This window comes from Schistocerca serialis, chromosome 3, assembly GCF_023864345.2.
Source record: "Schistocerca serialis cubense isolate TAMUIC-IGC-003099 chromosome 3, iqSchSeri2.2, whole genome shotgun sequence".
Taxonomy (NCBI): Eukaryota; Metazoa; Arthropoda; class Insecta; order Orthoptera; family Acrididae; genus Schistocerca; species Schistocerca serialis.
In genome coordinates this window covers 1095283355-1095427533 of record NC_064640.1, presented here as the reverse complement: position 1 = coordinate 1095427533, position 144179 = coordinate 1095283355, and positions in this window count along the sequence as shown.

Sequence of the window (144179 nt, the reverse complement as noted above, 5' to 3'; positions counted from 1 at the left end):
ATCCATCGTACCCCAGTCGACTTATCTCCAAGGGTCTATTGCTGCCTCGGGCACCATATGTTTGTTCTCCTGTGAGTCTAGATTTACTAATCCGACGCAAAACTGATTGTTAATTGTAAGTTCAGGGCCTCCTAGTTACGATGGAACACTCAAATTGCGTCGCGATCCAATACATCGTCCTCCAGCCGACTTGTCTCCAAGGGTCTATTGCTGCCTCGGGCAATTTATGGTCGTTCTCCTGTGAGTCTAGATTTTCTAATCCGACGAAAAACTGATTATTAATTGTAACGTTCAGGGCCTAATTGTGACGATGGAACACTCAAATACCGTCGAGATTCAATACATCGTCATTCAGCCGACTTGTCTCCAAGGGTCTAATTCTGCCTCAGGCACCTTATGGTCATTCTCCTGTGAGTCTAGATTTTCGAATCCGACGCAGAACTGATAGTTAATTGCAACGTTCAGAGCCTCCTAATGACGATGGAACACTCAAATTGCGTCGAGATTCAATACATCGTCCTTCAGCCGACTTGTCTAGAAAGGGTCTATTGCTGCCTCGAGCACCTTATGGACTTTCTCCTGTGAGTCTAGATTTTCTAATCCGACGCAAAACTGATAGTTAATTGTAACGTTCAGGGCCTCCTAATGACGATGGAACACACAAATTGCACCGAGATTGAATATATCGTCCTCCGGCCGACTTGTATCCAGGGGATATTGCTGTCTCGGGCGCCGTATGATCCTTCTCCTGTTAGTAGATTTTCGAATCCGACGCTAAAATGATAGTTAATTGTAACCCTCAGGGCCTCCTAATGACGATGGAACACTCAAATACCGTCGAGATTCAATACATCGTCCTTCAGCCGGCTTGTCTCCAAGGGTCTAATGCTGCCTCAGGCACCTTATGGTCGTTCTCCTGTGAGTCTAGATTTACTAATCCGACGCAAAACTGATTGTTAATTGTAAGTTCAGGGACTCCTAGTTACGATGGAACACTCAAATTGCGTCGCGATCCAATACATCGTCCTCCAGCTGACTTGTCTCCAAGGGTCTATTGCTGCCTCGCGCAATTTAAGGTCGTTCTCCTGTGAGTCTAGATTTTCTAATCCGACGAAAAACTGATTATTAATTGTAACGTTCAGTCCTCAATACTGACGATGGAACATTCAAATTGCACCGAGATTGAATATATCGTCCTCCGGCCGACTTGTATCCAGGGTATATTGCTGTCACGGGCACCGTATGATCCTTCTCCTGTGAGTAGATTTTCGAATCCGACGCTAAAATGATAGTTAATTGTAACGCTCAGGGCCTCCTAATGACGATGGAACACTCAAATACCGTCGGGATTCAATACATCGTCCTTCAGCCGACTTGTCTCCAAGGGTCTAATGCTGCCCCAGGCACCTTATGGTCGTACTCCTGTGAGTCTAGATTTTCGAATCCGACGCAGAACTGATAGTTAATTGCAACGTTCAGGGCCTCCTAATGACGATGGAACACTCAAATTGCGTCGAGATTCAATACATCGTCCTTCAGCCGACTGGTCTAGAAAGGGACTATTGCAGCCTCGAGCACCTTATGGTCGTTCTCCGGTGAGTCTAGATTTTCGAATCCGACGCAGAACTGATGGTTAATTGCAACGTTCAGGGCCTCCTAATGACGATGGAACACTCAAATTGCATCGAGACTCAATATATCGTCCTCCAGCCGACTTGTATATAACGGGATATTGCTGTCTCTGGCAGCATATGGTCCGTGTCCTGTGAGTCTAGATTTTCAAATCCGACGCACAACTGATAGTTAATTGTAGCCTTCAGGGCCTCCTAATGACGATGGAACACTCAAATTGCGTCGAGATTCAATACATCGGCCTCCAGCCGACTTAACTCCAAGGGGATATTGCTACTTCGGGCACCATATGGTCCGTCTCCTGTGAGTCTAGATTTTCGAATCCGACGCAAAAATTATAGTTAATTGTAACGTTCAGCGCCTCCTAATGACGATGGAACACTCAAATTGCGTTGAGTGTCAATACATCGACCTCCAGCCGACTTGTCTACTAGGGGATATTGCTGCATCGGGCTCCATGTGGTCCGTCTCCTGTGAGTCGGGATTTTCGAATCTGACGCGAAACTGATATTTAATTGTAACATTCAGGGCCTCCTAATGACGATGGAACATTCAAATTGTGTCGCGATTCAATACATCGTCCTCCAGCGGACTGGTGTCCAAGGGGACATTGCTGCCTCGGGCACCTTATGGTCAGTCTCCAGTGAGTCTAGATTTTCGAATCCGACGAAAAACTGATTGTTAATTGTAACGTTCAGGGCCTCCTAATGACGATGGAACACTCAAATTGCGTCGCAATCCATCCATCGTCCTCCAGCCGACTTATCTCCAAGGGTCTATTGCTGCCTCGGGCACCATATGTTCGTTCTCCTGTGAGTCTAGATTTACTAATCCGACGCAAAACTGATTGTTAATTGTAAGTTCAGGGCCTCCTAGTTACGATGGAAAACTCAAATTGCGTCGCGATCCAATACATCGTCCTCCAGCCGACTTGTCTCCAAGGGTCTATTGCTGCCTCGGGCAATTTATGGTCGTTCTCCTGTGAGTCTAGATTTTCGAATCCGACGAAAAACTGATTGTTAATTGTAACGTTCAGGGCCTAATAATGACGATGGAACACTCAAATTGCATCGAGATTGAATATATCGTCCTCCGGCCGATTTGTATCCAGGGGATATTGCTGTCTCGGGAACCGTATGATCCTTCTCCTGTTAGTAGATTTTCGAATCCGACGCAAAAATGATAGTTAATTGTAACGCTCAGGGCCTCCTAATGACGATGGAACACTCAAATTGCATCGAGATTCAATACATCGTCCTTCAGCCGACTTGTCTAGAAAGGGACTATTGCAGCCTCGAGCACCTTATGGTCGTTCTCCTGTGAGTGTAGATTTACTAATCCGACGCAAAACTGATAGGTAATTGTAACGTTCAGGGCCTCCTAATGACGATGGAACACTCAAATTGCGTCGAGATTCAATACATCGGCCACCAGCCGACTTACCTCCAAGGGGATATTGCTGCCTCGGGCACCATATGGTCCGTGTCCTGTGAGTCTAGATTTTCGAATCCGACGCAAAAATGATAGTTAATTGTAACGTTCAGCGCCTCCTAATGACGATGGAACACTCAAATCGCGTCGAGAGTCAATACATCGACCTCCAGCCGACTTGTCTACAAGGGGATATTACTGCCTCGGGCTCCATGTGGTTCGTCTCCTGTGAGTCGGGATTTTCAAATCCGACGCGGAACTGATAGTTAATTGTAAAGTTCAGCGCATCCTAATGACGATGGAACACTCAAATTGCATCGAGATTCAATATATCGTCCTCCAGCCGACTTGTATATAACGGGATATTGCTGTCTCGGGCACCATATGGTCCGTCTCCTGTGAGTCTAGATTTTCAAATCCGACGCACAACTGATAGTTAATTGTAGCCTTCAGGGCCTCCTAATGACGATGGAACACTCAAATTGCGTCGAGATTCAATACATCGGCCACCAGCCGACTTACCTCCAAGGGGATATTGCTGCCTCGGGCACCATATGGTCCGTCTCCTGTGAGTCTAGATTTTCGAATCCGACGCAAAAATGATAGTTAATTGTAACGTTCAGCACCTCCTAATGACGATGGAACACTCAAATTGCGTCGAGAGTCAATACATCGACCTCCAGCCGACTTGTCTACAAGGGGATATTACTGCCTAGGGGCTCCATGTGGTTCGTCTCCTGTGAATCGGGATTTTCAAATCCGACACGGAACTGATAGTTAATTGTAAAGTTCAGCGCATCCTAATGACGATGGAACACTCAAATTGCGTCGAGATTCAATACATAGGCTTCCAGCCCACTTATCTCCAATGGTCTGACGCTGCCTCGGGCACCATATGGTCGTTCTCCTGTGAGTCTAGATTTTTTAATCCGACGCAAAACTGATTATTAATTGTAACGTTCAGGGCCTAATAATGACGATGGAACACTCAAATAGCGTCGAGATTCAATACATCGTCCTCCAGCGGACTGGTGTCCAAGGGGATATTGCTGCCTCGGGCACCATATGGACCGTCTCCTGTGAGTCTAGATTTTCGAATCCGACGCAAAAATGATAGTTAATTGTAACGTTCAGCGCCTCCTAATGACGATGGAATACTCAAATTGCGTCGAGAGTCAATACATCGACCTCCAGCCGACTTGTCTACAAGGGGATATTACTGCCTCGGGCTCCATGTGGTTCGTCTCCTGTGAATCGGATTTTCAAATCAGACGCGGAACTGATAGTTAATTGTAAAGTTCAGCGCATCCTAATGACGATGGAACACTCAAATTGCGTCGAGATTCAATACATCGGCCTCCAGCCGACTTGTCTCCATGGATCTATTGCTGCCTCGGGCACCATATGGTCGTTCTCCTGTGAGGTTTACTAATCCGACGCAAAACTGATTGTTAATTGTAAGTTCAGGGCCTCCTAATGACGATGGAACACTCAAATTGCGTCGAGATTCAATATATCGTCCTCCAGCAGACTTGTATCCAAGGGGATTTTGTTGTCTCGGGGACCATTTGTACCTTCAACTGTGAGTAGATTTTCGAATCCGACGCTAAACTGATAGTTAATTGTAACGTTCAGCGCCTCCTAATGACGAGGGAACACTCAAATTGCGTCGAGTGTCAATACATCGCCCTCCAGCCGACTTGTCTACAAGGGGATATTGCTACATCGGGCTCCATGTGGTCCGTCTCCTGTGAGTCAGGATTTCCGAATCTGACGCGAAACTGATATTTAATTGTAACATTCAGGGCCTCCTAATGACGATGGAACATACAAATTGCGTCGCGATTCAATACATCGTCCTCCAGCGGACTGGTGTCCAAGGGTCTATTGCTGCCTCGTGCACCATATGTTCGTTCTCCTGTGAGTCTAGATTTACTAATCCGACGCAAAACTGATTGTTAATTGTAAGTTCAGGGCCTCCTAGTTACGATGGAACACTCTAATTGCGTCGCGATCCAATACATCGACCTCCAGCCGACTTGTCTCCAAGGGTCTATTGCTGCCTGGGGCAATTTATGGTCGTTCTCCTGTGAGTCTAGATTTTCTAATCCGACGAAAAACTCATTATTAATTGTAACGTTCAGGGCCTAATTATGACGATGGAACACTCAAATTGCATCGAGATTGAATTTATCGTCCTCCGGCCGACTTGTATCCAGGGGATATTGCTGTATCGGGCACCATATGATCCTTCTCCTGTGAGTAGATTTTCGAATCCGACGCTAAACTGATCGTTAATTGTAACGCTCCTGGCCTGCTAATGACGCTGGAACACTCAAATACCGTCGAGATTCAATACATCGTCCTTCAGCCGACTTGTCTCCAAGGGTCTAATGCTGCCTCGGGCACCTTATGGTCGTCTCCTGTGAGTCTAGATTTTCGAATCCGACGCAGAACTGATAGTTAATTGCAACGTTCAGGGCCTCCTAATGACGATGGAACACTCAAATTGCGTCGAGTTTCAATACATTGTCCTTCAGCCGACTTGTCTAGAAAGGGTCTATTGCAGCCTCGAGCACCTTATGGTCGTTCTCCTGTGAGTGTAGATTTTTCTAATCCGACGCAAAACTGATAGTTAATTGTAACGTTCAGGGCCTCCTAATGACGATGGAACACTCAAATTGCGTCGCGATCCAATACATCGACCTCCAGCCGACTTGTCTCCAAGGGTCTATTGCTGCCTCGGGCAATATATGGTCGTTCTCCTGTGAGTCTAGATTTTCTAATCCGACGCAAAACATTATTAATTGTAACGTTCAGGGCCTAATAATGACGATGGAACACTCAAATTGCGTCGAGATTCAATATATCGTCCTCCGGCCGACTTATATCCTGCTGCCTCGGGCACCATATGGTCGTTCCCCTGTGAGTCTAGATTTTCTAATCCGACGCGAAACTGATAGTTAATTGTAACGTTCAGGGCCACCTAATGACGATGGAACACTCAAATTGCGTCGAGTGTCTATACATCGACATCCAGCTGACTTGTCTACAAGGGGATATTGCTGCCTCGGGCACCTTGTGGTCAGTCCCCAGTGAGTCTAGATTTTCGAATCCGACGAAAAACCGATAGTTAATTGTAATATTCAGGGCCTCCTAATGACGGTGGAACACTAAAATTGCGTCGCAATCCATCCATCGTCCTCCAGCCGACTTGTCTCCAAGTGTCTATTGCTGCCTCGGGCACCATATGGTCGTTCCCCTGTGAGTCTATATTTTCGTACCCGACGCAAAACTGATAGTTAATTGTAACGTTCAGGGCCTCCTAATGACGATGGAACACTCAAATTGTGTCGAGATACAATACATCGTCCTCCAGCCGACTTGTCTAGAAGGAGATATTGCTGCCTCGGGCACCAAATGGTCCGTCTACTGTGAGTCTAGATTTTTGAATCCGACGCGAAACGTAACGCTCAGGGCCTCCTAATGACGATGGAACAGTCAAATACCGTCGAGATTGAATACATCGTCCTTAAGCCGACTTGTCCCCAAGGGTCTAATGCTGCCTCGGGCACCTTATGGTCGTTCTCCTGTGAGTCTAGGTTTTCGAATCCGACGCAGAACTGATAGTTAATTGCAACGTTCAGGGCCTCCTAATGACGATGGAACACTCAAATTGCGTCGCGATCCAAAACATCGTTCTTCTGCCGACTTGACTTTAAGGGTCTTTTGCTGCCTCGGGCACCTTATGATCGTTCTCCTGTGAGTCTAGATTTTCGAACCCGACGGAAAACTGATAGTTAATTGTAACGTTCAGGGCCACCTAATGACGATGGAACATTCAAATTGCGTCGAGAGTCAATACATCGACCTCCAGCCGACTTGTCTACAAGGGGATATTGCTGCCTCGGGCTCCATGTGGTTCGTCTCCTGTGAGTCGGGATTTTCGAATCCGACGCGGAACTGATAGTTAATTGTAAAGTTCAGCGCATCCTAATGACGATGGAACACTCAAATTGCGTCGAGATTCAATACATTGGCCTCCAGCCGACTTGTCTCCAATGGTCTGACGCTGCCTCGGGCACCATATGGTCGTTCTCCTGTGGGTCTAGATTTACTAATCCGACGCAAAACTGATTGTTAATTGTAAGTTCAGGGCCTCCTAGTTACGATGGAACACTCAAATTTCGTCGCGATCCAATACATCGTCCTCCAGCCGACTTGTCTCCAAGGGTCTATTGCTGCCTCGGGCAATATATGGTCGTTCTCCTGTGAGTCTAGATTTTCTAATCCGACGCAAAACTGATTATTAATTGTAACGTTCAAGGCCTAATAATGACGATGGAACACTATAATTGCGTCGAGATTCAATATATCGTCCTCCGGCCGACTTGTATCCAGGGGGATTTTGTTGTCTCGGGGACCATTTGTACCTTCAACTGTGAGTAGATTTTCGAATCCGACGCTAAACTGATAGTTAATTGTAACGTTCAGCGCCTCCTAATGACGAGGGAACACTCAAATTGCGTCGAGAGTCAATACATCGACCTCCAGCCGACTTGTCTACAAGGGGATATTACTGCCTCGGGCTCCATGTGGTTCGTCTCCTGTGAATCGGATTTTCAAATCAGACGCGGAACTGATAGTTAATTGTAAAGTTCAGCGCATCCTAATGACGATGGAACACTCAAATTGCGTCGAGATTCAATACATCGTCCTTCAACCGACTTGCCTCCAAGGGTCTATTGCTGCCTCGGCACCTTATGGTCGTTCTCCTGTGAGTCTAGATTTTCGAATCCGACGCAAAACTGGTAGTTAATTGTAACGTTCTGGCCCACCTAATGACGATGGAACATTCAAATTGCGTCGAGATTCAATACATCGGCCTCCAGCCGACTTGTCTCCAAGGATCTATTGCTGCCTCGGGAACCATATGGTCGTTCTCCTGTGAGGTTTACTAATCCGACGCAAAACTGATTGTTAATTGTAAGTTCAGGGCCTCCTAATGACGATGGAACACTCAAATTGCGTCGAGATTCAATATATCGTCCTCCAGCAGACTTGTATCCAAGGGGATTTTGTTGTCTCGGGGACCATTTGTACCTTCAACTGTGAGTAGATTTTCGAATCCGACGCTAAACTGATAGTTAATTGTAACGTTCAGCGCCTCCTAATGACGAGGGAACATTCAAATTGCGTCGAGTGTCAATACATCGACCTCCAGCCGACTTGTCTACAAGGGGATATTGCTACATCGGGCTCCATGTGGTCCGGCTCCTGTGAGTCAGGATTTTCGAATCTGACGCGAAACTGATATTTAATTGTAACATTCAGGGCCTCCTAATGACGATGGAACATTCAAATTGCGTCGCGATTCAATACATCGTCCTCCAGCGGACTGGTGTCCAAGGGGATATTGCTGCCTCGGGCACCTTATGGTCAGTCTCCAGTGAGTCTAGATTTTCGAGTCCGACGAAAAACTGATAGTTAATTGTAATATTCAGGGCCTCCTAATGACGATGGAACACTCAAATTGCGTCGCATTCCATCCATCGTCCTCCAGCCGAGTTATCTCCAAGGGTCTATTGCTGCCTCGTGACCATATGTTCGTTCTCCTGTGAGTCTAGTTTTACTAATCCGACGCAAAACTGATTGTTAATTGTAAGTTCAGGGCCTCCTAGTTACGATGGAACACTCAAATTGCGTCGCGATCCAATACATCGACCTCCAGCCGACTTGTCTCCAAGGGTCTATTGCTGCCTGGGGCAATTTATGGTCGTTCTCCTGTGAGTCTAGATTTTCTAATCCGACGAAAAACTCATTATTAATTGTAACGTTCAGGGCCTAATTATGACGATGGAACACTCAAATTGCATCGAGATTGAATTTATCGTCCTCCGGCCGACTTGTATCCAGGGGATATTGCTGTCTCGGGCACCATATGATCCTTCTCCTGTGAGTAGATTTTCGAATCCGACGCTAAACTGATCGTTAATTGTAACGCTCCTGGCCTCCTAATGACGATGGAACACTCAAATACCGTCGAGATTCAATACATCGTCCTTCAGCCGACTTGTCTCCAAGGGTCTGTTGCTGCCTCGGGCAATATATGGTCGTTCTCCTGTGAGTCTAGATTTTCTAATCCGACGCAAAACGTTATTAATTGTAACGTTCAGGGCCTAATAATGACAATGGAACACTCAAATTGCGTCGAGATTCAATATATCGTCCTCCGGCCGACTTATATCCTGCTGCCTCGGGCACCATATGGTCGTTCCCCTGTGAGTCTAGATTTTCTAATCCGACGCGAAACTGATAGTTAATTGTAACGTTCAGGGCCACCTAATGACGATGGAACACTCAAATTGCGTCGAGTGTCTATACATCGACCTCCAGCTGACTTGTCTACAAGGGGATATTGCTGCATCGGGCTCCATGTGGTCCGTCTCCTGTGAGTCGGGAATTTCGAATCTGACGCGAAACTGATATTTAATTGTAAAATTCAGGGCCTCCTAATGACGATGGAACATTCAAATTGCGTCGCGATTCAATACATCGTCCTCCAGCGGAATGGTGTCCAAGGGGATATTGCTGCCTCGGGCACCTTGTGGTCAGTCTCCAGTGAGTCTAGATTTTCGAATCCGACGAAAAACCGATAGTTAATTGTAATATTCAGGGCCTCCTAATGACGACGGAACACTAAAATTGCGTCGCAATCCATCCATCGTCCTCCAGCCGACTTGTCTCCAAGTGTCTATTGCTGCCTCGGGCACCATATGGTCGTTCCCCTGTGAGTCTAGATTTTCTAATCCGACGCGAAACTGATAGTTAATTGTAACGTTCAGGGCCACCTAATGACGATGGAACACTCAAATTGCGTCGAGTGTCTATACATCGACCTCCAGCTGACTTGTCTACAAGGGGATATTGCTGCATCGGGCTCCATGTGGTCCGTCTCCTGTGAGTCGGGAATTTCGAATCTGACGCGAAACTGATATTTAATTGTAAAATTCAGGGCCTCCTAATGACGATGGAACATTCAAATTGCGTCGCGATTCAATACATCGTCCTCCAGCGGAATGGTGTCCAAGGGGATATTGCTGCCTGGGGCACCTTGTGGTCAGTCTCCAGTGAGTCTAGATTTTCGAATCCGACGAAAAACCGATAGTTAATTGTAATATTCAGGGCCTCCTAATGACGACGGAACACTAAAATTGCGTCGCAATCCATCCATCGTCCTCCAGCCGACTTGTCTCCAAGTGTCTATTGCTGCCTCGGGCACCATATGGTCGTTCCCCTGTGAGTCTATATTTTCGTACCCGACGCAAAACTGATAGTTAATTGTAACATTCAGGGCCTCCTAATGACGATGGAACACTCAAATTGTGTCGAGATACAATACATCGTCCTCCAGCCGACTTGTCTAGAAGGAGATATTGCTGCCTCGGGCACCAAATGGTCCGTCTACTGTGAGTCTAGATTTTTGAATCCGACGCGAAACTGATAGTTAATTGTAACGCTCAGGGCCTCCTAATGGCGATGGAACAGTCAAATACCGTCGAGATTCAATACATCGTCCTTAAGCCGACTTGTCCCCAAGGGTCTAATGCTGCCTCGGGCACCTTATGGTCGTTCTCCTGTGAGTCTAGGTTTTCGAATCCGACGCAGAACTGATGGTTAATTGCAACGTTCAGGGCCTCCTAATGACGATGGAACACTCAAATTGCGTCGCGATCCAATACATCGTTCTTCTGCCGACTTGACTTTAAGGGTCTTTTACTGCCTCGGCACCTTATGATCGTTCTCCTGTGAGTCTAGATTTTCGAACCCGACGGAAAACTGATAGTTAATTGTAACGTTCAGGGCCACCTAATGACGATGGAACATTCAAATTGCGTCGAGAGTCAATACATCGACCTGCAGCCGACTTGTCTACAAGGGGATATTGCTGCCTCGGGCTCCATGTGGTTCGTCTCCTGTGAGTCGGGATTTTCGAATCCGACGCGGAACTGATAGTTAATTGTAAAGTTCAGCGCATCCTAATGACGATGGAACACTCAAATTGCGTCGAGATTCAATACATTGGCCTCCAGCCGACTTGTCTCCAATGGTCTGACGCTGCCTCGGGCACCATATGGTCGTTCTCCTGTGGGTCTAGATTTACTAATCCGACGCAAAACTGATTGTTAATTGTAAGTTCAGGGCCTCCTAGTTACGATGGAACACTCAAATTTCGTCGCGATCCAATACATCGTCCTCCAGCCTCGGGCAATATATGGTCGTTCTCCTGTGAGTCTAGATTTTCTAATCCGACGCAACACTGATTATTAATTGTAACGTTCAAGGCCTAATAATGACGATGGAACACTATAATTGCGTCGAGATTCAATATATCGTCCTCCGGCCGACTTGTATCCAGGGGGATTTTGTTGTCTCGGGGACCATTTGTACCTTCAACTGTGAGTAGATTTTCGAATCCGACGCTAAACTGATAGTTAATTGTAACGTTCAGCGCCTCCTAATGACGAGGGAACACTCAAATTGCGTCGAGAGTCAATACATCGACCTCCAGCCGACTTGTCTACAAGGGGATATTACTGCCTCGGGCTCCATGTGGTTCGTCTCCTGTGAATCGGATTTTCAAATCAGACGCGGAACTGATAGTTAATTGTAAAGTTCAGCGCATCCTAATGACGATGGAACACTCAAATTGCGTCGAGATTCAATACATCGTCCTTCAACCGACTTGTCTCCAAGGGTCTATTGCTGCCTCGGCACCTTATGGTCGTTCTCCTGTGAGTCTAGATTTTCGAATCCGACGCAAAACTGGTAGTTAATTGTAACGTTCTGGCCCACCTAATGACGATGGAACATTCAAATTGCGTCGAGATTCAATACATCGGCCTCCAGCCGACTTGTCTCCAAGGATCTATTGCTGCCTCGGGAACCATATGGTCGTTCTCCTGTGAGGTTTACTAATCCGACGCAAAACTGATTGTTAATTGTAAGTTCAGGGCCTCCTAATGACGATGGAACACTCAAATTGCGTCGAGATTCAATATATCGTCCTCCAGCAGACTTGTATCCAAGGGGATTTTGTTGTCTCGGGGACCATTTGTACCTTCAACTGTGAGTAGATTTTCGAATCCGACGCTAAACTGATAGTTAATTGTAACGTTCAGCGCCTCCTAATGACGAGGGAACATTCAAATTGCGTCGAGTGTCAATACATCGACCTCCAGCCGACTTGTCTACAAGGGGATATTGCTACATCGGGCTCCATGTGGTCCGGCTCCTGTGAGTCAGGATTTTCGAATCTGACGCGAAACTGATATTTAATTGTAACATTCAGGGCCTCCTAATGACGATGGAACATTCAAATTGCGTCGCGATTCAATACATCGTCCTCCAGCGGACTGGTGTCCAAGGGGATATTGCTGCCTCGGGCACCTTATGGTCAGTCTCCAGTGAGTCTAGATTTTCGAGTCCGACGAAAAACTGATAGTTAATTGTAAGTTCAGGGCCTCCTAGTTACGATGGAACACTCAAATTGCGTCGCGATCCAATACATCGACCTCCAGCCGACTTGTCTCCAAGGGTCTATTGCTGCCTGGGGCAATTTATGGTCGTTCTCCTGTGAGTCTAGATTTTCTAATCCGACGAAAAACTCATTATTAATTGTAACGTTCAGGGCCTAATTATGACGATGGAACACTCAAATTGCATCGAGATTGAATTTATCGTCCTCCGGCCGACTTGTATCCAGGGGATATTGCTGTCTCGGGCACCATATGATCCTTCTCCTGTGAGTAGATTTTCGAATCCGACGCTAAACTGATCGTTAATTGTAACGCTCCTGGCCTCCTAATGACGATGGAACACTCAAATACCGTCGAGATTCAATACATCGTCCTTCAGCCGACTTGTCTCCAAGGGTCTGTTGCTGCCTCGGGCAATATATGGTCGTTCTCCTGTGAGTCTAGATTTTCTAATCCGACGCAAAACGTTATTAATTGTAACGTTCAGGGCCTAATAATGACAATGGAACACTCAAATTGCGTCGAGATTCAATATATCGTCCTCCGGCCGACTTATATCCTGCTGCCTCGGGCACCATATGGTCGTTCCCCTGTGAGTCTAGATTTTCTAATCCGACGCGAAACTGATAGTTAATTGTAACGTTCAGGGCCACCTAATGACGATGGAACACTCAAATTGCGTCGAGTGTCTATACATCGACCTCCAGCTGACTTGTCTACAAGGGGATATTGCTGCATCGGGCTCCATGTGGTCCGTCTCCTGTGAGTCGGGAATTTCGAATCTGACGCGAAACTGATATTTAATTGTAAAATTCAGGGCCTCCTAATGACGATGGAACATTCAAATTGCGTCGCGATTCAATACATCGTCCTCCAGCGGAATGGTGTCCAAGGGGATATTGCTGCCTGGGGCACCTTGTGGTCAGTCTCCAGTGAGTCTAGATTTTCGAATCCGACGAAAAACCGATAGTTAATTGTAATATTCAGGGCCTCCTAATGACGACGGAACACTAAAATTGCGTCGCAATCCATCCATCGTCCTCCAGCCGACTTGTCTCCAAGTGTCTATTGCTGCCTCGGGCACCATATGGTCGTTCCCCTGTGAGTCTATATTTTCGTACCCGACGCAAAACTGATAGTTAATTGTAACGTTCAGGGCCTCCTAATGACGATGGAACACTCAAATTGTGTCGAGATACAATACATCGTCCTCCAGCCGACTTGTCTAGAAGGAGATATTGCTGCCTCGGGCACCAAATGGTCCGTCTACTGTGAGTCTAGATTTTTGAATCCGACGCGAAACTGATAGTTAATTGTAACGCTCAGGGCCTCCTAATGGCGATGGAACAGTCAAATACCGTCGAGATTCAATACATCGTCCTTAAGCCGACTTGTCCCCAAGGGTCTAATGCTGCCTCGGGCACCTTATGGTCGTTCTCCTGTGAGTCTAGGTTTTCGAATCCGACGCAGAACTGATGGTTAATTGCAACGTTCAGGGCCTCCTAATGACGATGGAACACTCAAATTGCGTCGCGATCCAATACATCGTTCTTCTGCCGACTTGACTTTAAGGGTCTTTTACTGCCTCGGCACCTTATGATCGTTCTCCTGTGAGTCTAGATTTTCGAACCCGACGGAAAACTGATAGTTAATTGTAACGTTCAGGGCCACCTAATGACGATGGAACACTCAAATTGCGTCGAGTGTCTATACATCGACCTCCAGCTGACTTGTCTACAAGGGGATATTGCTGCCTCGGGCTCCATGTGGTTCGTCTCCTGTGAGTCGGGATTTTCGAATCCGACGCGGAACTGATAGTTAATTGTAAAGTTCAGCGCATCCTAATGACGATGGAACACTCAAATTGCGTCGAGATTCAATACATAGGCCTCCAGCCGACTTGTCTCCAAGGGTCTATTGCTGCCTCGGGCAATATATGGTCGTTCTCCTGTGAGTCTAGATTTTCTAATCCGACGCAAAACTGATTATTAATTGTAACGTTCAGGGCCTAATAATGACGATGGAACACTGTAATTGCGTCGAGATTCAATATATCGTCCTCCGGCCGACTTGTATCCAGGGGATATTGCTGTCTCGGGCACCAGTGATCCTTCTCCTGTGAGTAGATTTTCGAATCCGACGCTAAAATGATAGTTAATTGTAACGTTCAGGGCCTCCTAATGACGATGGAACACACAAATACCGTCGAGATTCAATACATCGTCCTTCTGCCGACTTGTCTCCAAGGGTCTATTGATGCCTCGGGCACCTTATGGTCGTTCTCCTGTGAGTCTAGATTTTCGAATCTGACGCAGAACTGATACTTAATTGTAACGTTCAGGGCCTCCTAATGACGATGGAACACTCAAATTGCGTCGAGATTCAATGCATCGTCCTTCAGCCGACTTGTCTAGAAAGGATCTATTGCAGCCTCGAGCACCTTATGGTCGTGATGGAACACTCAAATTGCGTCGAGATTCAATATATCGTCCTCCAGCCGACTTGTATCCAAGGGGATATTGTTGTCTCGGGCACCATTTGTTCCTTCCCCTGTAAGTAGATTTGCGAATCCGACGCAAAACTGATTGTTAATTGTAAGTTCAGGGCCTCCTAATGACGATGGAGCACTCAAATTGCGTCGAGATTCAATATATCGTCCTCCAGCCGACTTGTATCCAAGGGGATATTGTTGTCTCGGGCACCATTTGTTCCTTCCCCTGTAAGTAGATTTGCGAATCCGACGCAAAACTGATTGTTAATTGTAAGTTCAGGGCCTCCTGATGACGATGGAACACTCAAATTGCATCGAGATTCAATAAATCGTCCTCCAGCCAACTTGTATATAACGGGATATTGCTGTCTCGGGCACTATATGGTCCGTCTCCTGTGAGTCTAGATTTTCAAATCAGACGCACAACTGATAGTTAATTGTAGCCTTCAGGGCCTCCTAATGACGATGGAACACTCAAATTGCGTCGCGATCCAATACATAGGCCTCCAGCCGACTTGTCTCCAATGGTCTGACGCTGTCTCGGACACCATATGGTCGTTCTCCTGTGAGTCTAGATTTTTTAATCCGACGCAAAACTGATTATTAATTGTAACGTTCAGGGCCTAATAATGACGATGGAACACTATAATTGCGTCGAGATTCAATACATCGTCCTTCAGCCGACTTGTCTAGAAAGGGTCTATTGCAGCTTCAAACACCTTACGGTCGTTCTCCTGTGAGTCTAGATTTTCTAATCCGACGCAAAACTGATTGTTAATTGTAACGTTCAGGGCCTCCTAATGACGATGGAACACTCAAATTGCGTCGAGATTCAATACATCGTCCTTCAGCCGACTTGTCTCCAAGGGTCTATTGCTGCCTCGGCACCTTATATTCGTTCTCCTGTGAGTCTAGATTTTCGAATCCGACACAAAACTGATAGTTAATTGTAACGTTCAGGCCCACCTAATGACGATGGAACATTCAAATAGCGTCGAGATTCAATACAACGGCCTCCAGCCGACTTGTCTCCAAGGATCTATTGCTGCCTCGGGCACCATATGGTCGTTCTCCTGTGAGGTTTACTAATCCGACGCAAAACTGATTGTTAATTGTAAGTTCAGGGCCTCCTGATGGCGATGGAACACTCAAATTGCGTCGAGATTCAATACATCGTCCTTCAGCCGACTTGTCTCCATGGGTCTAAAGCTGCCTCGGGCACCTCACGGTCGTCTCCTGTGAGTCTAGATTTTCGAATCCGACGCAGAACTGATAGTTAATTGCAACGTTCAGGGCCTCCTAATGACGATGGAGCTCTCAAATTGCATCGCGATTCAATACATCGTCCAGCAGCGGACTGGTCCCCAAGGGGATATTGCTGCCTCGCTCACCTTATGGTCCGTCTCCAGTGAGTTGGGATTTTCGAATACGACTAAAAACTGATAGTTAATTGTAACATTCAGGGCCTCCTAATGACGATGGAACACTCAAATTGCGTCGAGATTCAATACATCGTCCTCCTGCGGACAGGTCTCCCAGGGTATATTGCTGCCTCGGGCACCATATGGTCGTTCCCCTGTGAATCTAGATTTACTAATCCGACGCAAAACTGATTGTTAATTGTAACCTTCAGGGCCTCCTAATGACGATGGAACACTCAAATTGCGTCGCGATCCGATGCATCGTCCTCCAACCGACTTGTCTCCAAGGGTCTATTGCTGCCTCGGGCAATATATGGTCGTTCTCATGTGAGTCTTGATTTTCTAATCCGACGCAAAACATTATTAATTGTAACGTTCAGGGCCTAATAATGACGATGGAACACTCGCGTCGAGATTCAATATATCGTCCTCCGGCCGACTTATATCCTGCTGTCTCGGGCACCATATGATCCATCTCCTGTGAGTTGATTTTCGAATCCGACGCTAAAATGATAGTTAGTTGTAACGCTCAGGGCCTCCTAATGACGATGGAACACTCAAATTGCATCGAGATTCAATATATCGTCCTCCAGCCGACTTGTATATAAGGGGATATTGCTGTCTCGGGCACCATATGTTCCTTCTCCTGTGAGTAGATTTTCGAATCCGACGCTAAACTGATAGTTAATTGCAACGTTGAGGGCCTCCTAATGACGATGGAACACTCAAATTGCGTCGAGATTCAATACATCGGCCTCCAGCCAACCTAACTCCAATGGGATATTGCTGACTCGGGCACCATATGGTCCGTCTCCTGTGAGTCTAGATTTTCGAATCCGACGCAGAACTGATAGTTAATTGTAGCCTTCAGGTCCTCCTAATGACGTTGGAACACACAAATTGGGTCGAGATTCTATACATCGTCCTCCAGCCGACATGTCTACAAGCGTCTATTGCTGCCTCGGACACCTTAAGATCGTTCTCCTGTGAGGCTAGATTTTCGAACCTGACGCAAAACTCATAGTTAATTGTAACGTTCAGGTCCACCTAATGACGATGGAACACTCAAATTGCGTCGAGATTCAATACATCGGCCTCCAGCCGACTTGTCTCCAAGGGGATATTGCTGTTTCGGGCACCATATGAACCTTCTCCTGTGAGTCTAGATTTTCGAATCCGAAGCAAAAGTGATAGTGAATTGTAACGTTCAGCACCTCCTAATGACGTTAGAACACTCAAATTGCGTCCAGATACAATACATCGTCCTCCAGCCGATTTGTCTCCAAGGGTCTATTGCTGCCTCGGGCAATTTATGGTCGTTCTCCTGTGAGTCTAGATTTTCTAATCCGACGAAAAACTGATAGTTAAATGTAACGTTCAGGGCTTCCTAATGACGATGGAACACTCAAATTGCGTCGAGATTCAATACATCGTCCTCCAGCCGACTTGTCTCCAAGGGGATATTGCTGTCTCGGGCACCATATGATCCTTCTCCTGTGGGTCTAGATTTTCGAATCCGACGCAAAAATGATAGTGAATTGTAACGTTCAGCGCCTCCTAATGATGTTAGAACACTCAAATTGCGTCGAGATACAATACATCGTCCTCCAGCCGACTTGTATCCAAGGTGATATTGCTGACTCGGGCACCATAAGATCCTTCTCCTGTGAGTAGATTTTCGAATCCGACGCAAAAATGATAGTGAATTGTAACTTTCAGCGCCTCCTAATGATGTTAGAACACTCAAATTGCGTCGCGATCCAATACATCGTCCTCCAGCCGACTTGTCTCCAAGGGTCTATTGCTGCCTCGGGCACCTTATGGTCGTTCACCTGTGAGTCTAGATTTTCGAAGCCGACGCAGAACTGATAGTTAATTGTAACGTTCAGGGCCTCCTAATGACGATGGAACACTCAAATTGCGTCGAGATACAATACATCTTCCTCCAGCCGACTTGTCTAGAAGGGGATATTGCTGCCTCGGGCACCAAATGGTCCGACTCCTGTGAGTCTAGATTTTTGAATCCGACGCGAAACTGATAGTTAATTGTAAAGTTCAGCGCATCCTAATGACGATGGAACACTCAAATTGCGTCGAGAATCAATACATAGGCCTCCAGCCAACTTGTCTCCAATGGTCTGACGCTGCCTCGGGCACCATATGGTCGTTCTCCTGTGAGTCTAGATTTTTTAATCCGACGCAAAACTGATTATTAATTGTAACGTTCAGGGCCTAATGATGACGATGGAACACTAAATTGAGTCAAGATTCAATATATCGTCCTCCGGCCGACTTGTATCCAGGGGATATTGCTGTCTCGGGCACCATGTGATCCTTCACCTGTGAGTAGATTTTCGAATCCGACGCTAAAATGATAGTTAATTGTAACGTTCGGGGCCTCCTAATGACGATGGAACACTCAAATACCGTCGAGATTCAATACATCGCCCTTCTGCCGACTTGTCTCCAAGGGTCTATTGCTGCCTCGGCACCTTATGGTCGTTTCCTGTGAGTCTAGATTTTCGAATCCGACGCAAAACTGATAGTTAATTGTAACGTTCAGGCCCACCTAATGACGATGGAACTTTCAAATTGCGTCGAGATTCAATACATCGGCCTCCAGCCGACTTGTCTCCAAGGTTCTATTGCTGCCTCGGGCACCATATGGTCGTTCTCCTGTGAGGTTTACTAATCCGACGCAAAACTGATTGTTAATTGTAAGTTCAGGGCCTCCTAATGACGATGGAACACTCAAATTGCGTCGAGATTCAATACATCGTCCTTCAGCCGACTTGTCTCCAAGGGTCTATTGCTGCCTCGGCACCTTATGGTCGTTCTCCTGTGAGTCTAGATATTCTAATCCGACGCAAAACTGATTGTTACTTGTAACGTTCAGGGCCTCCTAATGACGATGGAACACTCAAATTGCGCCGAGATTCAATACATCGTCCTTCAGCCGACTTGTCTCCAAGGGTCTAATGCTGCCTCGGGCACCTTACGGTCGTCTCCTGTGAGTCTAGATTTTCGAATCCGACGCAGAACTGATAGTTAATTGCAACGTTCAGGGCCTCCTAATGACGATGGAACACTCAAATTGCGTCGAGATTCAATACACCGTCCTCCAGCCGACTTGTCTAGAAAGGGTCTATTGCAGCCTCGAGCACCTTATGGTCGTTCTCCTGTGAGTGTAGATTTTCTAATCCGACGCAAAACTGATAGTTAATTGTAACGTTCAGGGCCTCCTAATGACGATGGAACACTCAAATTGCGTCGAGATTCAATACATCGTCCTCCAGCGGACAGGTCTCCCAGGGGATATTGCTGCCTCGGGCACCATATGGTCGTTCCCCTGTGAGTCTAGATTTTCTAATACGACGCGAAACTGATAGTTGATTGTAACGTTCAGGGCCTTCCAATAACGATGGAACACTCAAATTGCGTCGCCATCCAATACATCGTCCTTCTGCCGACTTGTCTCCAAGGGGATATTGCTGTCTCGGGCACCATATGAACCTTCTCCTGTGAGTCTAGAATTTCGAATCCGACGCAAAAATGGTAGTGAATTGTAACGTTCAGCGCCTCCTAATGACGTTAGAACACTCAAATTGCGTCGAGATTCAATACATCGTCCAGCAGCGGACTGGTCCCCAAGGGGATTTTGCTGCCTCGCTCACCTTATGGTCTGTCTCCAGTGAGTTGGGATTTTCGAATACGACTAAAAACTGATAGTTAATTGTAACATTCAGGGCCTCCTAATGACGATGGAACACTCAAATTGCGTCGCCATCCATTACATCGTTCTCCAGCCGACTTGTCTCCAAGCGTCTATTGCTGCCTCGGGCACCTTATGATCGTTCTCCTGTGAGGCTGGATTTTCGAACCTGACGCAAAACTCATAGTTAATTGTAACGTTCATGGCCACCTAATGACGATGGAACACTCAAATTGCGTCGAGATTCAATACATAGGCATCCAGCCGACTTGTCTCCACTGGTCTGATGCTGCCTCGGGCACCATACGGTTGTTCTCCTGTGAGTCTAGATTTACTAATCCGACGCAAAACTGATTGTTAATTGTAACCTTCAGGGCCTCCTAATGACGATGGAACACTCAAATTGCGTCGCGATCCGATGCATCGTCCTCCAGCCGACTTGTCTCCAAGGGTCTATTGCTGCCTCGGGCAATATATGGTCGTTCTCCTGTGAGTCTAGATTTTCTAATCCGACGCAAAACATTATTAATTGTAACGATCAGGGCCTAATAATGACGATGGAACACTCGCGTCGAGATTCAATATATCGTCCTCCGGCCGACTTATATCCTGCTGTCTCGGGCACCATATGATCCTTCTCCTGTGAGTAGATTTTCGAATCCGACGCTAAAATGATAGTTGTAACGCTCAGGGCCTCCTAATGACGATGGAACACTCAAATTGAATCGAGATTCAATATATCGTCCTCCAGCCGACTTGTATATAAGGGGATATTGCTGTCTCGGGCACCATATGTTCCTTCTCCTGTGAGTAGATTTTCGAATCCGACGCAAAAATGATAGTGAATTGTAACGTTCAGCACCTCCTAATGACGTTAGGACACTCAAATTGCGTCCAGATACAATACATGGTCCTCCAGCCGACTTGTCTCCAAGGGTCTATTGCTGCCTCGGGCAATTTATGGTCGTTCTCCTGTGAGTCTAGATTTTCTAATCCGACGAAAAACTGATTATTAATTGTAACGTTCAGAGCCTAATAATGACGATGGAACACTCAAATTGCATCGAGATTGAATATATCGTACTCCGGCCGACTTGTATCCAGGGGATATTGCTGTCTCGGGCACCATATGATCCTTCTCCTGTGAGTAGATTTTCGAATCCGACGCTAAACTGATAGTTAATTGTAACGCTCAGGGCCTCCTAATGACGATGGAACACTCAAATACCGTCGAGATTCAATACATCGTCCTTCAGCCGACTTGTCTCCAAGGGTCTAATGCTGCCTCGGGCACCTTATGGTCGTCTCCTGTGAGTGTAGATTTTCGAATCCGACTAAGAACTGATAGTTAATTGCAACGTCAGGGCCTCCTAATTACGATGGAACACTCAAATTGCGTCGAGATTCAATACATCGTCCTTCAGCCGACTTGTCTAGATAGGGTCTATTGCAGCCTCGAGCACCTTATGGTCGTTCTCCTGTGAGTGTAGATTTTCTAATCCGACGCAAGACTGATAGTTAAATGTAACGTTCAGGGCCTCCTAATGACGATGGAACACTCAAATTGCGTCGAGATTCAATACATCGTCCTTCAGCCGACTTGTCTAGAAAGGGTCTATTGCAGCCTCGAGCACCTTATGGTCGTTCTCCTGTGAGTATAGATTTTCTAATCCGACGCAAAACTGATAGTTAATTGTAACGTTCAGGGCCTCCTAATGACGATGGAACACTCAAATTGCGTCGAGATTCAATACATCGTCCTCCAGCCGACTTGTATATAAGGGGATATTGCTGTCTCGCGCACCATATGGTCCGTCTCCTGTGAGTCTAGATTTTCAAAACCGACGCAGAACTGATAGTTAATTGTAGCCTTCAGGGCCTCCTAATGACGATGGAACACTCAAATTGCGTCGAGATTCAATACATCGTCCTCCAGCGGACAGGTCTCCCAGGGGATATTGCTGCCTCGGGCACCATATGGTCGTTCCCCTGTGAGTCTAGATTTTCTAATCCGACGCGAAACTGATAGTTGATTGTAACGTTCAGGGCCTTCTAATGACGATGGAACACTCACATTGCGTCGCCATCCAATACATCGTCCTTCAGCCGACTTGTCTCCAAGGGGATATTGCTGTCTCGGGCACCATATGAACCTTCTCCTGTGAGTCTAGATTTTCGAATCCGACGCAAAAATGGTAGTGAATTGTAACGTTCAGCGCCTCCTAATGACGTTAGAACACTCAAATTGCGTCGAGATTCAATACATCGTCCAGCAGCGGACTGGTCCCCAAGGGGATATTGCTGCCTCGCTCACCTTATGGTCTGTCTCCAGTGAGTTGGGATTTTCAAATACGACTAAAAACTGATAGTTAATTGTAACATTCAGGGCCTAATAATGACGATGGAACACTCAAATTGCGTCGCCATCCATTACATCGTTCTCCAGCCGACTTGTCTCCAAGCGTCTATTGCTGCCTCGGGCACCTTATGATCGTTCTCCTGTGAGGCTGGATTTTCGAACCTGACGCAAAACTCATAGTTAATTGTAACGTTCATGGCCACCTAATGACGATGGAACACTCAAATTGCGTCGAGATTCAATACATAGGCATCCAGCCGACTTGTCTCCAATGGTCTGATGCTGCCTCGGGCACCATACGGTTGTTCTCCTGTGAGTCTAGATTTACTAATCCGACGCAAAACTGATTGTTAATTGTAACCTTCAGGGCCTCCTAATGACGATGGAACACTCAAATTGCGTCGCGATCCGATGCATCGCCCTCCAGCCGACTTGTCTCCAAGGGTCTATTGCTGCCTCGGGCAATATATGGTCGTTCTCCTGTGAGTCTAGATTTTCTAATCCGACGCAAAACATTATTAATTGTAACGATCAGGGCCTAATAATGACGATGGAACACTCGCGTCGAGATTCAATATATCGTCCTCCGGCCGACTTATATCCTGCTGTCTCGGGCACCATATGATCCTTCTCCTGTGAGTAGATTTTCGAATCCGACGCTAAAATGATAGTTGTAACGCTCAGGGCCTCCTAATGACGATGGAACACTCAAATTGAATCGAGATTCAATATATCGACCTCCAACCGTCTTGTCTACAAGGGGATATTGCTGCCTCGGGCTCCATGTGGTTCCTCTCCTGTGAGTCGGGATTTTCGAATCAGACGCGAAACTGATAGTTAATTGTAACGTTCAGGGCCTCCTAATGACGATGGAGCTTTCAAATTGCATCGTGATTCGATACATCGTCCAGCAGCGGACTGGTCCCCAAGGGGATATATCTGCCTCGCTCACCTTATGATCCGTCTCCAGTGAGTCGGGATTTTCGAACACGACGAAAAACTGATAGTTAATTGTAACATTCAGGGCCTTCTAATGACGATGGAACACTCAAATTGCGTCGCCATCCATTACATCGTCCTCCAGCCGACTTGTCTCCAAGCGTCTATTGCTGCCGCGGGCACCTTATGATCGTTCTCCTGTGAGGCTCGATTTTCGAACCTGACGCAAAACTCATAGTTAATTGCAACGTTCAGGGCCTCCTAATGACGATGGTACACTCAAATTGAGTCGAGATTCAATACATCGTCCTCCAGCCGACTTGTCTCCAAGGGTCTATTGCAGTCTCGGGCACCTTATGGTCGATCTCCTGTGAGTCTAGATTTTCTAATCCGACGCAAAACTGATAGTTAATTGTAACGTTCAGGTCCTCCTAATGACGATGGATCACTCAAATTGCGTCGAGATTCAATATATCGTACTCCAGCCGACTTGTTTCCAAGGGGATATTGCTGTCTCGGGCACCATATGATCCTTCTCCTGAGAGTAGATTTTCGAATCCGACGCTAAACTTATAGTTAATTGTAACGTTCAGGGCCTCATAATGACGATGGATCATTCAAATTGCGTCGAGATTCAATACATCCTCCATCAGCCGACTTGTCTCCAAGGGTCTATTGCTTCCTCGGGCACCTTATGGTCGTTCTCCTGTGAGTCTAGATTATCGAATCGAACGCAGAACAGATAGTTGATTGTAACTTTCAGGGCCTCCTAATGACGATGGTACACTCAAATTGAGTCGAGATTCAATACATCGGCCTCCAGCAGACTTGTCTCCAAGGGTCTATAGCTGCATCGGGCACCATATGGTCGTTCTCCTGTGAGTAGATTTTCTAATCCGACGCAAAACTGATTTTTAATCGTAACGTTCAGGGCCTCCTAATGACGATGGAGCATTTAAATTGCGTCGCGAATCAATACATCGTCCTCCAGCGGACTGGTCTTCAAGGGGATATTGCTGCCTCGGGCACCTAATGGTCCGTCTCCAGTAAGTCTAGATTTTCGAATCGGACGGAAAACTGAGAGTTAATTGTAACGTTCAGGGCCTCCTAAAGACGATGGAGCACTCAAATTGCGTCGCGATACAATACAGCGTCGTCCAGCGGACTGGGCTCGAAAGGGATATTGCTGCCTCGGGCACCTAATGGCTCGTCTCCAGTAAGTCTTGATTTTCGAATCCGACGCAAAACTGATAGTTAAATGTAACGTTCAGAGCCTTCTTATGACGATGGAAAACACAAATTGCGTCGCGTTCCAATTCATCGTCCTTCTGCCGACTTTACTTCAAGGGTCTTTTGCTGCTTCGAGCACCTTATGATCGTTCTCCTGAGAGTCTAGATTTTCGAACCCGACGCTAACCTGATAGTTAATTGTAACGTTCAGGGCCACCTACTGACGATGGAACATTCAAATTGCGTAGAGATTCAATACATCCTCCTTCATTCGACTTGTCTCCAAGGGTCTAATGCTGTCTCGGGCACCTTATGGTCGTTCTCCTGTGAGTCTAGATTTACTAATCCGACGCAAAACTGATAGTTAATTGTAAAGTTCAGGGCCTCCTAATGACGATGGAACACTCAAACTGCGTCGAGATTCAATACATCGTCCTTCAGCCGACTTGTCTCCAAGGGTCTATTGCTTCCTCGGACACCTTATGGTCGTTCTCCTGTGAGTCTAGATTTTCGAATCCAACGCAGAACAGATAGTTAATTGTAAAGTTCAGGGCCTCCTAATGACGATGGAACACTCAAACTGCGTCGAGATTCAATACATCGTCCTTCAGCCGACTTGTCTCCAAGGGTCTATTGCTTCCTCGGACACCTTATGGTCGATCTCCTGTGAGTCTAGATTTTCGAATCCAACGCAGAACAGATAGTTAATTGTAACGTTCAGGGCCTCCTAATGACGATGGAACACTCAAATTGCGTCGAGATTCAATATATCGTCGTCCAGCCGACTTGTATCCAAGGCGATATTGCTGTCTCGGGCACAATATGTTCCATCTCCTGTGAGTAGATTTTCGAATCCGACGCCAAACTGATAGTTAATTGTAACGTTCAGGGCCTCCTAATGACGATGGAACACTCAAATTGCGTCGAGAGACAATACATCGACCTCCAGCCGACTTGTCTACAAGGGGATATTGCTGCCTCGGGCACCATGTGGTTCGTCTCTTGTGAGTCGGGATTTTCGAATCCGACGCGGAACTGATAGTTAATTGTAAAGTTCAGCGCATCCTAATGACGATGGAACACTCAAATTGCGTCGAGATTCAATACATAGGTTTCCAGCCGACTTGTCTCCAAAGGTCTGACGCTGCCTCGGGCACCATATGGTCGTTCTTCTGTGAGTCTAGATTTACTAATCCGACGCAAAACTGATTGTTAATTGTAAGTTCAGGGCCTCCTAGTTACGATGGAACACTCAAATTGCGTCGCGATCCAATACATCGTCCTCCAGCCGACTTGTCTCCAATGGTCTATTGCTGCCTCGGGAAATTTATGGTCGTTCTCCTGTGAGTCTTGATTTTCTAATCCGACGAAAAACTGATTATTAATTGTAACGTTCAGTCCCTAATAATGACGATGGAACACTCAAACTGCATCGAGATTGAATACATCGTCCTCCAGCGGACGGGTGTCCAAGGGGATATTGCTGCCTCGGGCACCTTATGGTCAGTCTGCAGTGAGTCTAGATTTTCGAATCCGACGAAAAACCGATAGTTAATTGTAATATTCAGCGCCTCCTAATGACGATGGAACACTCAAATTGCGTCGAGTGTGAATACATCGATCTCCAGCCGACTTGTCTACAAGGGGATAATGCTGCTTCGGGCACCTTATGGGCAGTCTCCAGTGAGTCTATATTTTCGAACCCGACGTAAAACTGATAGTTAATTGTAACGTTCAGGGCCACCTAATGACGATGGAACACTCAAATTGCGTCGAGATTCAGTACATAGGCCTTCAGCCGACTTGTCTCCAAGGGGATATTGCTGTCTCGGTCACCATATGATCCTTCTCCTGTGAGTCTAGATTTTCGAATCCGACGCAAAAATGATAGTGAATTGTAACGTTCAGCGCCTCCTAATGATGTTAGAACACTCAAATTGCGTCGAGATACTATACATCGTCCTCCAGCCGACTTGTATCCAAGGGGATATTGCTGACTCGGGCACCATATGATCCTTCTCCTGTGAGTAGATTTTCGAATCCGACGCTAAAATGATAGTTAATTGTAACGTTCAGCGCATCCTAATGACGATGGAACTCTCAAATTGCGTCGAGTTTCAATACATAGGCCTCCAGCCGACTTGTCTCCAATGGTCTGATGCTGCCTCGGGCACTATATGGTCAATCTCCTGTGAATCTAGATTTACTAATCCGACGCAAAACTGATTGTTAATTGTAAGTTCAGGGCCTCCTAATGACGATGGAACACTCAAATTGCGTCGCGATCCATTACATCGTCCTCCAGCCGACTTGTCTCCAAGGGTCTATTGCTGCCTCGGGCAATATATGGTCTTTCTCCTGTGAGTCTAGATTTTCTAATCCGACGCAAAACTGATTATTAATTATAACGTTCAGGGCCTAATAATGACGATGGAACACTCAAATACCGTCGAGATTCAATACATCGTCCTTCAGCCGACTTGTCTCCAAGGGTCTATTGCTGCCTCGGGCACCTTATGGTCGTTCTCCTGTGAGTCTAGATTTTCTAATCCGACGCAAAACTGATAGTTAATTGTAACGTTCAGGGCCACCTAATGACGATGAACATTCAAATTGCGTCGAGATTCAATACATCGGCCTCCAGCCGACTTGTCTCTGAGGGTCTATTGCTGCCTCGGGCACCATAAGGTCGTTCTCTTGTGAGTCTAGATTTACTAATCCGACGCAAAACTGATTGTTAATTGTAAGTTCAGGGCCTCCTAATGACGATGGTACACTCAAATTGCGTCGCGATTCAATACATCGTCCTACAGCGGACTGGAGTCCAAGGGGATATTGCTGCCTCGGGCACCTTATGATCGTTCTCCTGTGAGTCTATATTATCGAACCCGACGCAAAACTGATAGTTAATTGTAACGTTCAGAACCACCTAATGACGATGGGACACTCTAATTGCGTCGAGATTCAGTACATTGGCCTTCACCCGACTTGTCTCCGAGGGGATATTGCTGTCTCGGGCACCAAATGGTCCGTCTTCTGTGAGTCTAGATTTTTGAATCCGACGCGAAACTGATAGTTAATTGTAACGTTCATGTCGTCCTAATGAAGGTGGATCACTCATATTGCGTCGAGATTCAATACATCGGCATCCAGCCAACTTGTCTCCAATGGTCTGATGCTGCCTCGGGCACTATATGGTCAATCTCCTGTGAATCTAGATTTACTAATCCGACGCAAAACTGATTGTTAATTGTAAGTTCAGGGCCTCCTAATGACGATGGTACACTCAAATTGCGTCGCGATTCAATACATCGTCCTACAGCGGACTGGAGTACAAGGGGATATTGCTGCCTCGGGCACCTTATGATCGTTCTCCTGTGAGTCTATATTATCGAACCCGACGCAAAACTGATAGTTAATTGTAACGTTCAGAACCACCTAATGACGATGGGACACTCTAATTGCGTCGAGATTCAGTACATTGGCCTTCACCCGACTTGTCTCCGAGGGGATATTGCTGTCTCGGGCACCAAATGGTCCGTCTTCTGTGAGTCTAGATTTTTGAATCCGACGCGAAACTGATAGTTAATTGTAACGTTCAGGGCCTCCTAATGACGATGGTACAGTCAAATTGCGTCGAGAGTCTATACATCGACCTTTAGCCGTCTTGTCTACAAGGGGATTTTGCTGCCTCGGGCTCTCACGCTTTTGAGTCGGGATTTTCGAATCCGACGCAGACCTGATAGTTAATTGTAACGTTCAGGGCCTCCTAATGACGATGGAACATTCAAGTTGCGTCGCGATTCAATACATCGTCCTCCAGCGGACAGGTCTCCAAGGGGATATTGCTGCCTCGTGCAACTTATGGTCCGTCTCCAGTGACTCTAGATTTTCGAATCCGACGCAAAACTGATAGTTAATTGTAACGTTCAGGGCCAACTAATGGTGAAGGAACACTCAAATTGCGTCGCGATCCAATACATCGTCCTTCTGCCGACCTGACTTCAAGGGTCTTTTGCTGTCTCAGCTACCTTATGATCGTTCTCTTGTACAGGGCCACCTAATGACGACGGAACATTCAAGTTGCGTCGAGATTCAATACTTCGGCTTCCAGCCGACTTGTCTCCAAGGGTCTATTGCTGCCTCGGGCACCATATGGTCGTTCTCCTGTGAGTCTAGATGTATTAATCCGACGCAAAACTGATTGTTAATTGTAAGTTCAGGGCCTCATAATGACGACGGAACACTCGAATTGCGTCGAGATTCAATATATCGTCCTCCAGGCGACTTGTATCCGAGGGGATATTGCTGTCTCGGGCACCATATGTTCCTTCTCCTGTGAGCAGATTTTCGAATCCGACGCTAAAATGATGGTCAATTGTAACGTTCAGGGCCTCCTAATAACGATGGAACACCCAAATTGCGTCGAGATTCAATACATCGGCCTCCAGCCGACTTAACTCCAAGGGGATATTGCGCCTCGGGCACCATATGGTCCGTCTCCTGTGAGTCTAGATTTTCGAATCCGACGCAGAACTGATATTTAATTGTAGCATTCAGGGCCTCCTAATGACGATGGAACACTCTAATTGCGTCGAGAGTCAATACATCGACCTCCAGCCGACATGTCTACAAGCGTCTATTGCTGCCTCGGACACCTTAAGATCGTTCTCTTGTGAGGCTAGATTTTCGAACCTGACGCAAAACTCATAGTTAATTGTTACGTTCAGGGCCACCTAATGACGATGGAAGACTCAAATTGCGTCGAGCTTCAATACATCGTCCTCCAGCCGACTTGTCTCCAAGGGGATATTGCTGTCTCGGGCACCATATGATCCTTTTTCTGTGAGTCTAGATTTTCGAATCCGACGCAAAAATGATAGTTAATTGTAACGTTCATGTCGTCCTAATGAAGGTGGATCACTCATATTGCGTCGAGATTCAATACATCGGCATCCAGCCAACTTGTCTCCAATGGTCTGATGCTACCTCGGGCAGCTTATGGTCGTTCTCCTGTGAGTCTAGATTTTCGAATCCGACGCATAACTGATAGTTTATTGTAACGCTCAGCACCTCCTAGTTACGATGGAACACTCAAATTGCGTCGCGATCCAAATCTTCGTCCTTCTGCCGACTTGACTTCAAGGGTCTTTTGCTGTCTCGGGCACCTTATGATCGTTCTGTTGTGAGTCTAGATTTTCGAACCCGACGCAAAACTGATAGTTAATTGTAACGTTCAGGGCCACCTAATGACGATGGAACACTCAAATTGCGTTGAGATTCAGTACATCGACCTTCAGCCGACTTGTCTCCAAGGGGATATTGCTGTCTCGGTAACCATTTGATCCTTCTCCTGTGAGTCTAGATTTTCGAATCCGACGCAAAAATGATAGTGAATTGTAACGTTCAGCGCCTCCCAATGATGTTAGAACACTCAAATTGCGTCGAGATACTATACATCGTCCTCCAGCCGACTTGTATCCAAGGGGATATTGCTGACTCGGGCACCATATGATCCTTCTCCTGTGAGTAGATTTTCGAAACGACGCTAAAATGATAGTTAATTGTAACGTTCAGCGCATCCTAATGACGATGGAACACTCAAATTGCGTCGAGTTTCAATACATAGGCCACCAGCCGACTTGTCTCCAATGGTCTGATGCTGCCTCGGGCACCATATGGTCAATCTCCTGTGAGTCTAGATTTACTAATCCGACGCAAACTGATTGTTAATTGTAAGTTCAGGGCCTCCTAGTAACGATGGAACACTCAAACTGCGTCGAGATTCAATACATCGTCCTTCAGCCAACTTGTCTCCAAGGGTCTATTGCTTCCTCGGACACCTTATGGTCGTTCTCCTGTGAGTCTAGATTTTCGAATCCAACGCAGAACAGATAGTTAATTGTAAAGTTCAGGGCCTCCTAATGACGATGGAACACTCAAACTGCGTCGAGATTCAATACATCGTCCTTCAGCCGACTTGTCTCCAAGGGTCTATTGCTTCCTCGGACACCTTATGGTCGTTCTCCTGTGAGTCTAGATTTTCGAATCCAACGCAGAACAGATAGTTAATTGTAACGTTCAGGGCCTCCTAATGACGATGGAACACTCAAATTGCGTCGAGAGACAATACATCGACCTCCAGCCGACTTGTCTACAAGGGGATATTGCTGCCTCGGGCACCATGTGGTTCGTCTCTTGTGAGTCGGGATTTTCGAATCCGACGCGGAACTGATAGTTAATTGTAAAGTTCAGCGCATCCTAATGACGATGGAACACTCAAATTGCGTCGAGATTCAGTACATAGGCCTTCAGCCGACTTGTCTCCAAGGGGATATTGCTGTCTCGGTCACCATATGATCCTTCTCCTGTGAGTCTAGATTTTCGAATCCGACGCAAAAATGATAGTGAATTGTAACGTTCAGCGCCTCCTAATGATGTTAGAACACTCAAATTGGGTCGAGATACTATACATCGTCCTCCAGCCGACTTGTATCCAAGGGGATATTGCTGACTCGGGCACCATATGATCCTTCTCCTGTGAGTAGATTTTCGAATCCGACGCTAAAATGATAGTTAATTGTAACGTTCAGCGCATCCTAATGACGATGGAACTCTCAAATTGCGTCGAGTTTCAATACATAGGCCTCCAGCCGACTTGTCTCCAATGGTCTGATGCTGCCTCGGGCACTATATGGTCAATCTCCTGTGAATCTAGATTTACTAATCCGACGCAAAACTGATTGTTAATTGTAAGTTCAGGGCCTCCTAATGACGATGGAACACTCAAATTGCGTCGCGATCCATTACATCGTCCTCCAGCCGACTTGTCTCCAAGGGTCTATTGCTGCCTCGGGCAATATATGGTCTTTCTCCTGTGAGTCTAGATTTTCTAATCCGACGCAAAACTGATTATTAATTATAACGTTCAGGGCCTAATAATGACGATGGAACACTCAAATACCGTCGAGATTCAATACATCGTCCTTCAGCCGACTTGTCTCCAAGGGTCTATTGCTGCCTCGGGCACCTTATGGTCGTTCTCCTGTGAGTCTAGATTTTCTAATCCGACGCAAAACTGATAGTTAATTGTAACGTTCAGGGCCACCTAATGACGATGAACATTCAAATTGCGTCGAGATTCAATACATCGGCCTCCAGCCGACTTGTCTCTGAGGGTCTATTGCTGCCTCGGGCACCATAAGGTCGTTCTCTTGTGAGTCTAGATTTACTAATCCGACGCAAAACTGATTGTTAATTGTAAGTTCAGGGCCTCCTAATGACGATGGTACACTCAAATTGCGTCGCGATTCAATACATCGTCCTACAGCGGACTGGAGTCCAAGGGGATATTGCTGCCTCGGGCACCTTATGATCGTTCTCCTGTGAGTCTATATTATCGAACCCGACGCAAAACTGATAGTTAATTGTAACGTTCAGAACCACCTAATGACGATGGGACACTCTAATTGCGTCGAGATTCAGTACATTGGCCTTCACCCGACTTGTCTCCGAGGGGATATTGCTGTCTCGGGCACCAAATGGTCCGTCTTCTGTGAGTCTAGATTTTTGAATCCGACGCGAAACTGATAGTTAATTGTAACGTTCAGGGCCTCCTAATGACGATGGTACAGTCAAATTGCGTCGAGAGTCTATACATCGACCTTTAGCCGTCTTGTCTACAAGGGGATTTTGCTGCCTCGGGCTCTCACGCTTTTGAGTCGGGATTTTCGAATCCGACGCAGAACTGATAGTTAATTGTAACGTTCAGGGCCTCCTAATGACGATGGAACATTCAAGTTGCGTCGCGATTCAATACATCGTCCTCCAGCGGACAGGTCCCCAAGGGGATATTGCTGCCTCGTGCAACTTATGGTCCGTCTCCAGTGACTCTAGATTTTCGAATCCGACGCAAAACTGATAGTTAATTGTAACGTTCAGGGCCAACTAATGGTGAAGGAACACTCAAATTGCGTCGCGATCCAATACATCGTCCTTCTGCCGACCTGACTTCAAGGGTCTTTTGCTGTCTCAGCTACCTTATGATCGTTCTCTTGTACAGGGCCACCTAATGACGACGGAACATTCAAGTTGCGTCGAGATTCAATACTTCGGCTTCCAGCCGACTTGTCTCCAAGGGTCTATTGCTGCCTCGGGCACCATATGGTCGTTCTCCTGTGAGTCTAGATGTATTAATCCGACGCAAAACTGATTGTTAATTGTAAGTTCAGGGCCTCATAATGACGATGGAACACTCGAATTGCGTCGAGATTCATTATATCGTCCTCCAGGCGACTTGTATCCGAGGGGATATTGCTGTCTCGGGCACCATATGTTCCTTCTCCTGTGAGCAGATTTTCGAATCCGACGCTAAAATGATGGTCAATTGTAACGTTCAGGGCCTCCTAATAACGATGGAACACCCAAATTGCGTCGAGATTCAATACATCGGCCTCCAGCCGACTTAACTCCAAGGGGATATTGCGCCTCGGGCACCATATGGTCCGTCTCCTGTGAGTCTAGATTTTCGAATCCGACGCAGAACTGATATTTAATTGTAGCATTCAGGGCCTCCTAATGACGATGGAACACTCTAATTGCGTCGAGAGTCAATACATCGACCTCCAGCCGACATGTCTACAAGCGTCTATTGCTGCCTCGGACACCTTAAGATCGTTCTCTTGTGAGGCTAGATTTTCGAACCTGACGCAAAACTCATAGTTAATTGTTACGTTCAGGGCCACCTAATGACGATGGAAGACTCAAATTGCGTCGAGCTTCAATACATCGTCCTCCAGCCGCCTTGTCTCCAAGGGGATATTGCTGTCTCGGGCACCATATGATCCTTCTTCTGTGAGTCTAGATTTTCGAATCCGACGCAAAAATGATAGTTAATTGTAACGTTCATGTCGTCCTAATGAAGGTGGATCACTCATATTGCGTCGAGATTCAATACATCGGCATCCAGCCAACTTGTCTCCAATGGTCTGATGCTACCTCGGGCAGCTTATGGTCGTTCTCCTGTGAGTCTAGATTTTCGAATCCGACGCATAACTGATAGTTTATTGTAACGCTCAGCACCTCCTAGTTACGATGGAACACTCAAATTGCGTCGCGATCCAAATCTTCGTCCTTCTGCCGACTTGACTTCAAGGGTCTTTTGCTGTCTCGGGCACCTTATGATCGTTCTGTTGTGAGTCTAGATTTTCGAACCCGACGCAAAACTGATAGTTAATTGTAACGTTCAGGGCCACCTAATGACGATGGAACACTCAAATTGCGTTGAGATTCAGTACATCGGCCTTCAGCCGACTTGTCTCCAAGGGGATATTGCTGTCTCGGTAACCATTTGATCCTTCTCCTGTGAGTCTAGATTTTCGAATCCGACGCAAAAATGATAGTGAATTGTAACGTTCAGCGCCTCCCAATGATGTTAGAACACTCAAATTGCGTCGAGATACTATACATCGTCCTCCAGCCGACTTGTATCCAAGGGGATATTGCTGACTCGGGCACCATATGATCCTTCTCCTGTGAGTAGATTTTCGAAACGACGCTAAAATGATAGTTAATTGTAACGTTCAGCGCATCCTAATGACGATGGAACACTCAAATTGCGTCGAGATTCAATACATAGGTTTCCAGCCGACTTGTCTCCAATGGTCTGACGCTGCCTCGGGCACCATATGGTCGTTCTTCTGTGAGTCTAGATTTACTAATCCGACGCAAAACTGATTGTTAATTGTAAGTTCAGGGCCTCCTAGTTACGATGGAACACTCAAATTGCGTCGCGATCCAATACATCGTCCTCCAGCCGACTTGTCTCCAATGGTCTATTGCTGCCTCGGGAAATTTATGGTCGTTCTCCTGTGAGTCTTGATTTTCTAATCCGACGAAAAACTGATTATTAATTGTAACGTTCAGTCCCTAATAATGACGATGGAACACTCAAACTGCATCGAGATTGAATACATCGTCCTCCAGCGGACGGGTGTCCAAGGGGATATTGCTGCCTCGGGCACCTTATGGTCAGTCTGCAGTGAGTCTAGATTTTCGAATCCGACGAAAAACCGATAGTTAATTGTAATATTCAGCGCCTCCTAATGACGATGGAACACTCAAATTGCGTCGAGTGTGAATACATCGATCTCCAGCCGACTTGTCTACAAGGGGATAATGCTGATTCGGGCACCTTATGGTCAGTCTCCAGTGAGTCTATATTTTCGAACCCGACGTAAAACTGATAGTTAATTGTAACGTTCAGGGCCACCTAATGACGATGGAACACTCAAATTGCGTCGAGATTCAGTACATAGGCCTTCAGCCGACTTGTCTCCAAGGGGATATTGCTGTCTCGGTCACCATATGATCCTTCTCCTGTGAGTCTAGATTTTCGAATCCGACGCAAAAATGATAGTGAATTGTAACGTTCAGCGCCTCCTAATGATGTTAGAACACTCAAATTGCGTCGAGATACTATACATCGTCCTCCAGCCGACTTGTATCCAAGGGGATATTGCTGACTCGGGCACCATATGATCCTTCTCCTGTGAGTAGATTTTCGAATCCGACGCTAAAATGATAGTTAATTGTAACGTTCAGCGCATCCTAATGACGATGGAACTCTCAAATTGCGTCGAGTTTCAATACATAGGCCTCCAGCCGACTTGTCTCCAATGGTCTGATGCTGCCTCGGGCACTATATGGTCAATCTCCTGTGAATCTAGATTTACTAATCCGACGCAAAACTGATTGTTAATTGTAAGTTCAGGGCCTCCTAATGACGATGGTACACTCAAATTGCGTCGCGATTCAATACATCGTCCTACAGCGGACTGGAGTCCAAGGGGATATTGCTGCCTCGGGCACCTTATGATCGTTCTCCTGTGAGTCTATATTATCGAACCCGACGCAAAACTGATAGTTAATTGTAACGTTCAGAACCACCTAATGACGATGGGACACTCTAATTGCGTCGAGATTCAGTACATTGGCCTTCACCCGACTTGTCTCCGAGGGGATATTGCTGTCTCGGGCACCAAATGGTCCGTCTTCTGTGAGTCTAGATTTTTGAATCCGACGCGAAACTGATAGTTAATTGTAACGTTCAGGGCCTCCTAATGACGATGGTACAGTCAAATTGCGTCGAGAGTCTATACATCGACCTTTAGCCGTCTTGTCTACAAGAGGATTTTGCTGCCTCGGGCTCTCACGCTTTTGAGTCGGGATTTTCGAATCCGACGCAGACCTGATAGTTAATTGTAACGTTCAGGGCCTCCTAATGACGATGGAACATTCAAGTTGCGTCGCGATTCAATACATCGTCCTCCAGCGGACAGGTCTCCAAGGGGATATTGCTGCCTCGTGCAACTTATGGTCCGTCTCCAGTGACTCTAGATTTTCGAATCCGACGCAAAACTGATAGTTAATTGTAACGTTCAGGGCCAACTAATGGTGAAGGAACACTCAAATTGCGTCGCGATCCAATACATCGTCCTTCTGCCGACCTGACTTCAAGGGTCTTTTGCTGTCTCAGCTACCTTATGATCGTTCTCTTGTACAGGGCCACCTAATGACGACGGAACATTCAAGTTGCGTCGAGATTCAATACTTCGGCTTCCAGCCGACTTGTCTCCAAGGGTCTATTGCTGCCTCGGGCACCATATGGTCGTTCTCCTGTGAGTCTAGATGTATTAATCCGACGCAAAACTGATTGTTAATTGTAAGTTCAGGGCCTCATAATGACGACGGAACACTCGAATTGCGTCGAGATTCAATATATCGTCCTCCAGGCGACTTGTATCCGAGGGGATATTGCTGTCTCGGGCACCATATGTTCCTTCTCCTGTGAGCAGATTTTCGAATCCGACGCTAAAATGATGGTCAATTGTAACGTTCAGGGCCTCCTAATAACGATGGAACACCCAAATTGCGTCGAGATTCAATACATCGGCCTCCAGCCGACTTAACTCCAAGGGGATATTGCGCCTCGGGCACCATATGGTCCGTCTCCTGTGAGTCTAGATTTTCGAATCCGACGCAGAACTGATATTTAATTGTAGCATTCAGGGCCTCCTAATGACGATGGAACACTCTAATTGCGTCGAGAGTCAATACATCGACCTCCAGCCGACATGTCTACAAGCGTCTATTGCTGCCTCGGACACCTTAAGATCGTTCTCTTGTGAGGCTAGATTTTCGAACCTGACGCAAAACTCATAGTTAATTGTTACGTTCAGGGCCACCTAATGACGATGGAAGACTCAAATTGCGTCGAGCTTCAATACATCGTCCTCCAGCCGACTTGTCTCCAAGGGGATATTGCTGTCTCGGGCACCATATGATCCTTTTTCTGTGAGTCTAGATTTTCGAATCCGACGCAAAAATGATAGTTAATTGTAACGTTCATGTCGTCCTAATGAAGGTGGATCACTCATATTGCGTCGAGATTCAATACATCGGCATCCAGCCAACTTGTCTCCAATGGTCTGATGCTACCTCGGGCAGCTTATGGTCGTTCTCCTGTGAGTCTAGATTTTCGAATCCGACGCATAACTGATAGTTTATTGTAACGCTCAGCACCTCCTAGTTACGATGGAACACTCAAATTGCGTCGCGATCCAAATCTTCGTCCTTCTGCCGACTTGACTTCAAGGGTCTTTTGCTGTCTCGGGCACCTTATGATCGTTCTGTTGTGAGTCTAGATTTTCGAACCCGACGCAAAACTGATAGTTAATTGTAACGTTCAGGGCCACCTAATGACGATGGAACACTCAAATTGCGTTGAGATTCAGTACATCGGCCTTCAGCCGACTTGTCTCCAAGGGGATATTGCTGTCTCGGTAACCATTTGATCCTTCTCCTGTGAGTCTAGATTTTCGAATCCGACGCAAAAATGATAGTGAATTGTAACGTTCAGCGCCTCCCAATGATGTTAGAACACTCAAATTGCGTCGAGATACTATACATCGTCCTCCAGCCGACTTGTATCCAAGGGGATATTGCTGACTCGGGCACCATATGATCCTTCTCCTGTGAGTAGATTTTCGAAACGACGCTAAAATGATAGTTAATTGTAACGTTCAGCGCATCCTAATGACGATGGAACACTCAAATTGCGTCGAGTTTCAATACATAGGCCACCAGCCGACTTGTCTCCAATGGTCTGATGCTGCCTCGGGCACCATATGGTCAATCTCCTGTGAGTCTAGATTTACTAATCCGACGCAAACTGATTGTTAATTGTAAGTTCAGGGCCTCCTAGTAACGATGGAACACTCAAACTGCGTCGAGATTCAATACATCGTCCTTCAGCCAACTTGTCTCCAAGGGTCTATTGCTTCCTCGGACACCTTATGGTCGTTCTCCTGTGAGTCTAGATTTTCGAATCCAACGCAGAACAGATAGTTAATTGTAAAGTTCAGGGCCTCCTAATGACGATGGAACACTCAAACTGCGTCGAGATTCAATACATCGTCCTTCAGCCGACTTGTCTCCAAGGGTCTATTGCTTCCTCGGACACCTTATGGTCGTTCTCCTGTGAGTCTAGATTTTCGAATCCAACGCAGAACAGATAGTTAATTGTAACGTTCAGGGCCTCCTAATGACGATGGAACACTCAAATTGCGTCGAGAGACAATACATCGACCTCCAGCCGACTTGTCTACAAGGGGATATTGCTGCCTCGGGCACCATGTGGTTCGTCTCTTGTGAGTCGGGATTTTCGAATCCGACGCGGAACTGATAGTTAATTGTAAAGTTCAGCGCATCCTAATGACGATGGAACACTCAAATTGCGTCGAGATTCAGTACATAGGCCTTCAGCCGACTTGTCTCCAAGGGGATATTGCTGTCTCGGTCACCATATGATCCTTCTCCTGTGAGTCTAGATTTTCGAATCCGACGCAAAAATGATAGTGAATTGTAACGTTCAGCGCCTCCTAATGATGTTAGAACACTCAAATTGGGTCGAGATACTATACATCGTCCTCCAGCCGACTTGTATCCAAGGGGATATTGCTGACTCGGGCACCATATGATCCTTCTCCTGTGAGTAGATTTTCGAATCCGACGCTAAAATGATAGTTAATTGTAACGTTCAGCGCATCCTAATGACGATGGAACTCTCAAATTGCGTCGAGTTTCAATACATAGGCCTCCAGCCGACTTGTCTCCAATGGTCTGATGCTGCCTCGGGCACTATATGGTCAATCTCCTGTGAATCTAGATTTACTAATCCGACGCAAAACTGATTGTTAATTGTAAGTTCAGGGCCTCCTAATGACGATGGAACACTCAAATTGCGTCGCGATCCATTACATCGTCCTCCAGCCGACTTGTCTCCAAGGGTCTATTGCTGCCTCGGGCAATATATGGTCTTTCTCCTGTGAGTCTAGATTTTCTAATCCGACGCAAAACTGATTATTAATTATAACGTTCAGGGCCTAATAATGACGATGGAACACTCAAATACCGTCGAGATTCAATACATCGTCCTTCAGCCGACTTGTCTCCAAGGGTCTATTGCTGCCTCGGGCACCTTATGGTCGTTCTCCTGTGAGTCTAGATTTTCTAATCCGACGCAAAACTGATAGTTAATTGTAACGTTCAGGGCCACCTAATGACGATGAACATTCAAATTGCGTCGAGATTCAATACATCGGCCTCCAGCCGACTTGTCTCTGAGGGTCTATTGCTGCCTCGGGCACCATAAGGTGGTTCTCTTGTGAGTCTAGATTTACTAATCCGACGCAAAACTGATTGTTAATTGTAAGTTCAGGGCCTCCTAATGACGATGGTACACTCAAATTGCGTCGCGATTCAATACATCGTCCTACAGCGGACTGGAGTCCAAGGGGATATTGCTGCCTCGGGCACCTTATGATCGTTCTCCTGTGAGTCTATATTATCGAACCCGACGCAAAACTGATAGTTAATTGTAACGTTCAGAACCATCTAATGACGATGGGACACTCTAATTGCGTCGAGATTCAGTACATTGGCCTTCACCCGACTTGTCTCCGAGGGGATATTGCTGTCTCGGGCACCAAATGGTCCGTCTTCTGTGAGTCTAGATTTTTGAATCCGACGCGAAACTGATAGTTAATTGTAACGTTCAGGGCCTCCTAATGACGATGGTACAGTCAAATTGCGTCGAGAGTCTATACATCGACCTTTAGCCGTCTTGTCTACAAGGGGATTTTGCTGCCTCGGGCTCTCACGCTTTTGAGTCGGGATTTTCGAATCCGACGCAGAACTGATAGTTAATTGTAACGTTCAGGGCCTCCTAATGACGATGGAACATTCAAGTTGCGTCGCGATTCAATACATCGTCCTCCAGCGGACAGGTCCCCAAGGGGATATTGCTGCCTCGTGCAACTTATGGTCCGTCTCCAGTGACTCTAGATTTTCGAATCCGACGCAAAACTGATAGTTAATTGTAACGTTCAGGGCCAACTAATGGTGAAGGAACACTCAAATTGCGTCGCGATCCAATACATCGTCCTTCTGCCGACCTGACTTCAAGGGTCTTTTGCTGTCTCAGCTACCTTATGATCGTTCTCTTGTACAGGGCCACCTAATGACGACGGAACATTCAAGTTGCGTCGAGATTCAATACTTCGGCTTCCAGCCGACTTGTCTCCAAGGGTCTATTGCTGCCTCGGGCACCATATGGTCGTTCTCCTGTGAGTCTAGATGTATTAATCCGACGCAAAACTGATTGTTAATTGTAAGTTCAGGGCCTCATAATGACGATGGAACACTCGAATTGCGTCGAGATTCATTATATCGTCCTCCAGGCGACTTGTATCCGAGGGGATATTGCTGTCTCGGGCACCATATGTTCCTTCTCCTGTGAGCAGATTTTCGAATCCGACGCTAAAATGATGGTCAATTGTAACGTTCAGGGCCTCCTAATAACGATGGAACACCCAAATTGCGTCGAGATTCAATACATCGGCCTCCAGCCGACTTAACTCCAAGGGGATATTGCGCCTCGGGCACCATATGGTCCGTCTCCTGTGAGTCTAGATTTTCGAATCCGACGCAGAACTGATATTTAATTGTAGCATTCAGGGCCTCCTAATGACGATGGAACACTCTAATTGCGTCGAGAGTCAATACATCGACCTCCAGCCGACATGTCTACAAGCGTCTATTGCTGCCTCGGACACCTTAAGATCGTTCTCTTGTGAGGCTAGATTTTCGAACCTGACGCAAAACTCATAGTTAATTGTTACGTTCAGGGCCACCTAATGACGATGGAAGACTCAAATTGCGTCGAGCTTCAATACATCGTCCTCCAGCCGCCTTGTCTCCAAGGGGATATTGCTGTCTCGGGCACCATATGATCCTTCTTCTGTGAGTCTAGATTTTCGAATCCGACGCAAAAATGATAGTTAATTGTAACGTTCATGTCGTCCTAATGAAGGTGGATCACTCATATTGCGTCGAGATTCAATACATCGGCATCCAGCCAACTTGTCTCCAATGGTCTGATGCTACCTCGGGCAGCTTATGGTCGTTCTCCTGTGAGTCTAGATTTTCGAATCCGACGCATAACTGATAGTTTATTGTAACGCTCAGCACCTCCTAGTTACGATGGAACACTCAAATTGCGTCGCGATCCAAATCTTCGTCCTTCTGCCGACTTGACTTCAAGGGTCTTTTGCTGTCTCGGGCACCTTATGATCGTTCTGTTGTGAGTCTAGATTTTCGAACCCGACGCAAAACTGATAGTTAATTGTAACGTTCAGGGCCACCTAATGACGATGGAACACTCAAATTGCGTTGAGATTCAGTACATCGGCCTTCAGCCGACTTGTCTCCAAGGGGATATTGCTGACTCGGGCACCATATGATCCTTCTCCTGTGAGTAGATTTTCGAAACGCCGCTAAAATGATAGTTAATTGTAACGTTCAGCGCATCCTAATGACGATGGAACACTCAAATTGCGTCGAGTTTCAATACATAGGCCACCAGCCGACTTGTCTCCAATGGTCTGATGCTGCCTCGGGCACCATATGGTCAATCTCCTGTGAGTCTAGATTTACTAATCCGACGCAAACTGATTGTTAATTGTAAGTTCAGGGCCTCCTAGTAACGATGGAACACTCAAATTGCGTCGCGATCCAATACATCGTCCTCCAGCCGACTTGTCTCCAAGGGTCTATTGCTGCCTCGGGCACCTTATGGTCGTTCTCCTGTGAGTCTAGATTTTCTAATCCGACGCAAAACTGATAGTTATATGTAATGTTCAGGGCCACCTAATGACGATGGAACACTCAAATTGCGTCGAGATTCAGTACATTGGCCTTCTGCCGACTTGTCTCCAAGGGTCTATTGCTGCCTCGGGCAATATATGGTCGTTCTCCTGTGAGTCTAGATTTTCTAATCCGACGCAAAACTGATAATTAATTGTAACGTTCAGGGCCTAATAATGACGATGGAACACTCAAATACCGTCAGGATTCAATACATCGTCCTTCAGCCGACTTGTCTCCAAGGGTCTATTGCTGCCTCGGGCACCTTATGGTCCGTCTCCTGTGAGTCTAGATTTTTGAATCCGACGCGAAACTGATAGTTAATTGTAACGTTCAGGGCCTCCTAATGACGATGGAACAGTCAAATTGCGTCGAGAGTCAATACATCGACCTCTAGCCGTCTTGTCTACAAGGGGATATTGCTGTCTCGGGCTGCATGTGGTTCTTCTCCTTTTAGTCGGGATTTTCGAATCCGACGCAGAACTGATAGTTAATTGTAACGTTCAGGGCCTCCTAATGACAATGGAACACTCAAATTGCGTCGAGATTCAATACATCGTCCTTCAGCCGACTCTTCTCCAAGGGTCTATTGCTGCCTCGGGCACCTTATCGTTGTTCTCCTGTGAGTCTAGATTTTCGTATCCGACGTCGAACTGATAGTTAATTATAGCCTTCAGGGCCTCCTAATGACGATGGAGCACTCAAATTGCGTCGCAATTCAATACATCGTCCTCCAGCGGTCTGGTCTCCAAGGGGATAATGCTGCCTCGGGCACCTTATGGTCCGTCTCCAGTAAGTCTAGATTTTCGAATCCAACGCAAAACTGATAGTTAATTGTAACGTTCAGGTCCTTCTAATGACGATGGAACACTCAAATTGCGTCGCGATCCAACACTTCGTCCTCCAGCCGACTTGTCTCCAAGGGTCTATTGCTGACTCGGGCAATATATGGTCGTTCTCCTGTGAGTCTAGATTTTTTAATCCGACGCATTATGATTGTTAATTGTAACGTTCAGGGCCTCCTAATGACGATGGAACACTCAAATTGCGTCGCGAATCAATTATCGTCCTAGAGCGGACTGGTCTCCAAGGGGACAATGCTGCCTCGGGCACCTTATGGTCCGTCTAGAATCCGACGGAGAGCTGATACTTAATTGTAGCCTTCAGGGCCTCCTAATGACGATGGAGCACACATATTGCGTCGCGATTCAATACATCGTCCTCCAGCGGACTGGTCTCAAAGGGGATAATGCTGCCTCGGGCACCTTTTGGTCCGTCTCCAATAAGTCTAGATTTTCGAATCCAACGCAAAACTGATAGTTAATTGTAAAGTTCAGGGCCACCTAATGACGAGGAACATTCAAATTGCGTCGAGATTCAATACATCGGCCTCCAGCCGACTTGTCTCCAAGGGTCTATTGCTGCCTCGGGCACCATATGGTCGTTCTCTTGTGAGTCTAGATTTACTAATCCGACGCAAAACTGATTGTTAATTGTAAGATCAGGGCCTCCTAATGACGATGGAACACTCAAATTGCGTCGCGATTCAATACATCGTCCTCCAGCGGACTGGTGTCCAAGGGGATATTGCTGCCTCGGGCACCTTATTATCGTCTCCTGTGAGTCTATATTATCGAACCCGACGCAAAACTGATAGTTAATTGTAACGTTCAGGGCCACCTAATGACGATGGAACACTCAAATTGCGTCGAAATTCAGTACATTGGCCTTCAGCCGACTTGTCTCCAAGGGGATATTGCTGTCTCGGGCACCATATGAACCTTCTCCTGTGAGTCTACATTTTCGAATCCGACGCAAAAATGATAGTGAATTGTAACGTTCAGCGCCTCCTATTAACGTTAGAACACTCAAATTGCGTCGAGATACAATACATCGCCCTCCAGCCGAATTGTCTAGAAGGGGATATTGCTGCCTCGGGCACCAAATGGTCCGTCTTCTGTGAGTCTAGATTTTTGAATCCAACGCGAAACTGATAGTTAATTGTAACGTTCAGGGCCTCCTAATGACGATGGAACATTCAAGTTGCGTCGCGATTCAATACATCGTAATCCAGCAGGCAGGTCTCCAAGGGGATAATGCTGCCTCGGGCAACTTATGGTCCGTGTCCAGTGACTCTAGATTTTCGAATCCGACGCAAAACTGATAGTTAATTGTAACGTTCAGGGCCAACTAATGGCGAAGGAACACTCAAATTGCGTCGCGATCCAATACATCGTCCTTCTGCCGACCTGACTTCAAGGGTCTTTTGCTGTCTCAGCCACCTTATGATCGTTCTCTTGTGAGTCTAGATTTTCGAACCCGACGCAAAACTGATAGTTAATTGTAACGTACAGGGCCACCTAATGACGACGGAACATTCAAATTTCGTCGAGATTCAATACTTCGGCCTCCAGCCGACTTGTCTCCAAGGGTCTATTGCTGCCTCGGGCACCATATGGTCGTTCTCCTGTGAGTCTAGATTTACTAATCCGACGCAAAACTGATTGTTAATTGTAAGTTCAGGGCCTCCTAATGACGATGGAACACTCAAATTGCGTCGAGATTCAATATATCGTCCTCCAGCCGACTTGTATCCAAGGGGATATTGCTGTCTCGGGCACCATATTTTCCTTATCCTGTGAGCAGATTTTCGAATCCGACGCTAAAATGATGGTTAATTGTAACGTTCAGGGCCTCTTAATGACGATGGAACACCCAAATTGCGTCGAGATTCAATACATCGGCCTCCAGCCAACTTAACTCCAACGGGATATTGCGCCTCGGGCACCATATGGTCCGTCTCCTGTGAGTCTAGATTTTCGAATCCGACGCAGAACTGATAGTTAATTGTAGTCTTCAGGGCCTCCTAATGACGATGGAACACTCAAATTGCGTCGAGAGTCAATACATCGACCTCCAGCCGACATGTCTACAAGCGTCTATTGCTGCCTCGGACACCTTAAGATCGTTCTCCTGTGAGGCTAGATTTTCGAATCCAACGCATAACTGATAGTTTATTCTAACGCTCAGTACCTCCTAGTTACGATGGAACACTCAAATTGCGTCGCGATCCAATACTTCGTCCTTCTGCCGACTTGACTTCAAGGGTCTTTTGCTGTCTCGGGCACCTTATGATCGTTCTGTTGTGAGTCTAGGTTTTCGAACCCGACGCAAAACTGATAGTTAATTGTAACGTTCAGGGCCACCTAATGACGATGGAACACTCAAATTGCGTTGAGATTCAGTACATCGGCCTTCAGCCGACTTGTCTCCAAGGGGATATTGCTGTCTCGGTAACCATTTGATCCTTCTCCTGTGAGACTAGATTTTTGAATCCGACGCAAAAATGATAGTGAATTGTAACGTTCAGCGCCTCATAATGATGTTAGAACACTCAAATTGCGTCGAGATACTATACATCGTCCTCCAGCCGACTTGTCTACAAGGGGATATTGCTGACTCGGGCACCATATGATCCTTCTCCTGTGAGTAGATTTTCGAATCCGACGCTAAAATGATAGTTAATTGTAACGTTCAGCGCATCCTAATGACGATGGAACACTCAAATTGCGTCGAGTTTCAATACATAGGCCACCAGCCGACTTGTCTCCTATGGTCTGATGCTGCCTCGGGCACCATATGGTCAATCTCCTGTGAGTCTAGATTTACTAATCCGACGCAAAACTGTTAATTGTAAGTTCAAGGCCTCCTAGTAACGATGGAACACTCAAATTGCGTCGCGATCCAATACATCGTCCTCCAGCCGACTTGTCTCCAAGTGTCTATTGCTGCCTCGGCCAATATTTGGTCGTTCTCTTGTGAGTCTAGATTTTCTAATCCGACGCAAAACTGATAATTAATTGTAACGTTCAAGGCCTAATACTGACGATGGAACACTCAAATACCGTCAGGATTCAATACATCGTCCTTCAGCCGACTTGTCTCCAAGGGGATATTGCTTACTCGGGCAGAATATGGTCCGTCTCCTGTGAGTCTAGATTTTCGAATCCGACGCAGAACTGATAGTTAATTGTAGCCTTCAGGGCCTCCTAATGACGATGGAACACTCAAATTGCGTCGAGAGTCAATACATCGACCTCCAGCCGACATGTCTACAAGCGTCTATTGCTGCCTCGGACACCTTAAGATCGTTCTCCTGTGAGGCTAGATTTTCGAACCTGACGCAAAACTCATAGTTAATTGTTACGTTCATGGCCACCTAATGACGATGGAACACTCAAATTGCGTCGAGATTCAATACATCGTCCTCCAGCCGACTTGTCTCCAAGGGTCTTTTACAGCCTCGGGCACCTTATGTTCGTTCTCCTGTGAGTCTAGATTTTCGAATCCGAAGCAAAAATGGTAGTGAATTGTAACGTTCAGCGCCTCCTAATGACGTTAGAACACTCAGATTGCGTCGAGATACAATACATCGTTCTCCAGCCGACTTGTCTCCAAGGGTCTATTGCTGACTCGGGCAATAAATGGTCGTTCTCCTGTGAGTCTACATTTTCTAATCCGACGCAATATGATTGTTAATTGTAATGTTCAGGGCTTCCTAATGACGATGGAACACTCAAATTGCGTCGCGATTCAATTATCGTCCTAGAGCGGACTGGTCTCCAAGGGGATAATGCTGCCTCGGGCACCTTATGGTCCGTCTACAGTAAGTCTAGATTTTCGAATCCAACGCAAAACTGATATTTAATTGTAACGTTCAGGGCCTTCTAATGACGATGGAACACTCAAACTGCGTCGCGATCCAATACATCGTCCTTCTGCCGACCTGACTTAAGGAACTTTTGCTGTCTCAGCCAACTTATGATCGTTCTCTTGTGAGTCTAGATTTTCGAACCCGACGCAAAAATGATAGTTAATTGTAACGTACAGGGCCACCTAATGACGACGGAACATTCAAATTGCGTCGAGATTCAATATATCGTCCTCCAGCCGACTTGTATCCAATGGGATATTGCTGTCTCGGGCACCATATGTTCCTTCTCCTGTGAGCAGATTTTCGAATCCGACGCTAAAATGATGGTTAATTGTAACGTTCAGGGCCTCCTAATGACGTTGGAACACTCAAATTGCGTCGAGAGTCAATACATCGACCTCCAGCCGACATGTCTACAAGCGTCTATTGCTGCCTCGGACACCTTAAGATCGTTCTCCTGTGAGGCTAGATTTTCGAATCCAACGCATAACTGATAGTTTATTCTAACGCTCAGTACCTCCTAGTTACGATGGAACACTCAAATTGCGTCGCGATCCAATACTTCGTCCTTCTGCCGACTTGACTTCAAGGGTCTTTTGCTGCCTCGGGCACCTTATGAACGTTCTGTTGTGAGTCTAGATTTTCGAACCCGACGCAAAACTGATAGTTGATTGTAACGTTCAGGGCCACCTAATGACGATGGAACACTCAAATTGCGTCGAGATTCAGTACATCGGCCTTCAGCCGACTTGTCTCCAAGGGGATATTGCTGTCTCGAGCACCATATGAACCTTCTCCTGTGAGTCTAGATTTTCGAATCCGACGCAAAAATGGTAGTGAATTGTAACGTTCAGCGCCTCCTAATGACGTTAGAACACTCAAATTGCGTCGAGATACAATACATCGTCCTCCAGCCGACTAGTCTCCAAGGGTCTATTGCTGACCCGGGCAATATATGGTCGTTCTCCTGTGAGTCTAGATTTTCTAATCCGACGCAATATGATTGTTAATTGTAATGTTCAGGGCTTCCTAATGACGATGGAACACTCAAATTGCGTCGCGATTCAATTATCGTCCTAGAGCGGACTGGTCTCCAAGGGGATAATGCTGCCTCGGGCACCTTATGGTCCGTCTAGAATCCGACGGAGAGCTGATAGTTAATTGTAGCCTTCAGGGCCTCCTAATGACGATGGAGCACACAAATTGCGTCGCGATTCAATACATCGTCCTCCAGCGGACTGGTCTCCAAGGGGATAATGCTGCCTCGGGCACCTTTTGGTCCGTCTCCAATAAGTCTAGATTTTCGAATCCAACGCAAAACTGATAGTTAATTGTAACGTTCAGGGTCACCTAATGACGATGAACATTCAAATTGCGTCGAGATTCAATACATCGGCCTCCAGCCGACTTGTCTCCAAGGGACTATTGCTGCCTCGGGCACTATATGGTCGTTCTCTTGTGAGTCTAGATTTTCGAACCCGACGCAAAACTGATAGTTAATTGTAACGTTCAGGGCCACCTATTGACGATGGAACACTCAAATTGCGTCGAGATTCAGTACATTGGCCTTCAGCCGACTTGTCTCCAAGGGGATATTGCTGTCTCGGGCACCATATGAACCTTCTCCTGTGAGTCTAGATTTTCGAACCCGACGCAAAAATGATAGTTAATTGTAACGTTCATGTCCTCCTAATGAAGGTGTATCACTCATATTGCGTCGAGATTCAATACATCGGCATCCAGCCGACTTGTCTCCAATGGTCTGATGCTGCCTCGGGCAGCTTATGGTCGTTCTCCTGTGAGACTAGATTTTCGAATCCGACGCATAACTGATAGTTTATTGTAACGTTCAGCGCCTCCTAGTTACGATGGAACACTCAAATTGCGTCGCAATCCAATACTTCGTCCTTCTGCCGAATTGACTTCAAGGGTCTTTTGCTGCCTCGGGCACCTTATGAACGTTCTGTTGTGAGTTTAGATTTTCGAACCCGACGCAAAACTGATAGTTGATTGTAACGTTCAGGGCCACCTAATGACGATGGAACACTCAAATTGCGTCGAGATTCAGTACATCGGCCTTCAGCCGACTTGTCTCCAAGGGGATATTGCTGTCTCGGGCACCATATGATCCTTCTTCTGTGAGTCTAGATTTTCGAATCCGACGCAAAAATGATAGTTAATTGTAACGTTCAGAGCATCCTAATGACGATGGAACTCTCAAATTGTGTCGAGAGTCAATACATCGTCCTCCAGCCGACTTGTCTCCAAGGGTCCTTTACAGTCTTGGGCACCTTATGTACGTTCTCCTGTGAGTCTAGATTTACGAATCCGACGCAAAAATGATAGTTAATTGTAACGTTCATGTCCTCCTAATGAAGGTGGATCACTCATATTGCGTCGAGATTCAATACATCGGCATCCAGCCGACTTGTCTCCAATGGTCTGATGCTGCCTCGGGCAGCTTATGGTCGTTCTCCTGTGAGTCTAGATTTTTGAATCCGATGCATAACTGATAGTTTATTGTAACGTTCAGCGCCTCCTAGTTACGATGGAACACTCAAATTGCGTCGCGATCCAATACTTCGTCCTTCTGCCGACTTGTATCCAAGGGGATATTGCTGACTCGGGCACTATATGATCCTTCTCCTGTGAGTAGATTTTCGAATCCGACGGTAAAATGATAGTTAATTGTAACGTTCAGCGCATCCTAATGACGATGGAACACTCAAATTGCGTCGAGATTCAATACATCGGCCTCCAGCCGACTTGTCTCCAAGGGTCTATTGCTGCCTCGGGCACCATATGGTCCTCTCCTGTGAGTCTAGATTTACTAATCCGATGCAAAACTGATTGTTAATTGTAAGTTCAGGGCCTCCTAATGACGATGGAACACTCAAATTACGTCGCGATTCAATTATCGTCCTCCAGCGGACTGGTCTCCAAGGGGATAATGCTACCTCGGGCACCTTATGGTCCGTCTAGAATCCGACGGAGAGCTGATAGTTAATTGTAGCCTTCAGGGCCTCCTAATAACGATGGAGCACTCAAATTGCGTCGCGATTCAATTATCGTCCTCCAGCCGACTGGTCTCCAAGGGGATAATGCTGCCTCGGGCACCTTTTGGTCCGTCTCCAATAAGTCTAGATTTTCGAATCCAACGCAAAACTGATAGTTAATTGTAACGATCAGGGCCACCTAATGACGATGGAACACTCAAATTGCGTCGAGATTCAGTACATTGGCCTTCAGCCGACTTGTCTCCAAGGGGATATTGCTGTCTCGGGCACCATATGAACCTTCTCCTGTGAGTCTATATTTTCGAATCCGACGCAAAACTGATAGTGAATTGTAACGTTCAGCGCCTCCTAAAGACGTTACAACACTCAAATTGCGTCGAGATACAATATATCGTCCTCCAGCCGACTTGTCTAGAAGGGGATATTGCTGCCTCGGGCACCAAATGGTCCGTCTCCTGTGAGTCTAGATTTTTGAATCCGACGCGAAACTGGTAGTTAATTGTAACGTTCAGGAGCTCCTAATGACGATGGTACAGTCAAATTGCGTCGAGAGTTATTACGTCGACCTCTAGCCGTCTTGTCTGCAAGTGGATATTGCTGCCTCGGGCTCTCTCTCTTTTGAGTCGGGATTTTCGAATCCGACGCAGAACTGATATTTAATTGTAACGTTCAGGGCCTCCTAATGACGATGGAACTCTCAAGTTGCGTCGCGATTCAATACATCGTCCTCCAGCGGACAGGTCTCCAAGGGGATATTGCTGCCTCGGGCAACTTATGGTCCGTCTCCAGTGACTCTAGATTTTCGAATCCGACGCAGAACTGATAGTTAATTGTAAGTTTAGGGCCTCCTAGTAACGATGGAACACTCAAATTGCGTCGCGAACCAATACATCGTCCTCCAGCCGACTTGTCTCCAAGGGGTGTATTGCTGCCTCGGGCACCATATGGTCGTTCTCCTGTGAGTCAACTTTTTCTAATCCGACGCAAAACTGATAATTAATTGTAACGTTCAGGGCCTAATAATGACGATGGAACACTCAGATACCGTCGAGATTCAATACATCGTCCTTCAGCCGACTTGTCTATAAGGGTCTATTGCTGCCTCGGGCAACTTATGGTCGTTCTCCTGTGAGTCTAGATTTTCTAATCCGACGCAAAACTGATAGTTAATAGTAACGTTCAGGGCCACCTAATGACGATGGGACACTCAAATTGCGTCGAGATTCAGTACATTGGCCTTCAGCCGACTTGTCTCCAATGGGATATTGCTGTCTCGGGCACGTGTGAGTCTACATTTTCGAATCCGACGCAAAAATGATAGTGAATTGTAACGTTCAGCGCCTCCTAATGACGTTAGAACACTCAAATTGCGTCGAGATTCAATACATCGGCCTCCAGTCGACTTGTCTAGAAGGGGATATTGCTGCCTCGGGCACCAAATGGTCCGTCTCCTGTGAGTCTAGATTTTTGAATCCGACGCGAAACTGATAGTTAATTGTAACGTTCAGAGCATCCTAATGACGATGGAACACTCAAATTGTGTCGAGAGTCAATACATCGTCCTTCAGCCGACTTGTCTCCAAGGGTCTTTTACAGCCTCGGGCACCTTATGTTCGTTCTCCTGTGAGTCTAGATTTTCGAATCCGACGCAAAAATGATAGTGAATTGTAACGTTCAGCGCCTCCTAATGATGTTAGAACACTCAAATTGCGTCGAGATACTATACATCGTCCTCCAGCCGACTTGTATCCAAGGGGATATTGCTGACTCGGGCACCATATGATCCTTCTCCTATGAGTAGATTTTCGAATCCGACGCTAAAATGATAGTTAATTGTAACATTCAGCGCATCCTAATGACGATGGAACACTCAAATTGCGTCGCGATCCAATACATCGTCCTCCAGCCGACTTGTCTCCAAGGGTCTATTGCTGCCTCGGGCAATACATGGTCGTTCTCCTGTGAGTCTAGATTTTCTAGTCCGACGCAAAACTGATAATTAATTGTAACGTTCAGGGCCTAATAATGACGATCGAACACTCAAATATCGTCGAGATTCAATAGATCCTCCTTCAGCCGACTTGCCTCCAAGGGTCTATTGCTGCCTCGGGCACCTTATGGTCGTTCTCCTGTGAGTCTAGATTTTCTAATCCGACGCAATTCTGATAGTTAATTGTAACGTTCAGGGCAACCTAATGACGATGGAACACTCAAATTGCGTCGAGATTCAGTACATTGGCCTTCAGCCGACTTTTCTCCAAGGGGATATTGCTGTCTCGGGCACCATATGAACCTTCTCCTGTGAGTCTACATTTTCGAATCCGACGCAAAAATGATAGTGAATTGTAACGTTCAGCGCCTCCTAATGACGTTAGAACACTCACATTGCGTCGAGATACAATACATCGTCCTCCAGCCGACTTGTCTAGAAGGGGATTTGCTGCCTCGGGCACCAAATGGTCCGTCTCCTGTGAGTCTAGATTTTTGAATCCGACGCGAAACTGATAGTTAATTGTAACGTTCAGGCCCTCCTAATGACGATGGAACACTCAAGTTGCGTCGCGATTCAATACATCGTCCTCCAGCGGACAGGTCTCCAAGGGGATATTGCTGCCTCGGCAACTTATGGTCCGTCTCCAGTGACTCTAGATTTTCGAATCCGACGCAAAACTGATAGTTAATTGTAACGTTCAGGGCCAACTAATGGCGAAGGAACACTCAAATTGCGTCGCGATCCAATACATCGTCCTCCAGCCGACTTGTTTCCAAGGGGATTTTGCGGTATCGGGCACTATATGATCGTTCTCCTGTGAGTAGATTTTCGAATCCGACGCTAAACAGATAGTTAATTGTAACGTTCAGGGCCTCCTAATGACAATGGAACACTCAAATTGCGTCGAGATTCAATACATCGGCCTCCAGCCGACTTGTCTCCAAGGGAATATTGCTGTCTCGGGCACCATATGATCCTTCTTCTGTGAGTCTAGATTTTCGAATCCGACGCAAAAATGATAGTTAATTGTAACGTTCAGAGCATACTAATGACGATGGAACACTCAAATTGTGTCGAGAGTCAATACATCGTCCTCCAGCCGACTTGTCTCCAAGGGTCTTTTACAGTCTCGGGCACCTTATGTTCGTTCTCCTGTGAGTCTAGATTTTCGAATCCGACGCAAAAATGATAGTTAATTGTAACGTTCATGTCCTCCTAATGAAGGTGGATGACTCATATTGCGTCGAGATTCAATACATCGGCATCCAGCCGACTTGTCTCCAATGGTCTGATGCTGCCTCGGGCAGCTTATGGTCGTTCTCCTGTAAGTCTAGATTTTCGAATCCGATGCATAACTGATAGTTTATTGTAACGTTCAGCGCCTCCTAGTTACGATGGAACACCCAAATTGCGTCGCGATCCAATACTTCGTCCTTCTGCCGACTTGACTTCAAGGGTCTTTTGCTTCCTCGGGCACCTTATGATCGTTCTGTTGTGAGTCTAGATTTTCGAACCCGACGCAAAAATGATAGTGAATTGTAACGGTCAGCGCCTCCTAATGATGTTAGAACACTCAAATTGCGTCGAGATACCATACATCGTCCTCCACCCGACTTGTATCCAAGGGGATATTGCTGACTCGGGCACCATATGATCCTTCTCCTGTGAGTAGATTTTCGAATCCGACGCTAAAATGATAGTTAATTGTAACGTTCAGCGCATCCTAATGACGATGGAACACTCAAATTGCGTCGAGTTTCAATACATAGGCCACCAGCCGACTTGTCTCCAATGGTCTGATGCTGCCTCGGGCACCATATGATCAATCTCCTGTGAGTCTAGATTTACTAATCCGACGCAAAACTGATTGTTAATTGTAAGTTCAGGGCCTCCTAGTAACGATGGAACACTCAAATTGCGTCGCGATCCAATACATCGTCCTCCAGCCGACTTGTCTCCAAGGGTCTATTACTGCCTCGGGCACCTTATGGTCGTTCTCCTGTGAGTCTAGATTTTCTAATCCGACGCAAAACTGATAGTTAATTGTAACGTTCAGGGCCACCTAATAACGATGAACATTCAAATTGCGTCGAGATTCAATACATCGGCCTCCAGCCGACTTGTCTCCAAGGGTCTATTGCTGCCTCGGGCACCATATGGTCCTTCTCCTGTGAGTCTAGATTTACTAATCCGACGCAAAACTGATTGTTAATTGTAAGTTCAGGGCCTCCTAATGACGATGGAACACTCAAATTGCGTCGCGATTCAATTATCGTCCTCCAGCGGACTGGTCTCCAAGGGGATAATGCTGCCTCGGGCACCTTATGGTCCGTCTAGAATCCGACGGAGAGCTGATAGTTAATTGTAGCCTTCAGGGCCTCCTAATAACGATGGAGCACTCAAATTGCGTCGCGATTTAATACATCGTCCTCCAGCGAACTGGTCTCCAAGGGGATAATGCTGCCTCGGGCACCTTATGGTCCGTCTCCAATAAGTCTAGATTTTCGAATCCAACACAAAACTGATAGTTAATTGTAACGTTCAGGGCCTTCTAATGACTATGGAACACTCGAATTGCGTCGCGATCCAATACGTCGTCCTTCTGCCGACTTGACTTCAAGGGTCTTTTGCTGCCTCGGGCACCTTATGATCGTTCTCTTGTGAGTCTAGATTTTCGAACCCGACGCAAAACTGATAGTTAATTGTAACGTTCAGGGCCACCTAATGACGATGAACATTCAAACTGCGTCGAGATTCAATACATCGGCCTCCAGCCGACTTGTCTCCAAGGGTCTATTGCTGCCTCGGGCACCATATGGTCGTTCTCCTGTGAGTCTAGATTTACTAATCCGACGCAAAACTGATTGTTAATTGTAAGTTCAGGGCCTCCTAATGACGATGGAACACTCAAATTGCGTCGAGATTCAATACATCGTCCTCCAGCCGACTTGTCTACAAGGGGATATTGCTGCATCGGGCTCCATGTGGTACGTCTCCTGTGAGTTGGGATTTTCGAATCTGATTCGAAACTGATATTTAATTGTAATGTTCAGGGCCTCCTAATGATGATGGAGCATTCAAATTGCGTCGCGATTCAATACATCGTCCTCCAGCGGACTGGTGTCCAAGGGGATACTGCTGCCTCGGGCACCTTATGATCGTTCTCCTGTGAGTCTATATTTTCGAACCCGACGCAAAACTGATAGTTAATTGTAACGTTCAGGGCCACCTTATGACGATGGAACACTCAAATTGCGTCGAGATTCAGTACATTGGCCTTCAGCCGACTTGTCTGCAAGGGGATATTGCTGTCCCGGGCACCATATGAACCTTCTCCTGTGAGTCAACATTTTCGAATCCGACGCAAAAATGATAGTGAATTGTAACGTTCAGGGCCTCCTAATGACGATGGAACACTCAAATACCGTCGAGATTCGATATATCGTCCTCCAGCCGACTTGTATCCAAGGGGATATTGTGGTCTCGGGCACCATTTGTACCTTCCCCTGTAAGTAGATTTTCGAATCCGACTCTAAACTGATAGTTAATTGTAACGTTCAGGGCCTCCTAATGACGATGGAACACTCAAATTGCGTCGAGTGTCTATACATCGACCTCCAGCCGACTTGTCTCCAAGGGGATATTGCTGTCTCGGGCACCTGAGAGTCTACATTTTCGAATCCGACGCAAAAATGATAGTGAATTGTAACGTTCAGCGCCTCCTAATGACATTAGAACACTCAAATTGCGTCGAGATTCAATACATCGGCCTCCAGTCGACTTGTCTAGAAGGGGATATTGCTGCCTCGGGCACCAAATGGTGCGTCTCCTGTGAGTCTAGATTTTTGAATCAGACGCGAAACTGATAGTTAATTGTAACGTTCAGAGCATCCTAATGACGATGGAACACTCAAATTGTGTCGAGAGTCAATACATCGTCCTTCAGCCGACTTGTCTCCAAGGGTCTTTTACAGGCTCGGGCACCTTATGTTCGTTCTCGTGTGAGTCTAGATTTTCGAATCCGACGCAAAAATGATAGTGAATTGTAACGTTCAGCGCCTCCTAATGATGTTAGAACACTCAAATTGCGTCGAGATACTATACATCGTCCTCCAGCCGACTTGTATCCAAGGGGATATTGCTGACTCGGGCACCATATGATCCTTCTCCTGTGAGTAGATTTTCGAATCCGACGCTAAAATGATAGTTAATTGTAACATTCAGCGCATCCTAATGACGATGGAACACTCAAATTGCGTCGCGATCCAACACATCGTCCTCCAGCCGACTTGTCTCCAAGGGTCTATTGCTGCCTCGGGCAATTTATGGTCGTTCTCCTGTGTGTCTAGATTTTCTAGTCCGACGCAAAACTGATAATTAATTGTAACGTTCAGGGCCTAATAATGACGATCGAACACTCAAATACCGTCGAGATTCAATAGATCCTCCTTCAGCCGACTTGCCTCCAAGGGTCTATTGCTGCCTCGGGCACCTTATGGTCGTTCTCCTGTGAGTCTAGATTTTCTAATCCGACGCAATTCTGATAGTTAATTGTAACGTTCAGGGCAACCTAATGACGATGGAACACTCAAATTGCGTCGAGATTCAGTACATTGGCCTTCAGCCGACTTTTCTCCAAGGGGATATTGCTGTCTCGGGCACCATATGAACCTTCTCCTGTGAGTCTACATTTTCGAATCCGACGCAAAAATGATAGTGAATTGTAACGCTCAGCGCCTCCTAATGACGTTAGAACACTCACATTGCGTCGAGATACAATACATCGTCCTCCAGCCGACTTGTCTAGAAGGGGATTTGCTGCCTCGGGCACCAAATGGTCCGTCTCCTGTGAGTCTAGATTTTTGAATCCGACGCGAAACTGATAGTTAATTGTAACGTTCAGGGCCTCCTAATGACGATGGAACAGTCAAATTGCGTCGAGAGTCAATACATCGACCTCTAGCCGTCTTGTCTTCAAGGGGATATTGCTGCCTCTGGCTCCATGTGGTTCTTCTCCTTTGAGTCGGGATTTTCGAATCCGACGCAAAACTGATAGTTAATTGTAACGTTCAGGGCCAACTAATGGCGAAGGAAAACTCAAATTGCGTCGCGATCCAATACATCGTCCTCCAGCCGACTTGTTTCCAAGGGGATTTTGCTGTATCGGGCACTATATGATCGTTCTCCTGTGAGTAGATTTTCGAATCCGACGCAAAAATGATAGTTAATTGTAACGTTCAGAGCATCCTAATGACGATGGAACACTCAAATTGTGTCGAGAGTCAATACATCGTCCTCCAGCCGACTTGTCTCCAAGGGTCTTTAACTGTCTCGGGCACCTTATGATCGTTCTGTTGTGAGTCTAGATTTTCGAACCCGACGCAAAAATGATAGTGAATTGTAACGTTCAGCGCCTCCTAATGATGTTAGAACACTCAAATTGCGTCGAGATACTATACATCGTCCTCCAGCCGACTTGTATCCAAGGGGATATTGCTGTCTCGGGCACCATATGATCCTTCTTCTGTGAGTCTAGATTTTCGAATCCGACGCTAAAATGATAGTTAATTGTAACGTTCAGCGCATCCTAATGACGATGGAACACTCAAATTGCGTCGAGTTTCAATACATAGGCCACCAGCCGACTTGTCTCCAATGGTCTGATGCTGCCTCGGGCACCGTATGATCAATCTCCTGTGAGTCTAGATTTACTAATCCGACGCAAAACTGATTGTTAATTGTAAGTTCAGGGCCTCCTAGTAACGATGGAACACTCAAATTGCGTCGCGATCCAATCCATCGTCCTCCAGCCGACTTGTCTCCAAGGGTCTATGACTGCCTCGAGCACCTTATGGTCGTTCTCCTGTGAGTCTAGATTTTCTAATCCGACGCAAAACTGATAGTTCATTGTAACTTTCAGGGCCACCTAATGACGATGAACATTCAAATTGCGTCGAGATTCAATACATCGGCCTCCAGCCGACTTGTCTCCAAGGGTCTATTGCTGCCTCGGGCACCATATGGTCCTTCTCCTGTGAGTCTAGATTTACTAATCCGACGGAAAACTGATTGTTAATTGTAAGTTCAGGGCCTCCTAATGACGATGGAACACTCAAATTGCGTCGCGATTCAATTATCGTCCTCCAGCGGACTGGTCTCCAAGGGGATAATGCTGCCTCGGGCACCTTATGGTCCGTCTAGAATCCGACGGAGAGCTGATAGTTAATTGTAGCATTCAGGGCCTCCTAATAACGATGGAGCACTCAAATTGCGTCGCGATTCAATACATCGTCCTCCAGCGAACTGGTCTCCAAGGGGATAATGCTGCCACGGGCACCTTATGGTCCGTCTCCAATAAGTCTAGATTTTCGAATCCAACACAAAACTGATAGTTAATTGTAACGTTCAGGGCCTTCTAATGACGATGTAACACTCGAATTGCGTCGCGATCCAATACGTCGTCCTTCTGCCGACTTGACTTCAAGGGTCTTTTGCTGCCTCGGGCACCTTATGATCGTTCTCTTGTGAGTCTAGATTTTCGAACCCGACGCAAAACTGATAGTTAATTGTAACGTTCAGGGCCACCTAATGACGATGAACATTCAAATTGCGTCGAGATTCAATACATCGTCCTCCAGCCGACTTGTCTACAAGGGGATATTGCTGCATCGGACTCCATGTGGTCCGTCTCCTGTGAAATGGGATTTTCGAATCTGATTCGAAACTGATATTTAATTGTAATGTTCAGGGCCTCCTAATGATGATGGAGCATTCAAATTGCGTCGCGATTCAATACATCGTCCTCCAGCGGACTGGTGTCCAAGGGGATATTGCTGCCTCGGGCACCTTATGATCGTTCTCCTGTGAGTCTATATTTTCGAACCCGACGCAAAACTGATAGTTAATTATAACGTTCAGGGCCACCTTATGACGATGGAACACTCAAATTGCGACGAGATTCAATACATCGTCCTTCAGCCGACTTGTCTAGAAAGGGTCTATTCCAGCCTCGAGCACCTTATGGTCGTTCTCCTGTGAGTCTAGATTTTCTAATCCGACACAAAACTGATTGTTAATTGTAACATTCAGGGCCTCGTAATGACGTTGGAACACTCAAATTGCGTCGAGATTCAATACATCGTCCTTCTGCCGACTTGAATTCAAGGGTCTTTTGCTGCCTCGGGCACCTTATGATCGTTCTCTTGTGAGTCTAGATTTTCGACCCCGACGCAAAACTGATAGTTAATTGTAACGTTCAGGGCCACCTAATGACGATGAACATTCAAATTGCGTCGGGATTCAATACATCGTCCTCCAGCCGACTTGTATCCAAGGGGATATTGTTGTCTCGGGCACCATTTATACCTTCCCCTGTAAGTAGATTTTTGAATCCGACGCTAAACTGATAGTTAATTGTTACGTTCAGGGCCTCCTAATGACGATGGAACACTCAAATTGCGTCGAGTGTCTATACATCGACCTCCAGCCGAATTGTCTACAAGGGGATATTGCTGCATCGGGCTCCATGTGGTCCGTCTCCTGTGAGTCGGATTTTTCGAATCTGACGCGAAACTGATATTTAATTGTAACATTCAGGGCCTCCTAATGACGATGGAACATTCAAATTGCGTCGGGATTCAATACATCGTCCTCCAGCGGACTGGTGTCCAAGGGGATATAGCTGCCTCGGGCACCTTATAGTCAGTCTCCAGTGAGTCTAGATTTTCGAATCCGACGAAAAACCGATCGTTAATTGTAATATTCAGGGCCTCCTAATGACGATGGAACACTAAAATTGCGTCGCAATCCATCCATCGTCCTCCAGCCGACTTGTCTCCAAGTGTCTATTGCTGCCTCGGGCACCTTATGATCGTTCTCCTCTGAGTCTATATTTTCGAACCCGACGCAAAACTGATAGTTAATTGTAACGTTCAGGGCCACCTAATGACGATGGAACACTCAAATTGTGTCGAGATTCAGTACATCGGCCTTCAGCCGACTTGTCTCGGGCACCATATGAACCTTCTCCTGTGAGTCTAGATTTTCGAATCCGACGCAAAAATGATAGTTAATTATAACGTTCAGGGCCACCTAATGACGATGGAACACTCAAATTGCGTCGAGATGCAATACATCGTCCTCCAGCCGACTTGTCTAGAAGGAGATATTGCTGCCTCGGGCACCAAATGGTCCGTCTCCTGTGAGTCTAGATTTTTGAATCCGACGCGAAACTGATAGTTAATTGTAACGTTCAGGGCCTCCTAATGACGATGGAACACTCAAATTGCGTCGAGATGCAATTCATCGTCCTCCAGCCGACTCGTCTCCAATGGTCTGACGCTGCCTCGGGCACCATATGGTCGTTCTCCTGTGAGTCTAGATTTACTAATCCGACGCAAAATTGATTGTTAATTGTAAGTTCAGGGCCTCCTAGTTACGATGGAACAATCAAATTGCGTCGCGATCCAATTCATCGTCCTCCAGCCGACTTGTCTCCAAGGGTCTATTGCTGCCTCGGGCAATTTATGGTCGTCTCCTGTGAGTCTAGATTTTCGAATCCGACGCAGAACTGATAGTTAATTGCAACGTTCAGCGCCTCCTAATGACGATGGAACACTCAATTTGCGTCGCGATCCAATACATCGTTCTTCTGCCGACCTGACTTTAAGGGTCTTTTGCTGCCTCGGGCACCTTATGATCGTTCTCCTGTGAGTCTAGCTTTTCGAACCCGACGCAAAAATGATAGTTAATTGTAACGTTCAGCGCCTCCTAATGACGATGGAACACTCAAATTGCGTCGAGAGTCAATACATCGACCTCCAGCCGACTTGTCTACAAGGGAAATTGCTGCCTCGGGCTCCCTGTGGTTCGTCTCCTGTGAGTCGGGATTTTCGAATCCGACGCGGAACTGATAGTTAATTGTAAAGTTCAGCGCATCCTAATGACGATGGAGCACTCAAATTGCGTCGATATTCAATACATAGGCCTCCAGCCGACTTGTCTGCAATGGACTGACGCTGCCTCGGGCACCATATGGTCGTTCTCCTGTGAGTCTAGATTTACTAATCCGACGCAAAACTGATTGTTAATTGTAAGTTCAGGGCCTCCTAGTAACGATGGAACACTCAAATTGCGTCGCGATCCAATACATCGTCCTCCAGCCGACTTGTCTCCAAGGGTCTATGACTGCCTCGGGCACCTTATGGTCGTTCTCCTGTGAGTCTAGATTTTCTAATCCGACGCAAAACTGATAGTTAATTGTAACTTTCAGGGCCACCTAATGACGATGAACATTCAAATTGCTTCGAGATTCAATACATCGGCCTCCAGCCGACTTGTCTCCAAGGGTCTATTGCTGCCTCGGGCACCATATGGTCCTTCTCCTGTGAGTCTAGATTTACTAATCCGACGCAAAACTGATTGTTAATTGTAAGTTCAGGGCCTCCTAATGACGATGGAACACTCAAATTGCGTCGCGATTCAATTATCGTCCTCCAGCGGACTGGTCTCCAAGGGGATAATGCTGCCTCGGGCACCTTATGGTCCGTCTAGAATCCGACGGAGAGCTGATAGTTAATTGTAGCATTCAGGGCCTCCTAATAACGATGGAGCACTCAAATTGCGTCGCGATTCAATACATCGTCCTCCAGCGAACTGGTCTCCAAGGGGATAATGCTGCCACGGGCACCTTATGGTCCGTCTCCAATAAGTCTAGATTTTCGAATCCAACACAAAACTGATAGTTAATTGTACCGTTCAGGGCCTTCTAATGACGATGTAACACTCGAATTGCGTCGCGATCCAATACGTCGTCCTTCTGCCGACTTGACTTCAAGGGTCTTTTGCTGCCTCGGGCACCTTATGATCGTTCTCTTGTGAGTCTAGATTTTCGAACCCGACGCAAAACTGATAGTTAATTGTAACGTTCAGGGCCACCTAATGACGATGAACATTCAAATTGCGTCGAGATTCAATACATCGTCCTCCAGCCGACTTGTCTACAAGGGGATATTGCTGCATCGGACTCCATGTGGTCCGTCTCCTGTGAAATGGGATTTTCGAATCTGATTCGAAACTGATATTTAATTGTAATGTTCAGGGCCTCCTAATGATGATGGAGCATTCAAATTGCGTCGCGATTCAATACATCGTCCTCCAGCGGACTGGTGTCCAAGGGGATACTGCTGCCTCGGGCACCTTATGATCGTTCTCCTGTGAGTCTATATTTTCGAACCCGACGCAAAACTGATAGTTAATTATAACGTTCAGGGCCACCTTATGACGATGGAACACTCAAATTGCGACGAGATTCAATACATCGTCCTTCAGCCGACTTGTCTAGAAAGGGTCTATTCCAGCCTCGAGCACCTTATGGTCGTTCTCCTGTGAGTCTAGATTTTCTAATCCGACACAAAACTGATTGTTAATAGTAACATTCAGGGCCTCGTAATGACGTTGGAACACTCAAATTGCGTCGAGATTCAATACATCGTCCTTCTGCCGACTTGAATTCAAGGGTCTTTTGCTGCCTCGGGCACCTTATGATCGTTCTCTTGTGAGTCTAGATTTTCGACCCCGACGCAAAACTGATAGTTAATTGTAACGTTCAGGGCCACCTAATGACGATGAACATTCAAATTGCGTCGAGATTCAATACATCGGCCTCCAGCCGACTTGTCTCCAAGGGTCTATTGCTGACTCGGGCAATATATGGTCGTTCTCGTGTGAGTCTAGATTTTCTAATCCGACGCAATGTGATTGTTAATTGTAACGTTCAGGGCCCCCTAATGACGATGGAACACTCAAATAGCGTCGAGATTCAATACATCGGCCTCCAGCCGACTTGTCTCCAAGGATCTATTGCTGCCTCGGGCACCATATGGTCGTTCTCCTGTGAGATTTACTGATCCGACGCAAAACTGATTGTTAATTGTAAGTTCAAGGCCTCCTAATGACGATGGAACACTCAAATTGCGTCGAGATTCAATATATCGTCCTCCAGCCGACTTGTATCCAAGGGGATATTGTTGTCTCGGGCACCATTTATACCTTCCCCTGTAAGTAGATTTTTGAATCCGACGCTAAACTGATAGTTAATTGTTACGTTCAGGGCCTCCTAATGATGATGGAACACTCAAATTGCGTCGAGTGTCTATACATCGACCTCCAGCCGAATTGTCTACAAGGGGATATTGCTGCATCGGGCTCCATGTGGTCCGTCTCCTGTGAGTCGGATTTTTCGAATCTGACGCGAAACTGATATTTAATTGTAACATTCAGGGCCTCCTAATGACGATGGAACATTCAAATTGCGTCGGGATTCAATACATCGTCCTCCAGCGGACTGGTGTCCAAGGGGATATAGCTGCCTCGGGCACCTTATAGTCAGTCTCCAGTGAGTCTAGATTTTCGAATCCGACGAAAAACCGATCGTTAATTGTAATATTCAGGGCCTCCTAATGACGACGGAACACTAAAATTGCGTCGCAATCCATCCATCGTCCTCCAGCCGACTTGTCTCCAAGTGTCTATTGCTGCCTCGGGCACCTTATGATCGTTCTCCTCTGAGTCTATATTTTCGAATCCGACGCAAAACTGATAGTTAATTGTAACGTTCAGGGCCACCTAATGACGATGGAACACTCAAATTGTGTCGAGATTCAGTACATCGGCCTTCAGCCGACTTGTCTCGGGCACCATATGAACCTTCTCCTGTGAGTCTAGATTTTCGAATCCGACGCAAAAATGATAGTTAATTATAACGTTCAGGGCCACCTAATGACGATGGAACACTCAAATTGCGTCGAGATGCAATACATCGTCCTCCAGCCGACTTGTCTAGAAGGAGATATTGCTGCCTCGGGCACCAAATGGTCCGTCTCCTGTGAGTCTAGATTTTTGAATCCGACGCAAAACTGATAGTTAATTGTAACGTTCAGGGCCTCCTAATGACGATGGAACACTCAAATTGCGTCGACATGCAATTCATCGTCCTCCAGCCGACTCGTCTCCAATGGTCTGACGCTGCCTCGGGCACCATATGGTCGTTCTCCTGTGAGTCTAGATTTACTAATCCGACGCAAAATTGATTGTTAATTGTAGGTTCAGGGCCTCCTAGTTACGATGGAACACTCAAATTGCGTCGCGATCCAATACATCGTCCTCCAGCCGACTTGCCTCGGGCAATTTATGGTCGTCTCCTGTGAGTCTAGATTTTCGAATCCGACGCAGAACTGATAGTTAATTGCAACGTTCAGCGCCTCCTAATGACGATGGAACACTCAATTTGCGTCGCGATCCAATACATCGTTCTTCTGCCGACCTGACTTTAAGGGTCTTTTGCTGCCTCGGGCACCTTATGATCGTTCTCCTGTGAGTCTAGCTTTTCGAACCCGACGCAAAAATGATAGTTAATTGTAACGTTCAGCGCCTCCTAATGACGATGGAACACTCAAATTGCGTCGAGAGTCAATACATCGACCTCCAGCCGACTTGTCTACAAGGGGAAATTGCTGCCTCGGGCTCCCTGTGGTTCGTCTCCTGTGAGTCGGGATTTTCGAATCCGACGCGGAACTGATAGTTAATTGTAAAGTTCAGCGCATCCTAATGACGATGGAGCACTCAAATTGCGTCGATATTCAATACATAGGCCTCCAGCCGACTTGTCTGCAATGGACTGACGCTGCCTCGGGCACCATATGGTCGTTCTCCTGTGAGTCTAGATTTACTAATCCGACGCAAAACTGATTGTTAATTGAAAGTTCAGGGCCTCCTAGTTACGATGGAACACTCAAATTGCGTCGCGATCCAATACATCGTCCTTCAGCCGACTTGTCTCCAAGGGTCTATTGCTGCCTCGGGCAATATATGGTCGTTCTCCTGTGAGTCTAGATTTTCTAACCCGACGCAAAACTGATTAGTAATTGTAACGTTCAGGGCCTAATAATGACGATGGAACACTATAATTGCGTCGAGATTCAATATATCGTCCTCCGGCCGACTTGTATCCAGGGGATATTGCTGTCTCGGGCACCATGTGATACTTCTCCTGTGAGTAGATTTTCGAATCCGACGCTAAAATGATAGTTAATTGTAACGTTCAGGGCCTCCTAATGACGATGGAACACTCAAATACCGTCGAGATTCAATACATCGTCCTTCTGCCGACTTGTCTCCAAGAGTCTATTGCTGCCTCGGGCACCTTATGGTGGTTCTCCTGTGAGTCTAGATTTTCTAATCCGACGCAAAACTGATAGTTAATTGTAACGATCAGGCCCACCTAATGACGATGGAACATTAAAATTGCGTCGAGATTCAATACATCGGCCTCCAGCCGACTTGTCTCCAAGGATCTATTGCTGCCTCGGGCACCATATGGTCGTTCTCCTGTGAGATTTACTAATCCGACGCAAAACTGATTGTTAATTGTAAGTTCAGGGCCTCCTAATGACGATGGAACACTCAAATTGCGTCGAGATTCAATATATCGTCCTCCAGCCGACTTGTATCCAAGGGGATATTGTTGTCTCGGGCACCATTTGTACCTTCCCCTGTAAGTAGATTTTCGAATCCGACGCTAAAATGATAGTTAATTGTAACGTTCAGCGCCTCCTAATGACGATGGAACACTCTAATTGCGTCGAGTGTCTATACATCTACCTCCAGCCGACTTGTCTACAAGGGGATATTGCTGCATCGGGCTCTATGTGGTCCGTCTCCTGTGAGTCGGGATTTTCGAATCTGACACGAAACTGATATTTAATTGTTACATTCAGGGCCTCCTAATGACGATGGAACATTCAAATTGCGTCGCGATTCAATACATCGTCCTCCAGCGGACTGGTGTCCAAGGGGATATTGCTGCCTCGGGCACCTTATGGTCAGTCTCCAGTGAGTCTAGATATTCGAATACGACGAAAAACCGACAGTTAATTGTAATATTCAGGGCCTCCTAATGACGATGGAACACTAAAATTGCGTGGCAATCCATCCATCGTCCTCCAGCCGACTTGTCTCCAAGTGTCTATTGCTGCCACGGGCACCATATGGTCGTTCCCCTGTGAGTCTATATTTTCGAACCCGACGCAAAACGGATAGTTAATTGTAACGTTCAGGGCCTCCTAATGACGATGGAACACTCAAATACCGTCGAGATTCAATACATCGTCCTTCAGCCGACTTGTCTCCAAGGGTCTAATGCTGCCTCGGGCACCTTATGGTCGTTCTCCTGTGAGTCTAGATTTTCGAATCCGACGCAGAACTGATAGTTAATTGCAACGTTCAGGGCCTCCTAATGACGATGGAACACTCAAATTGCGTCGAGATTCAATACATCGTCCTCCAGCCGACTTGTCTACAAGGGGATATTGCTGCATCGGGCTCCATGTGGTCCGTCTCCTGTGAGTTGGGATTTTCGAATCTGATTCAATCTGATATTTAATTGTAATGTTCAGGGCCTCCTAATGATGATGGAGCATTCAAATTGCGTCGCGATTCAATACATCGTCCTCCAGAGGACTGGTGTCCAAGGGGATATTGCTGTCCCGGGCACCATATGAACCTTCTCCTGTGAGTCAACATTTTCGAATCCGACGCAAAAATGATAGTGAATTGTAACGTTCAGCGCCTCCTAATGACGTTAGACCACTCAAATTGCGTCGAGATACAATTCATCGTCCTCCAGCCGACTTGTCTAGAAGGGGATATTGCTGCCTCGGGCACCAAATGGTTCGTCTCCTGTGAGTCGGGATTTTCGAATCCGACGCAGAACTGATAGTTAATTGTAACGTTCAGGGCCTCCTAATGACGATGGAACACTCAAGTTGCGTCGCGATTCAATACATCGTCCACCAGCGGACAGATCTCCAAGGGGATTTTGCTGCCTCGGGCAACTTATGGTCCGTCTCCAGTGACTCTAGATTTTCGAATCCGACGCTAAACTGATAGTTAATTGTAACGTTCAGGGCCTCCTAACGACGATGGAACACTCAAATTGCGTCGCGATCCAATTCATCGTCCTTCTGCCGACTTGAATTCAAGGGTCTTTTGCTGCCTCGGGCACCTTATGATCGTTCTCTTGTAAGTCTAGATCTTCGACCCCGACGCAAAACTGATAGTTAATTGTATCGTTCAGGGCCACCTAGTGACGATGAACATTTAAATTGCGTCGAGATTCAATACATCGGCCTCCAGCCGACTTGTCTCCAAGGGTCTATTGCTGACTCGGGCAATATATGGTCGTTCTCGTGTGAGTCTAGATTTTCTAATCCGACGCAATGTGATTGTTAATTGTAACGTTCAGGGCCCCCTAATGACGATGGAACACTCAAATTGCGTCGAGATTCAATACATCGGCCTCCAGCCGACTTGTCTCCAAGGATCTATTGCTGCCTCGGGCACCATATGGTCGTTCTCCTGTGAGATTTACTGATCCGACGCAAAACTGATTGTTAATTGTAAGTTCAGGGCCTCCTAATGACAATGGAACACTCAAATTGCGTCGAGATTCAATATATCGTCCTCCAGCCGACTTGTATCCAAAGGGATATTGTGGTCTCGGGCACCATTTGTACCTTCCCCTGTAAGTAGATTTTCGAATCCGACGCTAAACTGATAGTTAATTGTAACGTTCAGGGCCACCTAATGACGATGGAACACTCAAATTGTGTCGAGATTCAGTACATCGGCCTTCAGCCGACTTGTCTCGGGCACCATATGAACCATCTCCTGTGAGTCTAGATTTTCGAATCCGACGCAAAAATGATAGTTAATTATAACGCTCAGGGCCACCTAATGACGATGGAAGACTCAAATTGCGTCGAGATACAATACATCGTCCTCCAGCCGACTTGCCTAGAAGGAGATATTGCTGCCTCGGGCACCAAATGGTCCGTCTCCTGTGAGCTTAGATTTTTGAATCCGACGCGAAACTGATAGTTAATTGTAACGTTCAGGGCCTCCTAATGACGATGGAACAGTCAAATTGCGACGAGAGTCAAAACATCGACCTCCAACCGTCTTGTCTACAAGGGGATATTGCTTTCTCGGGCTCCATGTGGTTGGTCTCCTGTGAGTCGGGATTTTCGAATCCGACGCGGAACTGATATTTAAATCTAACGTTCAGCGCATCCTAATGACGATGGAACACTCCAGCCGACTTGTCTCCAATGGTCTGACGCTGCCTCGGGCACCATATGGTCGTTCTCCTGTGAGTCAAGATTTACTAATCCGACGCAAAACTGATTGTTAATTGTAAGTTCAGGGCCTCCTAGTTACGATGGAACACTCAAATTGCGTCGCGATCCAATACATCGTCCTCCAGCCGACTTGTCTCCAAGGGTCTATTGCTGCCTCGGGCAATATATGGTCGTTCTCCTGTGAGTCTAGATTTTCTAATCCGACGCAAAACTGATTAGTAATTGTAACGTTCAGGGCCTAATAATGACGATGGAACACTATAATTGCGTCGAGATTCAATATATCGTCCTCCGGCCGACTTGTATCCAGGGGATATTGCTGCCTCGGGCACCATGTGATCCTACTCCTGTGAGTAGATTTTCGAATCCGACGCTAAAATGATAGTTAATTGTAACGTTCAGGGCCTCCTAATGACGATGGAACACTCAAATTGCGTCGAGATTCAATACATCGTCCTTCAGCCGACTTGTCTAGAAAGGGTCTATTGCAGCCTCGAGCACCTTATGGTCGTTCTCCTGTGAGTCTAGATTTTCTAATCCGACGGAAAACTGATTGTTAATAGTAACGTTCAGGGCCTCGTAATGACGTTGGAACACTCAAATTGCGTCGAGATTCAATACATCGTCCTTCAGCCGACTTGTCTCCAAGGGTCTATTGCTGCCTCGGCACCTTATGGTCGTTCTCCTGTGAGTCTAGATTTTCGAATCCGACGCAAAACTGATAGTTAATTGTAACGTTCAGGCCCACCTAATGACGATGGAACATTAAAATTGCGTCGAGATTCAATATATCGTCCTCCAGCCGACTTGTATCCAAGGGGATATTGTTGGCTCGGGCACCATTTGTACCTTCCCCTGTAAGTAGATTTTCGAATCCGACGCTAAACTGATAGTTACTTGTAACGTTCAGAGCCTCCTAATGACGACGGAACACTCAAATTGCGTTGAGTGTCTATACATCGACCTCCAGCCGACTTGTCTACAAGGGGATATTGCTGCATCGGGCTCTATGTGGTCCGTCTCCTGTGAGTCGGGATTTTCGAATCTGGCACGAAACTGATATTTAATTGTAACATTCAGGGCCTCCTAATGACGATGGAACATTCAAATTGCGTCGCGATTCAATACATCGTCCTCCAGCGGACTGGTGTCCAAGGGGATATTGCTGCCTCGGGCACCTTATGGTCAGTCTCCAGTGAGTCTAGATTTTCGAATACGACGAAAAACCGACAGTTAATTGTAATATTCAGGGCCTCCTAATGACGATGGAACACTAAAATTGCGTGGCAATCCATCCATCGTCCTCCAGCCGACTTGTCTCCAAGTGTCTATTCCTGCCTCGGGCACCATATGGTCGTTCCCCTGTGAGTCTATATTTTCGAACCCGACGCAAAACTGATAGTTAATTGTAACGTTCAGGGCCACCTAATGACGATGGAACACTCAAATTGTGTCGAGATTCAGTACATCGGCCTTCAGCCGACTTGTCCCCAAGGGGATATTGCTGTCTCGGGCACCGTATGAACCTTCTCCTGTGAGTCTAGATTTTCGAATCCGACGCAGAACTGATAGTTAATTGCAACGTTCAGGGCCTCCTAATGACGATGGAACACTCAAATTGCGTCGAGATTCAATACATCGTCCTCCAGCCGACTTGTCTACAAGGGGATATTGCTGCATCGTTCTCCATGTGGTCCGTCTCCTGTGAGTTGGGATTTTCGAATCTGATTCGAAATTGATATTTAATTGTAATGTTCAGGGCCTCCTAATGATGATGGAGCATTCAAATTGCGTCGCGATTCAATACATCGTCCTCCAGCGGACTGGTGTCCAAGGGGATATTGCTGTCCCGGGCACCATATGAACCTTCTCCTGTGAGTCAACATTTTCGAATCCGACGCAAAAATGATAGTGAATTGTAACGTTCAGCGCCTCCTAATGACGTTAGAACACTCAAATTGCGTCGAGATACAATTCATCGTCCTCCAGCCGACTTGTCTAGAAGGGGATATTGCTGCCTCGGGCACCAAATGGTTCGTCTCCTGTGAGTCGGGATTTTCGAATCCGACGCAGAACTGATAGTTAATTGTAAAGCTCAGGGCCTCCTAATGACGATGGAACACTCAAGTTGCGTCGCGATTCAATACATCGTCCACCAGCGGACAGGTCTCCACGGGGATTTTGCTGCCTCGGGCAACTTATGGTCCGTCTCCAGTGACTCTAGATTTTCGAATCCGACGCTAAACTGATAGTTAATTGTAACGTTCAGGGCCTCCTAACGACGATGGAACACTCAAATTGCGTCGCGATCCAATACATCGTCCTTCTGCCGACTTGAATTCAAGGGTCTTTTGCTGCCTCGGGCACCTTATGATCGTTCTCTTGTGAGTCTAGATTTTCGACCCCGACGCAAAACTGATAGTTAATTGTATCGTTCAGGGCCACCTAATGACGATGACCATTCAAATTGCGTCGAGATTCAATACATCGGCCTCCAGCCGACTTGTCTCCAAGGATCTATTGCTGCCTCGGGCACCATATGGTCGTTCTCCTGTGAGATTTACTGATCCGACGCAAAACTGATTGTTAATTGTAAGTTCTGGGCCTCCTAATGACGATGGAACACTCAAATTGCGTCGAGATTCAATATATCGTCCTCCAGCCGACTTGTATCCAAGGGGATATTGTGGTCTCGGGCACCATTTGTACCTTCCCCTGTAAGTAGATTTTCGAATCCGACGCTAAACTGATGGTTAATTGTAACGTTCAGGGCCACCTAATGACGATGGAACACTCAAATTGTGTCGAGATTCAGTACATCGGCCTTCGGCCGACTTGTCTCGGGCACCATATGAACCTTCTCCTGTGAGTCTAGATTTTCGAATCCGACGCAAAAATGATAGTTAATTACAACGCTCAGGGCCACCTAATGACGATGGAACACTCAAATTGCGTCGAGATACAATACATCGTCCTCCAGCCGACTTGCCTAGAAGGAGATATTGCTGCCTCGGGCACCAAATGGTCCGTCTCCTGTGAGTCTAGATTTTTGAATCCGACGCGAAACTGATAGTTAATTGTAACGTTCAGGGCCTCCTAATGACGATGGAACAGTCAAAATGCGTCGAGAGTCAAAACATCGACCTCCAACCGTCTTGCCTACAAGGGGATTTTGCTTTCTCGGGCTCCATGTGGTTGGTCTCCTGTGAGTCGGGATTTTCGAATCCGACGCGGAACTGATATTTAAATCTAATGTTCAGCGCATCCTAATGACGATGGAACACTCCAGCCGACTTGTCTCCAATGGTCTGACACTGCCTCGGGCACCATATGGTCGTTCTACTGTGAGTATAGACTTACTAATCCGACGCAAAACTGATTGTTAATTGTAAGTTCAGGGCCTCCTAGTTACGATGGAACACTCAAATTGCGTCGCGATCCAATACATCGTCCTCCAGCCGACTTGTCTCCAAGGGTCTATTGCTGCCTCGGGCAATATATGGTCGTTCTCTTGTGAGTCTAGATTTTCTAATCCGACGCAAAACTGATTAGTAATTGTAACGTTCAGGGCCTAATAATGACGATGGAACACTATAATTGCGTCGAGATTCAATATATCGTCCTCCGGCCGACTTGTATCCAGGGGATATTGCTGTCTCGGGCACCATGTGATCCTTCTCCTGTGAGTAGATTTTCGAATCCGACGCTAAAATGATAGTTAATTGTAACGTTCAGGGCCTCCTAATGACGATGGAACACTCAAATACCGTTGAGATTCAATACATCGTCCTTCTGCCGACTTGTCTCCAAGGGTCTATTGCTGCCTCGGGCACCTTATGGTCGTTCTCCTGTGAGTCTAGATTTTCGAATCCGACGCATAACTGATAGTTAATTGTAACGTTCAGGGCCTCCTAATGACGATGGTACACTCAAATTGCGTCGAGATTCAATACATCGTCCTTCAGCCGACTTGTCTAGAAAGGGTCTATTGCAGCCTCGAGCACCTTATGGTCGTTCTCCTGTGAGTCTAGATTTTCTAATCCGACGCAAAACTGATTGTTAATAGTAACGTTCAGGGCCTCGTAATGACGTTGGAACACTCAAATTGCGTCGAGATTCAATACATCGTCCTTCAGCCGACTTGTCTCCAAGGGTCTATTGCTGCCTCGGCACCTTATGGTCGTTCTCCTGTGAGTCTAGATTTTCGAATCCGACGCAAAACTGATAGTAAATTGTAACGTTCAGGCCCACCTAATGACGATGGAACATTAAAATTGCGTCGAGATTCAATTTAATCGTCCTCCAGCCGACTTGTATCCAAGGGGATATTGTTGGCTCGGGCACCATTTGTACCTTCCCCTGTAAGTAGATTTTCGAATCCGACGCTAAACTGATAGTTACTTGTAACGTTCAGAGTCTCCTAATGACGACGGAACACTCAAATTGCGTCGAGTGTCTATACATCGACCTCCAGCCGACTTGTCTACAAGGGGATATTGCTGCATCGGGCTCAATGTGGTCCGTCTCCTGTGAGTCGGGATTTTCGAATCTGACACGAAACTGATATTTAATTGTAACATTCAGGGCCTCCTAATGACGATGGAACATTCAAATTGCGTCGCGATTCAATACATCGTCCTCCAGCGGACTGGTGTCCAAGGGGATATTGCTGCCTCGGGCACCTTATGGTCAGTCTCCAGTGAGTCTAGATTTTCGAATCCGACGAAAAACCGACAGTTAATTGTAATATTCAGGGCCTCCTAATGACGATGGAACACTAAAATTGCGTGGCAATCCATCCATCGTCCTCCAGCCGACTTGTCTCCAAGTTTCAATTCCTGCCTCGGGCACCATATGGTCGTTCCCCTGTGAGTCTATATTTTCGAACCCGACGCAAAACTGATAGTTAACTGTAACGTTCAGGGCCACCTAATGACGATGGAACACTCAAATTGTGTCGAGATTCAGTACATCGGCCTTCAGCCGACTTGTCCCCAAGGGGATATTGCTGTCTCGGGCACCGTATGAACCTTCTCCTGTGAGTCTAGATTTTCGAATCCGACGCTAAAATGATAGTTAATTGTAACGCTCAGGGCCTCCTAATGACGATGGAACACTCAAATACCGTCGAGATTCAATACATCGTCCTTCTGCCGACTTGTCTCCAAGGGTCTATTGCTGCCTCGGGCACCTTATGGTCGTTCTCCTGTGAGTCTAGATTTTCGAATCCGACGCAGATCTGATAGTTAATTGTAACGTTCAGGGCCTCCTAATGACGATGGAACACTCAAATTGCGTCGAGATTCAATACATCGTCCTTCAGCCGACTTGTCTAGAAAGGGTCTATTGCAGCCTCGAGCACCTTATGGTCGTTCTCCTGTGAGTCTAGATTTTCTAATCCGACGCAAAACTGATTGTTAATAGTAACGTTCAGGGCCTCGTAATGACGTTGGAACACTCAAATTGCGTCGAGATTCAATACATCGTCCTTCAGCCGACTTGTCTAGAAAGGGTCCATTGCAGCCGCGAGCACCTTATGGTCGTTCTCCTGTGAGTCTAGATTTTCCAATCCGACGCAAAACTGATTGTTAATTGTAAGTACAGGGCCTCCTAATGACGATGGAACACTCAAATTGCATCGAGATTCAATTTATCGTCCTCCAGCCGACTTGTATATAACGGGATATTGCTGTCTCGGGCACCAATTGGTCCGTCTCCTGTGAGTCTAGATTTTCAAATCCGACGCACAACTGATAGTTAATTGTAGCCTTCAGGGCCTCCTAATGACGATGGAACACTCAAATTGCGTCGAGATTCAATACATCGGCCACCAGACGAGTTACCTCCAAGGGGATATTGCTGCCTCGGGCACCATATGGTCCGGCTCCTGTGAGTCTAGATTTTCGAATCCGACGCTAAAATGATAGTTAATTGTAACTTTCAGCGCCTCCTAATGACGATGGAACACTCAAATTGCGTCGAGAGTCAATACATCGACCTCCAGCCGACTTGTGTACAAGGGGATATTACTGCCTCGGGCTCCATGTGGTTCGTCTCCTGTGAGTTGGGATTTTCAAATCCGACGCGGAACTGATAGTTAATTGTAAAGTTCAGCGCATCCTAATGACGATGGAACACTCAAATTGCGTCGAGATTCTATACATAGGCCTCCAGTCGACTTGTCTCCAATGGTCTGACGCTGCCTCCGGCACCATATGGTCGTTCTCCTGTTAGTCTAGATTTACTAATCCGACGCATAACCGATTGTTAATTGTAAGTTCAGGACCTCCTAGTTACGATGGAACACTCAAATTGCGTCGCGATCCAATACATCGTCCTCCAGCCGACTTGTCTCCAAGGGTCTATCGCTGCCTCTGGCAATATATGGTCGTTCTCCTGTGAGTCTAGATTTTTTAATCCGACGCAAAACTGATTATTAATTGTAACGTTCCGGGCCTAATAATGACGATGGAACACTATAATTGCGTCGAGATTCAATATATCGTCCTCCGGCCGACTTGTATCCAGGGGATATTGCTGCCTCGGGCACCATGTGATCCTTCTCCTGTGAGTAGATTTTCGAATCCGACGCTAAAATGATAGTTAATTGTAACGTTCAGGGCCTCCTAATGACGATGGAACACTCAAATACCGTCGAGATTCAATACATCGGCCTCCAGCCGACTTGTCTCCAAGGATCTATTGCTGCCTCGGGCACCATATGGTCGTTCTCCTGTGAGATTTACTAATCCGACGCAAAACTGATTGTTAATTGTAACGCTCAGGGCCTATTAATGACGATGGAACACTCAAATACCGTCCAGATTCAATACATCGTCCTTAAGCCGACTTGTCTCCAAGGGTCTAATGCTGCCTCGGGCACCTTATGGTCGTCTCCTGTGAGTCTAGATTTTCGAATCCGACGCAGAACTGATAGGTAATTGCAACGTTCAGGGCCTCCTAATGACGATGGAACACTCAAATTGCGTCGAGATGGAATAGATCGCCCTTCAGCCGACTTGTCTAGAAAGGGTCTACTGCAGCCTCGAGCACCTTATGGTCGTTCACCTGTGAGTGTAGATTTTCGAATCCGACGCAAAACTGATAGGTAATAGTAACGATCAGGGCCTCCTAATGACGATGGAACTCTCAAATTGCGTCGAGATTCAATACATCGGCCACCAGCCGATTTACCTCCAAGGGGATATTGCTGCCTCGGGCACCATATGGTCCGTCTCCTGTGAGTCTAGATTTTCGAATCCGACGCAAAAATGATAGTTAATTGTAACGTTCAGCGCCTCCTAATGACGATGGAACACTCAAATTGCGTCGAGAGTCAATACATCGACCTCCAGCCGACTTGTCTACAAGGGGATATTACTGCCTCGGGCTCCATGTGGTTCGTCTCCTGTGAGTCGGGATTTTCAAATCCGACGCGGAACTGATAGTTAATTGTAAAGTTCAGCGCATCCTAATGACGATGGAACACTCAAAATACGTCGAGATTCAATTCATCGTCCTTCAGCCGACTTGTGTCCAAGGGTCTATTGCTGCCTCGGGCACCATATGGTCGTTCTCCTCTGTGTCTAGATTTACTAATCCGACGCAAAACTGATTGTTAATTGTAAGATCAGGGCCTCCTAATGACGATGGAACACTCAAATTGCATCGAGATTCAATATATCGTCCTCCAGCCGACTTGTATATAACGGGATATTGCTGTCTCGGGCACCATTGGTCCGTCTCCTGTGAGTCTAGATTTTCAAATCCGACGCACAACTGATAGGTAATTGTAGCCTTCAGGGCCTCCTAATGACGATGGAACACTCAAGTTGCGTCGCGATTCAATACATCGTCCACCAGCGGACAGGTCTCCAAGGGGATTTTGCTGCCTCGGGCAACTTATGGTCCGTCTCCAGTGACTCTAGATTTTCGAATCCGACGCTAAACTGATAGTTAATTGTAACGTTCAGGGCCTCCTAACGACGATGGAACACTCAAATTGCGTCGCGATCCAATACATCGTCCTTCTGCCGACTTGAATTCAAGGGTCTTTTGCTGCCTCGGGCACCTTATGATCGTTCTCTTGTGAGTCTAGATTTTCGACCCCGACGCAAAACTGATAGTTAATTGTATCGTTCAGGGCCACCTAATGACGATGACCATTCAAATTGCGTCGAGATTCAATACATCGGCCTCCAGCCGACTTGTCTCCAAGGATCTATTGCTGCCTCGGGCACCATATGGTCGTTCTCCTGTGAGATTTACTGATCCGACGCAAAACTGATTGTTAATTGTAAGTTCTGGGCCTCCTAATGACGATGGAACACTCAAATTGCGTCGAGATTCAATATATCGTCCTCCAGCCGACTTGTATCCAAGGGGATATTGTGGTCTCGGGCACCATTTGTACCTTCCCCTGTAAGTAGATTTTCGAATCCGACGCTAAACTGATGGTTAATTGTAACGTTCAGGGCCACCTAATGACGATGGAACACTCAAATTGTGTCGACATTCAGTACATCGGCCTTCAGCCGACTTGTCTCGGGCACCATATGAACCTTCTCCTGTGAGTCTAGATTTTCGAATCCGACGCAAAAATGATAGTTAATTACAACGCTCAGGGCCACCTAATGACGATGGAACACTCAAATTGCGTCGAGATACAATACATCGTCCTCCAGCCGACTTGCCTAGAAGGAGATATTGCTGCCTCGGGCACCAAATGGTCCGTCTCCTGTGAGTCTAGATTTTTGAACCCGACGCGAAACTGATAGTTAATTGTAACGTTCAGGGCCTCCTAATGACGATGGAACAGTCAAATTGCGTCGAGAGTCAAAACATCGACCTCCAACCGTCTTGCCTACAAGGGGATATTGCTTTCTCGGGCTCCATGTGGTTGGTCTCCTGTGAGTCGGGATTTTCGAATCCGACGCGGAACTGATATTTAAATCTAACGTTCAGCGCATCCTAATGACGATGGAACACTCCAGCCGACTTGTCTCCAATGGTCTGACACTGCCTCGGGCACCATATGGTCGTTCTCCTATGAGTCTAGATTTACTAATCCGACGCAAAACTGATTGTTAATTGTAAGTTCAGGGCCTCCTAGTTACGATGGAACACTCAAATTGCGTCGCGATCCAATACATCGTCCTCCAGCCGACTTGTCTCCAAGGGTCTATTGCTGCCTCGGGCAATATATGGTCGTTCTCTTGTGAGTCTAGATTTTCTAATCCGACGCAAAACTGATTAGTAATTGTAACGTTCAGGGCCTAATAATGACGATGGAACACTATAATTGCGTCGAGATTCAATATATCGTCCTCCGGCCGACTTGTATCCAGGGGATATTGCTGTCTCGGGCACCATGTGATCCTTCTCCTGTGAGTAGATTTTCGAATCCGACGCTAAAATGATAGTTAATTGTAACGTTCAGGGCCTCCTAATGACAATGGAACACTCAAATACCGTTGAGATTCAATACATCGTCCTTCTGCCGACTTGTCTCCAAGGGTCTATTGCTGCCTCGGGCACCTTATGGTCGTTCTCCTGTGAGTCTAGATTTTCGAATCCGACGCAGAACTGATAGTTAATTGTAACGTTCAGGGCCTCCTAATGACGATGGAACACTCAAATTGCGTCGAGATTCAATACATCGTCCTTCAGCCGACTTGTCTAGAAAGGGTCTATTGCAGCCTCGAGCACCTTATGGTCGTTCTCCTGTGAGTCTAGATTTTCTAATCCGACGCAAAACTGATTGTTAATAGTAACGTTCAGGGCCTCGTAATGACGTTGGAACACTCAAATTGCGTCGAGATTCAATACATCGTCCTTCAGCCGACTTGTCTCCAAGGGTCTATTGCTGCCTCGGCACCTTATGGTCGTTCTCCTGTGAGTCTAGATTTTCGAATCCGACGCAAAACTGATAGTAAATTGTAACGTTCAGGCCCACCTAATGACGATGGAACATTAAAATTGCGTCGAGATTCAATTTAATCGTCCTCCAGCCGACTTGTATCCAAGGGGATATTGTTGGCTCGGGCACCATTTGTACCTTCCCCTGTAAGTAGATTTTCGAATCCGACGCTAAACTGATAGTTACTTGTAACGTTAAGAGCCTCCTAATGACGACGGAACACTCAAATTGCGTCGAGTGTCTATACATCGACCTCCAGCCGACTTGTCTACAAGGGGATATTGCTGCATCGGGCTCTATGTGGTCCGTCTCCTGTGAGTCGGGATTTTCGAATCTGACACGAAACTGATATTTAATTGTAACATTCAGGGCCTCCTAATGACGATGGAACATTCAAATTGCGTCGCGATTCAATACATCGTCCTCCAGCGGACTGGTGTCCAAGGGGATATTGCTGCCTCGGGCACCTTATGGTCAGTCTCCAGTGAGTCTAGATTTTCGAATCCGACGAAAAACCGACAGTTAATTGTAATATTCAGGGCCTCCTAATGACGATGGAACACTAAAATTGCGTGGCAATCCATCCATCGTCCTCCAGCCGACTTGTCTCCAAGTGTCTATTCCTGCCTCGGGCACCATATGGTCGTTCCCCTGTGAGTCTATATTTTCGAACCCGACGCAAAACTGATAGTTAACTGTAACGTTCAGGGCCACCTATTGACGATGGAACACTCAAATTGTGTCGAGATTCAGTACATCGGCCTTCAGCCGACTTGTCCCCAAGGGGATATTGCTGTCTCGGGCACCGTATGAACCTTCTCCTGTGAGTCTAGATTTTCGAATCCGACGCTAAAAAGATAGTTAATTGTAACGCTCAGGGCCTCCTAATGACGATGGAACACTCAAATACCGTCGAGATTCAATACATCGTCTTTCAGCCGACTTGTCTCCAAGGGACTAATGCTGCCTCGGGCACCTTATGGTCGTTCTCCTGTGAGTCTAGATTTTCGAATCCGACGCAGAACTGATATTTAATTGCAACGTTCAGGGCCTCCTAATGACGATGGAACACTCAAATTGCGTCGAGATTCAATACATCGTCCTTCAGCCGACTTGTCTAGAAAGGGTCCATTGCAGCCGCGAGCACCTTATGGTCGTTCTCCTGTGAGTCTAGATTTTCCAATCCGACGCAAAACTGATTGTTAATTGTAAGTACAGGGCCTCCTAATGACGATGGAACACTCAAATTGCATCGAGATTCAATTTATCGTCCTCCAGCCGACTTGTATATAACGGGATATTGCTGTCTCGGGCACCAATTGGTCCGTCTCCTGTGAGTCTAGATTTTCAAATCCGACGCACAACTGATAGTTAATTGTAGCCTTCAGGGCCTCCTAATGACGATGGAACACTCAAATTGCGTCGAGATTCAATACATCGGCCACCAGACGAGTTACCTCCAAGGGGATATTGCTGCCTCGGGCACCATATGGTCCGGCTCCTGTGAGTCTAGATTTTCGAATCCGACGCTAAAATGATAGTTAATTGTAACTTTCAGCGCCTCCTAATGACGATGGAACACTCAAATTGCGTCGAGAGTCAATACATCGACCTCCAGCCGACTTGTCTACAAGGGGATATTACTGCCTCGGGCTCCATGTGGTTCGTCTCCTGTGAGTTGGGATTTTCAAATCCGACGCGGAACTGATAGTTAATTGTAAAGTTCAGCGCATCCTAATGACGATGGAACACTCAAATTGCGTCGAGATTCTATACATAGGCCTCCAGTCGACTTGTCTCCAATGGTCTGACGCTGCCTCCGGCACCATATGGTCGTCCTCCTGTTAGTCTAGATTTACTAATCCGACGCATAACCGATTGTTAATTGTAAGTTCAGGACCTCCTAGTTACGATGGAACACTCAAATTGCGTCGCGATCCAATACATCGTCCTCCAGCCGACTTGTCTCCAAGGGTCTATCGCTGCCTCTGGCAATATATGGTCGTTCTCCTGTGAGTCTAGATTTTTTAATCCGACGCAAAACTGATTATTAATTGTAACGTTCCGGGCCTAATAATGACGATGGAACACTATAATTGCGTCGAGATTCAATATATCGTCCTCCGGCCGACTTGTATCCAGGGGATATTGCTGCCTCGGGCACCATGTGATCCTTCTCCTGTGAGTAGATTTTCGAATCCGACGCTAAAATGATAGTTAATTGTAACGTTCAGGGCCTCCTAATGACGATGGAACACTCAAATACCGTCGAGATTCAATACATCGGCCTCCAGCCGACTTGTCTCCAAGGATCTATTGCTGCCTCGGGCACCATATGGTCGTTCTCCTGTGAGATTTACTAATCCGACGCAAAACTGATTGTTAATTGTAACGCTCAGGGCCTATTAATGACGATGGAACACTCAAATACCGTCCAGATTCAATACATCGTCCTTAAGCCGACTTGTCTCCAAGGGTCTAATGCTGCCTCGGGCACCTTATGGTCGTCTCCTGTGAGTCTAGATTTTCGAATCCGACGCAGAACTGATAGGTAATTGCAACGTTCAGGGCCTCCTAATGACGATGGAACACTCAAATTGCGTCGAGATGGAATAGATCGCCCTTCAGCCGACTTGTCTAGAAAGGGTCTACTGCAGCCTCGAGCACCTTATGGTCGTTCACCTGTGAGTGTAGATTTTCGAATCCGACGCAAAACTGATAGGTAATAGTAACGATCAGGGCCTCCTAATGACGATGGAACTCTCAAATTGCGTCGAGATTCAATACATCGGCCACCAGCCGATTTACCTCCAAGGGGATATTGCTGCCTCGGGCACCATATGGTCCGTCTCCTGTGAGTCTAGATTTTCGAATCCGACGCAAAAATGATAGTTAATTGTAACGTTCAGCGCCTCCTAATGACGATGGAACACTCAAATTGCGTCGAGAGTCAATACATCGACCTCCAGCCGACTTGTCTACAAGGGGATATTACTGCCTCGGGCTCCATGTGGTTCGTCTCCTGTGAGTCGGGATTTTCAAATCCGACGCGGAACTGATAGTTAATTGTAAAGTTCAGCGCATCCTAATGACGATGGAACACTCAAAATACGTCGAGATTCAATTCATCGTCCTTCAGCCGACTTGTGTCCAAGGGTCTATTGCTGCCTCGGGCACCATATGGTCGTTCTCCTCTGTGTCTAGATTTACTAATCCGACGCAAAACTGATTGTTAATTGTAAGATCAGGGCCTCCTAATGACGATGGAACACTCAAATTGCATCGAGATTCAATATATCGTCCTCCAGCCGACTTGTATATAACGGGATATTGCTGTCTCGGGCACCATTGGTCCGTCTCCTGTGAGTCTAGATTTTCAAATCCGACGCACAACTGATAGGTAATTGTAGCCTTCAGGGCCTCCTAATGACGATGGAACACTCAAGTTGCGTCGCGATTCAATACATCGTCCACCAGCGGACAGGTCTCCAAGGGGATTTTGCTGCCTCGGGCAACTTATGGTCCGTCTCCAGTGACTCTAGATTTTCGAATCCGACGCTAAACTGATAGTTAATTGTAACGTTCAGGGCCTCCTAACGACGATGGAACACTCAAATTGCGTCGCGATCCAATACATCGTCCTTCTGCCGACTTGAATTCAAGGGTCTTTTGCTGCCTCGGGCACCTTATGATCGTTCTCTTGTGAGTCTAGATTTTCGACCCCGACGCAAAACTGATAGTTAATTGTATCGTTCAGGGCCACCTAATGACGATGACCATTCAAATTGCGTCGAGATTCAATACATCGGCCTCCAGCCGACTTGTCTCCAAGGATCTATTGCTGCCTCGGGCACCATATGGTCGTTCTCCTGTGAGATTTACTGATCCGACGCAAAACTGATTGTTAATTGTAAGTTCTGGGCCTCCTAATGACGATGGAACACTCAAATTGCGTCGAGATTCAATATATCGTCCTCCAGCCGACTTGTATCCAAGGGGATATTGTGGTCTCGGGCACCATTTGTACCTTCCCCTGTAAGTAGATTTTCGAATCCGACGCTAAACTGATGGTTAATTGTAACGTTCAGGGCCACCTAATGACGATGGAACACTCAAATTGTGTCGAGATTCAGTACATCGGCCTTCAGCCGACTTGTCTCGGGCACCATATGAACCTTCTCCTGTGAGTCTAGATTTTCGAATCCGACGCAAAAATGATAGTTAATTACAACGCTCAGGGCCACCTAATGACGATGGAACACTCAAATTGCGTCGAGATACAATACATCGTCCTCCAGCCGACTTGCCTAGAAGGAGATATTGCTGCCTCGGGCACCAAATGGTCCGTCTCCTGTGAGTCTAGATTTTTGAATCCGACGCGAAACTGATAGTTAATTGTAACGTTCAGGGCCTCCTAATGACGATGGAACAGTCAAATTGCGTCGAGAGTCAAAACATCGACCTCCAACCGTCTTGCCTACAAGGGGATATTGCTTTCTCGGGCTCCATGTGGTTGGTCTCCTGTGAGTCGGGATTTTCGAATCCGACGCGGAACTGATATTTAAATCTAACGTTCAGCGCATCCTAATGACGATGGAACACTCCAGCCGACTTGTCTCCAATGGTCTGACACTGCCTCGGGCACCATATGGTCGTTCTCCTATGAGTCTAGATTTACTAATCCGACGCAAAACTGATTGTTAATTGTAAGTTCAGGGCCTCCTAGTTACGATGGAACACTCAAATTGCGTCGCGATCCAATACATCGTCCTCCAGCCGACTTGTCTCCAAGGGTCTATTGCTGCCTCGGGCAATATATGGTCGTTCTCTTGTGAGTCTAGATTTTCTAATCCGACGCAAAACTGATTAGTAATTGTAACGTTCAGGGCCTAATAATGACGATGGAACACTATAATTGCGTCGAGATTCAATATATCGTCCTCCGGCCGACTTGTATCCAGGGGATATTGCTGTCTCGGGCACCATGTGATCCTTCTCCTGTGAGTAGATTTTCGAATCCGACGCTAAAATGATAGTTAATTGTAACGTTCAGGGCCTCCTAATGACAATGGAACACTCAAATACCGTTGAGATTCAATACATCGTCCTTCTGCCGACTTGTCTCCAAGGGTCTATTGCTGCCTCGGGCACCTTATGGTCGTTCTCCTGTGAGTCTAGATTTTCGAATCCGACGCAGAACTGATAGTTAATTGTAACGTTCAGGGCCTCCTAATGACGATGGAACACTCAAATTGCGTCGAGATTCAATACATCGTCCTTCAGCCGACTTGTCTAGAAAGGGTCTATTGCAGCCTCGAGCACCTTATGGTCGTTCTCCTGTGAGTCTAGATTTTCTAATCCGACGCAAAACTGATTGTTAATAGTAACGTTCAGGGCCTCGTAATGACGTTGGAACACTCAAATTGCGTCGAGATTCAATACATCGTCCTTCAGCCGACTTGTCTCCAAGGGTCTATTGCTGCCTCGGCACCTTATGGTCGTTCTCCTGTGAGTCTAGATTTTCGAATCCGACGCAAAACTGATAGTAAATTGTAACGTTCAGGCCCACCTAATGACGATGGAACATTAAAATTGCGTCGAGATTCAATTTAATCGTCCTCCAGCCGACTTGTATCCAAGGGGATATTGTTGGCTCGGGCACCATTTGTACCTTCCCCTGTAAGTAGATTTTCGAATCCGACGCTAAACTGATAGTTACTTGTAACGTTAAGAGCCTCCTAATGACGACGGAACACTCAAATTGCGTCGAGTGTCTATACATCGACCTCCAGCCGACTTGTCTACAAGGGGATATTGCTGCATCGGGCTCTATGTGGTCCGTCTCCTGTGAGTCGGGATTTTCGAATCTGACACGAAACTGATATTTAATTGTAACATTCAGGGCCTCCTAATGACGATGGAACATTCAAATTGCGTCGCGATTCAATACATCGTCCTCCAGCGGACTGGTGTCCAAGGGGATATTGCTGCCTCGTGCACCTTATGGTCAGTCTCCAGTGAGTCTAGATTTTCGAATCCGACGAAAAACCGACAGTTAATTGTAATATTCAGGGCCTCCTAATGACGATGGAACACTAAAATTGCGTGGCAATCCATCCATCGTCCTCCAGCCGACTTGTCTCCAAGTGTCTATTCCTGCCTCGGGCACCATATGGTCGTTCCCCTGTGAGTCTATATTTTCGAACCCGACGCAAAACTGATAGTTAACTGTAACGTTCAGGGCCACCTATTGACGATGGAACACTCAAATTGTGTCGAGATTCAGTACATCGGCCTTCAGCCGACTTGTCCCCAAGGGGATATTGCTGTCTCGGGCACCGTATGAACCTTCTCCTGTAAGTCCAGATTTTCGAATCCGACGCTAAAATGATAGTTAATTGTAACGCTCAGGGCCTCCTAATGACGATGGAACACTCAAATACCGTCGAGATTCAATACATCGTCTTTCAGCCGACTTGTCTCCAAGGGACTAATGCTGCCTCGGGCACCTTATGGTCGTTCTCCTGTGAGTCTAGATTTTCGAATCCGACGCAGAACTGATAGTTAATTGCAACGTTCAGGGCCTCCTAATGACGATGGAACAATCAAATTGCGTCGAGATTCAATACATCGTCCTTCAGCCGACTTGTCTAGTAAGGGTCCATTGCAGCCGCGAGCACCTTATGGTCGTTCTCCTGTGAGTCTAGATTTTCCAATCCGACGCAAAACTGATGGTTAATTGTAAGTTCAGGGCCTCCTAATGACGATGGAACACTCAAATTGCATCGAGATTCAATTTATCGTCCTCCAGCCGACTTGTATATAACGGGATATTGCTGTCTCGGGCACCAATTGGTCCGTCTCCTGTGAGTCTAAATTTTCAAATCCGACGCACAACTGATAGTTAATTGTAGCCTTCAGGGCCTCCTAATGACGATGGAACACTCAAATTGCGTCGAGATTCAATACATCGGCCACCAGCCGACTTACCTCCAAGGGGATATTGCTACCTCGGGCACCATATGGTCCGTCTCCTGTGAGTCTAGATTTTCGAATCCGACGCAAAAATGATAGTTAATTGTAACGTTCAGCGCCTCCTAATGACGATGGAACACTCAAATTGCGTCGAGAGTCAATACATCGACCTCCAGCCGACTTGTCTACAAGGGGATATTACTGCCTCGGGCTCCATGTGGTTCGTCTCCTGTGAGTTGGGATTTTCAAATCCGACGCGGAACTGATAGTTAATTGTAAAGTTCAGCGCATCCTAATGACGATGGAACACTCAAATTGCGTCGAGATTCTATACATAGGCCTCCAGTCGACTTGTCTCCAATGGTCTGACGCTGCCTCCGGCACCATATGGTCGTTCTCCTGTTAGTCTAGATTTACTAATCCGACGCAAAACTGATTGTTAATTGTAAGTTCAGGACCTCCTAGTTACGATGGAACACTCAAATTGCGTCGCGATCCAATACATCGTCCTCCAGCCGACTTGTCTCCAAGGGTCTATCGCTGCCTCTGGCAATATATGGTCGTCTCCTGTGAGTCTAGATTTTCGAATCCGACGCAGAACTGATAGGTAATTGCAACGTTCAGGGCCTCCTAATGACGATGGAACACTCAAATTGCGTCGAGATGGAATAGATCGTCCTTCAGCCGACTTGTCTAGAAAGGGTCTACTGCAGCCTCGAGCACCTTATGGTCGTTCACCTGTGAGTGTAGATTTTCGAATCCGACGCAAAAATGATAGTTAATTGTAACGTTCAGCGCCTCCTAATGACGATGGAACACTCAAATTACGTCGAGAGTCAATACATCGACCTCCAGCCGACTTGTCTACAAGGAGATATTACTGCCTCGGGCTCCATGTGGTTCGTCTCCTGTGAGTCGGGATTTTCAAATCCGACGCGGAACTGATAGTTAATTGTAAAGTTCAGCGCATCCTAATGACGATGGAACACTCAAAATACGTCGAGATTCAATTCATCGTCCTTCAGCCGACTTGTGTCCAAGGGTCTATTGCTGCCTCGGGCACCATATGGTCGTTCTCCTCTGTGTCTAGATTTACTAATCCGACGCAAAACTGATTGTTAATTGTAAGATCAGGGCCTCCTAATGACGATGGAACACTCAAATTGCATCGAGATTCAATATATCGTCCTCCAGCCGACTTGTATATAACGGGATATTGCTGTCTCGGGCACCATTGGTCCGTCTCCTGTGAGTCTAGATTTTCAAATCCGACGCACAACTGATAGGTAATTGTAGCCTTCAGGGCCTCCTAATGACGATGGAACACTCAAGTTGCGTCGCGATTCAATACATCGTCCACCAGCGGACTGGTCTCCAAGGGGATTTTGCTGCCTCGGGCAACTTATGGTCCGTTTCCAGTGACTCTAGATTTTCGAATCCGACGCTAAACTGATAGTTAATTGTAACGTTCAGGGCCTCCTAACGACGATGGAACACTCAAATTGCGTCGCGATCCAATACATCGTCCTTCTGCCGACTTGAATTCAAGGGTCTTTTGCTGCCTCGGGCACCTTATGATCGTTCTCTTGTGAGTCTAGATTTTCGACCCCGACGCAAAACTGATAGTTAATTGTATCGTTCAGGGACACCTAATGACGATGAACATTCAAATTGCGTCGAGATTCAATACATCGGCCTCCAGCCGACTTGTCTCCAAGGATCTATTGCTGCCTCGGGCACCATATGGTCGTTCTCCTGTGAGATTTACTGATCCGACGCAAAACTGATTGTTAATTGTAAGTTCTGGGCCTCCTAATGACGATGGAACACTCAAATTGCGTCGAGATTCAATATATCGTCCTCCAGCCGACTTGTATCCAAGGGGATATTGTGGTCTCGGGCACCATTTGTACCTTCCCCTGTAAGTAGATTTTCGAATCCGACGCTAAACTGATGGTTAATTGTAACGTTCAGGGCCACCTAATGACGATGGAACACTCAAATTGTGTCGAGATTCAGTACATCGGCCTTCAGCCGACTTGTCTCGGGCACCATATGAACCTTCTCCTGTGAGTCTAGATTTTCGAATCCGACGCAAAAATGATAGTTAATTACAACGCTCAGGGCCACCTAATGACGATGGAACACTCAAATTGCGTCGAGATACAATACATCGTCCTCCAGCCGACTTGCCTAGAAGGAGATATTGCTGCCTCGGGCACCAAATGGTCCGTCTCCTGTGAGTCTAGATTTTTGAATCCGACGCGAAACTGATAGTTAATTGTAACGTTCAGGGCCTCCTAATGACGATGGAACAGTCAAATTGCGTCGAGAGTCAAAACATCGACCTCCAACCGTCTTGCCTACAAGGGGATATTGCTTTCTCGGGCTTCATGTGGTTGGTCTCCTGTGAGTCGGGATTTTCGAATCCGACGCGGATCTGATATTTAAATCTAAGGTTCAGCGCATCCTAATGACGATGGAACACTCCAGCCGACTTGTCTCCAATGGTCTGACACTGCCTCGGGCACCATATGGTCGTTCTCCTGTGAGTCTAGATTTACTAATCCGACGCAAAACTGATTGTTAATTGTAAGTTCAGGGCCTCCTAGTTACGATGGAACACTCAAATTGCGTCGCGATCCAATACATCGTCCTCCAGCCGACTTGTCTCCAAGGGTCTATTGCTGCCTCGGGCAATATATGGTCGTTCTCTTGTGAGTCTAGATTTTCTAATCCGACGCAAAACTAATTAGTAATTGTAACTTTCAGGGCCTAATAATGACGATGGAACACTATAATTGCGTCGAGGTTCAATATATCGTCCTCCGGCCGACTTGTATCCAGGGGATATTGCTGTCTCGGGCACCATGTGATCCTTCTCCTGTGAGTAGATTTTCGAATCCGACGCTAAAATGATAGTTAATTGTAACGTTCAGGGCCTCCTAATGACGATGGAACACTCAAATACCGTTGAGATTCAATACATCGTCCTTCTGCCGACTTGTCTCCAAGGGTCTATTGCTGCCTCGGGCACCTTATGGTCGCTCTCCTGTGAGTCTAGATTTTCGAATCCGACGCAGAACTGATAGTTAATTGTAACGTTCAGGGCCTCCTAATGACGATGGAACACTCAAATTGCGTCGAGATTCAATACATCGTCCTTCAGCCGACTTGTCTAGAAAGGGTCTATTGCAGCCTCGAGCACCTTACGGTCGTTCTCCTGTGAGTCTAGATTTTCTAATCCGACGCAAAACTGATTGTTAATAGTAACGTTCAGGGCCTCGTAATGACGTTGGAACACTCAAATTGCGTCGAGATTCAATACATCGTCCTTCAGCCGACTTGTCTCCAAGGGTCTATTGCTGCCTCGGCACCTTATGGTCGTTCTCCTGTGAGTCTAGATTTTCGAATCCGACGCAAAACTGATAGTAAATTGTAACGTTCAGGCCCACCTAATGACGATGGAACATTAAAATTGCGTCGAGATTCAATTTAATCGTCCTCCAGCCGACTTGTATCCAAGGGGATATTGTTGGCTCGGGCACCATTTGTACCTTCCCCTGTAAGTAGATTTTCGAATCCGACGCTAAACTGATAGTTACTTGTAACGTTCAGAGCCTCCTAATGACGACGGAACACTCAAATTGCGTCGAGTGTCTATACATCGACCTCCAGCCGACTTGTCTACAAGGGGATATTGCTGCATCGGGCTCTATGTGGTCCGTCTCCTGTGAGTCGGGATTTTCGAATCTGACACGAAACTGATATTTAATTGTAACATTCAGGGCCTCCTAATGACGATGGAACATTCAAATTGCGTCGCGATTCAATACATCGTCCTCCAGCGGACTGGTGTCCAAGGGGATATTGCTGCCTCGGGCACCTTATGGTCAGTCTCCAGTGAGTCTAGATTTTCGAATCCGACGAAAAACCGACAGTTAATTGTAATATTCAGGGCCTCGTAATGACGATGGAACACTAAAATTGCGTGGCAATCCATCCATCGTCCTCCAGCCGACTTGTCTCCAAGTGTCTATTCCTGCCTCGGGCACCATATGGTCGTTCCCCTGTGAGTCTATATTTTCGAACCCGACGCAAAACTGATAGTTAACTGTAACGTTCAGGGCCACCTAATGACGATGGAACACTCAAATTGTGTCGAGATTCAGTACATCGGCCTTCAGCCGACTTGTCCCCAAGGGGATATTGCTGTCTCGGGCACCGTATGAACCTTCTCCTGTGAGTCTAGATTTTCGAATCCGACGCTAAAATGATAGTTAATTGTAACGCTTAGGGCCTCCTAATGACGATGGAACACTCAAATACCGTCGAGATTCAATACATCGTCTTTCAGCCGACTTGTCTCCAAGGGACTAATGCTGCCTCGGGCACCTTATGGTCGTTCTCCTGTGAGTCTAGATTTTCGAATCCGACGCAGAACTGATAGTTAATTGCAACGTTCAGGGCCTCCTAATGACGATGGAACACTCAAATTGCGTCGAGATTCAATACATCGTCCTCCAGCCGACTTGTCTCCAAGGGTCTATCGCTGCCTCTGGCAATATATGGTCGTCTCCTGTGAGTCTAGATTTTCGAATCCGACGCAGAACTGATAGGTAATTGCAACGTTCAGGGCCTCCTAATGACGATGGAACACTCAAATTGCGTCGAGATGGAATAGATCGTCCTTCAGCCGACTTGTCTAGAAAGGGTCTACTGCAGCCTCGAGCACCTTATGGTCGTTCACCTGTGAGTGTAGATTTTCGAATCCGACGCAAAACTGATAGGTAATAGTAACGATCAGGGCCTCCTAATGACGATGGAACTCTCAAATTGCGTCGAGATTCAATACATCGGCCACCAGCCGATTTACCTCCAAGGGGATATTGCTGCCTCGGGCACCATATGGTCCGTCTCCTGTGAGTCTAGATTTTCGAATCCGACGCAAAAATGATAGTTAATTGTAACGTTCAGCGCCTCCTAATGACGATGGAACACTCAAATTACGTCGAGAGTCAATACATCGACCTCCAGCCGACTTGTCTACAAGGAGATATTACTGCCTCGGGCTCCATGTGGTTCGTCTCCTGTGAGTCGGGATTTTCAAATCCGACGCGGAACTGATAGTTAATTGTAAAGTTCAGCGCATCCTAATGACGATGGAACACTCAAAATACGTCGAGATTCAATTCATCGTCCTTCAGCCGACTTGTGTCCAAGGGTCTATTGCTGCCTCGGGCACCATATGGTCGTTCTCCTCTGTGTCTAGATTTACTAATCCGACGCAAAACTGATTGTTAATTGTAAGATCAGGGCCTCCTAATGACGATGGAACACTCAAATTGCATCGAGATTCAATATATCGTCCTCCAGCCGACTTGTATATAACGGGATATTGCTGTCTCGGGCACCATTGGTCCGTCTCCTGTGAGTCTAGATTTTCAAATCCGACGCACAACTGATAGGTAATTGTAGCCTTCAGGGCCTCCTAATGACGATGGAACACTCAAGTTGCGTCGCGATTCAATACATCGTCCACCAGCGGACTGGTCTCCAAGGGGATTTTGCTGCCTCGGGCAACTTATGGTCCGTTTCCAGTGACTCTAGATTTTCGAATCCGACGCTAAACTGATAGTTAATTGTAACGTTCAGGGCCTCCTAACGACGATGGAACACTCAAATTGCGTCGCGATCCAATACATCGTCCTTCTGCCGACTTGAATTCAAGGGTCTTTTGCTGCCTCGGGCACCTTATGATCGTTCTCTTGTGAGTCTAGATTTTCGACCCCGACGCAAAACTGATAGTTAATTGTATCGTTCAGGGACACCTAATGACGATGAACATTCAAATTGCGTCGAGATTCAATACATCGGCCTCCAGCCGACTTGTCTCCAAGGATCTATTGCTGCCTCGGGCACCATATGGTCGTTCTCCTGTGAGATTTACTGATCCGACGCAAAACTGATTGTTAATTGTAAGTTCTGGGCCTCCTAATGACGATGGAACACTCAAATTGCGTCGAGATTCAATATATCGTCCTCCAGCCGACTTGTATCCAAGGGGATATTGTGGTCTCGGGCACCATTTGTACCTTCCCCTGTAAGTAGATTTTCGAATCCGACGCTAAACTGATGGTTAATTGTAACGTTCAGGGCCACCTAATGACGATGGAACACTCAAATTGTGTCGAGATTCAGTACATCGGCCTTCAGCCGACTTGTCTCGGGCACCATATGAACCTTCTCCTGTGAGTCTAGATTTTCGAATCCGACGCAAAAATGATAGTTAATTACAACGCTCAGGGCCACCTAATGACGATGGAACACTCAAATTGCGTCGAGATACAATACATCGTCCTCCAGCCGACTTGCCTAGAAGGAGATATTGCTGCCTCGGGCACCAAATGGTCCGTCTCCTGTGAGTCTAGATTTTTGAATCCGACGCGAAACTGATAGTTAATTGTAACGTTCAGGGCCTCCTAATGACGATGGAACAGTCAAATTGCGTCGAGAGTCAAAACATCGACCTCCAACCGTCTTGCCTACAAGGGGATATTGCTTTCTCGGGCTTCATGTGGTTGGTCTCCTGTGAGTCGGGATTTTCGAATCCGACGCGGATCTGATATTTAAATCTAAGGTTCAGCGCATCCTAATGACGATGGAACACTCCAGCCGACTTGTCTCCAATGGTCTGACACTGCCTCGGGCACCATATGGTCGTTCTCTTGTGAGTCTAGATTTTCTAATCCGACGCAAAACTAATTAGTAATTGTAACTTTCAGGGCCTAATAATGACGATGGAACACTATAATTGCGTCGAGGTTCAATATATCGTCCTCCGGCCGACTTGTATCCAGGGGATATTGCTGTCTCGGGCACCATGTGATCCTTCTCCTGTGAGTAGATTTTCGAATCCGACGCTAAAATGATAGTTAATTGTAACGTTCAGGGCCTCCTAATGACGATGGAACACTCAAATACCGTTGAGATTCAATACATCGTCCTTCTGCCGACTTGTCTCCAAGGGTCTATTGCTGCCTCGGGCACCTTATGGTCGCTCTCCTGTGAGTCTAGATTTTCGAATCCGACGCAGAACTGATAGTTAATTGTAACGTTCAGGGCCTCCTAATGACGATGGAACACTCAAATTGCGTCGAGATTCAATACATCGTCCTTCAGCCGACTTGTCTAGAAAGGGTCTATTGCAGCCTCGAGCACCTTACGGTCGTTCTCCTGTGAGTCTAGATTTTCTAATCCGACGCAAAACTGATTGTTAATAGTAACGTTCAGGGCCTCGTAATGACGTTGGAACACTCAAATTGCGTCGAGATTCAATACATCGTCCTTCAGCCGACTTGTCTCCAAGGGTCTATTGCTGCCTCGGCACCTTATGGTCGTTCTCCTGTGAGTCTAGATTTTCGAATCCGACGCAAAACTGATAGTAAATTGTAACGTTCAGGCCCACCTAATGACGATGGAACATTAAAATTGCGTCGAGATTCAATTTAATCGTCCTCCAGCCGACTTGTATCCAAGGGGATATTGTTGGCTCGGGCACCATTTGTACCTTCCCCTGTAAGTAGATTTTCGAATCCGACGCTAAACTGATAGTTACTTGTAACGTTCAGAGCCTCCTAATGACGACGGAACACTCAAATTGCGTCGAGTGTCTATACATCGACCTCCAGCCGACTTGTCTACAAGGGGATATTGCTGCATCGGGCTCTATGTGGTCCGTCTCCTGTGAGTCGGGATTTTCGAATCTGACACGAAACTGATATTTAATTGTAACATTCAGGGCCTCCTAATGACGATGGAACATTCAAATTGCGTCGCGATTCAATACATCGTCCTCCAGCGGACTGGTGTCCAAGGGGATATTGCTGCCTCGGGCACCTTATGGTCAGTCTCCAGTGAGTCTAGATTTTCGAATCCGACGAAAAACCGACAGTTAATTGTAATATTCAGGGCCTCGTAATGACGATGGAACACTAAAATTGCGTGGCAATCCATCCATCGTCCTCCAGCCGACTTGTCTCCAAGTGTCTATTCCTGCCTCGGGCACCATATGGTCGTTCCCCTGTGAGTCTATATTTTCGAACCCGACGCAAAACTGATAGTTAACTGTAACGTTCAGGGCCACCTAATGACGATGGAACACTCAAATTGTGTCGAGATTCAGTACATCGGCCTTCAGCCGACTTGTCCCCAAGGGGATATTGCTGTCTCGGGCACCGTATGAACCTTCTCCTGTGAGTCTAGATTTTCGAATCCGACGCTAAAATGATAGTTAATTGTAACGCTTAGGGCCTCCTAATGACGATGGAACACTCAAATACCGTCGAGATTCAATACATCGTCTTTCAGCCGACTTGTCTCCAAGGGACTAATGCTGCCTCGGGCACCTTATGGTCGTTCTCCTGTGAGTCTAGATTTTCGAATCCGACGCAGAACTGATAGTTAATTGCAACGTTCAGGGCCTCCTAATGACGATGGAACACTCAAATTGCGTCGAGATTCAATACATCGTCCTTCAGCCGACTTGTCTAGAAAGGGTCCATTGCAGCCGCGAGCACCTTATGGTCGTTCTCCTGTGAGTCTTGATTTTCCAATCCGACGCAAAACTGATTGTTAATTGTAAGTTCAGGGCCTCCTAATGACGATGGAACACTCAAATTGCATCGAGATTCAATTTATCGTCCTCCAGCCGACTTGTATATAACGGGATATTGCTGTCTCGGGCACCAATTGGTCCGTCTCCTGTGAGTCTAGATTTTCAAATCCGACGCACAACTGATAGTTAATTGTAGCCTTCAGGGCCTCCTAATGACGATGGAACACTCAAATTGCGTCGAGATTCAATACATCGGCCACCAGCCGACTTACCTTCAAGGGGATATTGCTGCCTCGGGCACAATATGGTCCGTCTCCTGTGAGTCTAGATTTTCGAATCCGACGCAAAAATGATAGTTAATTGTAACGTTCAGCGCCTCCTAATGACGATGGAACACTCAAATTGCGTCGAGAGTCAATACATCGACCTCCAGCCGACTTGTCTACAAGGGGATATTACTGCCTCGGGCTCCATGTGGTTCGTCTCCTGTGAGTTGGGATTTTCAAATCCGACGCGGAACTGATAGTTAATTGTAAAGTTCAGCGCATCCTAATGACGATGGAACACTCAAATTGCGTCGAGATTCTATACATAGGCCTCCAGTCGACTTGTCTCCAATGGTCTGACGCTGCCTCCGGCACCATATGGTCGTTCTCCTGTTAGTCTAGATTTACTAATCCGACGCAAAACTGATTGTTAATTGTAAGTTCAGGATCTCCTAGTTACGATGGAACACTCAAATTGCGTCGCGATCCAATACATCGTCCTCCAGCCGACTTGTCTCCAAGGGTCTATCGCTGTCTCTGGCAATATATGGTCGTTCTCCTGTGAGTCTAGATTTTTTAATCCGACGCAAAACTGATTATTAATTGTAACGTTCCGGGCCTAATAATGACGATGGAACACTATAATTGCGTCGAGATTCAATATATCGTCCTCCGGCCGACTTGTATCCAGGGGATATTGCTGTCTCGGGCACCATGTGATCCTTCTCCTGTGAGTAGATTTTCGAATCCGACGCTAAAATGATAGTTAATTGTAACGTTCAGGGCCTCCTAATGACGATGGAACACTCAAATACTGCCGAGATTCAGTACATCGGCCTCCAGCCGACTTGTCTCCAAGGATCCATTGCTGCCTCGGGCACCATATGGTCGTTCTCCTGTGAGATTTACTAATCCGACGCAAAACTGATTCTTAATTGTAACGCTCAGGGCCTATTAATGACGATGGAACACTCAAATACCGTCCAGATTCAATACATCGTCCTTCAGCCGACTTGTCTCCAAGGGTCTAATGCTGCCTCGGGCACCTTATGGTCGTCTCCTGTGAGTCTAGATTTTCGAATCCGACGCAGAACTGATAGGTAATTGCAACGTTCAGGGCCTCCTAATGACGATGGAACACTCAAATTGCGTCGAGATGGAATAGATCGTCCTTCAGCCGACTTGTCTAGAAAGGGTCTACTGCAGCCTCGAGCACCTTATGGTCGTTCACCTGTGAGTGTAGATTTTCGAATCCGACGCAAAACTGATAGGTAATAGTAACGATCAGGGCCTCCTAATGACGATGGAACTCTCAAATTGCGTCGAGATTCAATACATCGGCCACCAGCCGATTTACCTCCAAGGGGATATTGCTGCCTCGGGCACCATATGGTCCGTCTCCTGTTAGTCTAAATTTTCGAATCCGACGCAAAAATGATAGTTAATTGTAACGTTCAGCGCCTCCTAATGACGATGGAACACTCAAATTGCGTCGAGAGTCAATACATCGACCTCCAGCCGACTTGTCTACAAGGGGATATTACTGCCTCGGGCTCCATGTGGTTCGTCTCCTGTGAGTCGGGATTTTCAAATCCGACGCGGAACTGATAGTTAATTGTAAAGTTCAGCGCATCCTAATGACGATGGAACACTCAAAATACGTCGAGATTCAATTCATCGTCCTTCAGCCGACTTGTGTCCATGGGTCTATTGCTGCCTCGGGCACCATATGGTCGTTCTCCTCTGTGTCTAGATTTACTAATCCGACGCAAAACTGATTGTTAATTGTAAGATCAGGGCCTCCTAATGACGATGGAACACTCAAATTGCATCGAGATTCATTATATCGTCCTCCAGCCGACTTGTATATAACGGGATATTGCTGTCTCGGGCACCATTGGTCCGTCTCCTGTGAGTCTAGATTTTCAAATCCGAGGCACAACTGATAGTTAACTGTAGCCTTCAGGGCCTCCTAATGACGATGGAACACTCGAATTGCGTCGAGATTCAATACATCGGCCACCAGCCGACTTACCTCCAAGGGGATATTGCTGCCTCGGGCACCATATGGTCCGTCTCCTGTGAGTCTAGATTTTCGAATCCGACGCAAAAATGATAGTTAATTGTAACGTTCAGCGCTCCCTAATGACGATGGAACACTCAAATTGCGTCGAGAGTCAATACATCGACCTCCAGCCGACTTGTCTACAAGGGGATATTACTGCCTCGGGCTCCATGTGGTTCGTCTCCTGTGAGTCGGGATTTTCAAATCCGACGCGGAACTGATAGTTAATTGTAAAGTTCAGCGCATCCTAATGACGATGGAACACTCAAAATACGTCGAGATTCAATTCATCGTCCTTCAGCCGACTTGTGTCCATGGGTCTATTGCTGCCTCGGGCACCATATGGTCGTTCTCCTCTGTGTCTAGATTTACTAATCCGACGCAAAACTGATTGTTAATTGTAAGATCAGGGCCTCCTAATGACGATGGAACACTCAAATTGCATCGGGATTCATTATATCGTCCTCCAGCCGACTTGTATATAACGGGATATTGCTGTCTCGGGCACCATTGGTCCGTCTCCTGTGAGTCTAGATTTTCAAATCCGACGCACAACTGATAGTTAACTGTAGCCTTCAGGGCCTCCTAATGACGATGGAACACTCGAATTGCGTCGAGATTCAGTACATCGGCCACCAGCCGACTTACCTCCAAAGGGATATTGCTGCCTCGGGCACCATATGGTCCGTCTCCTGTGAGTCTAGATTTTCGAATCCGACGCAAAAATGATAGTTAATTGTAACGTTCAGCGCCCCCTAATGACGATGGAACACTCAAATTGCGTCGAGATTCAATACATAGGCCTCCAGCCGACTTATCTCCAATGGTCTGACGCTGCCTCGGGCACCATATGGTCGTTCTCCTGTGAGTCTTGATTTTTTAATCCGACGCAAAACTGATTATTAATTGTAACGTTCAGGGCCTAATAATGACGATGGAACACTATAATTGCGTCGAGATTCAATATATCGTCCTCCGGCCGACTTGTATCCAGGGGATATTGCTGTCTCGGGCACCATGTGATCCTTCTCCTGTGAGTAGATTTTCGAATCCGACGCTATAAAATGATAGTTAATTATAACGTTCAGGGCCTCCTAATGACGATGGAACACTCAAATACCGTCGAGATTCAATACATCGCCCTTCTGCCGACTTGTCTCCAAGGGTCTATTGCTGCCTCGGGCACCTTATGGTCGTTCTCCATTGAGTCTAGATTTTCGAAGCCGACGCAGTACTGATAGTTAATTGTAACGTTCAGGGCCTCCTAATGACGATGGAACACTCAAATTGCGTCGAGATTCAATACATCGTCCTTCAGCCGACTTGTCTAGAAAGGGTCTATTGCAGCCTCGAGCACCTTACGGTCGTTCTCCTGTGAGTCTAGATTTTCTAATCCGACGCAAAACTGATTGTTAATATTACCGTTCAGGGTCTCCTAATGACGATGGAACACTCAAATTGCGTCGAGATTCATTACATCGTCCTTCAGCCGACTTGTCTCTAAGGGTCTATTGCTGCCTCGGTACCTTATGGTCGTTCTCCTGTGAGTCTAGATTTTCGAATCCGACGCAAAACTGATAGTTAATTGTAACGTTCAGGCCCACCTAATGACGATGGAACATTCAAATTGCGTCGAGATTCAATACATCGGCCTCCAGCCGACTTGTCTCCAAGGATCTATTGCTGCCTCGGGCACCATATGGTCGTTCTCCTGTCAGGTTTACTAATCCGACGCAAAACTGATAGTTAATTGTAAGTTCAGGGCCTCCTAATGACGATGGAACACTCAAATTGCGTCGAGATTCAATATATCGTCCTCCAGCAGACTTGTATCCAAGGGGATATTGTTGTCTCGGGCACCATTTGTACCTTCCCCTGTCAGTAAATTTTCGAATCCGACGCTAAACTGATAGTTAATTGTAACGTTCAGCGCCTCCTAATGACGAGGGAACACTCAAATTGCGTCGAGTGTCAATACATCGACCTCCAGCCGACTTGTCTACAAGGGGATATTGCTGCATGGGGCACCATGTGGTCCGTCTCCTGTGAGTCAGGATTTTCGAATCTGACGCGAAACTGATATTTAATTGTAACATTCAGGGCCTCCTAATGACGATGGAACATTCAAATTGCGTCGCGATTCAATACATCGTCCTCCAGCGGACTGGTGTCCAAGGGGATATGCTGCCTCGGGCACTTTATGGTCAGTCTCCAGTGAGTCTAGATTTTCGAATCCGACGAAAAACTGATAGTTAATTGTAATATTCAGGGCCTCCTAATGACGATGGAACACTCAAATTGCGTCGCAATCCATCCATCGTCCTCCAGCCGACTTATCTCCAAGGGTCTATTGCTGCCCCGGGCACCATATGTTCGTTCTCCTGGGAGTCTAGATTTACTAATCCGACGCAAAACTGATTGTTAATTGTAAGTTCAGGGCCTCCTAGTGACGATGGAACACTCAAATTGCGTCGCGATCCAATACATCGACCTCCAGCCGACTTGTCTCCAAGGGTCTATTGCTGCCTGGGGCAATTAATGGTCGTTCTCCTGTGAGTCTAGATATTCTAATCCGACGAAAAACTGATTATTAATTGTAACGTTCAGGGCCTAATAATGACGATGGAACACTCAAATTGCATCGAGATTGAATTTATCGTCCTCCGGCCGACTTGTATCCAGGGGATATTGCTGTCTCGGGCACCATATGATCCTTCTCCTGTGAGTAGATTTTCGAATCCGACGCTAAACTGATCGTTAATTGTAACGCTCAGGGCCTCCTAATGACGATGGAACACTCAAATACCGTCGAGATTCAAGACATCGTCCTTCAGCCGACTTGTCTCCAAGGGTCTAATGCCGCCTCGTGCACCTTATGGTCGTCTCCTGTGAGTCTAGATTTTCGAATCCGACGCAGAACTGATAGTTAATTGCAACGTTCAGGGCCTCCTAATGACGATGGAACACTCTAATTGCGTCGAGTTTCAATACATTGACCTTCAGCCGACTTGTCTAGAAGGGGTCTATTGCAGCCTCGAGCACCTTATGGTGGTTCTCCTGTGAGTGTAGATTTTCTAATCCGACGCAAAACTGATAGTTAATTGTAACGTTCAGGGCCTCCTAATGACGATGGAACACTCAAATTGCGTCGAGATTCAATACATCGCCACCAGCCGACATGTATATAAGGGGATATTGCTGTCTCGGGCACCATATGGTCCGTCTCCTGTGAGTCTAGATTTTCAAATCCGACGCAGAACTGATAGTTAATTGTAGCCTTCAGGGCCTCCTAATGACGATGGAACACTCAAATTGCGTCAAGATTCAATACATCGTCCTCCAGCTGACAGGTCTCCAAGGGGATATTGCTGCCTCGGGCACCTTATGGTCCGTCACCAGTAAGTCTATATTTTCGACTCCGACGCAAAACTGATAGTTAATTGTAACGTTCAGGGCCTCCTAATGACGATGGAACACTCAAATTGCGTCGCGAGCCGATACATCGTCCTCCAGCCGACTTGTCTCCAAGGGTCTATTGGAGCCTCGGGCACCTTATGTTCGTTCTCCTGTGAGTCTAGATTTTTGAATCCGAAGCAAAAATTATAGTTAATTGTAACGTTCATGTCCTCCTAATGACGATGGAACACTCAAATTGCGTCGCGATCCAATACATCGTCCTCCAGCCGACTTGTCTCCAAGGGTCTATTGCTGCCTCGGGCACCATATGGTCGTTCCTCTGTGAGTCTAGATTTTCTAATCCGACGCGAAACTGATAGTTAATTGTAACGTTCAGGGCCTTCTAATGACGATGGAACACTCAAATTGGGTCGCGATCCAATACATCGGCCTCCAGCCGACTTAACTCCAAGGGGATACTGCTGTCTCGGGCACCATATGGTCCGTCTCCTGTGAGTCTAGATTTTCGAATCCGACGCAAAAATGATAGTTAATTGTACCGTTCAGCGCCTCCTAATGACGATGGAACACTCAAATTGCGTCGAGTGTCTATACATCGACCTCCAGCTGACTTGTCTACAAGGGGATATTGCTGCATCGGGCTCCATGTGGTCCGTCTCCTGTCAGTCGGGAATTTCGAATCTGACGCGAAACTGATATTTAATTGTAAAATTCAGGGCCTCCTAATGACGATGGAACATTCAAATTGCGTCGCGATTCAATACATCGTCCTCCAGCGGACTGGTGTCCAAGGGGAAATTGCTGCCTCGGGCACCTTGTGGTCAGTCTCCATTGAGTCTAGATTTTCGAATCCGACGAAAAACCGATAGTTAATTGTAATATTCAGGGCCTCCTAATGACGATGGAACACTAAAATTGCGTCGCAATCCATCCATCGTCCTCCAGCCGACTTGTCTCCAAGTGTCTATTGCTGCCTCGGGCACCATATGGTCGTTCCCCTGTGAGTCTATATTTTCGAATCCGACGCAGAACTGATAGTTAATTGCAACGTTCACGGCCTCCTAATGACGATGGAACACTCAAATTGCGTCGAGATTCAATACATCGTCCTTCAGCCGACTTGTCTAGAAAGGGTCTATTGCAGCCTCGAGCACCTTATGGTCGTTCTCCTGTGAGTCTAGATTTTCTAATCCGACGCAAAACTGATAGTTAATTGTAACGTTCAAGGCCTCCTAATGACGATGGAACACTCAAATTGCACCGAGATTGAATATATCGTCCTCCGGCCGACTTGACTTTAAGGGTCTTTTGCTGCCTCGGGCACCTTATGATCGTTCTCCTGTGAGTCTAGATTTTCGAACCAGACGCAAAACTGATAGTTAATTGTAACGTTCAGGGCCACCTAATGAAGATGGAACATTCAAATTGCGTCGAGAGTCAATACATCGACCTCCAGCCGACTTGTCTACAATGGGATATTGCTGCTTCGGGCTCCATGTGGTTCGTCTCCTGTGAGTCGGGATTTTCGAATCCGACGCGGAACTGATAGTTAATTGTAAAGTTCAGCGCATCCTAATGACGATGGAAGACTCAAATTGCGTCGAGAGTCAATACATAGGCCTCCAGCCGACTTGTCTCCAATGGTCTGACGCTGCCTCGGGCACCATATGGTCGTTCTCCTGTGGGTCTAGATTTACTAATCCGACGCAAAACTGATTGTTAATTGTAAGTTCAGGGCCTCCAAGTTACGATGGAACACTCAAATTGCGTCGCGATCCAATACATTGTCCTCCAGCCGACTTGTCTCCAAGGGTCTATTGCTGCCTCGCGCAATTTAAGGTCGTTCTCCTGTGAGTCTAGATTTTCTAATCCGACGAAAAACTGATTATTAATTGTAACGTTCAGGCCCTAATAATGACGATGGAACATTCAAATTGCACCGAGATTGAATATATCGTCCTCCGGCCGACTTGTATCCAGGGTATATTGCTTTCTCGGGCATCGTATGATCCTTCTCCTGTGAGTAGATTTTCGAATCCGACGCTAAAATGATAGTTAATTGTAACGCTCAGGTCCTCCTAATGACGATGGAACACTCAAATACCGTCGACATTCAATACATCGTCCTACAGCCGACTTGTCTCCAAGGGTCTAATGCTGCCTCAGGCACCTTGTGGTCGTTCTCCTGTGAGTCTAGATTTTCGAATCCGACGCAGAACTGATAGTTAATTGTAACGTTCAGGGCCTCCTAATGACGATGGAACACTCAAATTGCGTCGAGATTCAATACATCGTCCTTCAGCCGACTTGTCTCCAAGGGTCTAATGCTGCCTCGGGCACCTTATGGTCGTCTCCTGTGAGTCTAGATCTTCGAATCCGACGCAGAACTGATAGTTAATTGCAACATTCAGGGCCTCCTAATGACGATGGAACACTCAAATTGCGTCGAGTTTCAATACATTGTCTTTCAGCCGACTTGTCTAGAAAGGGTCTATTGCAGCCTCGAGCACCTTATGGTCGTTCTCCTGTGAGTGTAGATATCTCTAATCCGACGCAAAACTGATAGTTAATTGTAACGTTCAGGGCCTCCTAATGACGATGGAACACTCAAATTGCGTCGAGATTCAATACATCGTCCTCCAGCCGACATGTATATAAGGGGATATTGCTGTCTCGGGCACCATATGGTCCGTCTCCTGTGAGTCTAGATTTTCAAATCCGACGCAGAACTGATAGTTAATTGTAGCCCACAAGGGCCTCCTAATGACGATGGAACACTCAAATTGCGTCAAGATTCAATACATCGTCCTCCAGCTGACAGGTCTCCAAGGGGATATTGCTGCCTCGGGCACCTTATGGTCCGTCTCCAGTAAGTCTATATTTTCGACTCCGACGCAAAACTGATAGTTAATTGTAACGTTCAGGGCCTCCTAATGACGATGGAACACTCAAATTGCATCGAGATTCAATATATCGTCCTCCAGCCGACTTGTATATAAAGGGGATATTGCTGTCTCGGGCACCATATGTTCCTTCTCCTGTGAGTAGATTTTTGAATCCGACGCTAAACTGATAGTTAATTGCAACGTTCAGTGCCTCCTAATGACGATGGAACACTCAAATTGCGTCGAGATTCAATACATCGGCCTCCAGCCGACTTGTCTCCAAGGGTCTATTGCTGCCTCGGGCACCATATGGTCGGTCTCCTGTGAGATTTACTAATCAGACGCAAAACTGATTGTTAATTGTAAGTTCAGGGCCTCCTAGTGACGATGGAACACTCAAATTGCGTCGCGATCCAATACATCGACCTCCAGCCGACTTGTCTCCAAGGGTCTATTGCTGCCTGGGGCAATTAATGGTCGTTCTCCTGTGAGTCTAGATATTCTAATCCGACGAAAAACTGATTATTAATTGTAACGTTCAGGGCCTAATAATGACGATGGAACACTCAAATTGCATCGAGATTGAATTTATCGTCCTCCGGCCGACTTGTATCCAGGGGATATTGCTGTCTCGGGCACCATATGATCCTTCTCCTGTGAGTAGATTTTCGAATCCGACGCTAAACTGATCGTTAATTGTAACGCTCAGGGCCTCCTAATGACGATGGAACACACAAATACCGTCGAGATTCAAGACATCGTCCTTCAGCCGACTTGTCTCCAAGGGTCTAATGCCGCCTCGTGCACCTTATGGTCGTCTCCTGTGAGTCTAGATTTTCGAATCCGACGCAGAACTGATAGTTAATTGCAACGTTCAGGGCCTCCTAATGACGATGGAACACTCTAATTGCGTCGAGTTTCAATACATTGTCCTTCAGCCGACTTGTCTAGAAGGGGTCTATTGCAGCCTCGAGCACCTTATGGTGGTTCTCCTGTGAGTGTAGATTTTCTAATCCGACGCAAAACTGATAGTTAATTGTAACGTTCAGGGCCTCCTAATGACGATGGAACACTCAAATTGCGTCGAGATTCAATACATCGCCACCAGCCGACATGTATATAAGGGGATATTGCTGTCTCGGGCACCATATGGTCCGTCTCCTGTGAGTCTAGATTTTCAAATCCGACGCAGAACTGATAGTTAATTGTAGCCTTCAGGGCCTCCTAATGACGATGGAACACTCAAATTGCGTCAAGATTCAATACATCGTCCTCCAGCTGACAGGTCTCCAAGGGGATATTGCTGCCTCGGGCACCTTATGGTCCGTCACCAGTAAGTCTATATTTTCGACTCCGACGCAAAACTGATAGTTAATTGTAACGTTCAGGGCCTCCTAATGACGATGGAACACTCAAATTGCGTCGCGAGCCGATACATCGTCCTCCAGCCGACTTGTCTCCAAGGGTCTATTGGAGCCTCGGGCACCTTATGTTCGTTCTCCTGTGAGTCTAGATTTTTGAATCCGAAGCAAAAATTATAGTTAATTGTAACGTTCATGTCCTCCTAATGACGATGGAACACTCAAATTGCGTCGCGATCCAATACATCGTCCTCCAGCCGACTTGTCTCCAAGGGTCTATTGCTGCCTCGGGCACCATATGGTCGTTCCTCTGTGAGTCTAGATTTTCTAATCCGACGCGAAACTGATAGTTAATTGTAACGTTCAGGGCCTTCTAATGACGATGGAACACTCAAATTGGGTCGCGATCCAATACATCGGCCTCCAGCCGACTTAACTCCAAGGGGATACTGCTGTCTCGGGCACCATATGGTCCGTCTCCTGTGAGTCTAGATTTTCGAATCCGACGCAAAAATGATAGTTAATTGTACCGTTCAGCGCCTCCTAATGACGATGGAACACTCAAATTGCGTCGAGTGTCTATACATCGACCTCCAGCTGACTTGTCTACAAGGGGATATTGCTGCATCGGGCTCCATGTGGTCCGTCTCCTGTGAGTCGGGAATTTCGAATCTGACGCGAAACTGATATTTAATTGTAAAATTCAGGGCCTCCTAATGACGATGGAACATTCAAATTGCGTCGCGATTCAATACATCGTCCTCCAGCGGACTGGTGTCCAACGGGAAATTGCTGCCTCGGGCACCTTGTGGTCAGTCTCCATTGAGTCTAGATTTTCGAATCCGACGAAAAACCGATAGTTAATTGTAATATTCAGGGCCTCCTAATGACGATGGAACACTAAAATTGCGTCGCAATCCATCCATCGTCCTCCAGCCGACTTGTCTCCAAGTGTCTATTGCTGCCTCGGGCACCATATGGTCGTTCCCCTGTGAGTCTATATTTTCGAATCCGACGCGGAACTGATAGTTAATTGTAAAGTCAGCGCACCCTAATGACGATGGAAGACTCAAATTGCGTCGAGAGTCAATACATAGGCCTCCAGCCGACTTGTCTCCAATGGTCTGACGCTGCCTCGGGCACCATATGGTCGTTCTCCTGTGGGTCTAGATTTACTAATCCGACGCAAAACTGATTGTTAATTGTAAGTTCAGGGCCTCCAAGTTACGATGGAACACTCAAATTGCGTCGCGATCCAATACATTGTCCTCCAGCCGACTTGTCTCCAAGGGTCTATTGCTGCCTCGCGCAATTTAAGGTCGTTCTCCTGTGAGTCTAGATTTTCTAATCCGACGAAAAACTGATTATTAATTGTAACGTTCAGGCCCTAATAATGACGATGGAACATTCAAATTGCACCGAGATTGAATATATCGTCCTCCGGCCGACTTGTATCCAGGGTATATTGCTTTCTCGGGCACCGTATGATCCTTCTCCTGTGAGTAGATTTTCGAATCCGACGCTAAAATGATAGTTAATTGTAACGCTCAGGTCCTCCTAATGACGATGGAACACTCAAATACCGTCGACATTCAATACATCGTCCTACAGCCGACTTGTCTCCAAGGGTCTAATGCTGCCTCAGGCACCTTGTGGTCGTTCTCCTGTGAGTCTAGATTTTCGAATCCGACGCAGAACTGATAGTTAATTGTAACGTTCAGGGCATCCTAATGACGATGGAACACTCAAATTGCGTCGAGATTCAATACATCGTCCTTCAGCCGACTTGTCTCCAAGGGTCTAATGCTGCCTCGGGCACCTTATGGTCGTCTCCTGTGAGTCTAGATCTTCGAATCCGACGCAGAACTGATAGTTAATTGCAACATTCAGGGCCTCCTAATGACGATGGAACACTCAAATTGCGTCGAGTTTCAATACATTGTCCTTCAGCCGACTTGTCTAGAAAGGGTCTATTGCAGCCTCGAGCACCTTATGGTCGTTCTCCTGTGAGTGTAGATATCTCTAATCCGACGCAAAACTGATAGTTAATTGTAACGTTCAGGGCCTCCTAATGACGATGGAACACTCAAATTGCGTCGAGATTCAATACATCGTCCTCCAGCCGACATGTATATAAGGGGATATTGCTGTCTCGGGCACCATATGGTCCGTCTCCTGTGAGTCTAGATTTTCAAATCCGACGCAGAACTGATAGTTAATTGTAGCCTTCAGGGCCTCCTAATGACGATGGAACACTCAAATTGCGTCAAGATTCAATACATCGTCCTCCAGCTGACAGGTCTCCAAGGGGATATTGCTGCCTCGGGCACCTTATGGTCCGTCTCCAGTAAGTCTATATTTTCGACTCCGACGCAAAACTGATAGTTAATTGTAACGTTCAGGGCCTCCTAATGACGATGGAACACTCAAATTGCATCGAGATTCAATATATCGTCCTCCAGCCGACTTGTATATAAAGGGGATATTGCTGTCTCGGGCACCATATGTTCCTTCTCCTGTGAGTAGATTTTTGAATCCGACGCTAAACTGATAGTTAATTGCAACGTTCAGTGCCTCCTAATGACGATGGAACACTCAAATTGCGTCGAGATTCAATACATCGGCCTCCAGCCGACTTGTCTCCAAGGGTCTATTGCTGCCTCGGGCACCATATGGTCGTTCTCCTGTGAGATTTACTAATCAGACGCAAAACTGATTGTTAATTGTAAGTTCAGGGCCTCCTAATGACGATGGAACACTCAAATTGCGTCGAGATTCAATATATCGTCCTCCAGCCGACTTGTATCCAAGGGGATATTGTTGTCTCGGGCACCATTTGTACCTTCCCCTGTAAGTAGATTTTCGAATCCGACGCTAAACTGATAGTTAATTGTAACGTTCAGCGCATCCTAATGACGATGGAACACTCCAGCCGACTTGTCTCCAATGGTCTGACGCTGCCTCGGGCACCATATGGACCGTCTTCTGTGAGTAGATTTTCGAATCCGACGCTAAAATGATAGTTAATTGTAACGCTCAGGGCCTCCTAATGACGATGGAACACTCAAATACCGTCGAGATTCAATACATCGTCCTTCGGCCGACTTGTCTCCAAGGGTCTAATGCTGCCTCAGGCACCTTATGGTCGTTCTCCTGTGAGCCTAGATTTTCGAATCCGACGCAGAACTGATAGTTAATTGCAACGTTCAGGGCCTCCTAATGACGATGGAACACTCAAATTGCGTCGAGATTCAATACATCGTCCTTCAGCCGACTTGTCTAGAAAGGGTCTATTGCAGCCTCGAGCACCTTATGGTCGTTCTCCTGTGAGTAGATTTTCGAATCCGACGCTAAAATGATAGTTAATTGTAACGCTCAGGGCCTCCTAATGACGATGGAACAGTCAAATTGCGTCGAGATTCAATACATCGTCCTCCAGCGGACTGGTCTCCAAGGGGATAATGCTGCCTCGGGCACCTTATGGTCTGCCTCCAGTAAGTCAAGATTTTCGAATCCGACGCAAAACTGAGAGTTAATTGTAACGTTCAGGGCCTTCTAATGACGATGGAATACTCAAATTGCGTCGCGATCCAATACATTGTTCTTCTGCCGACTTGACTTTAAGGGTCTTTTGCTGCCTCGGGCACCTTATGATCGTTCTCCTGTGAGTCTAGATTTTCGAACCCGACGCAAAACTGATAGTTAATCGCAACATTCAGGGCCTCCTAATGACGATGGAACACTCAAATACCGTCGAGATTCAATACATCGTCCTTCGGCCGACTTGTCTCCAAGGGTCTAATGCTGCCTCAGGCACCTTATGGTCGTTCTCCTGTGAGTCTAGATTTTCGAATCCGACGCAGAACTGATAATTAATTGCAACGTTCAGGGCCTAATAATGACGATGGAACACTCAAATTGCGTCGAGATTCAATATATCGTCCTCCGGCCGACTTATATCCTGCTGTCTCGGGCACCATTTGATCCTTCTCCTGTGAGTAGATTTTCGAATCCGACGCTAAAATGATAGTTAGTTGTAACGTTCACGGCCTCCTAATGACGATGGAACACTCAAATTGCATCGAGATTCAATATATCGTCCTCCAGCCGACTTGTATATAAAGGGGATATTGCTGTCTCGGGCACCATATGTTCCTTCTCCTGTGAGTAGATTTATGAATCCGACGCTAAACTGATAGTTAATTGCAACGTTCAGTGCCTCCTAATGACGATGGAACACTCAAATTGCGTCGACATTCAATACATCGGCCTCCAGCCGACTTGTCTCCAAGGGTCTATTGGTGCCTCGGGCACCTTATGTTCGTTCTCCTGTGAGTCTAGATTTTCGAATCCGAAGCAAAAATAATAGTTAAGTGTAACGTTCAGGGCCTTCTAATGACGATGGAACACTCAAATTGCGTCGCGATCCAATACATCGGCCTCCAGCCGACTTAATTCCAAGGGGATATTGCTGCCTCGGGCACCATATGGTCCGTCTCCCGTGAGTCTAGATTTTCGAATCCGACGCAAAAATGATAGTTAATTGTAACGTTCAGCGCCTCCTACTGACGATGGAACACTCAAATTGCGTTGAGTGTCTATACATCGACCTCCAGCTGACTTGTCTACAAGGGGATATTGCTGCATCGGGCACCATGTGGTCCGTCTCCTGTGAGTCAGGATTTTCGAATCTGACGCGAAACTGATATTTAATTGTAAGATTCAGGGCCTCCTAATGACGATGGAAAATTCAAATTGCGTCGCGATTCAATACATCGTCCTCCAGCGGACTGGTGTCCAAGGGGATATTGCTGCCTCGGGCACCTTATGGTCAGTCTCCAGTGACTCTAGATTTTCGAATCCGACGAAAAACTGATAGTTAATTGTAATATTCAGGGCCTCCTAATGACGAAGGAACACTCAAATTGCGTCGCAATACATCCATCGTCCTCAAGCCGACTTATCTCCAAGGGTCTATTGCTGCCTCGGGTACCATATGTTCGTTCTCCTGTGAGTCTAGATTTACTAATCCGACGCAAAACTGATTGTTAATTGTAAGTTCTGGGCCTCCTAGTTACGATGGAACACTCAAATTGCGTCGCGATCCAATACATCGACCTCCAGCCGACTTGTCTCCAAGGGTCTGTTGCTGCCTGGGGCAATTTATGGTCGTTCTCCTGTGAGTCTAGATTTTCTAATCCGACGAAAAACTGAATATTAATTGTAACGTTCAGGGCCTAATAATGACGATGGAACACTCAAATTGCATCGAGATTGATTTTATCGTCCTCCGGCCGACTTGTATCCAGGGGATATTGCTGTCTCGGGCACCATATGATCCTTCTCCTGTGAGTAGATTTTCGAATCCGACGCTAAACTTATCGTTAATTGTAACGCTCAGGGCCTCCTAATGACGATGGAACACTCAAATACCGTCGAGATTCAATACATCGTCCTTCAGCCGACTTGTCTCCAAGGGTCTAATGCTGCCTCGGGCACCTTATGGTCGTCTCCTGTGAGTCTAGATCTTCGAATCCGACGCAGAACTGATAGTTAATCGCAACATTCTGGGCCTCCTAATGACGATGGAACACTCAAATTGCGTCGAGTTTCAATACATTGTCCTTCAGCCGACTTGTCTAGAAAGGGTCTATTGCAGCCTCGAGCACCTTATGGTCGTTCTCCTGTGAGTGTAGATTTCTCTAATCCGACGCAAAACTGATAGTTAATTGTAACGTTCAGGGCCTCCTAATGACGATGGAACACTCAAATTGCGTCGAGATTCAATACATCGTCCACCAGCCGACATGTATATAAGGGGATATTGCTGTCTCGGGCACCATATGGTCCGTCTCCTGTGAGTCTAGATTTTCAAATCCGACGCAGAACTGATAGTTAATTGTAGCCTTCAGGGCCTCCTAATGACGATGGAACACTCAAATTGCGTCAAGATTCAATACATCGTCCTCCAGCTGACAGGTCTCCAAGGGGATATTGCTGCCTCGGGCACCTTATGGTCCGTCTCCAGTAAGTCTATATTTTCGACTCCGACGCAAAACTGATAGTTAATTGTAACGTTCAGGGCCTCCTAATGACGATGGAACACTCAAATTGCGTCGCGATCCGATACATCGTCCTCCAGCCGACTTGTCTCCAAGGGTCTATTGTTGCCTCGGGCAATATATGGTCGTTCTCCTGTGAGTCTAGATTTTCTAATCCGACGCAAAACATTATTAATTGCAACGTTCAGTGCCTCCTAATGACGATGGAACACTCAAATTGCGTCGAGATTCAATACATCGGCCTCCAGCCGACTTGTCTCCAAGGGGATATTGCTGCCTCGGGCACCATATGGTCGTTCCCCTGTGAGTCTAGATTTTCTAATCCGACGCGAAACTGATAGTTAATTGTAACGTTCAGGGCCTTCTAATGACGATGGAACACTCAAATTGCGTCGCGATCCAATACATCGGCCTCCAGCCGACTTAACTCCAAGGGGATATTGCTGCCTTGGGCACCATATGGTCCGACTCCTGTGAGTCTAGATTTTCGAATCCGACGCAAAAATGATAGTTAATTGTAACGTTCAGCGCCTCCTAATGACGATGGAACACTCAAATTGCGTCGAGTGTCTATACATCGACCTCCAGCTGACTTGTCTACAAGGGGATATTGCTGCATCGGGCTCCATGTGGTCCGTCTCCTGTGAGTCGGGAATTTCGAATCTGACGCGAAACTGATATTTAATTGTAAAATTCAGGGCTTCCTAATGACGATGGAACATTCAAATTGCGTCGCGATTCAATACATCGTCCTCCAGCGGACTGGTGTCCAAGGGGATATTGCTGCCTCGGGCACCTTGTGGTCAGTCTCCAGTGAGTCTAGATTTTCGAATCCGACGAAAAACCGGTAGGTAATTGTAATATTCAGGGCCTCCTAATGACGATGGAACACTAAAATTGCGTCGCAATCCATCCATCGTCCTCCAGCCGACTTGTCTCCAAGTGTCTATTGCTGCCTCGGGCACCATATGGTCGTTCCCCTGTGAGTCTATATTTTCGAACCCGACGCAAAACTGATAGTTAATTGTAACGTTCAGGGCCACCTAATGACGATGGAACACTCAAATTGTGTCGAGATACAATACATCGTCCTCCAGCCGACTTGTCTAGAAGGAGATATTGCTGCCTCGGCCACCAAATGGTCCGTCTCCTGTGAGTCTAGATTTTTGAATCCGACGCGAGACTGATAGTTAATCGCAACGTTGAGGGCCTCCTAATGACGATCGAACACTCAAATTGCGTCGCGATCCAATACATCGTTCTTCTGCCGACTTGACTTTAAGGGTCTTTTGCTGCCTCGGGCACCTTATGATCGTTCTCCTGTGAGTCTAGATTTTCGAACCCGACGCAAAACTGATAGTTAATTGTAACGTTCAGGGCCACCTAATGACGATGGAACACTCAAATACCGTCGAGATTCAATACATCGTCCTTCAGCCGACTTGTCTCCAAGGGTCTAATGCTGCCTCGGGCACCTTATGGTCGTCTCCTGTGAGTCTAGATCTTCGAATCCGACGCAGAACTGATAGTTAATTGCAACATTCAGGGCCTCCTAATGACGATGGAACACTCAAATTGCGTCGAGTTTCAATACATTGTCCTTCAGCCGACTTGTCTAGAAAGGGTCTATTGCAGCCTCGAGCACCTTATGGTCGTTCTCCTGTGAGTGTAGATTTCTCTAATCCGACGCAAAACTGATAGTTAATTGTAACGTTCAGGGCCTCCTAATGACGATGGAACACTCAAATTGCGTCGAGATTCAATACATCGCCACCAGCCGACATGTAGATAAGGGGATATTGCTGTCTCGGGCACCATATGGTCCGTCTCCTGTGAGTCTAGATTTTCAAATCCGACGCAGAACTGATAGTTAATTGTAGCCTTCAGGGCCTCCTAATGACGATGGAACACTCAAATTGCGTCAAGATTCAATACATCGTCCTCCAGCTGACAGGTCTCCAAGGGGATAATGCTGCCTCGGGCACCTTATGGTCCGTCACCAGTAAGTCTATATTTTCGACTCCGACGCAAAACTGATAGTTAATTGTAACGTTCAGGGCCTCCTAATGACGATGGAACACTCAAATTGCGTCGCGATCCGATACATCGTCCTCCAGCCGACTTGTCTCCAAGGGTCTATTGTTGCCTCCGGCAATATATGGTCGTTCTCCTGTGAGTCTAGATTTTCTAATCCGACGCAAAACATTATTAATTGCAACGTTCAGTGCCTCCTAATGACGATGGAACACTCAAATTGGGTCGAGATTCAATACATCGGCCTCCAGCCGACTTGTCTCCAAGGGGATATTGCTGCCTCGGGCACCATATGGTCGTTCCCCTGTGAGTCTAGATTTTCTAATCCGACGCGAAACTGATAGTTAATTGTAACGTTCAGGGCCTTCTAATGACGATGGAACACTCAAATTGCGTCGCGATCCAATACATCGGCCTCCAGCCGACTTAACTCCAAGGGGATATTGCTGCCTTGGGCACCATATGGTCCGTCTCCTGTGAGTCTAGATTTTCGAATCCGACGCAAAAATGATAGTTAATTGTAACGTTCAGCGCCTCCTAATGACGATGGAACACTCAAATTGCGTCGAGTGTCTATACATCGACCTCCAGCTGACTTGTCTACAAGGGGATATTGCTGCATCGGGCTCCATGTGGTCCGTCTCCTGTGAGTCGGGAATTTCGAATCTGACGCGAAACTGATATTTAATTGTAAAATTCAGGGCTTCCTAATGACGATGGAACATTCAAATTGCGTCACGATTCAATACATCGTCCTCCAGCGGACTGGTGTCCAAGGGGATATTGCTGCCTCGGGCACCTTGTGGTCAGTCTCCAGTGAGTCTAGATTTTCGAATCCGACGAAAAACCGGTAGTTAATTGTAATATTCAGGGCCTCCTAATGACGATGGAACACCAAAATTGCGTCGCAATCCATCCATCGTCCTCCAGCCGACTTGTCTCCAAGTGTCTATTGCTGCCTCGGGCACCATATGGTCGTTCCCCTGTGAGTCTATATTTTCGAACCCGACGCAAAACTGATAGTTAATTGTAACGTTCAGGGCCACCTAATGACGATGGAACACTCAAATTGTGTCGAGATACAATACATCGTCCTCCAGCCGACTTGTCTAGAAGGAGATATTGCTGCCTCGGCCACCAAATGGTCCGTCTCCTGTGAGTCTATATTTTCGACTCCGACGCAAAACTGATAGTTAATTGCTACGTTCAGGGCCTCCTAATGACGATCGAACACTCAAATTGCGTCGCGATCCAATACATCGTTCTTCTGCCGACTTGACTTTAAGGCTCCTTTGCTGCCTCGGGCACCTTATGATCGTTCTCCTGTGAGTCTAGATTTTCGAACCCGACGCAAAACTGATAGTTAATTGTAACGTTCAGCGCCTCCTAATGACGATGGAACACTCAAATTGCGTCGAGTGTCTATACATCGACCTCCAGCTGACTTGTCTACAAGGGGATATTGCTGCATCGGGCTCCATGTGGTCCGTCTCCTGTGAGTCGGGAATTTCGAATCTGACGCGAAACTGATATTTAATTGTAAAATTCAGGGCTTCCTAATGACGATGGAACATTCAAATTGCGTCGCGATTCAATACATCGTCCTCCAGCGGACTGGTGTCCAAGGGGATATTGCTGCCTCGGGCACCTTGCGGTCAGTCTCCAGTGAGTCTAGATTTCCGAATCCGACGAAAAACCGGTAGTTAATTGTAATATTCAGGGCCTCCTAATGACGATGGAACACTAAAATTGCGTCGCAATCCATCCATCGTCCTCCAGCCGACTTGTCTCCAAGTGTCTATTGCTGCCTCGGGCACCATATGGTCGTTCGCCTGTGAGTCTATATTTTCGAACCCGACGCAAAACTGATAGTTAATTGTAACGTTCAGGGCCACCTAATGACGATGGAACACTCAAATTGTGTCGAGATACAATTCATCGTCCTCCAGCCGACTTGTGTACAAGGGTCTATTGCTGCCTCGGGCAATATATGGTCGTTCTCCTGTGAGTCTAGATTTTCTAATCCGACGCAAAACTGATTATTAATTGTAACGTTCAGGGCCTAATAATGACGATGGATCACTATAATTGCGTCGAGATTCAATATATCGTCCTCCGGCCGACTTGTATCGAGGGGATATTGCTGTCTCGGGCACCATGTGATCCTTCTCCTGTGAGTAGATTTTCGAATCCGACGCTAAAAAGATAGTTAATTGTAACGTTCAGGGCCTCCTAATGACGATGGAACACACAAATACCGTCGAGATTCTATACATCGTCCTTCTGCCGACTTGTCTCCAAGGGTCTATTGATGCCTCGGGCACCTTATGGTCGTTCTCCTGTGAGTCTAGATTTTCGAATCCGACGCAGAACTGATACTTAATTGTAACGTTCAGGGCCTCCTAATGACGATGGAACACTCAAATTGCGTCGAGATTCAATGCAATGTCCTTCAGCCGACTTGTCTAGAAAGGGTCTATTGCAGCCTCGAGCACCTTATGGTCGTGATGGAACACTCAAATTGCGTCGAGATTCAATACATCGGCCTCCAGCCGACTTGTCTCCAAGGGTCTATTGCTGCCTCGCGCAATTTAAGGTCGTTCTCCTGTGAGTCTAGATTTTCTAATCCGACGAAAAACTGATTATTAATTGTAACGTTCAGACCCTAATAATGACGATGGAACATTCAAATTGCACCGAGATTGAATATATCGTCCTCCGGCCGACTTGTATCCAGGGTATATTGCTGTCTCGGGCACCGTATGATCCTTCTCCTGTGGGTAGATTTTCGAATCCGACGCTAAAATGATAGTTAATTGTAACGCTCAGGGCCTCCTAATGACGATGGAACAGTCAAATTGCGTCGAGCTTCAATACATCGTCCTCCAGCGGACTGGTCTCCAAGGGGATAATGCTGCCTCGGGCACCTTATGGTCTGCCTCCAGTAAGTCAAGATTTTCGAATCCGACGCAAAACTGATAGTTAATTGTAACGTTCAGGGCCTTCTAATGACGATGGAATACTCAAATTGCGTCGCGATCCAATACATCGTTCTTCTGCCGACTTGACTTTAAGGGTCTTTTGCTGCCTCGGGCACCTTATGATCATTCTCCTGTGAGTCTAGATTTTCGAACCCGACGCAAAACTGATAGTTAATTGTAACGTTCAGGGCCACCTAATGACGATGGAACATTCAAATTGCGTCGAGATTCAATACATCGGCCTCCAGCCGACTTGTCTCCAAGGGTCTATTGCTGCCTCGGGCACCATATGGTCGTTCTCCTGTGAGTCTAGATTTACTAATCCGACGCAAAACTGATTGTTAATTGTAAGTTCAGGGCCTCCTAATGACGATGGAACACTCAAATTGCATCGAGATTCAATAAATCGTCCTCCAGCCGACTTGTATATAACGGGATATTGCTGTCTCGGGCACCATATGGTCCGTCTCCTGTGAGTCTAGATTTTCAAATCCGACGCACAACTGATAGTTAATTGTAGCCTTCAGGGCCACCTAATGACGATGGAACATTCAAATTGCGTCGAGAGTCAATACATCGACCTCCAGCCGACTTGTCTACAAGGGGTTATTGCTGCCTCGGGCTCCATGTGGTTCGTCTCCTGTGAGTCGGGATTTTCGAATCCGACCCGGAACTGATTGTTAATTGTAAAGTTCAGCGCATCCTAATGACGATGGAACACTCAAATTGCGTCGAGATTCAATACATAGGCCTCCAGCCGACTTGTCTCCAATGGTCTGACGCTGTCTCGGGCACCATATGGTCGTTCTCCTGTGGGTCTAGATTTACTAATCCGACGCAAAACTGATTGTTAATTGTAAGTTCAGGGCCTCCTAGTTACGATGGAACACTCAAATTGCGTCGCGATCCAATACATCGTCCTCCAGCCGACTTGTCTCCAAGGGTCTATTGCTGCCTTGGGCAATATATGGTCGTTCTCCTGTGAGTCTAGATTTTCTAATCCGACGCAAAACTGATTATTAATTGTAACGTTCAGGGCCTAATAATGACGATGGAACACTATAATTGTGTCGAGATTCAATATATCGTCCTCCGGCCGACTTGTATCCAGGGGATATTGCTGTCTCGGGCACCATGTGATCCTTCTCCTGTGAGTATATTTTCGAATCCGACGCTAAAATGATAGTTAATTGTAACGTTCAGGGCCTCCTAATGACGATGGAACACACAAATACCGTCGAGATTCAATACATCGTCCTTCTGCCGACTTGTCTCCAAGGGTCTATTGATGCCTCGGGCACCTTATGGTCGTTCTCCTGTGAGTCTAGATTTTCGAATCCGAAGCAGAACTGATACTTCATTGTAACGTTCAGGGCCTCCTAATGTCGATGGAACACTCAAATTGCGTCGAGATTCAATGCATCGTCCTTCAGCCGACTTGTCTAGAAAGGGTCTATTGCAGCCTCGAGCACCTTATGGTCGTGATGGAACACTCAAATTGCGTCGAGATTCAATACATCGGCCTCCAGCCGACTTAACTCCAAGGGCATATTGCTGCCTCGGGCACCATATGGTCCGTCTCCTGTGAGTCTAGATTTTCGAATCCGACGCAAAATTGATAGTTAATTGTAACGTTCAGGGCCTCCTAATGACGATGGAACACTCAAATTGCGTCGCGATCCAATACATCGGCCACCAGCCGACTTGTCTCCAAGGGTCTATTGCTGCCTCGGGCACCATATGGTCGTTCTCCTGTGAGATTTACTAATCCGACGCAAAACTGATTGTTAATTTTAACTTCAGGGCCTCCTAATGACGATGGAACACTCAAATTGCGTCGAGATTCAATATATCGTCCTCCAGCCGACTTGTATCCAAGGGGATATTGTTGTCTCGGGCACCATTTGTACCTTCCCCTGTAAGTAGATTTTCGAATCCGACGCTAAACTGATAGTTAATTGTAACGTTCAGGGCCTCCTAATGACGATGGAACACTCAAATTGCACCGAGATTGAATATATCGTCCTCCGGCCGACCTGTATCCAGGGGATATTGCTGTCTCGGGCACCGTATGATCCTTCTCCTGTTAGTAGATTTTCAAATCCGACGCTAAAATGATAGTTAATTGTAACGCTCAGGGCCTCCTAATGACGATGGAACACTCAAATACCGTCGAGATTCAATACATCGTCCTTCAGCCGACTTGTCTCCAAGGGTCTAATGCTGCCCCAGGCACCTTATGATCGTTCTCCTGTGAGTCTAGATTTACTAATCCGACGCAAAACTGATTTTTAATTGTAAGTTCAGGGCCTCCTAGTTACGATGGAACACTCAAATTGCGTCGCGATCCAATACATCGTCCTCCAGCCGACTTGTCTCTAAGGGTCTATTGCTGCCTCGCGCAATTTAAGGTCGTTCTCCTGTGAGTCTAGATTTTCTAATCCGACGAAAAACTGATTATTAATTGTAACGTTGAGGCCCTAATAATAACGATGGAACATTCAAATTGCACCGAGATTGAATATATCGTCCTCCGGCCGACTTGTATCCAGGATATATTGCTGTCTCGGGCACCGTATGATTCTTCTCCTGTGAGTAGATTTTCGAATCCGACGCTAAAATGATAGTTAATTGTAACGCTCAGGGCCTCCTAATGACGATGGAACACTCAAATACCGTCGAGATTCAATACATCGTCCTTCAGCCGACTCGTCTAGAAAGGGTCTAATGCAGCCTCGAGCAGCTTATGGTCGTTCTCCTGTGAGTAGATTTTCGAATCCGACACTAAAATGATAGTTAATTGTAACGCTCAGGGCCTCCTAATGACGATGGAACAGTCAAATTGCGTCGAGATTCAATACATCGTCCTCCAGCGGACTGGTCTCCAAGGGGATAATGCTGCCTCGGGCACCTTATGGTCTGCCTCCAGTAAGTCAAGATTTTCGAATCCGTCGCAAAACTGATAGTTAATTGTAACGTTCAGGGCCTTCTAATGACGATGGAACACTCAAATTGCGTCGCGATCCAATACATCGTTCTTCTGCCGACTTGACTTTAAGGGTCTATTGCTGCCTCGGGCACCTTATGATCGTTCTCCTGTGAGTCTAGATTTTCGAACCCGACGCAAAACTGATAGTTAATTGTAACGTTCAGGGCCACCTACTGACGATGGAACATTCAAATTGCGTCGAGATTCAATACATCGGCCTCCAGCCGACTTGTCTCCAAGGGTCTATTGCTGCCTCGGGCACCATATGGTCGTTCTCCTCTGAGTCTAGATTTACTAATCCGACGCAAAACTGATTGTTAATTGTAAGTTCAGGGCCTCCTAATGACGATGGAACACTCAAATTGCATCGAGATTCAATAAATCGTCCTCCAGCCGACTTGTATATAACGGGATATTGCTGTCTCGGGCACCATATGGTCCGTCTCCTGTGAGTCTAGATTTTCAAATCCGACGCACAACTGATAGTTAATTGTAGCCTTCAGGGCCTCCTAATGACGATGGAACACTCAAATTGCGTCGAGATTCAATATATCGTCCTCCGGCCGACTTGTATCCAGGGGATATTGCTGTCTCGGGCACCAAGTGATCCTTCTACTGTGAGTAGATTTTCGAATCCGACGCTAAAATGATAGTTAATTGTAACGTTCAGGGCCTCATAATGACGATGGAACACACAAATACCGTCGAGATTCAATACATCGTCCTTCTGCCGACTTGTCTCCAAGGGTCTATTGCTGCCTCGGGCACCATATGGTCGTTCTCCTGTGAGATTTACTAATCCGACGCAAAACTGATTGTTAATTGTAAGTTCAGGGCCTCCTAATGACGATGGAACACTCAAATACCGTCGAGATTCAATACATCGTCCTTCAGCCGACTTGTCTCCAAGGGTCTAATGCTGCCTCAGGCACCTTATGATCGTTCTCCTGTGAGTCTAGATTTTCGAATCCGACGCAGAACTGATAGTTAATTGCAACGTTCAGGGCCTCCTAATGACGATGGAACACTCAAATTGCACCGAGATTGAATATATCGTCCTCCGGCCGACCTGTATCCAGGGGATATTGCTGTCTCGGGCACCGTATGATCCTTCTCCTGTTAGTAGATTTTCGAATCCGACGCTAAAATGATAGTTAATTGTAACGCTCAGGGCCTCCTAATGACGATGGAACACTCAAATACCGTCGAGATTCAATACATCGTCCTTCAGCCGACTTGTCTCCAAGGGTCTAATGCTGCCTCAGGCACCTTATGATCGTTCTCCTGTGAGTCTAGATTTACTAATCCGACGCAAAACTGATTGTTAATTGTAAGTTCAGGGCCTCCTAGTTACGATGGAACACTCAAATTGCGTCGCGATCCAATACATCGTCCTCCAGCCGACTTGTCTCTAAGGGTCTATTGCTGCCTCGCGCAATTTAAGGTCGTTCTCCTGTGAGTCTAGATTTTCTAATCCGACGAAAAACTGATTATTAATTGTAACGTAGAGGCCCTAATAATAACGATGGAACATTCAAATTGCACCAAGATTGAATATATCGTCCTCCGGCCGACTTGTATCCAGGATATATTACTGTCTCGGGCACCGTATGATTCTTCTCCTGTGAGTAGATTTTCGAATCCGACGCTAAAATGATAGTTAATTGTAACGCTCAGGGCCTCCTAATGACGATGGAACACTCAAATACCGTTGAGATTCAATACATCGTCCTTCAGCCGACTCGTCTAGAAAGGGTCTAATGCAGCCTCGAGCAGCTTATGGTCGTTCTCCTGTGAGTAGATTTTCGAATCCGACACTAAAATGATAGTTAATTGTAACGCTCAGGGCCTCCTAATGACGATGGAACAGTCAAATTGCGTCGAGATTCAATACATCGTCCTCCAGCGGACTGGTCTCCAAGGGGATAATGCTGCCTCGGGCACCTTATGGTCTGCCTCCAGTAAGTCAAGATTTTCGAATCCGACGCAAAACTGATAGTTAATTGTAACGTTCAGGGCCTTCTAATGACGATGGAACACTCAAATTGCGTCGCGATCCAATACATCGTTCTTCTGCCGACTTGACTTTAAGGGTCTATTGCTGCCTCGGGCACCTTATGATCGTTCTCCTGTGAGTCTAGATTTTCGAACCCGACGCAAAACTGATAGTTAATTGTAACGTTCAGGGCCACCTAATGACGATGGAACATTCAAATTGCGTCGAGATTCAATACATCGGCCTCCAGCCGACTTGTCTCCAAGGGTCTATTGCTGCCTCGGGCACCATATGGTCGTTCTCCTCTGAGTCTAGATTTACTAATCCGACGCAAAACTGATTGTTAATTGTAAGTTCAGGGCCTCCTAATGACGATGGAACACTCAAATTGCGTCGAGATTCAATATATCGTCCTCCAGCCGACTTGTATCCAAGGGGATATTGTTGTCTCGGGCACCATTTTTACCTTCCCCTGTAAGTAGATTTTCGAATCCGACGCTAAACTGATAGTTAATTGTAACCTTCAGCGTATCCTAATGACGATGGAACACTCCAGCCGACTTGTCTCCAATGGTCTGATGCTGCCTCGGGCACCATATGGTCGTTCACCTGTGAGTCTAGATTTACTAATCCGACGCAAAACTGATTGTTAATTGTAAGTTCAGGGTCTCCTAGTTACGATGGAACACTCAAATTGCGTCGCGATCCAATACATCGTCCTCCAGCCGACTTGTCTCCAAGGGTCAATTGCTGCCTCGCGCAATCTAAGGTCGTTCTCCTGTGAGTCTAGATTTTCTAATCCGACGAAAAACTGATTATTAATTGTAACGTTCAGGCCCTAATAATGACGATGGAACACTCAAATTGCACCGAGATTGAATATATCGTCCTCCGGCCGACTTGTATCCAGGGGATATTGCTGTCTCGGGCACTGTATGATCCTTCTCCTGTGAGTAGATTTTCGAATCCGACGCTAAAATGATAGTTAATTGTAATGCTCAGGGCTTCCTAATGACGATGGAACACTCAAATACCGTCGAGATTCAATACATCGTCCTTCAGCCGACTTGTCTCCAAGGGTCTAATACTGCCTCAGGCTCCTTATGGTCGTTCTCCTGTGAGTCTAGATTTTCGAATCCGACGCAGAACTGATAGTTAATTGCAACGTTCAGGGCCTCCTAATGACGATGGAACACTCAAAATTGCGTCGAGATTCAATACATCGTCCTTCAGCCGACTTGTCTAGAAAGGGTCTATTGCAGCCTCGAGCACCTTATGGTCGTTCTCCTGTGAGTAGATTTTCGAATCCAACGTTAAAATGATAGTTAATTGTAACGCTCAGGGCCTCCTAATGACGATGGATCAGTCAAATTGCGTCGAGATTCAATACATCGTCCTCCAGCGGACTGGTCTCCAAGGGGATAATGCTGCCTCGGGCACCATATGGTCTGCCTCCAGTAAGTCAAGATTTTTGAATCCGACGCAAAACTGATAGTTAATTGTAACGTTCTGGGCCTTCTAATGACGATGGAACACTCAAATTGCGTCGCGATCCAATACATCGTTCTTCTGCCGACTTGACTTTAAGGGTCTTTTGCTGCCTCGGGCACCTTATGATCATTCTCCTGTGAGTCTAGATTTTCGAACCCGACGCAAAACTGATAGTTAATTGTAACGTTCAGGGCCACCTAATGACGATGGAACATGCAAATTGCGTCGAGATTCAATACATCGGCCTCCAGCCGACTTGTCTCCAAGGGTCTATTGCTGCCTCGGGCACCATATGGTCGTTCTCCTCTGAGTCTAGATTTACTAATCCGACGCAAAACTGATTGTTAATTGTAAGTTCAGGGCCTCCTAACGACGATGGAACACTCAAATTGCATCGAGATTCAATAAATCGTCCTCCAGCCGACTTGTATATAACGGGATATTGCTGTCTCGGGCACCATATGGTCCGTCTCCTGTGAGTCTAGATTTTCAAATCCGACGCACAACTGATAGTTAATTGTAGCCTTCAGGGCCTCCTAAAGTTGGAGACAAGTCGACTGAAGGACGATATATTGAATCTCGACGCAATTTGACTGTTCCGTCGTCATTAGGTGGCCCTGAACTTTACAATTAACTATCAGTTTCGCGTCGGATTAGAAAATCTAGACTCACAGGGGAACGACCATATGGTGCCCGAGGCAGCAATATCCCCTGGGAGACCTGTCCGCTGGAGGACGATGTATTGAATCTCGACGCAGTTTGGGTGTTCCATCGTCATTAGGAGGCCCTGAAGGCTACAATTAACTATCAGTTCTGCGTCGGATTTGAAAATCTAGACTCACAGGAGACGGACCATATGGTGCGCGAGACAGCAATATCCCCTTATATACAAGTCGGCTGGAGCACAATGTATTGAATCTCGACGCAATTTGAGTGTTCCATCGTCATTAGGAGGCCCTGAACGTTGCAATTAACTATCAGTTCTGCGTCGGATTCGAAAATCTAGACTCACAGGAGAACTACCATAAGGTGCCTGAGGCAGTACCCTTGGAGACAAGTCGGCTGAAGGACGATGTATTGAATCTCGACGGTATTTGAGTGTTCCATCGTCATTAGGAAGCCCTGAGCATTACAATTAACTATCATTTTAGCGTCGGATTCGAAAATCTACTCACAGGAGAAGGATCATACAGTGCCCGAGACAGCAATATCCCCTGGATACAAGTCGGCCGGAGGACGATATATTCAATCTCGGTGCAATTTGAGTGTTCCATCGTCATTATTAGGGCCTGAACGTTACAATTAATAATCAGTTTTTCGTCGGATTAGAAAATCTAGACTCACAGGAGAACGACCTTAGATTGCGCGAGGCAGCAATTGACCCTTGGAGACAAGTCGGCTGGAGGACGATGTATTGGATCGCGACGCAATTTGAGTGTTCCATCGTAACTAGGAGACCCTGAACTTACAATTAACAATCAGTTTTGCGTCGGATTAGTAAATCTAGACTCACAGGTGAACGACCATATGGTGCCCGAGGCAGCATCAGACCATTGGAGACAAGTCGGCTGGAGTTTTCCATCGTCATTAGGATACGCTGAAGGTTACAATTAACTATCAGTTTAGTGTCGGATTCGAAAATCTACTTACAGGGGAAGGTAAAAATGGTGCCCGAGACAACAATATCCCCTTGGATACAAGTCGGCTGGAGGACGATATATTGAATCTCGACGCAATTTGAGTGTTCCATCGTCATTAGGAGGCCCTGAACTTACAATTAACAATCAGTTTTGCGTCGGATTAGTAAATCTCACAGGATAACGACCATATGGTGCCCGAGGCAGCAATAGACCCTTGGAGACAAGTCGGCAGAAGGACGATGTATTGAATCTCGACGGTATTTGTGTGTTCCATCGTCATTATGAGGCACTGAACGTTACAATTAACTATCATTTTAGCGTCGGATTCGAAAATCTACTCACAGTAGAAGGATCACTTGGTGCCCGAGACAGCAATATCCCCTGGATACAAGTCGGTCGGAGGACGATATATTGAATCTCGACGCAATTTGAGTGTTCCATCGTCATTAGGAGGCCCTGAAAGATACAATTAACTATCAGTTGTGCGTCGGATTTGAAAATCTAGACTCACAGGAGACGGACCATATGGTGCCCGAGACAGCAATATCCCGTTATATACAAGTCGGCTGGTGGACGATTTATTGAATCTCGATGCAATTTGAGTGTTCCATCGTCATTAGGAGGCCCTGAACTTACAATTAACAATCAGTTTTGCGTCGGATTAGTAAATCTAGACTCAGAGGAGAACGACCATATGGTGCCCGAGGCAGCAATAGACCCTTGGAGACAAGTCGGCTGGAGGCCGATGTATTGAATCTCGACGCAATTTGAATGTTCCATCGTCATTAGGTGGCCCTGAACGTTACAATTAACTATCAGTTTTGCGTCGGGTTCGAAAATCTAGACTCACAGGAGAACGATCATAAGGTGCCCGAGGCAGCAATAGACCCTTAAAGTCAAGTCGGCAGAAGAACGATGTATTGGATCGCGACGCAATTTGAGTGTTCCATCGTCATTAGAAGGCCCTGAACGTTACAATTAACTATCAGTTTTGCGTCGGATTCGAAAATCTTGACTTACTGGAGGCAGACCATAAGGTGCCCGAGGCAGCATTATCCCCTTGGAGACCAGTCCGCTGGAGGACGATGTATTGAATCTCGACGCAATTTGACTGTTCCATCGTCATTAGGAGGCCCTGAGCGTTACAATTAACTATCATTTTAGTGTCGGATTCGAAAATCTACTCACAGGAGAACGACCATAAGCTGCTCGAGGCTGCATTAGACCCTTTCTAGACGAGTCGGCTGAAGGACGATGTATTGAATCTCGACGGTATTTGAGTGTTCCATCGTCATTAGGAGGCCCTGAGCGTTACAATTAACTATCATTTTAGCGTCGGATTCGAAAATCTACTCACAGGAGAAGAATCATACGGTGCCCGAGACAGCAATATATCCTGGATACAAGTCGGCCGGAGGACGATATATTCAATCTTGGTGCAATTTGAATGTTCCATCGTTATTATTAGGGCCTCAACGTTACAATTAATAATCAGTTTTTCGTCGGATTAGAAAATCTAGACTCACAGGAGAACGACCTTAAATTGCGCGAGGCAGCAATAGACCCTTAGAGACAAGTCGGCTGGAGGACGATGTATTGGATCGCGACGCAATTTGAGTGTTCCATCGTAACTAGGAGGCCCTGAACTTACAATTAACAATCAGTTTTGCGTCGGATTAGTAAATCTCACAGGAGAACGACCATATGGTGCCCGAGGCAGCAATAGACCCTTGGAGACAAGTCGGCAGAAGGACGATGTATTGAATCTCGACGGTATTTGTGTGTTCCATCGTCATTATGAGGCCCTGAACGTTACAATTAACTATCATTTTAGCGTCGGATTCGAAAATCTACTCACAGTAGAAGGATCACTTGGTGCCCGAGACAGCAATATCCCCTGGATACAAGTCGGCCGGAGGACGATATATTGAATCTCGACGCAATTTGAGTGTTCCATCGTCATTAGGAGGCCCTAAAGGCTACAATTAACTATCAGTTGTGCGTCGGATTTGAAAATCTAGACTCACAGGAGACGGACCATATGGTGCCCGAGACAGCAATATCCCGTTATATACAAGTCGGCTGGAGGACGATTTATTGAATCTCGATGCAATTTGAGTGTTCCATCGTCATTAGGAGGCCCTGAACTTACAATTAACAATCAGTTTTGCGTCGGATTAGTAAATCTAGACTCAGAGGAGAACGACCATATGGTGCCCGAGGCAGCAATAGACCCTTGGAGACAAGTCGGCTGGAGGCCGATGTATTGAATCTCGACGCAACTTGAATGTTCCATCGTCAGTAGGTGGCCCTGAACGTTACAATTAACTATCAGTTTTGCGTCGGGTTCGAAAATCTAGACTCACAGGAGAACGATCATAAGGTGCCCGAGGCAGCAATAGACCCTTAAAGTCAAGTCGGCAGAAGAACGATGTATTGGATCGCGACGCAATTTGAGTGTTCCATCGTCATTAGAAGGCCCTGAACGTTACAATTAACTATCAGTTTTGCGACGGATTCGAAAATCTTGACTTACTGGAGGCAGACCATAAGGTGCCCGAGGCAGCATTATCCCCTTGGAGACCAGTCCGCTGGAGGACGATGTATTGAATCTCGACGCAATTTGACTGTTCCATCGTCATTAGGAGGCCCTGAGCGTTACAATTAACTATCATTTTAGTGTCGGATTCGAAAATCTACTCACAGGAGAACGACCATAAGCTGCTCGAGGCTGCATTAGACCCTTTCTAGACGAGTCGGCTGAAGGACGATGTATTGAATCTCGACGGTATTTGAGTGTTCCATCGTCATTAGGAGGCCCTGAGCGTTACAATTAACTATCATTTTAGCGTCGGATTCGAAAATCTACTCACAGGAGAAGAATCATACGGTGCCCGAGACAGCAATATATCATGGATACAAGTCGGCCGGAGGACGATATATTCAATCTCGGTGCAATTTGAATGTTCCATCGTTATTATTAGGGCCTCAACGTTACAATTAATAATCAGTTTTTCGTCGGATTAGAAAATCTAGACTCACAGGAGAACGACCTTAAATTGCGCGAGGCAGCAATAGACCCTTAGAGACAAGTCGGCTGGAGGACGATGTATTGGATCGCGACGCAATTTGAGTGTTCCATCGTAACTAGGAGGCCCTGAACTTACAATTAAAAATCAGTTTTGCGTCGGATTAGTAAATCTAGACTCACAGGAGAACGATCATAAGGTGCCTGAGGCAGCATTAGACCCTTGGAGACAAGTCGGCTGAAGGACGATGTATTGAATCTCGACGGTATTTGAGTGTTCCATCGTCATTAGGAGGCCCTGAGCGTTACAATTAACTATCATTTTAGCGTCGGATTCGAAAATCTACTAACAGGAGAAGGATCATACGGTGCCCGAGACAGCAATATCCCCTGGATTCAGGTCTGCCGGAGGACGATATATTCAATCTCGGTGCAATTTGAGTGTTCCATCGTCATTAGGAGGCCCTGAACGTTACAATTAACTATCAGTTTAGCGTCGGATTCGAAAATCTACTTACAGGGGAAGGTACAAATGGTGCCCGAGACAACAATATCCCCTTGGATACAAGTCGGCTGGAGGACGATATATTGAATCTCGACGAAATTTGAGTGTTCCATCGTCATTAGGAGGCCCTGAAGTTACAATTAACAATCAGTTTTGCGTCGGATTAGTAAATCTCACAGGAGAACGACCATATGGTGCCCGAGGCAGCAATAGACCCTTGGAGACAAGTCGGCTGGTGGCCGATGTATTGGATCGCGACGCAATTTGAGTGTTCCATCGTCATTAGGAGGCCCTGAACGTTACAATTAACTATCAATTTTGCGTCGGATTCGAAAATCTAGACTCACAGGAGACGGACCATATGGTGCCCGAGGCAGCAATATGCCCTTGGAGTTAAGTCGGCTGGAGGCCGATGTATTGAATCTCGACGCAATTTGAGTGTTCCATCACGACCATAAGGTGCTCGAGGCTGCAATAGACCCTTTCTAGACAAGTCGGCTGAAGGACGATGCATTGAATCTCGACGCAATTTGAGTGTTCCATCGACATTAGGAGGCACTGAACGTTACAATGAAGTATCAGTTCTGCTTCGGATTCGAAAATCTAGACTCACAGGAGAACGACCATAAGGTGCCCGAGGCATCTATAGACCCTTGGAGACAAGTAGGCAGAAGGACGATGTATTGAATCTCGACGGTATTTGTGTGTTCCATCGTCATTAGGAGGCCCTGAACGTTACAATTAATAATCAGTTTTGCGTCGGATTAGAAAATCTAGACTCACAGGAGAACGACCATATATTGCCCGAGGCAGCAATAGACCCTTGGAGACAAGTCGGCTGGAGGACGATGTATTGGATCGCGACGCAATTTGAGTGTTCCATCGTAACTAGGAGGCCCTGAACTTACAATTAACAATCAGTTTTGCGTCGGATTAGTAAATCTAGACCCACAGGAGAACGACCATATGATGCCCGAGACAGCGTCAGACCATTGGAGACAAGTCGGCTGGAGGCCTATGTATTGAATCTCGACGCAATTTGAGTGTTCCATCGTCATTAGGATGCGCTGAACTTTACAATTAACAATCAGTTCCGGGTCGGATTCGAAAATCCCGACTCACAGGAGACGAACCACATGGAGCCCGAGGCAGCAATAACCCCTTGTAGACAAGTCGGCTAGAGGTCGATGTATTGACTCTCGACGCAATTTGAATGTTCCATCGTCATTAGGTGGCCCTGAAGGCTACAATTAACTATCAGTTGTGCGTCGGATTTGAAAATCTAGACTCACAGGAGACGGACCATATGGTGCCCGAGACAGCAATATCCCGTTATATACAAGTCGGCTGGAGGACGATTTATTGAATCTCGATGCAATTTGAGTGTTCCATCGTCATTAGGAGGCCCTGAACTTACAATTAAGAATCAGTTTTGCGTCGGATTAGTAAATCTAGACTCACAGGAGAACGACCATATGGTGCCCGAGGCAGCAATAGACCCTTGGAGACAAGTCGGCTGGAGGCCGATGTATTGAATCTCGACGCAATTTGAATGTTCCATCGTCATTAGGTGGCCCTGAACGTTACAATTAACTATCAGTTTTGCGTCGGGTTCGAAAATCTAGACTCACAGGAGAATGATCATAAGGTGCCCGAGGCAGCAAAAGACCCTTAAAGTCAAGTCGGCAGAAGAACGATGTATTGGATCGCGACGCAATTTGAGTATTCCATCGTCATTAGAAGGCCCTGAACGTTACAATTAACTATCAGTTTTGCGTCGGATTCGAAAATCTTGACTTACTGGAGGCAGACCATAAGGTGCCCGAGGCAGCATTATCCCCTTGGAGACCAGTCCGCTGGAGGACGATGTATTGAAGCTCGACGCAATTTGACTGTTCCATCGTCATTAGGAGGCCCTGAGCGTTACAATTAACTATCATTTTAGCGTCGGATTCGAAAATCTACTCACAGGAGAAGGATCATACGGTGCCCGAGACAGCAATATACCCTGGATACAAGTCGGCCGGAGGACGATATATTCAATCTCGGTGCAATTTGAATGTTCCATCGTCATTATTAGGGTCTGAACGTTACAATTAATAATCAGTTTTTCGTCGGATTAGAAAATCTAGACTCACAGGAGAACGACCTTAAATTGCGCGAGGCAGCAATAGACCCTTGGAGACAAGTCGGCTGGAGGCCGATGTATTGAATCTCGACGCAATTTGAGTGTTCCATCACGACCATAAGGTGCTCGAGGCTGCAATAGACCCTTTCTAGACAAGTCGGCTGAAGGACATTGCATTGAATCTCGACGCAATTTGAGTGTTCCATCGTCATTAGGTGGCCCTGAACGTTACAATTAACTATCAGTTTTGCGTCGGGTTCGAAAATCTAGACTCACAGGAGAATGATCATAAGGTGCCCGAGGCAGCAAAAGACCCTTAAAGTCAAGTCGGCAGAAGAACGATGTATTGGATCGCGACGCAATTTGAGTATTCCATCGTCATTAGAAGGCCCTGAACGTTACAATTAACTATCAGTTTTGCGTCGGATTCGAAAATCTTGACTTACTGGAGGCAGACCATAAGGTGCCCGAGGCAGCATTATCCCCTTGGAGACCAGTCCGCTGGAGGACGATGTATTGAAGCTCGACGCAATTTGACTGTTCCATCGTCATTAGGAGGCCCTGAGCGTTACAATTAACTATCATTTTAGCGTCGGATTCGAAAATCTACTCACAGGAGAAGGATCATACGGTGCCCGAGACAGCAATATACCCTGGATACAAGTCGGCCGGAGGACGATATATTCAATCTCGGTGCAATTTGAATGTTCCATCGTCATTATTAGGGTCTGAACGTTACAATTAATAATCAGTTTTTCGTCGGATTAGAAAATCTAGACTCACAGGAGAACGACCTTAAATTGCGCGAGGCAGCAATAGACCCTTGGAGACAAGTCGGCTGGAGGCCGATGTATTGAATCTCGACGCAATTTGAGTGTTCCATCACGACCATAAGGTGCTCGAGGCTGCAATAGACCCTTTCTAGACAAGTCGGCTGAAGGACATTGCATTGAATCTCGACGCAATTTGAGTGTTCCATCGTCATTAGGAGGCCCTGAACGTTACAATTAAGTATCAGTTCTGCGTCGGATTCGAAAATCTAGACTCACAGGAGAACGACCATAAGGTGCCCGAGGCATCAATAGACCCTTGGAGACAAGTCGGCAGAAGGACGATGTATAGAATCTCGACGGTATTTGTGTGTTCCATCGTCATTAGGAGGCCCTGAACGTTACAATTAACTATCATTTTAGCGTCGGATTCGAAAATCTACTCACAGGAGAAGGATCACATGGTGCCCGAGACAGCAATATCCCCTCGATACAAGTCGGCCGGAGGACGATATATTGAATCTCGACGCAATTATAGTGATCCATCGTCATTATTAGGCCCTGAACGTTACAATTAATAATCAGTTTTGCGTCGGATTAGAAAATCTAGACTCACAGGAGAACGACCATATATTGCCCGAGGCAGCAATAGACCCTTGTACACAAGTCGGCTGGAGGACGATGTATTGGATCGCGACGCAATTTGAGTGTTCCACCGTAACTAGGAGGCCCTGAACTTACAATTAACAATCAGTTTTGCGTCGGATTAGTAAATCTAGACCCACAGGAGAACGACCATATGGTGCCCGAGGCAGCGTCAGACCATTGGAGACAAGTCGGCTGGAGGCCTATGTATTGAATCTCGACGCAATTTCAGTGTTCCATCGTCATTAGGATGCGCTGAACTTTACAATTAACTATCAGTTCCGCGTCGGATTCGAAAATCCCGACTCACAGGAGACGAACCACATGGAGCCCGAGGCAGCAATATCCCCTTGTAGACAAGTCGGCTGGAGGTCGATGTATTGACTCTCGACGCAATTTGAATGTTCCATCGTCATTAGGTGGCCCTGAACGTTACAATTAACTATCAGTTTTGCGTCGGGTTCGAAAATCTAGACTCACAGGAGAACGATCATAAGGTGCCCGAGGCAGCAAAAGACCCTTAAAGTCAAGTCGGCAGAAGAACGATGTATTGGATCGCGACGCAATTTGAGTGTTCGATCGTCATTAGGAGGCCCTGAACGTTGCAATTAACTATCAGTCTCGCGTCGGATTCAAAAATCTAGACTCACAGGAGACGGACCATTTGGTGGCCGAGGCAGCAATATCTCCTTCTAGACAAGTCGGCTGGAGGACGATGTATTGTATCTCGACACAATTTGAGTGTTCCATCGTCATTAGGTGGCCCTGAATATTACAATTAACTACCGGTTTTTCGTCGGATTCGAAAATCTAGACTCACTGGAGACTGACCACAAGGTGCCCGAGGCAGCAATATCCCCTTGGACACCAGTCCGCTGGAGGACGATGTATTGAATCGCGACGCAATTTGAATGTTCCATCGTCATTAGGAAGCCCTGAATTTTACAATTAAATATCAGTTTCGCGTCAGATTCGAAATTCCCGACTCACAGGAGACGGACCACATGGAGCCCGATGCAGCAATATCCCCTTGTAGACAAGTCAGCTGGAGGTCGATGTATAGACACTCGACGCAATTTGAGTGTTCCATCGTCATTAGGAGGCGCTGAAAGTTACAATTAACTATCAGTTTCGCGTCGGATTAGAAAATCTAGACTCACAGGGGAACGACCATATGGTGCCCGAGGCAGCAATATCCCCTTGGAGACAAGTCGGCTGGAGGCCGATGTATTGAATCTCGACGCAATTTGAGTGTTCCATCGTCATTAGGAGGCACTGAACGTTGCAATTAATAATGTTTTGCGTCGGATTAGAAAATCTAGACTCACAGGAGAACGACCATATATTGCCCGAGGCAACAATAGACCCTTGGAGACAAGTCGGCTGGAGGACGATGTATCGGATCGCGACGCAATTTGAGTGTTCCATCGTCATTAGGAGGCCCTGAACGTTACAATTAACTATCAGTTTTGCGTCGGAGTCGAAAATATAGACTTACTGGTGACGGACCATAAGGTGCCCGAGGCAGCATTATCCCCTTGGAGACCTGTCAGCTGGAGGACGATGTATTGAATCTTGACGCAATTTGTGTGTTCCATCGTCATTAGGAGGCCCTGAAGGCTACAATTAACTATCAGTTCTGCGTCGGATTTGAAAATCTAGACTCACAGGAGACGGACCATATGTTGCCCGAGACAGCAATATCCCCTTATATACATGTCGGCTGGTGGCGATGTATTAAATCTCGACGCAATTTGAGTGTTCCATCGTCATTAGGAGGCCCTGAACGTTACAATTAACTATCAGTTTTGCGTCGGATTAGAGAAATCTACACTCACAGGAGAACGACCATAAGGTGCTCGAGGCGGCAATAGACCCTTTCTAGACAAGTCGGCTGAAGGACAATGTATTGAAACTCGACGCAATTTGAGTGTTCCATCGTCATTAGGAGGCCCTGAATGTTGCAATTAACTATCAGTTCTGCGTCGGATTCGAAGATCTAGACTCACAGGAGACGACCATAAGGTGCCCGAGGCAGCATTAGACCCTTGGAGACAAGTCGGCTGAAGGACGATGTATTGAATCTCGACGGTATTTGAGTGTTCCATCGTCATTAGGTGGCCCTGAACGTTACAATTAACTATCAGTTTTGCGTCGGGTTCGAAAATCTAGACTCACAGGAGAACGATCATAAGGTGCCCGAGGCAGCAAAAGACCCTTAAAGTCAAGTCGGCAGAAGAACGATGTATTGGATCGCGACGCAATTTGAGTGTTCGATCGTCATTAGGAGGCCCTCAACGTTGCAATTAACTATCAGTCTCGCGTCGGATTCAAAAATCTAGACTCACAGGAGACGGACCATTTGGTGGCCGAGGCAGCAATATCTCCTTCTAGACAAGTCGGCTGGAGGACGATGTATTGTATCTCGACACAATTTGAGTGTTCCATCGTCATTAGGTGGCCCTGAACGTTACAATTAACTATCAGTTTTGCGTCGGGTTCGAAAATATAGACTCACAGGGGAACGACCATATGGTGCCCGAGGCAGCAATAGACACTTGGAGACAACTCGGCTGGAGGACGATGGATGGATTGCGACGCAATTTTAGTGTTCCATCGTCATTAGGAGGCCCTGAATATTACAATTAACTACCGGTTTTTCGTCGGATTCGAAAATCTAGACTCACTGGAGACTGACCACAAGGTGCCCGAGGCAGCAATATCCCCTTGGACACCAGTCCGCTGGAGGACGATGTATTGAATCGCGACGCAATTTGAATGTTCCATCGTCATTAGGAAGCCCTGAATTTTACAATTAAATATCAGTTTCGCGTCAGATTCGAAATTCCCGACTCACAGGAGACGGACCACATGGAGCCCGATGCAGCAATATCCCCTTGTAGACAGGTCAGCTGGAGGTCGATGTATAGACACTCGACGCAATTTGAGTGTTCCATCGTCATTAGGAGGCGCTGAACGTTACAATTAACTATCATTTTTGCGTCGGATTCGAAAATCTAGACTCACAGGAGTCGGACCATATGGTGCCCAAGGCAGCAATATCCCCTTGGAGTTAAGTCGGCTGGAGGCCGATGTATTGGATCGCGACGCAATTTGAGTGTTCCATCGTCATTAGAAGGCCCTGAACGTTACAATTAACTATCAGTTTCGCGTCGGATTAGAAAATCTAGACTCACAGGGGAACGACCATATGGTGCCCGAGGCAGCAGTATCCCCTTGGAGACAAGTCGGCTGGAGGCCGATGTATTGAATCTCGACGCAATTTGAGTGTTCCATCGTCATTAGGAGGCACTGAACGTTGCAATTAATAATGTTTTGCGTCGGATTAGAAAATCTAGACTCACAGGAGAACGACCATATATTGCCCGAGGCAACAATAGACCCTTGGAGACAAGTCGGCTGGAGGACGATGTATCGGATCGCGACGCAATTTGAGTGTTCCATCGTCATTAGGAGGCCCTGAACGTTACAATTAACTATCAGTTTTGCGTCGGAGTCGAAAATATAGACTTACTGGAGACGGACCATAAGGTGCCCGAGGCAGCAATATCCCCTTGGAGACCTGTCAGCTGGAGGACGATGTATTGAATCTTGACGCAATTTGAGTGTTCCATCGTCATTAGGAGGCCCTGAAGGCTACAATTAACTATCAGTTCTGCGTCGGATTTGAAAATCTAGACTCACAGGAGACGGACCATATGGTGCCCGAGACAGCAATATCCCCTTATATACATGTCGGCTGGTGGACGATGTATTGAATCTCGACGCAATTTGAGTGTTCCATCGTCATTAGGAGGCCCTGAACGTTACAATTAACTATCAGTTTTGCGTCGGATTAGAGAAATCTACACTCACAGGAGAACGACCATAAGGTGCTCGAGGCTGCAATAGGCCCTTTCTAGACAAGTCGGCTGAAGGACAATGTATTGAAACTCGACGCAATTTGAGTGTTCCATCGTCATTAGGAGGCCCAGAATGTTGCGATTAACTATCAGTTCTGCGTCGGATTCGAAGATCTAGACTCACAGGAGACGACCATAAGGTGCCCGAGGCAGCATTAGACCCTTGGAGACAAGTCGGCTGAAGGACGATGTATTGAATCTCGACGGTATTTGAGTGTTCCATCGTCATTAGGAGGCCCTGAGCGTTACAATTAACGATAAGTTTAGCGTCGGATTCGAAAATCTACTCACAGGAGAAGGATCATATGGTGCCCGAGACAGCAATATCCCCTGGATACAAGTCGGCCGGAGGACGATAAATTCAATCTCGATGCAATTTGAGTGTTCCATCGTCATTATTAGGCCCTGAACGTTACAATTAATATTCAGTTTTTCGTCGGATTAGAAAATCTAGACTCACAGGAGAACGACCATAAATTGCCCCAGGCAGCAACAGACCCTTGGAGACAAGTCGGCTGGAGGTCGATGTATTGGATCGCGACGCAATTTGAGTGTTCCATCGTAACTAGGAGGCCCAGAACTTACAATTAACAATCAGTTTTGCGTCGGATTAGTCAATCTAGACTCACAGGAGAACGAACATATGGTACCCGAGGCAGCAATAGACCCTTGGAGATAAGTCGGCTTGAGGACGATGGATGTATTGCGACGCAATTTGAGTGTTCCTTCGTCATTAGGAGGCCCTGAATATTACAATTAACTATCAGTTTTTCGTCGGATTCGAAAATCTAGAGTCACTGGAGACTGACCATAAGGTGCCCGAGGCAGCAATATCCCCTTGGACACCAGTCCGCTGGAGGACGATGTATTGAATCGCGACGCAATTTGAATTTTCCATCGTCATTAGGAGGCCCTGAATCTTACAATTAAATATCAGTTTCGCGTCAGATTCGAAAATCCTGACTCACAGGAGACGGACCACATGGTGCCCGATGCAGCAATATCCCCTTGTAGACAAGTCAGCTGGAGGTCGATGTATAGACACTCAACGCAATTTGAGTGTTCCATCGTCATTAGGAGGCGCTGAACGTTACAATTAACTATCATTTTTGCGTCGGATTCGAAAATCTAGACTCACGGGAGACGGACCATATGGTGCCCGAGGCAGCAATATCCCCTTGGAGTTAAGTCGGCTGGAGGCCGATGTATTGGATCGCGACGCAATTTGAGTGTTCCATCGTCATTAGAAGGCCCTGAACGTTACAATTAACTATTATTTTTGCTTCGGATTCGAAAATCTAGACTCACAGGAGAACGAACATAAGGTGCCCGAGGCACCAATAGACCCTTGGAGACAAGTCGGCTGGAGGCCGATGTATTGAATCTCGACGCAATTTGAGTGTTCCATCGTCATTAGGAGGCACTGAACGTTGCAATTAACTATCAGTTTAGCGTCGGATTCATAAATCTACTCACAGGAGAAGGAACATATGGTGCCCGAGACAGCAATATCCCCTTTATATACAAGTCGGCTGGAGGACGATATATTGAATCTCGATGCAATTTGAGTGTTCCATCGTCATTAGGAGGCCGTGAACGTTACAACTAACTATCATTTTAGCGTCGGATTCGAAAATCTACTCACAGGAGAAGGATCAAATGGTGCCCGAGACAGCAGGATTTAAGTCGGCCGGAGGACGATATATTGAATCTCGACGCAATTTGAGTGTTCCATCGTCATTATTAGGCCCTGAACGTTGCAATTAACTATCAGTTCTGCGTCGGATTCGAAAATCTAGACTCACAGGAGAACGACCATAAGGTGCCTGAGGCAGCATTAGACCCTTGGAGACAAGTCGGCCGAAGGACGATGTATTGAATCTCGACGGTATTTGAGTGTTCCATCGTCATTAGGAGGCCCTGAATTTTGCGATTAACAATCAGTTTTGCGTCTGATTAGTAAATCTCACAGGAGAACGACCATATGGTGCCCGAGGCAGCAATAGACCCTTGGAGACAAGTCGGCTGGAGGCCGATGTATTGAATCTCGACGCAATTTGAGTGTTCCATCGTCATTAGGAGGCACTGAACGTTGCAATTAACTATCAGTTTAGCGTCGGATTCAAAAATCTACTCACAGGAGAAGGAACATATGGTGCCCGAGACAGCAATATCCCCTTTATATACAAGTCGGCTGGAGGACGATATATTGAATCTCGATGCAATTTGAGTGTTCCATCGTCATTAGGAGGCCGTGAACGTTACAACTAACTATCATTTTAGTGTCGGATTCGAAAATCTACTCACAGGAGAAGGATCAAATGGTGCCCGAGACAGCAGGATATAAGTCGGCCGGAGGACGATATATTGAATCTCGACGCAATTTGAGTGTTCCATCGTCATTATTAGGCCCTGAACGTTGCAATTAACTATCAGTTCTGCGTCGGATTCGAAAATCTAGACTCACAGGAGAACGACCATAAGGTGCCTGAGGCAGCATTAGACCCTTGGAGACAAGTCGGCCGAAGGACGATGTATTGAATCTCGACGGTATTTGAGTGTTCCATCGTCATTAGGAGGCCCTGAATGTTGCGATTAACTATCAGTTTTGCGTCGGGTTCGAAAATCTAGACTCACAGGAGAACGATCATAAGGTGCCCGAGGCAGCAAAAGACCCTTAAAGTCAAGTCGGCAGAAGAACAATGTATTGGATCGCGACGCAATTTGAGTATTCCATCGTCATTAGAAGGCCCTGAACGTTACAATTAACTCTCAGTTTTGCGTCGGATTCGAAAATCTTGACTTACTGGAGGCAGACCATAAGGTGCCCGAGGCAGCATTATCCCCTTGGAGACCAGTCCGCTGGAGGACGATGTATTGAATCTCGACGCAATTTGACTGTTCCATCGTCATTAGGAGGCCCTGAGCGTTACAATTAACTATCATTTTAGCGTCGGATTCGAAAATCTACTCACAGGAGAACGACCATAAGGTGCTCGAGGCTGCAATAGACCCTTTCTAGACAAGTCGGCTGAAGGACGATGTATTGAATTTCGACGCAATTTGAGTGTTCCATCGTCATTAGGAGGCCCTGAACGTTGCAATTAACTATCAGTTCTGCGTCGGATTCGAAAATCTAGACTCACAGGAGAACGACCATAAGGTGCCTGAGGCAGCATTAGACCCTTGGAGACAAGTCGGCCGAAGGACGATGTATTGAATCTCGACGGTATTTGAGTGTTCCATCGTCATTAGGAGGCCCTGAGCGTTACAATTAACTATCATTTTAGCGTCGGATTCGAAAATCTACTCACAGAAGACGGTCCATATTGTGCCCGAGGCAGCGTCAGACCATTGGAGACAAGTCGGCTGGAGTGTTCCATCGTCATTAGGATGCGCTGAACGTTACAATTAACTATCAGTTTAGCGTCGGATTCGAAAATCTACTTACGGGGGAAGGTACAAATGGTGCCCGAGACAACAATATTCCCTTGGATACAAGTCGGCTGGAGGACGATATATTGAATCTCGACGCAATTTGAGTGTTCCATCGTCATTAGGAGGCCCTGAACTTACAATTAACAATCAGTTTTGCGTCTGATTAGTAAATCTCACAGGAGAACGACCATATGGTGCCCGAGGCAGCAATAGACCCTTGGAGACAAGTCGGCTGGAGGCCGATGTATTGAATCTCGACGCAATTTGAGTGTTCCATCGTCATTAGGAGGCACTGAACGTTGCAATTAACTATCAGTTTAGCGTCGGATTCAAAAATCTACTCACAGGAGAAGGAACATATGGTGCCCGAGACAGCAATATCCCCTTTATATACAAGTCGGCTGGAGGACGATATATTGAATCTCGATGCAATTTGAGTGTTCCATCGTCATTAGGAGGCCCTGAACGTTACAATTAATAATGTTTTGCGTCGGATTAGAAAATCTAGACTCACAGGAGAACGACCATATATTGCCCGAGGCAGCAATAGACCCTTAGAGACAAGTCGGCTGGAGGACGATGTATCGGATCGCGACGCAATTTGAGTGTTCCATCGTCATTAGGAGGCCCTGAACGTTACAATTAACTATCAGTTTTGCGTCGGAGTCGAAAATATAGACTTACTGGAGACGGACCATAAGGTGCCCGAGGCAGCAATATCCCCTTGGAGACCTGTCAGCTGGAGGACGATGTATTGAATCTTGACGCAATTTGAGTGTTCCATCGTCATTAGGAGGCCCTGAAGGCTACAATTAACTATCAGTTCTGCGTCGGATTTGAAAATCTAGACTCACAGGAGACGGACCATATGGTGCCCGAGACAGCAATATCCCCTTATATACATGTCGGCTGGAGGACGATGTATTGAATCTCGACGCAATTTGAGTGTTCCATCGTCATTAGGAGGCCCTGAACGTTACAATTAACTATCAGTTTTGCGTCGGATTAGAGATATCTACACTCACAGGAGAACGACCATAAGGTGCTCGAGGCTGCAATAGACCCTTTCTAGACAAGTCGGCTGAAGGACAATGTATTGAAACTCGACGCAATTTGAGTGTTCCATCGTCATTAGGAGGCCCTGAATGTTGCAATTAACTATCAGTTCTGCGTCGGATTCGAAGATCTAGACTCACAGGAGACGACCATAAGGTGCCCGAGGCAGCATTAGACCCTTGGAGACAAGTCGGCTGAAGGACGATGTATTGAATCTCGACGCTATTTGAGTGTTCCATCGTCATTAGGAGGCCCTGAACGTTACAATTAACTATCAGTTCTGCGTCGGATTCGAAAATCTAGACTCACAGGAGAACGACCACAAGGTGCCTGAGGCAGCATTAGACCCTTGGAGACAAGTCGGCTGTAGGACGATGTATTGAATCTCGACGGTATTTGAGTGTTCCATCGTCATTAGGAGGACCTGAGCGTTACAATTAACTATCATTTTAGCGTCGGATTCGAAAATCTACTCACAGGAGAAGGATCATACGGTGCCCGAGAAAGCAATATACCCTGGATACAAGTCGGCCGGAGGACGATATATTCAATCTCGGTGCAATTTGAATGTTCCATCGTCATTATTAGGGCCTGAACGTTACAATTAATAATCAGTTTTTCGTCGGATTAGAAAATCTAGACTCACAGGAGAACGACCTTAAATTGCGCGAGGCAGCAATAGACCCTTGGAGACAAGTCGGCTGGAGGACAATGTATTGGATCGCGACGCAATTTGAGTGTTCCATCGTAACTTGGAGGCCCTGAACTTACAATTAACAATCAGTTTTGCGTCGGATTAGTAAATCTAGACCCACAGGAGAACAACCATATGGTGCCCGAGGCAGCGTCAGACCATTGGAGACAAGTCGGCTGGAGGCCTATGTATTGACTCTCGACGCAATTTGAGTCTTCCATCGTCATTAGGATGCGCTGAACTTTACAATTAACTATCAGTTCCGCGTCGGATTCGAAAATCCCGACTCACAGGAGACGAACCACATGGAGCCCGAGGCAGCAATATCCCATTGTAGACAAGTCGGCTGGAGGTCGATGTATTGACTCTCGACGCAATTTGAATGTTCCATCTTCATTAGGTGGCCCTGAACGTTACAATTAACTATCAGTTTTGCGTCTGGTTCGAAAATCTAGACTCACAGGAGAACGATCATAAGGTGCCCGAGGCAGCAAAAGACCCTTAAAGTCAAGTCGGCCGGAGGACGATATATTCAATCTCGGTGCAATTTGAGTGTTCCATCGTCATTAGGAGGCCCTGAACGTTACAATTAACTATCAGTTTTGCGTCGGATTAGAAAATCTAGACTCACAGGAGAACGACCATAAGGTGCTCGAGGCTGCAATAGACCCTTTCTAGACAAGTCGGCTGAAGGACGATGTATTGAATCTCGACGCAATTTGAGTGTTCCATCGTCATTAGGAGGCCGTGAACGTTGCAATTAACTATCAGTTCTGCGTCGGATTCGAAAATATAGACTCACAGGGGAACGACCATATGGTGCCCGAGGCAGCAATAGACACTTGGAGACAAGTCGGCTGGAGGACGATGGATGGATTGCGACGCAATTTTAGTGTTCCATCGTCATTAGGAGGCCCTGAATATTACAATTAACTATCGGTTTTTCGTCGGATTCGAAAATCTAGACTAAATGGAGACTGACCACAAGGTGCCCGAGGCAGCAATTTCCCCTTGGACACCAGTCCGCTGGAGGACGATGTATTGAATCGCGACGCAATTTGAATGTTCCATCGTCATTAGGAGGCCCTGAATTTTACAATTAAATATCAGTTTCGCGTCAGATTCGAAATTCCCGACTCACAGGAGACGGACCTCATGGAGCCCGATGCAGCAATATCCCCTTGTAGACAAGTCAGCTGGAGGTCGATGTATAGACACTCGACGCAATTTGAGTGTTCCATCGTCATTAGGAGGCGCTGAACGGTACAATTAACTATCATTTTTGCGTCGGATTCGAAAATCTAGACTCACAGGAGACGGACCATATGGTGCCCGAGACAGCAGTATCCCCTTGGAGTTAAGTCGGCTGGAGGCCGATGTATTGGATCGCGACCCAATTTGAGTGTTCCATCGTCATTAGAAGGCCCTGAACGTTACAATTAACTATCAGTTTCGCGTCGGATTAGAAAATCTAGACTCACAGAGGAACGACCATATGGTGCCCGAGGCAGCAATAGACCCTTGGAGACAAGTCGGCTGGAGGACGATGTATTGGATCGCGACGCAATTTGAGTGTTCCATCGTCATTAGGAGGACATGAACGTTACAATTAACTATAATTTTTGCTTCGGATTCAAAAATCTAGACTCACAGGAGAACGAACATAAGGTGCCCGAGGCTCCAATAGACCCTTGGAGACAAGTCGGCTGGAGGACGATGTATCGGCTCGCGACGCAATTTGAGTGTTCCATCGTCATTAGGAGGCCCTGAACGTTACAATTAACTATCAGTTTTGCGTCGGAGTCGAAAATATAGACTTACTGGTGACGGACCATAAGGTGCCCGAGGCAGCAATATCCCCTTGGAGACCTGTCAGCTGGAGGACGATGTATTGAATCTTGACGCAATTTGAGTGTTCCATCGTCATTAGGAGGCCCTGAAGGCTACAATTAACTATCAGTTCTGCGTCGGATTTGAAAATCTAGACTCACAGGAGACGGACCATATGGTGCCCGAGACAGCAATATCCCCTTATATACAAGTCGGCTGGAGGACGATGTATTGAATCTCGACGCAATTTGAGTGTTCCATCGTCATTAGGAGGCCCTGAACGTTACAATTAACTATCAGTTTTGCGTCGGATTAGAAAATCTACACTCACAGGAGAACCACCATAAGGTGCTCGAGGCTGCAATAGACCCTTTCTAGACAAGTCGGCTGAAGGACAATGTATTGAAACTCGACGCAATTAGAGTGTTCCATCGTCATTAGGAGGCCCTGAACGTTGCAATTAACTATCAGTTCTGCGTCGGATTCGAAAATCTAGACTCACAGGAGACGACCATAAGGTGCACGAGGCGGCATTGGACCCTTGGAGACAAGTCGGCTGAAGGACGATGTCTTGAATCTCGACGGTATTTGAGTGTTCCATCGTCATTAGGAGGCCCTGAGCGTTACAATTAACGATCAGTTTAGCGTCGGATTCGAAAATCTACTCACAGGAGAAGGATCATATGGTGCCCGGATACAGCAATATCCCCTGGATACAAGTCGGCCGGAGGACGATAAATTCAATCTCGATGCAATTTGAGTGTTCCATCGTCATTATTAGGCCCTGAACGTTACAATTAATAATCAGTTTTTCGTCGGATTAGAATATCTAGACTCACAGGAGATAGACCATAAATTGCCCCAGGCAGCAATAGACCCTTGGAGACAAGTCGGCTGGAGGTCGATGTATTGGATCGCGACGCAATTTGAGTGTTCCATCGTCACTAGGAGGCCCTGAACTTACAATTAACAATCAGTTTTGCGTCGGATTAGTAAATCTAGACTCCCAGGAGAACGAACATGTGGTGCCCGGGGCAGCAATAGACCCTTGGAGATAAGTCGGCTGGAGGACGATGGATGGATTGCGACGCAATTTGAGTGTTCCATCGTCATTAGGAGGCCCTGAATATTACAATTAACTATCAGTTTTTCGTCGGATTCGAAAATCTAGACTCACTGGAGACTGACCATAAAGTGCCCGAGGCAGCATATCCCCTTGGACACCAGTCCGCTGGAGGACGATGTATTGAATCGCGACGCAATTTGAATGTTTCATCGTCATTAGGAGGCCCTGAATGTTACAATTAAATATCAGTTTCGCGTCAGATTCGAAAATCCTGACTCACAGGAGACGGACCACATGGTGCCCCATGCAGCAATATCCCCTTGTAGACAAGTCAGCTGGAGGTCGATGTATTGACACTCGACGCAATTTGAGTGTTCCCTCGTCATTAGGAGGCGCTGAACGTTACAATTAACTATCAGTTTAGCGTCGGATTCGAAAATTTACTGACAGGGGAAGGTACAAATGGTGCCCGAGACAACAATATCCCCTTGGATACAAGTCTGCTGGAGGACGATATATTGAATCTCGACGCAATTTGAGTGTTCCATCGTCATTAGGAGGCCCTGAACTTACAATTAACTATCAGTTTTGCGTCGGATTAGTAAACCTGACAGGAGAACGACCATATGGTGCCCGAGGCAGCAATAGATCCTTGGAGACAAGTCGGCTGGAGGCCGATGTATTGAATCTCGACGCAATTTGAATGTTCCATCGTCATTAGGTGGGCCTGAACGTTACAATTAACTATCAGTTTTGCGTCGGATTCGAAAATCTAGACTCACAGGAGAACGACCATAAGGTACCGAGGCAGCAATAGCCCCTTAGAGACAAGTCGGCTGAAGGACGATGTAATGAATCTCGACGCAATTTGAGTGTTCCATCGTCATTAGGAGACCCTGAGCGGTAATATTAACAATCAGTTTTGCGTCGGATTAGAAAATCTAGACTCACAGGAGAACGACCGTAAGGTGCTCGAGGCTGCAATAGACCCTTTCTAGACAAGTCGGCTGAAGGACGATGTATTGAATCTCGACGCAATTTGAGTGTTCCATCGTCATTAGGAGGCCCTGAACGTTACAATTAACTATCAGTACTGCGTCGGCTTCGAAAATCTTTACTCAATGGAGAACGACCATAAGGTGCCCGAGGCAGCAATAGACCCTTGGAGACAAGTCGGCAGAAGGGCGATGTATTGAATCTCGACGGTATTTGAGTGTTCCATCGTCATTAGGAGGCCCTGAACGTTACAATTAACTATCATTTTATAGCGTCGGATTCGAAAATCTACTCACAGGAGAAGGATCACATGGTGCCCGAGACAGCAATATCCCCTGGATACAAGTCGGCCGGAGGACGATATATTGAATCTCGACGCAATTATAGTGTTCCATCGTCATTATTAGGCCCTGAACGTTACAATTAATAATCAGTTTTGCGTCGGATTAAAAAATCAAGACTCACAGGAGAACGACCATATGGTGCCCGAGGCAGCGTCAGACCATTGGAGATAAGTCGGCTGGAGGCCTATGTATTGAATCTCGACGCAATTTGAGTGTTCCATCGTCATTAGGGGGCGCTGAACGTTACAATTAACTATCATTTTTGCGTCGGATTCGAAAATCAAGACTCACAGGAGACGGACCATATGGTGCCCGAGGCAGCAATATCCCCTTGGAGGTAAGTCGGCTGGTGGCCGATGTATTGAATCTCGACGCAATTCGAGTGTTCCATCGTCATTAGGAGGCCCTGAAGGCTACAGTTAACTATCAGTTGTGCGTCGGATTTGAAAATCTAGACTCACAGGAGACGGACCAATGGTGCCCGAGACAGCAATATCCCGTTATATACAAGTCGGCTGGAGGACGATATAATGAATCTCGATGCAATTTGAGTGTTCCATCGTCATTAGGAGGCCCTGATCTTACAATTAACAATCAGTTTTGCGTCGGATTAGTAAATCTAGACACAGAGGAGAACGACCATATGGTGCCCGAGGCAGCAATAGACCCATGGACACAAGTCGGCTGAAGGACGATGAATTGAATCTCGACGTATTTTGAGTGTTCCATCGTCATTAGGATGCGCTGAACTTTACAATTAACTATCAGTTCCGCGTCGGATTTGAAAATCCCGACTCACAGGAGACGAACCACATGGAGCCCGAGGCAGTAATATCCCCTTGTAGACAAGTCGGCTGGAGGTCGATGTATTGACTCTCGACGCAATTTGAGTGTTCCATCGTCATTAGGAGGCGCTGAACGTTACAATTAACTATCATTTTTGCGTCGGATTCGAAAATCTAGACTAACAGGAGACGGACCATATGGTGCCCGAGGCAGCAATATCCCCTTGGAGGTAAATCGGCTGGTGGCCGATGTATTGAATCTCGACGCAATTTGAGAGTTCCATCGTCATTAGGAGGCCCTGATCGTTACTATTACCTATCAGTTTTGCGTCGG